This window comes from Diplotaxodon limnothrissa, linkage group LG7 (assembly GCF_057381915.1).
Source record: "Diplotaxodon limnothrissa isolate DT_005_m linkage group LG7, D_limnothrissa_male_GT1.1, whole genome shotgun sequence".
In the NCBI taxonomy this organism is placed as follows: domain Eukaryota; kingdom Metazoa; phylum Chordata; class Actinopteri; order Cichliformes; family Cichlidae; genus Diplotaxodon; species Diplotaxodon limnothrissa.
The window spans coordinates 52,995,437-53,139,615 of record NC_140602.1 but is presented as its reverse complement, the minus strand read 5'-3'; the positions used below and the strand labels follow the sequence as shown (position 1 = coordinate 53,139,615).

At 40.2% G+C, this 144,179-nt stretch overlaps 4 protein-coding genes across 4 annotated transcripts; all 4 read left to right on the top strand.

Annotated features, from left to right (window-relative positions):
* The first annotated feature begins 31,366 nt into the window (after nt 1-31,366).
* Nucleotides 31,367-49,103, top strand: map1b (microtubule-associated protein 1B). Its single transcript, XM_085358429.1, has 7 exons — nt 31,367-31,550; nt 33,265-33,366; nt 41,242-41,324; nt 42,048-42,188; nt 42,371-47,513; nt 47,659-47,897; nt 48,948-49,103. The coding sequence occupies exons 1-7, from the start codon at nt 31,367-31,369 to the stop codon at nt 49,101-49,103; spliced, it is 6,048 nt and encodes a 2,015-aa protein (XP_085214555.1).
* Nucleotides 49,104-56,971: 7,868 nt separating this feature from the next.
* Nucleotides 56,972-60,214, top strand: ptcd2 (pentatricopeptide repeat domain 2). The gene is made up of 10 exons (XM_085358428.1): nt 56,972-57,104; nt 57,407-57,499; nt 57,584-57,713; nt 57,799-57,916; nt 58,020-58,098; nt 58,197-58,288; nt 58,386-58,499; nt 58,651-58,725; nt 58,800-58,913; nt 59,203-60,214. The coding sequence occupies exons 1-10, from the start codon at nt 56,975-56,977 to the stop codon at nt 59,422-59,424; spliced, it is 1,167 nt and encodes a 388-aa protein (XP_085214554.1). The 5' UTR covers nt 56,972-56,974; the 3' UTR covers nt 59,425-60,214.
* Nucleotides 60,215-60,676: 462 nt separating this feature from the next.
* cacfd1 (calcium channel flower domain containing 1) lies at nt 60,677-70,601 on the top strand. Its single transcript, XM_085359919.1, has 5 exons — nt 60,677-61,262; nt 65,962-66,034; nt 66,588-66,713; nt 66,866-66,973; nt 67,371-70,601. The coding sequence occupies exons 1-5, from the start codon at nt 61,154-61,156 to the stop codon at nt 67,459-67,461; spliced, it is 507 nt and encodes a 168-aa protein (XP_085216045.1). The 5' UTR covers nt 60,677-61,153; the 3' UTR covers nt 67,462-70,601.
* Nucleotides 70,602-88,995: 18,394 nt separating this feature from the next.
* LOC146629214 (carboxyl-terminal PDZ ligand of neuronal nitric oxide synthase protein) lies at nt 88,996-143,617 on the top strand. The gene is made up of 11 exons (XM_085358427.1): nt 88,996-89,511; nt 91,205-91,276; nt 118,805-118,897; nt 119,004-119,062; nt 120,429-120,537; nt 121,205-121,346; nt 122,642-122,814; nt 127,599-127,760; nt 128,681-128,885; nt 129,654-129,984; nt 141,988-143,617. The coding sequence occupies exons 1-11, from the start codon at nt 89,407-89,409 to the stop codon at nt 142,547-142,549; spliced, it is 2,013 nt and encodes a 670-aa protein (XP_085214553.1). The 5' UTR covers nt 88,996-89,406; the 3' UTR covers nt 142,550-143,617.
* Nucleotides 143,618-144,179: the final 562 nt, after the last annotated feature.

Here is a 144,179-nt window from a genome sequence, read left to right as displayed (position 1 = left end):
AACAGTCAGTCTCTCTGCAGTTTCTTTATTTTCCTTTCAAATTAGCCATTTCAAGTCTTTCTTGATGAAAGAAAGGTATTTTAAAGCAAATGCTGAAGCCGATGAAAAAGATACAAGTGAGCAGCCACACACAGGGACCGGAAACAGAGTTCAGCAGTTCAAATCCTGGCTATATTTTCCTTCCATCTCTGCACTGCGTGCCAATCGAGATATGAAGCAGGTGTGATGGTGGAAATTAACTCAAGAAAAGTGTAGGAGCTTTGTGAACAACCATCAGAGTAACACAGTGATGTTATTGTGTCAGTTTGTTTGTTTGTCTGTCTATCAGCTGTCTAGTATCTACAGTTTTCAACATATCCAGATCAAATTATGTGTGGTGCCAGATACCAACAACAGCTGGAGCTGATTACATTTTTGGTGAAAATCGAGTCAAGGTCACACCAAATGTGAAAACAACTTTATTTACCCATATTTGTTATGGATCGTCATCAAACTTGAGCAGCTACATTGGCTAAGCATTTGATCTTGACATTCATTGTTAGTGTCCAAGTTTAAAATCGACCTTGGAAAAAATATTGTGAGTGATATGAAAGAGCAAGGTGGCAGCTGCACAACACACTTTTTAGTTTTTCACTACAACCCCCTATGATGTCACAATAATGTTTTTAGAGTTTCGCAAAATCACAAAGTGCATAAATATATCTTGAAATCTCACGTTTTTATAGCTTATAGGAGACAGACTTCTGTGTCAATCAGGTTGATAAAGATAATCAAATATGCCATTTTGGCAGTGGTGGGCAAGTTACTTTGAAAAAGTAATTAATTATAGTTACTAGTTACTTCTTCAAAAAAGTAACTGAGTTAGTAACTGAGTTACAAGATTCTTCAATTAATTACTTGAAAAGTAACTATTGCGTTGATTTAAAAAATGTTTAACCCTCTGGGGTCCAAGTTATAATTGGGCATTTTATTTACCCATATTTGTTATGGATTGTTCTGACACACAACACCAAACTATCCACAACACTACACACTAACTACACGAGACAACACATTAACTACACACTCCAAACACTCTAAACGTCACAAATCTCTCACATCTCAAAACTCGCTCTCTATTTTTCTCCTGTCTTTCTTTCTCTCTCTCGCCGTCACTCCTAAAACTTCCCCCTCTTCCTAAACAACCAAATGTCATGTTGCCATATCATTTTTGATTGGCCGACATGGTGCATTTTTCCACCAACACGAAAGGGCATTTTTTGTTTTGTTTTGTTTTTTTGCTCATAAGCAGAGAGTGCTTGCTACCGCTGTCCTTAGACTGTCACGGCGGGGCGCGCCGGCGTGAGGAATGAGGTAGACCCAAGAGCAGACACGGTGGAGACAGAACTAGGTTTCCAAAATAAGGCAAGCCTTTATTGTGGCTGCAGGCATAACAAAAACACTTGGGGACACTGAAACTGGGAAAACTAAGAAGACAGAGAACACTGTGTAAACTAAAAAGGCTAAGGCACTCTGTGAAGGAACTATGGAAAAAACTATAAACACAGAGTAACTAAGCAGGCTATGAAACACAGTGTCACAATAAGGGAAAATACGAGATGAGGATAACAGACGATCTGACACTGACACAAAGACACACTGGGCTTAAATACACTGAGGCAGTCATCAAGAAATTAGAGCCAGAAGGGGAACACAGCTGGGAGGAATAAGACCTGATAAGACAGGAGGAGCAAAGCTAGAAACACTGACATAAGACGGGAACATGAGCCTTCAGAGTAAACCGGGAAACAAGACACCACTAAACAAACACGCAGACACGACACAGAGAGATAGACTAGACACTGAACTAAACCTGCAATAAACATGAGAACACAAAAACCTACGAACTAATCCCTAAACAAGAATAACCGAAACATAGAGTCATAATCATCATTATCATCATAATAAGAAAAGAACCCAAAATGCAAAACACACCAAAAGCATAACTCAAAATACTGACCCAGAACCGTGACATAGACAGTAAACGTGACGAAACTATTGAGGAAAAAACGTCGCATATATATTGTTTATCATGACTCTGGTTTTGCGTGGCCTATCAACACAATTTAAAAACTGATAAATATCACCTTGTTGCTTGTCATCTTAAAGTGGTCATGTGATTGGCTTACCACGACAACTTTATTCTTCCTCAGTCAAACCGCAGCACTCATGCGATTGTTTTGCCCCCTTAGCTCCAGGTGTTGTGCCAAAAAGTGATAGTCAGCCAGAAAGTGATTGCCGCCCGCGGGAGTGTGCGCAGCTGTAGCGCCCAGATTAATTACAGCTACTTCCATGCAACTGATATAAGGTGCAGTAAGCTGAACACTATGGTGTTATTTTTGTGCCACTATTCTGAGTGCACATAAAAAAAAATTGCAGGTGCAAGTGTTGCATTTTGAGGAGAAATTTATTTTGAGCGAAGAAAAGCTAAATTTGAGTGAACAAAATTCATTGCTGCGTGCAAAAAATGTATTTCAGTGTTTGCTATTATCCATACACACAAACACAATAGCAGCCCCTCCCGCTCAGTTTTTGCATTTGCGCTTGCTTGCAATGTGTTGCCCGTGCGCGTTCAACTCTTTCTGTACACCGTTATATTTGTGCCGCAAAACCAGCCAATCACAGACTTGGATGCAAAAAAATTTCCTGAATGATATGTAACAAAAAAGATAATAATTTTAAATAGATTTTCAGTTTTCAGATTAGAATTCAGATAGAATGTGATGATGTCATAGTGCTACTGGGGGACAAGAGACCGATTTTCCTATTCATTACATTTGCCATGGCGTATCAAAACTTTAAATTTATAAATGCTGAAACAAGTCATTTTTATTAGTTGTTAGGCCCTATAACTCACTATATTGCCACTAGAATCTGCCTTTTAACAATAATAAGTTGCCCCCCCCATTCTTTATTAAATATTATTGCCCTAACGAATGTTGTGATGATTTCTGAAACCCCATCAGTAGCAAGCACTTACCCTCTGCGGTCTTTCTTGTTTTGGGTTTGGCTGAGAGCACAGCCATCTTCTCAACAGGGCCAGGCTTTATCCACTATTACAATATGGTAAAAATTAATTATAAAATATAAAGTTACATTAAAAATATTGCGATCATTGCACTCACCATAACTCTGGGCTTATGCCACTGTTGTTCACCTTCAGTGCAGCTTAACATCGGAATTGAAACAGAAGAGCAACACAATGGTTGCACAGAGCTTTTGTCATGATCCTGGGTCTTTTGACCCAGCGTTTTAAGTTTGAGTTTATTTTGTTCATTAGGTTATCTAAGTTCATTTGGTTATTAGACTCCTTGTGTTTTCTTCCCCTGTATTTAAGTTTCCCCTCAACCTTCGTGTTTCATGCTGCGTGTCATTTGTTATCAAGTTTGTATTATTATGTCTAAGTGTTTCTAGTTATTATTTTCCCCTCGTGTTTCCAACCATGTTAAATCTCCCCTGCTCTTCATGCGTTTCATGTCTGTGTCTTACGTTGTCAAGTTCGGGTTGTCATGTCTATGTCTCATTATGTTTCCTGTTTTATTGTGAAGAGGTCTGGTGTTCTGTGTTCATCATGTTCAGTTTTACTCTCCCACTGTGACGTCATTATGTTCATGTGTGCCAGCTGTTTCCTCATGTGTCTCCACTTCCCCTAATCACCTCCTGTGTATTTAAGTCCTCTGTTTTCAGTGTGTGATTGTCAGGTCGTTCTGTCACAGTCTGGTGAGAGCAGACTGTATGTATAGTGAAGAGTGGACCCAAAATGCAGACACCAAGGAACTTGGATCAAAACTTGAGTATCAACAAAAAGCGAGCCGTTTAATGAGGCTGGCAGAAAAGGTACAAATAAAGGGCAAGGCAAACAGAAATAAAACTAACATTAACCTAAACTGGGAGAACTAAACAAACAACATGGAAAAACCTGGACATGAAACCTAGAAACATGGCATGGAGAACATGGCGTGAACAACAGACGACCTGACAATCACACACTGAAAACAGAGGACTTAAATACACAGGAGGTGATTAGGGGAAGTGGAGACACATGAGGAAACAGCTGGCACACATGAACATAATGACGTCACAGTGGGAGAGTAAAACTGAACATGATGAACACAGAACACCAGACCTCTTCACAATAAAACAGGAAACATAATGAGACATAGACATGACAACCCGAACTTGACAACGTAAGACACAGACATGAAACGCATGAAGAGCAGGGGAGATTTAACATGGTTGGAAACACGAGGGGAAAATAATAACTAGAAACACTTAGACATAATAATACAAACTTGATAACAAATGACACGCAGCATGAAACACGAAGGTTGAGGGGAAACTTAAATACAGGGGAAGAAAACACAAGGAGTCTAATAACCAAATGAACTTAGATAACCTAATGAACAAAATAAACTCAAACTTAAAACGCTGGGTCAAAAGACCCAGGATCATGACAGCTTTTCCAGCCTTGCACGTGCAGGAGAAGTGCAGCAGTTGCACAGGCTGCGAATCTTTTAGGACCACCTACAAATAGGGATGGGTATCGTTTAGGTTTTATCCGATACCAGTACCAAACCGGTACTTTTGAAACGGTGCCGGTGCTTAAACTGTGCTGGAACCGGTGCTTAAAGAATGGAGAACACAAAATTGGTCCAAAAACCTCTCATGTTCAGCTGTTTTTAAAGATAACATTGTTATCTGTAAAAAGATAACAATGTTAGCTTTTTCTGCAGCTATGGGGCATATATGGCATCACTCTTGGCTGGAAGCAGTGCTTAATCAATGGAAAAAACACAAACTTTGTCCAAAAACCTCTCATGTTTAGCTGTTTTCCACTTTTTCTTTGGTCATTTTAGCCTTTTTGGCCAGGGTGAAGGGAGTATCTGCCATCAAACAAGAAGACAGCCGCATGTAACTACAAAGGTGTTTGCTAGTTCACCTTACATGTATTAATTTAATAACGTGGTTAGCCTACTCAACGTAAATTACACACGAACAACATTAAGCTGCTCACGCAGAGAAGAATGGCTGCTGCTGCCATCATCATCCTCATCATTTCTGCTACACTGGCAGGGCTAGGGGCCAGGACTCTAATCTTTGGGTTTTTGGGGGATGTTGCTAACTCCGGGTCTGATAACAGGCAACCCACCCACAGTAGATGTGAACGGTGTGAGGTCTCGCAGCAAGCTATCAAATACGGTGCATTTCTCGGCTTTTAACAAAATGCTATATGTCGCCAGGTGTTTCATCAGATTCGAGGTGTTACCTCCTTTGCATAGTATCACAGTATCACCTTAAAGCATTTGTTGCAGGCTGCTGAGTTTGCATCTTTTGCTGTGAAGTACAGCCAGACTTTTGACCGCTTCGCTTTGGGCATTTTTAATCTGTAGCTCTGCTCTAAAAGAACGTACATACCTGGTCCCGCCTACTATCCTCGGAAGGTAAAATGACTGGCTAGAATCCAAAGTGTATGACATCTCAGGAAAAAAAGCACAGAAAAAAGCACTGAAATGTGCGCTGCTTTTCGGTCTGGTTACTACCGTTTATGTCAGAACCCTACCTACAAAGTACAATATTTCAATGTATTTAATGTCATCAATGAATATCCTTAGAAAGTATTATAAGGCCAGTCCAGCTATGCAGTCAGCTGGTGGGTAACAGGCATCTCCGTAAACGTTAGAGCACTATTGCAAATATGTGATGCCTTGATAAATCGGTCAGATATTTTAAGTTTACACAGCACCATTCTCGCATGAAAATATCTTAAAAGTTTATTTTGTGACCCAGAAAGAGTAATATTTCAAACTCCGCCACTCTGTGTTCCTCCGCCACTGCCTCGTTTGAGTTTTGGACGAAATGGATTCTGGGATATTGCATTTCGAGCTTATTGGAGACCAAAACAGTCAATCAGATTTTTTTGCATCCAAGTCTGTGATTGGCTGGTTTTGTGGCACAAATATAATGGTGTACAGAAAGAGTTGAACGCGCACGGGCAGAAATGTTGAGAGCGCAAGCAACACATTGCGAGCGAGCGCAAATGCAAAAACTGAGCGAGAGGGGCTGCTATTGTGTGTGTATGGATAATAGCAAACACTGAAACACATTTTTTGCATGCAGCAATGAATTTTGTTCACTCAAATTTAGTTTTTCTTCACTCAAAATAAATTTCTCCTCAAAATGCAACACTTGCACCTGCAATTTTTTTTACGTGCGTTCAAATTTTTTTTTTATGTGCGCCCAGAATAGTGGCAAAAAATAACGCCATAAAACACAGCTTCAACCGTCTGTTTGTTGAAAAATAGTAACGTGACCGCACCGCATTTTCTTGTTAGTAACGGTGTTGTAACGTTAGAAATAGTAATTAGTTAGAGTACTTGTTACTGAAAAAAGTAGGGGCGTTAGTAACTCCGTTACTTTTTACGCTGTTATTCCCATCACGGCATTTGGTATGTAATGCTTCAAGGTCATAGGTCAAAGATCAGGGCCACACATTAGGAAACATCTTTTTGTTTCCATCTCCAAACTTTAAAGCAATATATTAGTCATTGGGAGACAAAAGTTCTTTCTTTGTTTAAGCTCTTTAAAGAACTATTCTTTCAATTTGACATTATATGACAGAACAACACAAAAAGATTAACTTACTACATTAGATTCCCATGTTAAAAATGCTGACATCAGCAAAAATGATCTATTAAAAACAGCTGATATCATCATGTTTCAATCAAAACATTATAAAACATTAAGGTTTTAGTATAGCCGTTGTCCTTTGGGGCAACAGAGTTGCATTCTGCTCCTGTTTTATGTGAGTTGGGAACCAAAAGGAAACACAGACACACAGACATTAATCTTACTCCCACTCCAGCAGATCAAGCCATTTCATTCCACTGACAAGCACTTGATCAAATCTGATTGCTGACTTTTTCTAGTGTAGTTGTTTTATAAAAGTGCTTATAGGAATATAGACGAGTATACTTTTTAAAAAATATTTGGCTTTTATAAACTACCACAGTGGATTTTAAATCAAACAATATTTAAAATTAATATAATTTTAATTACACGGAATCCTTGTTTAAAGTCTAAGACCTATGGACATCACCAAATGCTGTGTTTCCTCCTTTTCAGATGCCAAGCCTTTGCTGCAGCTAACCTTCAGTTGCTGCTTGTTTCATTCAGTTGTGTATTTAGTAACCATAAAGCATGCTCAGATGACTGACTTAGCCATTGAAGAATTTGCTGCCTTGATATACTCTGGGTTAATAACCATTTACTTTGTGACGTTCTCTCTGTTCAGTTTTACTGCATGTGGCTGAATTCTAAATCTGAACAGGCTATTCCATTTTCAGAGCATCAAAAGTAATTAGACAACTGTCTGGCTTTCATTGCTAGCTGAGACCAGCTGCCTTGTTGTTTGATGACAATTTAAGCAGATAAGAGACTCAAGGGAGTTGAATCAAAGAGCAGAAGTTGTGTGTAGCTTTACAGTGGAAGTCCAAATATGAGGTCCAAAGCATGAAGGAGATTTTCATCAATTCATTTCAGTCAATTTAGTTTTACTTGTATAACAGCAAATCACAACAGCAGTCACATATATGCAAACTGAGAGACCCTACAATAATACAGAGAAAGGCTCAAACCAAAATAAACCTGTCTCAGAGACAGAAAACTGGATTTATGTTTGATAGGGACAGGAAAGCTGAGGAAAGAGAGAAGAGAAGGCCCTGTAATGCTCTAAATTTTAGAGCATTACAGGGCCTTCTCTTCTCTCTTTCCTTTTGCCTCATATGACCCCCTGTTTTTGGCTGCACTGGCTACCAATCCGATTTAGGTTCCATTTTAGAATTCTAGTTTTAACTTTTAGAGTTGACATGCTTATATCTCTCGGCTGGCCTGGGAAGTCCTTGGTGTTCAAGCTGGAGGAGGTGGCTGGGGAGAGGGAGGTCTGGGCTCCTCTGCTCAAGTTCAAGTTCAAATTTATTCGCCACATGCAGTGGCAGGTTGCCCTGCAGTGGAATGAACCCGCCCCCCGACCTTACACACACAACACAGACATCACATGCATGGGGATACAAGTCAGAGAACGGTTGCATTACAGAAAAAACACTGAAATGTACACTACAATGGGACAAGTACAAGAGGAAAAAAAGAGACCTCTACTCATGCTGGGCTACAGGAGGACAGCATGAGAACAGGAAACAAGAAAACTCCTCTGCAGAGAAAAAAACATAAATGTCCACAGTGCAACATTATAGAGCACGCGACCAGCAACAGGGTTGGGTAGGGGATAAAGAGTAATCCCAGGCAACACAGCAGCCATCCTGCCACTGCGCCGACTCTCCAGCGCGGGCCCAGACCCGCCTCGTGTTCCCAGGAGGCAACAAGCATCGAAGGCATTGGAAGGGGAGGGGGGATGTGTGAGTGCTTATCAGTGTAAGTGTATGTGTGTGTCCATAGTTCAGCTGAGACAGTGTCTTTCACCCTATCAGGCTAAGTAAACAGTCTGCTAGCCAACCCAGGTGGCCTTGCATGGGATGGGAAGAATAGTCATCACACAGTCGTTATCAGGGAGTTTTTGTTCAGCTCCAGCCTTGGGCCCGTGCAGCTGGCGCCGTGGTGTCCGCATGTTGATGTTGTTGATTTTTCTTTTATACGAGCAGCTCAGGAGAATTTCAAAGCTGTTCTTTAACACTCCGACACTGGTCTCTCAATCTCCCGTTGGAGAACCGCGAGCCTCCCCATGATGGTATCAAACTTCTGTTCCGTGGTGTTGTCATTCTTGTGATTCTGAGACCCCACAACTGCAGTGAGCCGTTCTGCGATGTGATCCAACTTTCGCTCAAGGGTCTCATTTTGAGCAGGCCTCTCTTTGATGTATCCCAATATACGCTCAATGGTGTTATTTTGAGTCTTCACGGCAGCTGTAAGCGCCTTCAAGGTGTTAACCATGCTGCGTTCGTTGTGAGAGGTCGCGCCTCGTCCCATCGCTTCAATTCCAGCGAGCAGCCTTGGGGGGGTTTGAACAGCCGGTTCCGCTCTCTTAATTCTCCGATAAGCCAGGGCCAAGCCAGCTCCGATCAGCAAGAACCCTGTTATCATGGTTCCGAATAGGTAGATATCTTCAGCGTCCTCGATCAACAGTCCCACCAGGCACATGATCCTCCAGTTCTGCCACCCGTCCATCGTGTATCCGGCAGGTAAAGTCCCTCCAGGGCACTCGGGCTCTCCTGAACCCAGACTTCTCGTTGAGAAAAGGGTGTCAATAGCATTCAGAGACCAGTTGATCAAATCCATAATTCTCTTTTAGGTTTTAGAGAACGACAGTGAGAGATTGTTCGAGGGAAAGTAATACACACGAGACAAGACAAGGACACAAGAGGCTAAGCAGGGAAGATAAGGGGAAGGAGGAGAGGAGAAAAGTGCGACCGCCTTCGCCAAGAGCCAAGAGAGGGCTGCTGTCCCCGCGACCCGGCCCCGGATAAGCGGAAGAAAATGGATGGATGGATGGATGCTTCTGCGAGGAACCTAAATCACCCAGTCGCTGTTTAATATCAGGTATTCCACTGTCTGGTGCAATAATCAAAGTTTCTGTTTTGACTGGGTTTAGCTATAAGCAATTATTGTTCAACCATTGTTTAACCCTTTAAGACCTACCATAAAGCCAAGTTCGCCAGAGCTTATATTATATTTTTACATGCTGTGGAGCCATTTTTGGGAGCATTTCAAGTTGCTATACATCAATACAACCATTATAGCCCAGATTTTAATAATATGTATTCATTAAGTGCATAGTAATTACATAAATTGCAAAAAAGTGCAATAAACAAAAAAAAATTGAAAATCGTTTTTGCTTTTTTAACATATATTTCTACTTGGAGAAATTTAAGAGGCTTATCCCTCAAAACTGTAAATACAAAAAAGTTGCACAAAATAGTTTCCCACCACAGGAAATTTATTTTGAGTGTCTTCATAGTTTTATTTTTGAAATACACCAATTTTTATACACTGCAGGAAAAACGAAAATAAATATTATACTGCAAATTTGCAAAAAAGCAGCATATGCATCAAAATAAACTATTTCCAGCAGTGCAATATGAGTCCTAAGCATCCCAGAAACGACACAGAAAGTCATAAAGTCAAAGATAACTTTTAAAAAGACCAGTATAGGCCCTGAGGCCCTGATGGTAAAAAAGATTACATTTCCGCGAAAATGACGTCACTTCCGGTTTCGGGCAGGTAATGGCGGAAATGCAAAAGTTCGCGCTGACGTCTATTCCAACGTAGGAAGTGTTATGAACAGCTGATCGGATCGGCAAAGCGTGTTTCTGGAATATTATGTTTTTGTTGCTGCAAGCTCTTTTTTATGCAGTTTTTGCTAAGCTTTGTGTGGAAGGAAACCGTGACCTAGGACAAGCTGATGGCATAAGATGTAAGTACAACTCCTCCGGTTTCATATGCAAAACAAATTTTTGCGCTAGCTTACGTGGTTGCAGTGCTACCGGGATTTAAAAATAGTTACGCAAAACAGAGCGTGTCCGCTCCGATCGGCTCTAAAGGGTTAATGTTGGTTAAACAGTCAATCAAAGCAGAGAGAGCTTCAGAAGGCTTAAATGAATAGTATAGCTGAATATCAAAAAGATGATAAGATACTTCAGGAAACTGCTGTATTATCTGGCTTAAAGGAAGAATGTATATTAAAAACAGAATAGGTCCCAGCACGGAGCCCTGAGGAACTCCACACAGCAACTCTGTAGATTCTGACATGATCTAGTTTGCAGACACACTAAAACTCCTTTCAGATATGTAAGATGAAAACCAGTCTAGAACAGAGCCAGACATCCCTACTAGGTCTCTATCTGTTTACCGGGAATGCATTTTACGAAAACCAGATTGGAAACGGTCATAGATGTTGTGTTTTTCCAAGTATGCTGTAAGTTGGACAGCAACTGCCTTCTCAAAGAGTTTTAACATAAATGGGAGTTTGGAGATAGGTCTAAAATGTTAAAGTAGAGTTGGATCCAGGTTAGGTTTTTTTGAGCCTTGGTTCCACAATGGCATATTTAAAAAAGCTGGGGAACACCCCAGTCTGAAGAGAAACATTAAAAAGGTTCACAACCCAAGGACCAATGGTATCAAAAGCATTGATGAAAAGCTTAGTGGGGATAATATCTGAGGGGCTTGAAGATGGCTTCATTTTGTCCAACAGGGCTGCTATTTCATCATAAGTCACAGCTGTAAAAGTTGACCAGGAGTGCAAAGGGAGTGCCTCACTCAGAGAACAAGAAAGTTTTGGGGAGATTTTAGCATTGATTTCTTTGATCTTATCAACAAAAAATCTGAGTTTATTACTGTTTGTCTATCTAAAGGTACCACGTCTGGGGATACAATAGCACTGATTTAGTCAAAAAGAATCTTGGGATTTCTCTTGTTTTTTGATATGAGTCTAGAAAAATATTCTGATCTAACATTTTTCACCGCATCATTAAAGGAGAGCATGAGATCTCGAAGATGGAGCCTCTGTACTTCAAGTTTGGTTTTCTTCCATAGTCGTTCTGTTTTGCGGCATATTCTCCTTAAGTTTAAGATAGAGTCATTTATCCAAGGGCATGTCTTTTCTTGTAAGGCAGAGCTTGTTTTAATAGGTGCTACTTGTACGGTGTACATTTTAGGATATCGTCAGGTATCAGACAAAAAATTGTCAGGTGTCAGTTGTCAAAAAAAAAATTGTCAGGTATCAGAAAAAAAATTGTCAGGTGTCAGTTGTCAAAAAAAAATTGTCAGGTATCAGAAAAAAAATTGTCAGGTGTCAGTTGTCAAAAAAAAATTGTCAGGTATCAGAAAAAAAATTGTCAGGTGTCAGACAAAAAATTGTCAGGTGTCAGTTGTCAAAAAAAAAAATTGTCAGGTATCAGAAAAAAAATTGTCAGGTGTCAGAAAAAAAATTGTCAGGTGTCAGACAAAAAATTGTCAGGTATCAGAACACAAGGTACCAGAGAGAAAATCTTCCTGCAGGTGGCGCTGTTGTCATGTCCCACCCGAATTGATTTCCAAATACGTCATCAACGTGTGACCGTGGGAGAGCGTAAGGTCATTGACCTCACCAGAGTTTTACCGTGGTTCAGGCTCCTAACGACACAAGGTAAGTTTAACTTTTTCTCCCTTTTGTTCATATTTTTGCCACAGTTGTGTTATATTAAGTTGCAGTTATGTTGTGAAAGTTACATATCAGAGACGGAAAGCCAGTTTTGTACGAAACCAAATCAGTACTATTTTTGTCTCGCTAATTCATTCTAGCTAGCGACAGTGGTGAAACGTGATTCAAATTTAAACTGTTCAGTAATTGTTTTGTATACATTTCAGCAAATGGACAAGCTGAAAGCTTACCATTGCCCTGATTCCTTGTTCAGGAGACCACTGTTTCATCTCACTCTAAGAAACAAACAAACAGACAATTGAATGTTTTTTTTTTAAATCACTACAGAAAATAACATTTATTGTTTCTACAATAGCTCATGACACAGACTTCAGGAAAATATATATTTTTTGCACTGATGTTTTAACGCTTACCTCCACAGCTTTGTGGATTTCAGTAAAAGGTCGTTAGGGGCATCTTCGCTTCAACCCTAGAAGTTTTAAAACTCGTCTCAGATGCCTCTCACTGTTAAAAGACAACACAGACTTACATTATATTAAATGCAAACTGCATGTTTTGTCATTTTAGAGAGTTGTCACGGAAACTGTTGAAATGCAGACTTACCTTATTTTATGCCCATATGAATTCAGTGCACAGCTGATTTCCTTTTGTTTTAAGCCTTTGTTGAACAATGTTATTATCATCATATCTTGAAAGGTTAAGTGTAACAACAACAGTCTAATTGATCACCCACCTCTTACACTGAACATAAGTAATTAACCAGTAAAGTACTAAATCTTTTTATGTGGCTATTACACTAAAAGCATCGTCTATTCAGTGCCCACAAATAAAACATGTGTAGCAAAAAATACACTTCTTTGATATGAAAGAGGTGAACAGTAGTTAATAAATAAGTGTACTTTAGTCATTTATTTTTAATGCTCTTTTTTTAATAAAAAAATATATATATATATTTTTGGTACAGTCATGGGAACCAGCCAGAGTCGGATACTCCTTTCATCATCGTCAGATGACATATTGCAGCAAAGTCTAAAAACAACAACAGAAAAAAACATATCGGGATCAAAAAATATCCCGACAGTAGCATTATATAAAAGAGAAATAAAGAAAAAGAGCGACAGAAAGGATGCAGGCTGCTCGTGAGCTTTCAGCTTGTCCATTTGCTGAAATGTATACAAAACAATTACCGTACTGAACAGTTTAAATTTGAATCACGTTTCACCACTGTCGCTAGCTAGAATGAATTAGCCAGACAAAAATAGTACTGATTTGGTTTCGTACAAAACTGGCTTTCCGTCTCTGATATGTAACTTTCACAACATAACTGCAACTTAATATAACACAACTGTGGCAAAAATATGAACAAAAGGGAGAAAAAGTTAAACTTACCTTGTGTCGTTAGGAGCCTGAACCACGGTAAAACTCCGGTGAGGTCAATGACCTTACGCTCTCCCACGGTCACACGTTGATGACGTATTTGGAAATCAATTCGGGTGGGACATGACAACAGCGCCACCTGCAGGAAGATTTTCTCTCTGGTACCTTGTGTTCTGATACCTGACAATTTTTTTTTGACACCTGACAACTTTTTTTCTGACACCTGACAACTTTTTGTCTGACACCTGACAATTTTTTTTCTGACACCTGACAATTTTTTTTCTGATACCTGACTTTTTTTTTTTTTGACACCTGACAATTTTTTTTCTGACACCTGACAATTTTTTTTTTGACAACTGACACCTGACAATTTTTTGTCTGATACCTGACAATTTTTTTTGACAACTGACACCTGACAATTTTTTGTCTGATACCTGACGATGTCCTAAAATGTACACCGTATACTTGATCCAAAATGGATTTGCATTCTCTATTAAAGGACTGAATGAGATTATTTACATCATTTCCAGTAAAAAGTGGAGAACTGTCAAGCACAATCGAGAATCTCTCAGCAGTAGTCTGTTATTATCCGTCTATGAGTTTTTAACTTCATAGGTGTTTGTTTAGAGCTAAAATTGAATTTAAAAAGACACAATTATGATCACTCAAATGTACGTCCTAGACAAACACGTTGCCAATGTGGAGGCCCAAGGAAAAGACAAGGTCCAAGGTACGGCCTTTTAAATGGGTCGGATCAGAGACATGTTGGACAAAGTTAAAAGAATTAGATATAGATAAAAGTTCAGCTGCAGAGTTAGATGAGGCATCATCAATATGAATGTTAAAATCTCCAAGAATCAAAACTTTCTCCAGCTCCGTAAAACCCTTTAAGAACACAATAGCAGGGCCAGGAGGGCGATAGACTAAAACACAATAAAAGATGTTCATAGAGCCCACCTTAATTGTTTGCGACTCAAAAGAAGAATAGGACTGGGAGGCAGCAGATAAGAAGAGACCGCCAGGGACTGCCAATTCATTCATCCTCGGCCCAACCCAACCGGCAGACCGTTCACTGTGTCAAAATATTATGTTAATGTAAGAGCATGTAGGGGTGGACCGCCTTTTTGGTTGATCAGTTTTCTCCTGTTTTGTTAGGCAGGGAGGAAAGTGATTGTCGTTTGGTTTAGTTCTTTTGAGTAGGTAAGTTGTGTTTATTTCCTGAGATAGGTTACTTTTTGTTTGTTGTTTTGGCCTTGAAGTTATGGTATGCTCCCTTCCTTTGTTTAACTGCACTTATTGTAAATAAATCCCTGTCACAAAATATTAAGTGTGTGACGTGCTGCTTGGGGTTGGACGGGGATGGATCACCCTTTATGTTGTGGTCTGGCCGCGCCTAGACGGGCTGTAACACACCTTTGAGCGCAAATTCGATCACATCTTGGGGAAGTGCACTGCGATCGTGAGTTCTCAGAACCTGCTCTTTGAGCAAAAAGAATGACAACATCACGGAACGTAAGTTTGGATAACATCATAGAAAGCTCACAGCTCTCCAACGGGAGATTAAGAGACCAGTGTTGGACTGTTAGAACAGCTTTGAAATTCATATGAGTTGTTCGCACTAAAGTAAAAACCACCATCACTTCATGCGGAGACCCCTTCAGCGCCAGCTCCGGCCTCAAGGCTGGAGCTGAACAAAACACCCTGATAACGACTGTGTTTAGACTGTTCCCCCCATTCCATGCAAGGCCACCTGGGTTGGCTGGAAGACTGGCGGGGCGAAGGTCACTGTCTCAGCTGAACTCTGGACACACACACACACATACACTGATATGCACACACTGATCCCCCCTCCCTTTCCAAACGCCTTCGATGCTTGTGCCCTACCGGGGAAGATGGCAGTCGACTGGACCAGCGCAGACATGCTGCAGGACCGGAAGCACTGTCTACACCGGCTCTCTCTTACCCTTTACCCGCCCCTGTTGCTTGTCTTGTGTTTCTGTGGTGTATTGATAGTCATGTGCTTTTTGTGCTGAGGTGTTTTTTCTGTTATCAAACTGTTCTCCCACTAGGAGCTCAGTCTGAGTGGAGTTTTTTTTCTCCTCCTCTTACCTCATGTTATGTATTTTCGTTGTTTTTTTCCTATCAGCCTACCTTTCTGACATGTCTCCCCAATGTGATGTTTGTGTAAAGTTGGTCAGAAGGTTCCTTTGTAAGTGCGCATGCGCCATTAGCGTGCTGCCTGCTGTAACCCTAATTTCCTTCGGGATTAATAAAGTATTCTGATTCTGATTCTGATCTGGAAGGGTAACTGGCAGCAGAAACCGGGGACGCCTCCAGGCCAGTCGGGAAATCTCCGATCTGTAGGCTCATCTAATGTGCACCTGGAAGCCGGCCCACCAGCCTCTTTTCCTCGATTTCTTCTTGTAATTGCCTAAGGCATGTTTCGTAGGTAGCAAGAAGTAATCTGGTGGGGTAGAAGAGCACACAAATGGTGGGGGGAAATTTATCCTATAACTGTCCCAATCGTCATAAAGACGTTCCATAAACTCTTTGATGTGGAGCAAGGAAGAACGGTCATAAATCGCAGCAGCATAGCTCCATATATTAAACGTCAGGGCTGATATAATAGCATAAAATACAATACAACACAGACAGATAGAAGTCAAGCCGAGCAAAGGTGCCATCTTCCTGTCACAGTCAGCACAGTCACCTAGGCTGGCCTCTGTCAGACGTGCAGCATATTCCAGTGAGTTAAACCAGCACCCCAACAATTTGGTACATTCTTAACAAGAGGCTATACACTGGCCAGGTCAGCAACAGCCAAAGTGTCTTAAACACCACAGAAGACCTAATCACCAAATCAAGTCAAGAACAACCATTAGGGGTTAGGCATATCATTGTCAGAGTGTACTATCCATTCAAGAGATGCTTTCATGAATAGAAAATGCAAAGGGTTTAGAGCAATGTCACGTCTTAAGCAAGTGAGCAGGAATCAGAAACAGGAGTCACGTCTACAGATCCGAAAGTTTTATTCGCAGCCAAGGTTAATCACACAACTGGGAACAAGGTCAGATACCCGTGTGCTGAGCCGGGGTTTTACTAACGAGGGAGGCCAACAATCCAGCAAAGAATGACTGTCAGCCACCGCTGAAGAAGGAGATGGTGATTGATCATTAGGGCACAGGTGGGTGATGATCCACAGGTGAGCAGGGTGGGTACCCGTAACGTAAAAAATCCCTCAATATAACAAAGCACCATGAAAGTAGCCCATAAAGTAACCACAAAATTAAACCAACAACAGTTTAAAAACATTATTCAACAGCATTAACTAAGTTTACTTAATAAATACTCCATTTACAGCTTCCTCACAACACTACAGCACATCAGGCAGAGTGGGATAAGCGGAGAGTAAAAAAAAAAAGGTGTGTTTTGATGGCCTTTAGCATTTGATGACCTTCTAAAATCTCTGCAGTGTGGAAAGAAAACAACCAACAGGTCCATTAAGACGAGTGCTTTATTACAGGCAGTTGGAAAGGTTAAATGAATGGAGCGTGAGTGTGCGGTGTTAGTGCCAAAGCTTTGGATCAACATCAGTCAGTCCCCTGGTGGATAACATACAGCCAAGGAGTCAGATAAAATTTGGCTGGGCTTTCAAACTGATAAGAAGCAGAGAAAAGACCATCGGAGCACAGAACAGCACAGTATGGACACGCAGCAATTTCCTGCTGCTCCGATCAGCACAGAACGAGATGTTACAACATTAAAGAAGTGAGGCTCAGAATGCACAAAGCTGTTGAAATGAAGAACTGTACTGAGACAAGAAAAGCCTCTGAATTTCAAAGGAAGTGTAGGTTTTGTTGTGTAGGTTTTTATTCCTACATTTTGAAAAATGTCATTTATTGCTGTTCATTACGTGGCAAAGTTTATACTAAAATATTTATCAGTTCCCTCCATCTACACTTATCCATGGGAAAGTGGCTATTTTTCTGCATGTATGGGCTTCAAAGTTCTGCACATTTTCTATAATTTGATGTATTGTTACTTCAGAAAACTGTGACACTGATTGCAGTCATCGCTAAGCCGAGTTTCGGGAAGGGTGATCCCAAGTGCAATATTGTGGAGTGGGTGCCAAGTATTTCCACTAAATGGTGTTGGCGGATTTGATGTTACCCAGTGTTGCCTTAATGGGTTTTGTTGAAATGGAAACACTCAGAATTCAAAGCAAAACATACAATTGTATTTAATTGCCCAACATGGCTTAATCGGCCACAGAATTAGCTGAAAGTTAAAAGAGACACGTCACATTTTTCCTTATTTTCTGCTTACTTACGGCCTACAATGTTGAATGTTTATATTAAATGTAATGTAATAATATGTGGATGAATTTGAGAAGCTGTCATTTCCAATAGTGAACATCAGCCGTCAGTGACCTTTCCCAAAGCTTACAAATCAGAAATGCCCTAAAACCTAAAACTTTTTAAATTTACTTTAGATTATTCGAACATAATAGTGCAGTCTTGAAGTATAAACCTGAAAGCAGGCATGTTTCCTTTGGATAGACAGTGTGAACTTAGTTATATGCATCCATCCACTCCCACTTATCCTTGTCAGGGTCACGGGGGGCTGGAGTCTGTCCCAGCTGCCTTACGGCTAGAGGCAGGGTACACCGTGGACAGCTCACCAGTCTGCCACAGGGGTAACACATAGACAACCATTCATGCTCACATTCACACCTATGGGCAATTTAGAATCACCAATCACCCTAAACCCACTAAGTGCATGTCTTTGTACTGTGCGAGGAAGCTGTAGTGCTGTGGGGAGAACATGCAAACTTCACACAGAAAGAACCCGGCCTGCTGGTGGAATTCAACTCAGGACCTTCTTGCTGTGATGTAACAGTGCTAACTAGCATGCCACATTGCTACGCCAAATTATTCAATATAATTTTTTTTAAAACATTTAAAAAATATATTTTTATAAGTATATCCATTTATTTTTATTATATTTAATTATATTGCAATTATTCAATATGATTAAAAACTATATTCAGTAATAAACATCTGCTTTAGATAGTTTTTCAGCCTTTACTTCTTCTTTTGTTTCCCACTTGTTCAGTTTCCTCAGATATTTTTGGGGACACCCTGAGATATCCTGCAACTGAAAAAATATGCCTAATTTTTTAGCTGAGAGTTCTTTTGGGAATCACCTTGTTGGTGCAAAATTACTATTGTATGTTTGTCAAACATGGGGGAAAAAAATGCTATGTGTAACAAAGTGTTTAAAGATACGATTTAAAATTAGAAGTTGGCCGTTTTGTGTAGACACAATGCTGATTCATCCCATGAGTTAGGTGCCTTTTTATGCTCGAATGATTCACAGGTCAGTGTTAAGTGGCTAAACAAACAAAAAAAGAAGATTCCTCTGAAAATGACAAAGACTTGACTGAAAATGAGTGAAAAAGCATCAATGTCGAAACAAATACTTGATAGATTTCCAGGAATTATTGCTCAAGTCTGTCTCCTTGGAAGACAAATATAAAGAAACGAGGGTTGGCGTCAGACTTCGGCTTCCCGGGACAAAAGAGAGAATAAATAACAAAAGAAAATTGAACAAGCAACAAAAGGCCTGCGTGGAACCTGACCTGCAATTTGGTGCATCCAAATTCTGCAAAACACCGAAGGAATTTAAGTGATTTCTTGTAATAATCCCCAGGTGACTAATCGGTCACCCCTTGCATCAGCCCGCAACCTTTCGAAGTTTTCTTCCTGTCACGCTCAGACCTCATTGGAGAAACATATATGTCTCTAAGCTTGTGGAGATTGGATTTTCCAATGCAAAGGGGAACCCATTTTTGAACTTAAAACATTATTGGATGCTTGGAACTCTGCACTTAGCCAAGTTGATCTTTAAAACCTGCTGCATACCACTAATTTTTTGAGGCATAACAAAAGGATTCAATTGTTATCCACAAAAGTCATGACAGAATCTCCAGAGATGCTTATCATGCAGTCCTAAAATCCATTTTTCTCAGCTGATGAGATGAATATGGACAAAAGCACTTAATTGTGTTTGTTTGGTGAATGTTTCTGAACATGCTTTTGCACATTTAATTGTAAAACACTGCATAATCCTTAGAGTGTTTCCTCCATTAAATCACACAAAGTCCTTATTAATAAAACATGTCTGAGTCTTCCACACACTTGTAGTTGCGGTAAGCACTTCGGCACTGTAAGCATTTAACAGGAAAAACTGGATTTCTTACAGATACCGTAAGTGTGTGGTTTGGAAATGACACACACATGCACACACACATCCCCCATGCAGGACACAGTAGTTTCCTTCTGCAGGAGTTTATGTGTTGTGACTCCACAGCTCCACTCTCTGGTTGTACTTTAATGACACAGCGCAGAACGCCACATACGTTCAGACTCGTTTTGTACTTTAGCCTCCTCTGAGTTGTCCCTGCAGGAAAAAAGCTGACACACATTTGGCTCGTGATAAAAGTCTGAAAAGACCTCACAGACTGTGCTCCAGTGCATTCTGTAACTCACGGTCACTGCCAAAACCACCTCTTTGTTTGTTGATTTCAGGTAATGACAAGTTTACATGGTTTAAGGAGGAAGCGCGTTTCATAATGACTGAGGTTTTGTGAGGTCAACTCAGTAACGGAATGTTGACTCACAGAGATAAAGCTTCGAGATAGCAAGCTGTGCTTTCGTAAGCCACCGTGAAATGTTTTCCTGTGACAGGACAGCAGGAAGCTCTTTTACCTGTGAAGGTTTAGTCATACCGTGTTCACAGAAGTTTAATGACGGCTTGCACTTTGTGAGGTTGGAGGGGTAATAATATATCCTTAGTGTGCAGTTCATTCATGGGTCAGCTCAGGGTCCAGGTGTTTGTAGTGAGATGGTGTTTGTGTCAGCTGATGTCTTTTAGTAACTATGAAATTATGGTTAGTGGTGTCAAACAGGCTGGTCAGACAGGCTGGTTTGAGTATTTCAGGAAGCGTTGATTTTCTGGAATTTTCCCATGCAACCATCTCTGGGTTTTACAGAGATTTGTCTGAAAAAGAGAAAATATGGGGGAAAATGTTTTGTTGATGCCAGAGGTCAGAGGAGGTTGACCAGACTGCTTGAGGCTGATAGGAAAGCAACAGTAACTCAAACAACCACACGTTTCAACCAAAATATGCAGAAACATGACCAACAACCCACTCATAAATAGGCCCTCTCCCTTGGGTCTTGGCCTTGTCCAGTGATGTCTGAGGCGACTCAGAGTCCTACAACACCGGTAATAACTCCCACACGAGTATTCACTAGCTGGGCCCATGTCCTCATTTTAGGTTTGACAGCATTTTAGCAGGTAAAGGTGAATGGCTTGGACATGAGTTGAGCTGCAGTTTGGGGAAGGCCTCAAAGGGGACTGGCGGCGGCTCCCGGGCCTGGCAGATTGCCATGTACTAAATAGAAGTGAAGAGGTTAAGGAAGTGAAAAGGGGAGGGAGGTTGGGGCACGTAAACGAGAATGACGAGCTTGTATAACTGGGAGAACCTATATAGATGAGAACTGGAAGGAGCGTGTTTGGAGGCGTGATCCCACTCCTGAAATTCCGATACTTAATCTCCAAAAATAGACATTATGCTTGACCTGGGAGAGCTGCCCTCTAGGTAAAGTCGATGGCTCATATGGCTCTCCATCATATCAGTGCTGCTGACTTGGGGTATATTGGTTATTCCATATAAGTTTGGGGTTAATAATAAAAATAATTATTATTATTATCAGTATTATTATTAGTAGTAGTTTTTCCCTCCTGATTCTATTGATCCTGGACATATCTCTCTAAGTATCCTAATTTATGTGATGTCTTGCTCTATGTTGAATTTTTCATAATAAAATTTTCAAAAGGAGGAAAACAAAAAACAACCAAGGTATGCAGAAAAGCCTCTGTCAATGCACAACATGTCAGTTCATAAGGATTCAGCAAAACTGTGAAATTAGACAACTGGAAAAATGTTGATGGCTTGATGTGTCTCAATTTCTGCTGTGACATTCAAGTGGTAGAATTTCATGTGAAAAACACAAAAGCATGGCTCCATCCTACCTTAAATCAATGGTTCAGACTGCTGCTGCTGAAGGTGATGGTGTAATGGTGTGGGGATTGTTTTCTTAGCACAGTTTACGGGTATCAACTAAGCAAATATATACCATACATGGGTACTGTTGCTGCTGACCATATCCATCCATGTATGACCATAGTATACAGATCCCCTGATGGCTGTTTTCAGCAGGATCAAGCACCATGTGACAAAGCTTAAATCATCTAAAACTGGTTTCTTGAACATGACACTGTGTTCATGTACTTAATCTGCAACAATTGTGTGCTGCTTTCATGCATGTGTTCTGTAAACCTGTCTTTAAATGATCAGCTTTCTATAAGATAGGCTATGATTTAATTAAAAAACAATAAACAAAAAATTAGACGAGGCTACTATGACCACTGTTATGAACCAGAAATATAATGTAATTAAATAATACTCAAGTACCTAAATCTGGCTCTACCTCAACCTTTCATGACACTAATGTGCAACTTAAACATGAATTATGCTTCTATATTTTGAAAACTTGATAACTAAAAATTAAACACTAAAGTTTCTTGTCTTCTCCCACCACAAGAATGCACACAAATACCTGACGTATGATATTAATTTATTTTAATAATTTGTGTGCTAAAGAGAATATCCACTCTCCCTGAGCCTGGTTCTACCTTTTCTTCCTGTTAAAAGGGAGTTTTTCCTTCGCACTGTCCTCATAGCGGTTTGTCTGATTGGGATTGTCTCTATATTGCTGTAGGATCTTTGCTTTTGTAATATAAAGCACTTTGGGGTGACTGTTGTTTTGATTTGATGCTTTATAAATAAAACTGAACTGAATTGAATTAAGGTGACATCTATAGCCTGTGTTCCTGTAAAACAAGCACCAGTCAAATAACCAGTGTTGCTCAGTTACCTATTTACAGTAAAATAAGAAACTAAATATTAATGGCCATCTTTTCAAAATAGGAAAAGAAACAGGACAAAAGTTCTCCAGTGTAACAGCAACATGAACTGAATTCCCTGCTTTTGTTCAGGTGTATCGCCACAAGAGGGAGCCATCAATCAAGTTTTGACAAACTTCCTACACTTGTCTACACGATAATGAACAGCTACGATCTCCTTTCTTCCCTGACAGGAGTTCACTTTGTAAAGTGGTGAGAAGCTGTTAACCTAGCAGTGGCTGGATTTGCTGGTGGTCATAGAGCAGCGCTTCTGCCCTGTGCCCCGGATGTTAATGACCAAGTGGAAAATATTGAATTAAACTAACTTGAACGAATACAACTCAGGATCAATCTTTATATTTTTGATATAGATTAAATAAATCTGTCAGGTGTGGTGTGTGAACTTTCAGCTTCTGAAGTGGGGCATGTCTTCTAGAAAAATAGTTCATTAATCATCTCCAAAAGTTGACTCTGTTCATCTGGACGTAGCGTTTTGTCACTCATCCAAGTGACTTCTTCAGTCTCAGCTGACTGCAGGTTTCCCCAATCTTATGAACAGTACATTGCATAAACTTTAGTCTCTCTGTGAATGGTACTCATGGCCATTGATCAGTGGGCTTTGATCAGTGGGTTTTGGTCAGTGGTTGTTGATCACTGGACATGGGAATTTGCATAATTAAGATTAAGGAACTGACCTCCCAGCCCATTGTTCCTTCAGTGGGCTGGTTTCAGTAATTATGCAAATGTACTGTTTATAAGATTGGGGAAACCTGCAGTCAGCTGAGACTGAAGAAGTCACTTGGATGAGTGACAAAACGCTACGTCCAGATGAACAGAATCAACTTTTGGAGATTTACTTACCTGGATGATTGAGCATGCATCAAGAAGTTCATTAATCAGCAAAGTCATGTGACTGATCCTCTGCCAAATATGAATTGCTGTACATGTGATAATAAATAGGGTAGTGGCTGATGCTGTTATAAATCTGCATCCAGGACTACAGGATGAACTCTTCTAGATGTTAAGAATAAAGTCTAAATATTAATAATTTTTCCCAGATCTAATCAACTACCATTCCCATAAGTCGTTAAAGCCTTTGAAAATAACATCATGTCATGGGAAGTGCAACGTTAGCATTGCATTCAGCTGCTTGGGTCCTCTGGGTGTCATTCAAGCAGCAGAGCTGCCTGTAAGGACTTTGGTTACTTCACACTGCATGCCACACACACATTATGAACACTGATAGAGAAACGAAAAGATCCAGTATTAAACTTGCCACATCTGCGTGTGTGCAGGAGTCTTCTTGACTCACTTGCGGGACTTGGTGGTAACTAAATGGATATTGGAAGATCAATCATAAACAGAAAAGGATGACGACAATGAGGCATGAAGAAGCTACAAAAGGCAGAGGGAGTTCAGTCCTTGCTGTTTTACCAGCAAATGGGTCGGGACACGAGTACCAGATTAAGGTTACCAGTTAAGGGAAATTTGTGTGTTATAGAGATGCAGTCCAAGGTGCATCAGTGACAACTGCTAACGGGTATGAGACCAGTGATCTATCTAGCTTAATATAATTTTTTTCAAACATTAATTTAGAGTTAAATGCATTAAATACATATTTTTTTGTTCAAGTGTTGAGCACAACACATGTTGCTGCATTCAATACTGGCCTGCCACTGACATTCAATACTGTTGCTGTGTTATGTGACCGTAAGCAAATGCAAAATAATGAGTATCGATGGCTATAGGATGGAATGGTGCATGATGTCTGGTCTGATAAAACACTTGGTCAGCTCTATGTATGAAATAAAGGATAATTATCACTTTTAAGGTCTAATGACTAACAAAATCTGACATTTAGTTAGATTTTGTTTGGAATGCAAATAAGAAAATGTTGCAATTATCAGTACAGCAGTGTTATCCAGAGCAGACGCAACAGGGTTCGTTGGGTTCATGCAGACACACCCACACAGACACACACAAATCACAGTTGCTGGCTTGCCTTTGTGAGGCATGTCCATAAAAACAGGTCAGACTGACTATTTTATGATTGGCATTTTCTAAATTCCTGCATAGTGCTGAACATGATCGCATTTGACAATCAGGGAGATGGAAATCAGAGCTCTTGTATAGTGGATATTGCATGTATGCTTTAGAGAGTCATTGCACTCATGTAAACTTCATTGATTGAAACTCTCATTCATCACACAGCTGCCTTGTTCAATTGCATGTATACACACGCGCGCGCACACACACAAACACACACACACACACACACACAGAGGTCTCTGTGATACACTGGTGTTGTCAGCTCAGCAGGGTGTAGACTAGCCCAGAGAAATGCCACAGACACACCAGGCATGGTGTGAGGGACTCCTCAGTGATGGAGTGTGGTCTGTGCACCTGTTTGTTCCCGTTTACTGGAAGACCTATTTTCATTATTAATGCAGTGTGGGCATGTGCTTTTCCCCTTTATAAATATATACTAACTGCTTCCCTTAAACATAGTGGTATATAATTGAACACATACAGTAACTGAGGCTCTAGTTACTTTACAGCAAGTCCTGCATTCATTTATCAAACAAGATATAATTGATTTTTGCATGAATTTGCAATGGGATTTAACATTTGTAGTTCCAACACTTCTCCATAAACAAGCATTGCATTCTGACCTTTCTCAAGGTGAACAGTTTTGTTCTTGACAAACACACAACGCCTGCTGGCTATATCACAACAGGGGCCTTGGCAACATGACTTAGGGGGATGCACAAATGATGTGTGCCCATTTGCAACTGTTTACTATGCAAATGTTGTGCAGTGATTTCAGAGGACTTGTAAATAACTTAAACTAATAATGAGAATCAATATTAATATTAATGTTCTAATAAAACCTCCCATCCACATATGTGCCATTGTGGGCATTTGGTGCCAACTCTGCACAGGAGGAGCCAGCGAGTGCAGCCACTGAAAAGATGTTTTACCCACACACACTCTCTCTATTAATGTCTTAATTGTGGCCCCAGATGGCGGAGGACAGATGGCAGTCCCAATGCCAAGAAATCTTGAAAATGAAAAACCCTTGAAGAGATGTTATAACAATGTTTTAAAAGTATTTTATATATATATATATATATATATATATATATATATATATATATATATATATATATATATATATATATAATTTAATTTGTTTCTTACTTAAACTAAGTCTACATATTTAACTGGAGTTAACGCAAGCGCTACAAAAATATTAATAAAGCTTCTGTTTGATTCAGGTAAAGCATAATGAAGCCGAGGTTTCCTCTTTTTTTTTTTTAATCAAAAAGAGTGATGTAACATGAACTAGCTAAAACGACTGGATTATGGATTTTTCTATGCAGCTCTCAATAAAAAAAAAATCCCTCCCTAAATCTCACAATGTCATCCAAATTTTAAGACACGCTGCTCAGAAGGGTTAACAGCTTTCTAAGCTAACAAAGTAGAGAACATAGTAAACACTATAATGAAAACAAAACTAAATCATAATTATAATCGTACCGGCCAGGCTGTATTGTTGTCAAACTGTAATATTGATAAATGTAACCAGACTCTATATCACTTCAGAGACCGAGAAACTGACAAAGAAGGGGTGCCAAATAAAGGACACAACAATTTTAACTGAGTAATTAATTTTTAAAATCATTAATTACATTTAGCCATATTTTCTCTCTGTTTCAAGCTTTACATTTACATTAAGGTGCCATTGCTAGAGGGAAATTCTTCTGTTTCATCACCAAATATAGGGCTATTTCAGTGTTTTAACAGTGAAGAAAGCGTTGCAAGATTTAATGGTGACTTTTTTCAGTCTATTTGCTTTGCATTTGAATATGAACAATCTGAACTTTGAATTTAATTCAGCATGAACAGATTTTGCATCCTATTCATTTCTTTATGGAACAGAGCTAGAAATATTTGCTTCTGGCACACATTTTTTCAATGTGTATTTTTAAGTTGTTGCTTGTTTAAACATATACCCAGTTTAGTCTGTAGTGTGTCTAGACTACTGCTTTTGCCATTTACTAGGACCAAAAAGAAACAGGCAAATGGCATGACCTCAGCTGATAACCTTCCATTTACTGTGTTTCATTAAGGTCAGCTAAGTCATTCAGCACATCAGAATGAAATTAATACAGTACGTCTCTATTGCTGGTAGGAGAGTGAGATATAAGAACTTTTCTGGCAGGAACCACTGGCCATATAATATAAGTATAAATGCAGCTTGATTTTCTAAAATCCATTCAGAGTAGTTCTTGTCACGGCTGGCGGAGTGAGCCGTGTGGAGTGGAGGAAAAGGAGGACCCAAAATGCAGCAAACTGATGATACGAGTGAAGTTTATTTACACGGTGGCAGTGGCAAAAAACAGGCAATGAAGCATGAGTAATGACAAACCTAAACTGGGAGAAACTAAGTGACAAACCTGGGACCATACAAAAAGGGTGCGGGGCAGAGAGACGCAGAGACAGGACACCATGGAACGCGGAGGAATGCAGATTAACGCAGAGACACACGGATGAATGCAGACGAGCCGACGAGGAGCACAGGCAGACACCAACTATAAATACACACACCAGGTAATGAGGAAATGGCACACAGGAGGGGACACAGCTGGAACTAATGGGCATAACGAGACACAGACCTACAAAGTAAAACAGGAAATCTAGAACCCGAACCGGACACAAGGGGGGAGGACACAGAATAACTAGAACAGAGGGAAATAATCACAAAACACAAAACGCTGGGTCAACGACCCAGGACCATGACAGTTCTAGGCTTTCAGTGTTACCTGGATCCATAGTAAAGTGAAACTGTGCATCATCAGCATAGAAAATAGTTACTAAATATGTGGCCCAGTAATATATTTAAACTGAAAATAAAGAGGAAGAAAAATGGACTTTTGGTTGACACAAAAGCTGACAGGGTGAGATGGGAAAATGTTCATTAATAGAATTAAGGGATCAAACTGCATCAAATGCAAAGTAGAAGAAAAAATATATGAAGCACTCATAGAGCGCAAACCTCTGCCAAGACAGCTCATTCACTTGGTAGTATTTACTTTCAAGGGAAAAGTGCTGTATTTTGTATATATTCATGTTGTTTTCTGTGTTCTTTTTAAACAAATTTTAGACGAGTGTTCACCTCTTTGTTGTGATCACTATTGTGGTTGTTACTCAAAAACGAACTATTATACATATTACACAGAAGACTTTTCTTTAAAGTAATGTAGTGCGTTACTTTATTACTTGAAAGATAAGGTCATTCCTCCCTCATTACATTACTTTCATGTTACTCTATAAAATAGCTGAAACACACTGTCTCATAATTACCATTTAACAATGTAAACCTGGGGCTACAGTCCCACGGACCAACACAAATCCCTATCCAAATGAGAACACACATATGATCTTTTTCGTAGTATTTATGTACGACCAGAAAGCTGAAAGTGCAAAGCAAGAATGAAAATCAGCACAAAGAGAGTTTAAAGCGATCGCCACAGTGATTCTGCTTTAGAAACATGAAAAGGTAGAAACAGAGGCTCCAGCCTGGCTGTGCCTCAGTTTGTTACTCGTTGAAGTTCAGGGTCTGGCTGCTGGGCTGAGGTCAGCATTCTCTTAGCTTGCACTAGGTTCTTAGCTAGCTTAGCAATAGTATGCTGTCTGGCAACCTAAGCAGGTGCTCCATAAATACCTCGGAGTAAACAGAGATAATAAACTGGACTGGGTTAAAAACACAGTTTATAGGAAGGTCCAGAGTCGTCTGTATTTTCTGAGGTGACAGAGATCTTTTTACATCTATCGGACAGTGTTCAGGATTTTCTGAGTCTGTTGTGGCCAGTGGCATCCTCCATGCATCCATGCTGTTGCATGCTGGGGCAGCAGGCTGAGGGTCGCAGATGCCAACAGACTCAATAAACTGATCCACAAGGCCAGCAATGTTGTAGGGATGGAGCTGGACTCCCTCAAGGTGGTGTCAGAGAGGCGGATGTTGTCCAAGATAAGGACAATGCTGGACAACACCTCCCACCCACTCCGTGACATGCTGGCCACAGGAGCACGTTCAGTGAGACACTGAGATTACCCAAATGCACCACTGAACGACAGGCAATCTTTCCTGCCTGTGGCTCTCTTCCTGAACATCTCCTCCATCTAATGAACAGTACAGTGAAATAGTTACACCCTTTTGCACATGCTCTACAATGAAAATAACAAATTTTTACAGTTTAGAGTAAAATGTCAGTCATACATATTTAATCTTTGCAATATTCTGGATATTTATAATTAAGCTATTTTTATATATTAGAGTAAATTAAATTTAGTAACTTTGCAATGTACTTGATTAATCCCGAAGGAAATTATGTGGTTAGAGTGGCTCCAAGACAATAAAACAGTAACAGACTGAAATCAATTAAATCATACAATAGTTCAAATTTTATTCGTGCATGTGAAGAATAACATTGTATTATTTAATTGATTTCGGTCTGTTACTGTTCTTATTGTCTTGGAGCCACTGTAACCACATAATTTCCTTCGGGATTAATAAAATATTCTGATTCTGATTAAGCAGGTGACTCATTTTGAAAAGTTACAAAATTATGTAACATCTAATAGACCAAAGTTCAAAACCAGATAAGTAACAATATGAAAGAAACATGCAATGTATAAACTTACCCCACCCTCTGTTGTCTGATAGCCACTGTAGGCATCTTTTGTTCTTTTCCAGAACACATTTCTTTGGTTTCCAAAGAAATGAATTAAACAGCTTATTTCACTTCTTTGGTTTGTTTTTTAAGTAACATCCAACAAAATGGGGCTTGGTGTTTTGTAAGACTCACGTGAGTGTTTGGGTTTTGAATCATTCACATCTTTCAGTGTTCATTTTTAAATGGCTTGTCCATACACACACACACACACACACACACACACACACACACACACACACACACACACACACACCATACATTCCTGTCTATCAAATTGCCATTGGCTCTCTATTCATCACCATCCCCCTCAAGCCACACAAACAGATACACACTCACACACACACTCACATCCATTTCGTCCTTGTCTGTATCTGGGAGACTTCTGGGGGCACCGTGTTGTATTTTTAATGGCATCCTTCTTTCCCAGCTGTGTATGATGAATGTTTGATATGACCTCCAATGGTCTTTGGAGAATAGAATCAAACCCAACCCACCACGCCACAAAGCCTCTGAAATATTCACATCCAGGAGCTGCTGAGTGGATTCCTGCTCCTGGTAGCATTTTTAAGTCAATAAAACACCTGCAGTGGCCCCGTTAGGCTTGCCAGAGGGAAATCTAGAATGAAATTCTGGATTTGTGCGCACGTGTATATGTGTATCTGTCTGACTCGTTTTTTGGTCTACACCTCCCTTTCTGTCTCTGTCATATTTGTGCCATGTTTTTTCTAGCAATGCTCAAACGTAGTTTTAAAGTTGTTTGTGTTCACAGAGGCCAAAGTTTAGCAAGTACCGGTAGGATTATTCTCCTGGGAAAACGGAGCATCTTTTATGTTCATATCAAAAGACAGAACTGTTTATTATTCACTGCCAACTGCATTTAACATCTAGACACACCACACACACACAGACACACACAGCACACACAGCACACACACTTGCAAAGAAAATATGACAGACTGGAATCCTGTGATCTCAACTCTTCTCATTTTCTTTCTGTTTGTAGTTTTCTGACTTAACCCACCCTAATATCTGATACTGCTTTCACATGAAGACTTGTGTTTTGTGAGATCTAAGATTCCAAGAATCAAAGAATTTTCCTCGAGTGACTCCCTTGAAACTTTTTAGTAGACTCTATGGGAGATCAAAGAGGGACCGTGAACAGATGCATAAAGGATATTTGTAGGATTAGAAGCCAAACACTTTTTTGGTTTGAAGTGATTTGATGTGTCTGGACATATAATACTTAGCCCTGCAACAGACTGGTGACCTGTTGGTGTGTACTACACCTCTCACCCAGTGACAGTCCCCCCAGCAATCATAAAGTGAATAAGTGGTTATCAAAATGCATGGATGGATGGATGGATAGCTACCATGGCTTCAGTCAATCTCTCAGGGGTTTTCTGCCCTGATCTTTGAGTACGGTCCTTGCAATTTGCATTCATTGTCTTTGAATATTATAGTTTTTGCATGTAAAAAAAATAAAAAATAAAAACAATTAAATGACTAAAAAGATGAAATCTCGGTTTAAAGTAAATAAAAAGTCTGTTTAAAAACGGAATCTCAAAAAGCACGTCAGAAAGGTCTATAAAGATTTTCACTGCGCTAACAGAAGTACAACTCGTTTACTACAACCCAACATCAGAAACTGAACCCAGAGGGGTGAAACATCAGTGCTCTAAGTATTTTTTTTAATATGAGTAACAAGTAGTGAGGAGTCCAGCACCGATGAAAACAATGAAAAGCATAAAATCTCAGTGACTTCCGGATGCGTTTGATTCGTTGCGGATGACATCAGCTGTGGAGTGAGTATGCGGAAAAAAAGCTCCGGCGCCCTCGTCTCTCCCCGGTTACCGAATGTGACACTGTGTCTGCTGGTATAAAAAGCAAGGGCCACTCCTATCAAGGCTGCACTTGCATGTCTGGAGACCACTCCAAAGCTCTGCAGCGAATAAAGGGAGGCTGGGATCCGCAAACGAGAGACAGCGAGAGAGCGGGGGCGTAAAAAAGAGAAGATAGACAGCAGGAGAGGATGGCAACCCTGGTTGAATCTGCAGACATGGAGACTTTAGGCGGCCAAAGCAACACCGGGGCGTCGCTGACATCCTCGAGCCCCTCGCAGCACTTTAATGACAGCAAATTCTACCTGCTGGTTGTTATCGGAGAGATCGTAACGGAGGAGCATCTGAAGTGTGCCATTGCGGACATAGAGAAAGGTAAGATGGGGCTTTGTGAAAGGGGGTGTAGGCCAGAGAGCTCCTCTTGACGTGTTCAAAACAGCTGGAACAGAGACGGATAGACTGGAAGTTTGGCAGCATAAAGTCACATAATCTGTGCGGGGGTTTTATTCTTTTCTTTTTTTTCTTTTTTGGAGCTGTAGTTATTTGCAGCGCTTTGCTTTGTGAACGGTGGTGAGGAATTACGCGTGTCAACGAGTAATGAACACAGTCTGAGTGTTATTTGTTGGGCAGCTGTTTGAAGTAGACTGCGGTGGTGCTATCTGTCAGCCCCTCCCAGTAACATCACTGTGAGCTAGAGGAAAATAATCACTACATCTTCGCCCTCGGGTATTTTACCCACCAACAGGGGCAGTTCTGTATCATTTTTTTTCTATCACATAATATCAGTGGGTTCAGTTGTTGCCAGCCACAACACACGTGGGCCTGGTGCTGTTATGAAGCTGACGAGCAATGATTCAGCATCCAATTCGGATTGTGCGTCAGTGCAGTGAAGCGAATCGGGTTTCTGAGGGTCTCTCGCAGCACCTTGCTTTTGTGTCACAGTTCACGGCCTGAAGGAGGAAACGAGAGTTTTCTCTCGGTTTGTGTCGTGGAGTTGACAGTTTGCGTTTCGAGACTGCTACAGTACGCGCCCTTGAATTACAATCAACGAATTCCCCCTTCATCCCCGTGGGAATATTTCTCCATCACTACCCTCCTGCATCCAGCTTTCTCTCTCATCCCACACACCGGCTTGTGGGCGTGGCTCGGTCCGCACTGCGGTCCCTACGGAAAGCCAGGAGGACCCATCTTCAAAGTGAAGCGGGGCGTTTTTTAGAAAGGCTACAGCTGCTGTAGAGGCCTGCCTCACTGGCCATAGTGCACTGTTTGTAGGGGGGGGCAATGGCGCAGTATCTGCGTGGGCGTAAAACTAAGATGGGTTCATATTATCTTTACCCTGCACACTTCTAGATTTTCCAGGCACTATCAGAGTAAAAGCACAGAGTAGGTGTGGCTCTTTGTTAAAGGTTAAATCTGCTGATGATGTATACAGATGTACCAAACAAAAAATGAATAAATAATTTTTCTTTAATTAAAAAAAATAAGAGGTTACTTTGGAGATGAACCTGTTGGGGCCACAGTCATTTCTTTCTCTCTCTCTCTCTCTCTCTCTCTCTCTCTCTTTCTCTCTCTCTGTGTATTGTCAAATTTACACTTGACCTTGGGTGGGAAAAAAATTCAATAAATACATTTATGCTGTCCCCTTCATGCTGTCTTTAAAATAAAAATTATCTTATTTAATGGTGTTTCGATTTTTAACTTATGCTGTCATTTATTTTTTTAAGGTTTAGGCCCTGTTGCTAAAATAAGTGTTTTCAGCCCATCGTCTGCTGTTCACCTCAGAGTAACACTGATTCACTGCTGCTATCAAATAACTTCTCGGAAGCCTTCATTAGGCCTTGGCTTTGCAAAATTATAGAGAGGATGACACCGCAATGAGTCAGCACAACAGAGGTCGTCCCTGCTTCTGGCACCGTGGCCAAACAGAAATAGGGATATAGATATTTCCTATTATAGATTTCATTCCTCTTGCCAAATTAAAAGTCAATCCTTGCTCGTGCCAAGATTTTCCTGTAAATTTTAGGAAGATAATTCACAAGGGAAGGTGACTTTTCACAGTTTTGTTTGTGCTTGTGTGCTTGTTTTGTAGGGATCCGCTCGTGGGACGCCAACTTAATTGACTGCAACCTGGACCAGGAACTCAAGCTTTTTGTGTCCAGACACTCGGCTCGTTTCTCTGCAGATGTCAGAGGTAAACTGGAAATTTATGCCACAACGTTTCACACCGATTAATGTCTTGAGATTTTTCAAACAGCTTCCATTGTGTCGTAAACAGAAACCAAAGACATACACTTTTGCAGTCATGTGAGAAATAATACGCTTAATGTATTAAAAGTAAAAACAATCACTATATAAAAGACCCCCTTTTTTATTTTAATTTATTTCAATCACGATCTACCCCTGTCATAAAATATGTTGTGAAGCACAGTACTTGAGTATTTACAGTTTCATAGCTGCGTTATCAGCAGTGTCCACCATTACATCTAAGTCAGCTACAGGGAGTGCAGAATTATTAAGCAAGTTGTATTTTTGAGGAATAATGTTATTATTGAACAACAACCATGTTCTCAATGAACCCAAAAAACTCATTAATATCAAAGCTGAATGTTTTTGGAAGTAGTTTTTAGTTTGTTTTTAGTTTTAGCTATTTTAGGGGGATATCTGTGTGTGCAGGTGACTATTACTGTGCATAATTATTAGGCAACTTAACAAAAAACAAATATATACCCATTTCAATTATTTATTTTTACCAGTGAAACCAATATAACATCTCCACATTCACAAATATACATTTCTGACATTCAAAAACAAAACAAAAACAAATCAGCGACCAATATAGCCACCTTTCTTTGCAAGGACACTCAAAAGCCTGCCATCCATGGATTCTGTCAGTGTTTTGATCTGTTCACCATCAACATTGCGTGCAGCAGCAACCACAGCCTCCCAGACACTGTTCAGAGAGGTGTACTGTTTTCCCTCCTTGTAAATCTCACATTTGATGATGGACCACAGGTTCTCAATGGGGTTCAGATCAGGTGAACAAGGTGGCCATGTCATTAGTTTTTCTTCTTTTATACCCTTTCTTGCCAGCCACGCTGTGGAGTACTTGGACGCGTGTGATGGAGCATTGTCCTGCATGAAAATCATGTTTTTCTTGAAGGATGCAGACTTCTTCCTGTACCACTGCTTGAAGAAGGTGTCTTCCAGAAACTGGCAGTAGGACTGGGAGTTGAGCTTGACTCCATCCTCAACCCGAAAAGGCCCCACAAGCTCATCTTTGATGATACCAGCCCAAACCAGTACTCCACCTCCACCTTGCTGAGTCGGACTGGAGCTCTCTGCCCTTTACCAATCCAGCCACGGGCCCATCCATCTGGCCCATCAAGACTCACTCTCATTTCATCAGTCCATAAAACCTTAGAAAAACCAGTCTTGAGATATTTCTTGGCCCAGTCTTGACGTTTCAGCTTGTGTGTCTTGTTCAGTGGTGGTCGTCTTTCAGCCTTTCTTACCTTGGCCATGTCTCTGAGTATTGCACACCTTGTGCTTTTGGGCACTCCAGTGATGTTGCAGCTCTGAAATATGGCCAAACTGGTGGCAAGTGGCATCTTGGCAGCTGCACGCTTGACTTTTCTCAGTTCATGGGCAGTTATTTTGCGCCTTGGTTTTTCCACACGCTTCTTGCGACCCTGTTGACTATTTTGAATGAAACGCTTGATTGTTCGATGGTCACATTTCAGAAGCTTTGCAATTTTGACACTGCTGCATCCCTCTGCAAGATATCTCACTATTTTTGACTTTTCTGAGCCTGTCAAGTCCTTCTTTTGACCCATTTTGCCAAAGGAAAGGACGTTGCCTAATAATTATGCACACCTGATATAGGGTGTTGATGTCATTAGACCACACCCCTTCTCATTACAGAGATGCACATCACCTAATATGCTTAATTGGTAGTAGGCTTTCGAGCCTATACAGCTTGGAGTAAGACAACATGCATGAAGAGGATGATGTGGACAAAATACTCATTTGCCTAATAATTCTGCACTCTCTGAATAGCTTCCTTGTGGAATCCTAAACACGTAGGCTTTATTGCCTACCACAGGATACACCCTGTCAGCATTTTCTTGCAAGGCACTTTTACCTTTGTGTCATTTGCAAAGTGAAGGAGTCTGTATGAAGATGAAACACATTCAGTGTTGCAGGACATGTGGTGTATCAGTAGGCAACATGGCCTTGACAGTCCCCAGCAGTTAAAGCTTCTGCTCCACATTGAGAACGACCAGCTTCGTATGTGGTTAGATGTTTAATAGATTGATCGAGCCGATAAATGTGGCTGCAAACTAAATCAGTAGGTCGATTCTAATGCATTAATATCCCTGTATCAAATCTCAGAAATGAAATACAGTCATCTGAGAGGCAGGATTCATCCAGAATGACATTTAACAGCAGTCCAGCTTCACACTCCCTTTTATCCCGTCTTCCCATCCTCCACTCTTGCCCTTTCCTCCAGTGTACTGTTGCCTTGCAACTAGATGCACAGTTGATTTGGGAGTAATTAGCAATGTCGAATCCCTAGTGGCGGTGTCTGTCCATGAAAATAAAGAAGGGAGGGGAACGGGGAGGACTCAGGGAGCAAGAGGGTGAGGGGAAGGGCTTTTAAAATAAGACAATGACACAGGCGGGTGGGGTGGTGAGAGAAGAGGAAATAATGGAGTAAGAACAGGCTGAAGAGAGATTGGGGTGATAAATAAGCAAGGTCACACAGAGAGACACGCAGCAGAATGAAGAGAACACTTTGAGAGTCAATGTCTTGGCAGGCAAAAAATCAATAATGTTATTTTCTCATATTGTATTTCTTTCCTTTTGGCAACTCTTTTTTTTTTACCTTTTTAAATTTTTGATTTCAGCTTGATGTGAACTGTACAATTTGACGGGTTTGTAGGGTTTTATGTAAAATGTCATGATTCTTTTTAATTCACAGATATATATTTTAAACTTTTGAATCATAATATTGTTAATTTAAAAAAAAAGATTTAAAAATAATATTAACATCACTTCTGTCACCTGGTGCACTGTGCTTAGTACTGGTCCTTCAAGAGCAAGAGGGTTCCTGGTTCGAACCCGCTGGCTGATTGGGTTCCTTCTACTGTCTGTGAGGTTTGTGTGTTCTCCTGGAGCCTGCGTGAGTTCACTCCAGGTACTCTGGCTTCCTCTCAGAGTCCAAAGACATGCATGCTAGGTTAATCGGTGATTCTAAATTGTCCATAGGTGTCTGTCTCTGTGTTAGCCCATGCTAAGTGATCTAAGACTAGTGGTCTCTGGAGGGTGTTACCAGCAAACTCTTCTATAGGCTCCAGTCCCACCACACCCCAAAAGGGAAAACCTCTTAAGAGAATGGAGGTTGGATGGATTTTGTCCTACCTTTCTCCCCTCACCCCCAACAGGAAGAAAACCCCCTGGTTTTCTTCCTGTTGTATTGTCACCAAGTGCTTGCTCATAGGGGCTCATCTGACTGGTGGGGTTTTCTCTAAAATAATTGTAGTGCTTTGTATGGCCTTGAGGCAACTGTTGTTGTGATTTGTTGCTATATAAATTAAACTGAATTGAATTGGATGGATGCGGTACCTCCCCATACTTTTTCACAGAAAGGTGTATATTATCAGGAGCAGCAGCTAGAAGCTGAATTGGCAATGGGCTGCAAAGCAGCTTGCACTTGCACACTATGGGCATGCTATGGCAGCTTAAATCCACTTCTTACATGAGATTTGTCCTTTGGACCCATAGAAGTTGAGCCATCAGTAGAGGTGGGCTGGCACTGAGATGAATTGATCTGCTCCAATTGCAGCCATGACCGTGACCTTCAGGCACCCCTGTGCCTGAATTAAAACTATGCTTGATATGACTTTATTAATTATAAATTAGGATTTAACAGGAAAGAACATCGAAGCTGAGTGAAACATAAAAGGTTAAAAAAAAAAAAGTTAATCCTTGCTAACAGAAGTTGTATCAAGCATCTTGTCAGAAATGAATCAGCATTGGTTCTCGGAGGGCTGTGTAGTGAGTTGAGCTTATGAGTTGATTTTCAGTGGGACTTACCCTTAGCTGTAATAAAGAAAAATCAATGAAACATCTTTAAATGCTGCATTCTTGAGTTTTCTCTTTAGCTGGTAGGGTGGTTTCATTCATTGCTTAGAGATTATTCTTTAGAGGAAAACCAGCGGGTGAAATCCGGCTCAGGAGGGCAAATGCAATTACCTGTCTGCTTGATGAACGACGAACCGTCAATCACGTGGCGCACAGGATGCCTGGCCCTCACAGTAACAAGGAAAAGAGAGGAAGAAGAGCAGGCTAGATGGGAGACCACCTGCCTTTCCTTTATAGACATATGACACTTCTGTTTACTTATAGATTTCCCATCACTCTGCCATCAGTGCAGACAGCAGTGAAGCCTCAAAAGACATGTCTAAACCACAAATCCATGAAGAAGCCTTGCTAATGAGATTCTTGAAGACAAGACTGCAATTTATGATCGATGATATTTAAAAACTGTGTTGACTTTTATTCATTTGTCAGCGAAGAAAATATTCCTAATGGTCTGTTTTCTCTTCATTCCTGACTCCAACTGCAGATCAGCAGTTTTATTCACCTGCATCATAAAAAGTCCCACATCCCCTGATATTATAAGCACTGCAATAGAAAAAAATTGTAATAATAACTGCCTTTCATCTGTCAGCTTGTCATTCAATTGCATGGGCTAATTCCTACAGTAATGACTATGAAGATGTTAAAAGCTGAATGCTGGCAGTGAGAATCAATATGGTGCCACAGGTGATCGACTGCTTTTCAAGTTAATAGCTGGATCATTGCCATTAGCTCCATTACCAGACATGTTATATATGCTTGGTTGGAGACAAATCCAAAAGTCACAGTAAAAATTTTGCCAGTGTCTCTGCTGGACGTCACCGAGGGATTAATAAAGTTCTATCTTATCTTGTTTTGGTATGAAATACACTTGCTGACACACACAATACTGGGGATCTAGAGGAGCAGATCCAGTCCTTCCTTTTGCTTTAAAGCAAGTGCTGAATTTAGTTGTTCCACTGATCTATTTTTGGTGGGGTGCCATCCTCATTGATGTTCCCATCTGGCTCGGTCAGTTGCAGAGAGGGAAAAACCAACCGGTCGTCCTCTTCCTATTCAGCCAGAAGGAGAATGTTTAGCGATGCATGTCACATTACCTCACCTCCCGCTGAGACAGAGACGCACTGGGTTTTAAGGATTTTCATATCGATCAAAGTAATTGTCAGAGTCAAACAAGCTCCTGTGTGCAATCTGTCACTTTTTGATGAGTTAAATCAGACACATGGCGGTGGTGATGGATAGTTTGTTTTTTTTCCTGTGAGGAGTGCTGTGCTATACTTTCTATTTCATCACATAAAAGGCCAGTAAGCAGGGCGTAACCCACGAAGAGGGACAAAGACAAAAGAGATGCGTCTCTTTTGCATTAGCGGTTACAGATATGGCTTTGTTTCTTAGAGGAGCACCGGTCAGACCACTCCCTCCTCAGAATGGGTTTTGGTGAAGGTTTTTCCACCCCTGAGTAGCAGGGGTTTTATGATGGTTGTAGTAGACAGACACAAATCTTCAACATGCCGGTAAAATGCAGGTGCAAAGGAAAACTGTTTTTCACGAGGCCAATCGGTTTGACAGAAATCACCAACAGCTTGTTCGCATCTCGAAGGTGAATGTACCAACACTAGAAATAAAAGAAACAAATAAAGCTGATGCATTCATTGCCTGCTCACTGGAAAAAAATGACACACATTTAAGGTCTTCAATAGATTCTGCTGGAAAATATCCACTATGCACTCAAAAAAATGAAAGCAATGACCCTTTTGTCGTTTAAGGTTCTGTCATGATGTTGAATTTACACAAAATCTCTAGATTACAATCATTCTAGAAGAATTCATTATTATTATTTTTTTCCATCCACACCCCCAAAAACAGAACTGACAAATGCCTGGGAGGGAACAAAACCTCGAACCATTATTCCAGTTTTTACTGAACCCCCGAGATTATTAGACCCCAGCAGTCATTTACTGTGTAGGAAACACAGCAGTGAATGAGAGTGTTTTCTGTAAGGCATGATAACTCTCTGGGGTGAAGCAGTAGAGTTAATGGTTGTGCATTCCTTCATGAGAATCTGCTGCTATATGAAATATGTATGGAGGAATCAGCCGAGCAGGCAGATAGCTGCTGGAGTATTGCGTCTCCAGGGACAAGCCACACTCAGTCTTCAACACGGTGCTTCTGAATTTACAGTCTGGGTCCAAGCACTTCACACAAAGCAGATTCTCATCCTTTGTCTTTCCATTATAGCAGCAACATTTTTTTGTTTGTTTGTTTTGACTGAAATAAATGAATAAAAATAAGATCTGTGTCTTGTAGTTTGGTATCAGTTGATGCTTGATGTTGGTGACAGTGAGGAGAAACAAAGGGTCTGTGGGGTTGACTGAGTGAAGCCTGACATGTAGGGATGGATAATGAAGCTAAAGATACCATGTTCATGTCTCATCCGCTGGGCCAGAGGACAGCCAAACCCCCCTCACACACACACAGTGGGGTCACAGTCATAATCAATCAACCAAAACCTAGAAGATTGATCACGGGCCTAACCCCACAACACTGTTCGTGTTCTGTCTAATCACTCCGTCTCCTGAGAGAGGAAATATTACCTTTCTCAAATTGCTGCAGATTCATCTATTTTTAGTGGCCATTGTCAGAGTTCAAATCGTTACTGGGTGTTAGAGTGAGGCAGATAATAACCCAGCCATGTCGGTGCTGTCTGTCCTCTCACAGAGGCCGAGTCTGACTGGAGTTGTGTAGCACTGTAAAAGAAGTGGCTAGTCAGTAATTGTCAAATAATTGGGAATAATAATAACATGATAACATGTCCTTTAACCTTGCAGTATGTAAATATTTGTTTGTTGAATAAAGTAGCCAGTTTAAAGCATCATCTTTATATTTGGGAAAATTTGATAGACATTTTTTAAATAGATATTTGGTCAGTTATTACAGGCAGAAACTAATTGGCAGAATAATCAGTAATGTTAATAATAATTTTTATTTTGTGTCTTTAGTGTATAACTGTTACAAAGAACTCAGGGTTATTATAGGAACTGGGAGTTCAAACGCACTGCAAGTCGAATAAAGCACAACGTAAATTTAAAAAAAAGCTACAAGAGCTTGCAAAACATAAATAAATAGATAAATAAAATAATAAAACACAATGTAAGTATTTGTGGGGAGACAAAAAAATGTGACGGAACAGCTGCAGAACTGACAAGCTAAAAGTAAACAGCAAACGTGTATGTACATGTGTTAAAAGAATCATGTGATTAAAACAAACAACAAATTTATGTAAATGTCTGGCCACTTAAATTTCCTGCATGAACAGTGAAGAACAAGGCAATAGAACATGTGTAACAGAAATATGTATATTTCATGAAAAATCAGTCATTGCTGTTAATATATGAATATTATTAGGAGAGTTTTATAATGATGAATTCAAAAAGATCAAAGAGAAATTATTCTTGTGTCACTTACATAAGATTGCTATAATATAATATATATAATATATATAATATAATTTGCTATAAATTAATAAGCACAGGGGCAAAAAAAATACTTGATTTTTAATTCAATTAAATTTTATTTTATTGGCGCTTTATATTGTACAGCAGATCATACAATAATAATAATAATTTTTACAATTATTAAATGATAAATCCAATTATTTCCTTGAATAATCAGCCAATTGGTTTGGTTGGCAAATTAGTAAATACTTTCCTTCTTTTCCTGTCTTTTATACAATAAAGTAGGATATCATCATTACTGAGAGGCTGTATCTGATACACAGTTTTCTGTTGGTCAGCTACTCTGTAGATTGATTATGCCTCTTGGTTCTATCTAATTATATTCACAGCAGGGTTACTATATAACTCATAGCATGAGACATTTAGCATGACATTTATTTTACTATATCTATTTTCTGTTTTCTTTTCAGGCCAGAGAATTCTTCACCACAAAAGCAATATTCTGGAGACCGTTGTGCTCATCAACCCTTCAGATGAAGCCGTCAGTACCGAGGTAAAACATTTTTCCTACTAGAAATTATAGCTTCTTCCCATTATTCTCCCATCAGCATTTACAAAACATTTAAATCTTAAAACAGGTAATTATACAGCCCGGTGTGTTTGCTGATGTTGACTAAGAACCAAAAAAAAAAAAGGGGGGGGGGGGGGGGGGGTGTAATAAGAAATCTAAGAACCTGGACTGATGTGTTCTTTATTGCAGGGATAGCAAGCACAGATTTTGGATTTCGCTTAACTTCAAGGAGAATAAAAATATGAGAGGATCAGGAATTGCGCCTTCTCGTTGTTTCCTTCACTCCCTCCCTGTTTGCAGTCACACTCTGCACTTATAATATCACAGAGCACAGCAGGAGTGATTTGGCCAGCCGCCCAGAGAAACTGATGGTGCTGAAGTAGAAAAAAAGAACATCAGAAATAGTGAAGGACAGCGAGATAGAGTGATGACAGTACAATAGACAGTCAGAGAACAATTAAGCTAATTAGCTAATGGAAATAAGTGACTTGAAGCAGGTGGTATTTCTAGTACATTTATCATTAAGCTAAATGCGTAAGTATTGAGCTTCTTTATTTCCTTTTTAATATAATTATTTTGAGGAGAAGGACTGCAGCTGCAGTAAATAGTCACCACATAAGTACTTTTCTCCAAGTTTATATAAATTATTATCTACTGTTGAACAAATCAGTGCACAGACAACGTATATTTTTTTCTCCTTTCTAGGTGCGTTTGATGATCTCTGACACTGCCAGACACAAACTTTTGGTCTTGTCAGGACAATGCTCTGAAAACACCGGGGAGCTGATCCTTCAGTCTGGATTGTTCTCATTTTTCAGTTTCATAGACATATTCACTGACCAAGAGGTGAGCAAACATGGGGAGGGTTCTTCTTATGACACATTTACATAATGGTTATTGAAAGTAAAAAAAAGAATGAGAAAAAATGTGTGGTGGTCCCACACCCATATACTTACAGACACATACTGAACCTGAAATCATTGTAAGTACATTACTGATTCCATTAATCATTTTTTTCTCATGGCCAGATTGGTGAATTGCTCAGCACCATTCACCCAGCAAACAAAGCCAACCTCACTCTCTCCTGCCCCGAACAAGGCGAATGGAAAAATTCCAACTTGGACAAACACAATCTGCAGGACTTCATTAACATTAAACTAAACTCCACTCTCATCCTTCCTGAAATGGAGGGCCTCTCAGAGTTCACAGAGTACTTATCTGAATCTGTAGAGATCCCAACTCCTTTTGACATGTTAGAACCACCAACCTCAGGTGGATTCCTCAAGCTCTCCAAACCATGCTGCTACATTTTCCCCGGAGGTCGCGGTGACTCCGCTCTCTTTGCTGTCAACGGCTTCAACATGCTAATCAATGGAGGTTCAGACAGAAAGTCGTGTTTTTGGAAGCTGGTGAGACATCTAGACCGGGTGGACTCCATTCTCCTGACCCACATCGGTGACGACAATCTTCCGGGCATCAATAGCATGCTGCTGAGGAAGATTGCAGAGCTCGAGGAGGAACAGTCGCAGGGTTCAACAGCAAACAGCGACTGGGTGAAGAACATGATTTCTCCAGACATTGGAATTGTGTTTGTGAATCTTCCCGAAAACCTGGACAATCCTGAACCCAATTACAGAGTGCGCAGAAATGTTGAGGAGGCAGCTTTCACTCAGCAGTTTCTTAACAAACTAAATTTACGGACTGAGCCTTTGCAAAGACCTGTAGGAAACACTATAGAACCGATCATACTTTTTCAGAAAATGGGCGTGGGCAAGCTTGAGATGTATGTGCTTAATCCATCAAAGAACAGCAAGGACATGCAGCACTTCATAAAACAGTGGACAGGAAGTGAAAAGGACACCACTTCCATCCTGCTCCCGAATGGAAAAGAATCAGAGTTCCCTCTCTCTCACATGATTTCCATTGCTTCACTCATTGTGTGGCACCCTGCAAATCCCTCAGATAAGGTTGTTCGTGTTCTCTTTCCCGGAAATGCCACCCAGCATCATATTTTTGAAGGTTTAGAAAAGCTTAAGCACCTGGACTTCTTGAAGCAGCCCGTTTATATTCAAAAAACAGTGTCTGCTAACATGCCATCAACACCGACACTGAAGCAAGCCAAGATGAAACACCGAACAGACAGCAAAGAGAGCCTCAAGTCTACCCCAAAGCCTTCACCAGTCAAAAACATCAGGAAGGATTCCACAGAGGAAACACCAGAAAAGGCAAAGGCTGATGCAGAATCAGCTCGTGAAAAAACACAAAAGATGGAGAAAAAAGAAAAAGTCCCACTGAAAAAGGGAAAGGCACCTGAGAAAGAATCAAAAGCAAAGGCAGAGCAAGCTGCCCAAAACGAAACGCCAGAAAAAAAGAAACCAAAAGCTGAAAAAGAGAAGATTGTTAAAAAGGAGGCCAAAGCGTCTGTGGAAAAGAAAAAGGAGGTTAAAAAAGAAGTAGCAAAAAAAGATGAAACCCCTAAACAAGAAAGCAAAAAAGATGAAAAAATGAAGAAAGAGGATGCAAAGAAAGGTCTAAAAAAGGATATCAGAAGAGACTCACCTATGAAAGAGAAGAAAGAAGAAAAGAAAGAGCAAAAGAAAGATGCCAAAAGGCCATTAAAAGATATAAAAAAGGCATCTGCTGCAGGTGAAGAAAAGAATCTCAAACCAAAGCCTCTGAAAAAAGATGATGCTTCAAAGAAAGATTCAGGAGGTCCATCAAAGTTAAAAGACAAAGGAAAGATAAAGGTGGCAAAGAAGGAGACAAAAGAGGATGCCACCAAAGTGGAAGCTAGTGCTGCTCCAGTGACAGTGGATCCAGAAGAAGAAAGATCTCTGATGTCCTCACCAGAGGACCTCACTAAGGACTTTGAAGAGCTCAGAGCTGAAGAGTTTATGGAGGACGATGCAACAGTTGAACAAAATGTGGAAAAGGAGACTGTGATGATACACCATGAAGAAGTGATTCAAACCAAAGAGTCACCTGAGGCATTAGAGTCTGTTGATGAAGGTATAACCACAACTGAGGTGGAAGGAGAAAGTGGAGAGACTCCAGATGAACAAGTACTCAAGGGAAAAATCAATGGAAGCGTATCAGAGAAGTTTGATGATGAGGGCACTGTGATGGAGGAGACATCTGAGGGAGGGGATTATGAAGAGAAAGGAGAGACTGAAGAAATATATGAACCACAGAAAGCAGAACTGGTTAAAAATAATCTTCCTCCCAGTGTGGAAGAACACCACCAAGAGAAACATGCTGAAATGAAACAAGTTAGTGCTGAAAACAACAACGTAGAAAATGATTTCATTAGTCAAAAAGAAACAGAGAATCAAAATCTGTTTGTATCTGCTTCACCTAAAGTGTCCTCACCAGTGTCTCCAGCTGCGTCTATCCATGATGAAATGGTGCCAGTTGGCTTTGAGAGTTCAACAGCCTCCGATGAAGAGAACAGAGACGAACCTCCTGAAGATTACACTGTCACATCTGGCCACACCCAGTCCACCATTGAAATCTCTAGTGTGCCTACTCCGATGGATGAGATGATGACTCCCAGGGACATTATGAGCGATGAAGCCACCAATGACGAGAATGAGTCTCCGTCACGGGATGTTGGCAGGTTTGACACATCAGAGTGTGACAGAAAGAAGCTCTCTCAACTTCAGGATATTCCATGTTTAAATCGCTCTCAGAGTGATGCCACTGAAGGTCAGGACTACAACCATTCTGCTTCTACAATATCTCCGCCTTCATCTCTAGAAGAAGATAAATTCTCTAAGGATTTTCTCTCTGCAGGAAAAGCTAAATGCTTTGCCACGGCTCAGTATGATGCTGATTCATCTAAACTCAGTTCAGTATCCACAACAGTACCTTTTGTGCGATCTCCCTCAGTTGACAATAAGGATATTTCTGATTCACTATCAGTGTTTGCTCCTCCAATAGAATTATCCACCACACTGGCAGGATACACCAGAGCAACAGCAGATTCCTCCATTAGCCCAGATGATAAGACATTAGAAGGTGCTAATTCGCCTCAGTCATCTGGTCACACTCCCTACTATCAGTCACCCGTAGATGAAAAAGCGGGAGCTCTGGCAACTGCATCAGAAGAAAGAAAAGAACAGGGTCCAGTAATTGTGGAGGTTACAAGTGATAAAGAAGATTCCTCCAACAGAGTTACCCCAGAGCCTCATGAACAGGAACTAGAAAGTTCCTCCCCAGTAGAGAGGGTAGCATCCTCACCAAAGAGCTCGCCAACAGCTGAACCTGATTCTCCAACAAAGAAGGAAAAGTCCCCCTTTGATATAGATCCTAAGAAAACAGGAGAAAACAGTCATTCCGTCTTTTTTTCAGCACCACTGACCAAACATGAATCAGACATCAACCCTTTCACAGCGTTCAAAGAAGAGAGTAAAATGTCAATTTCAGAGGGCACTACATCAGATAAGTCTGGAACTCCTCTGGAGGAAGTAGTAGCAGAGGACACTTTCTCACATTTAGCTTCAGCATCCACAGCTTCCTTGGCCACCAGCTCCTTGCCAGAACCAACCACGGACTCTCCTTCCCTTCATGCCGAAGTGGGCTCTCCTCACTCAACTGAAGTAGACGACTCTTTGTCCGTCTCTGTGGTTCAGACCCCAACCACTTTCCATGAGGCAGAGGGATCTCCATCCAAGGATGATAGCCCAAGGCCAATGTCAATCTCCCCAGACATCTCCCCCAAAACAAAAAGCAGGACACAGATGCAGGATACAAAATCCCCAGAGCACTCTACCATGTCAATAGAGTTTGGTCAGGAATCCCCTGACCATTCCTTAGCCCTGGACTTCAGCAAGCAGTCCCCAGAGCACCCATCAGTGGGCAGCTCACGTGCTACAGAAAATGGCCCAACTGAGGTTGACTACAGTCCTTCAGATGCAACTGACATAAGAGCATCTGGAGACCCAACCTCTGCAGTGGAAAATCCATCACTTTTTGAAGAAAATGATTCAGTTTGTGCCACTTCTGCAACCCCATCAGATGCATCTCAGTCTACTCCCTCTGCAACAACCCCATGTCAAATGACAGAGATGACACGTGCTGTGGTTGAGCAAACAGAAAAGTCTCCAGTCACCCCCAAAGCAACCTCACTAATCCACTCTCCCCATTCCAGTGAGCCATCCCCTGTGCTTGGAGGTCCAGCAGGTAAAGAAAGCAGCAGCCCCATTTCACCATCTGTGGAGGATATAGCTGATAAATCTGACACATACCAAGAATATGACAGGTCACCCTCACCCCCAAAAGCTACTTCCCCATCCTCTTCTTTCACTCTTTCAAAAGAGGAGACACTTTTCCAGGCAAAGGAAACTAATCCCTTTAAATGTGATGATTATACATTTGAGAAAAAATCCCCTGTGAGCCCTAAACTTCCTTCCCCATCACATCTGCCACTCTCTTGTGATCAGTATAATTCTGCCTGTGGCTCCAAAGACCCAGACTCCACTAAGAGGAGCCCCTGTGCTCCATCTAAGACAGATGTGGACCTCTGCCTAGTTACTTCATGTGAATACCGTCACCCCAAAACAGAACTCTCCCCATCTTTCATCAACCCTAACCCTCTGGAGTATTTCATCAATGAAGAGAATGCCTTGGACGATGAGAAACCTCTGGCCAAGTCAGGAGGAGGACCTCCACCACCAGGAGGTAAGCTCTACACCAGGCAATGTGAGGAGACACCACCAACATCCATTAGTGAATCTGCTCCCTCCCAGACAGATTCAGATGTTCCACCAGGGACAGAAGAGTGCCCCTCAATTACAGCAGATGCAAACATTGACTCTGAAGATGACTCTGAGACTCTGCCTACTGACAGAACCCTCACCTACAGGCATGCTGATCCTCCTCCCGTTGCACTCAGGGACCCTGCTCCATCTTCAGGTCACCATGACGTCTGCATGGTCGATCCAGAGGCCCTCAAGGCTGAAGAAAACCTCCACAATGCTAACACAGAAGGAGGCGAAAAGCCCAACAAGAAAAAACTTTCCAAAAAATCTTCATCACCATCTAGAAAGGTTGGTCTATCAAAAGTGAAGGACTCAAAGATGGCCTCTCCAAAGAAGGGTGTAGGAGAAGGGAAAGATGCCAAAAATGCAACCAATACCTCTGCCTCCAGAGGGGTAAAAAGCACCACATCAGGTGAGTACTTATATGTGTATATATATATATATATATATATAGTGTATCACATATCAGTTTTTGACATCTATTTGCGGCACAGTATCTTTTGTTTTTAGTTATTATTTTCTAAATGTCATCTGAGGCAAATTTACATTTTTTTCAGGTACAGGAAGTGGAAAGGTATCAGGTGGGACATCTCTACCGAACTGCCCTCCGATGTACATGGATTTGGTTTACATCCCTAATCACTGCAGTGCCAAAAATGTGGATGCTGAGTTCTTTAAGCGTGTGCGGTCCTCTTACTATGTAGTAAGTGGCAATGACCAGGCAGCTCAGGAACCCAATCGGGCTGTCCTTGATGCTTTGCTTGAAGGAAAAGCCCAGTGGGGAAACAATATGCAAGTAAGTACCAAGTATTAATATAATGTAATAATGCAATACAGTGGTCCAAGAGGTCAAATGGACTGCAACTTAAGAAAACACCAGGAAAGAGAAAAATGCTGCAAAAGTGCACCGAACACAACAGATGCTGAATAAAATGCAATGGAAATGGAAAAAAAAAAACACAGCAGAAGTTGAGTACTCACAAAACACAACAGAGGCGTGTCTGGGGATACGCTAATGTCACAGACTAGCACATGTGACAGAAACCAAAACATGCAAAGGACTGCACTGAGACATGCTTAACAAAAGCACAGGGTTCATCAGTGTTGCAGAAGTCAGATGTATTTTCTGTGATTCATATAATACTGTTAATACATTGTTTGCTATTAGCAAACTGTTACTGTTACCTTGTCACTTCACTTCCACAGCCGTTCCATGCACTGTCTGATATCCCAGTTGTTTCTCTAAATTCACAATAATTTTAGTCCAGGAGCAATGTTGTAACTGACCAATGACGATGTCTGAGCATTCAGTTAGCATTATCCAAGAAATTAGTTCATGTTTTTAAAAGTATCACTAGCAAAGCAGCATGAGTAACCTAAATTTGGATAACAGCAAACTTAACTTGATAATATAATTAATAAAAAAGAAAACACTTAAAATGCTTACCATTTGTTCCAGAAGAGAGTTTTGTGTAAACAAATGCATTTTTTCCTGACATTGCAGAGCTATGACTTTGCAACAATGTGATTCATCATTTGCAGTGCAGATCCTGGACCAACATCAACACAGTGCTATCAGACACACCTCGTTGCAACACACAATATGGTTTCCCCTTCAACACTTCTGTTCTGTATCATGATTTTTAATTGTTTTCAGCTTTTGCATCATTTCTTTTCTATTTCCATTGTGTTTTGTGTGCTTTTGCAGCATTTTTCTATTTAAGGTACAGCAAAAATTAAAAAAAACAAACAAACAAACCTCTGCTTCAACTAAAGTTAATGTTTATATATGATTATTCAAATTCAAGATGCCATTTCAGTTGAGTCTCTTTGTCGCCCATGTTAGGTTACGCTCATTCCAACCCATGACACTGATGTGATGAGAGAGTGGTACCAGGAGACTCATGACAAGCAACAGGAGTTGAACGTCATGGTACTGGCCAGCAGCAGCACTGTCGTCATGCAGGACGAATCCTTCCCAGCTTGTAAGATAGAAATGTAGGCCTGTTCCTTGAGAGATCAGGAAGGGTCCCAATTTTAAGTAAGAAAACCAATTCATGTAGCATAAAACCTAAGCAGACACCTAAACACAGAATGAAATAAATATCGGCAACAAGGACTGATTACCAAACTTTCCTCCTATGTACTAACAGTAACACAGATCAGCTCTGAAGGAGTCCATACAAAGGGTGATGTTTCATGCAGGTAGAGTACTGGGGGAGAGAAGAAACCAAATAAGCAAGCCAAGCTATGATTGTCCAGTTATGCTGAGTCTAGTGAAGTTCAAGAAAATGATGTTGTTGTTGATGTATCGAGTTTTCCTCTGCATCCCCACATCATACGTGAGAAAGCTTTCAATCAGCCTAACCACTTTCAGCAAACACGACGACTTGAAAAAGAAAATGTCTGTTATCCACACCAAAGGATAAATATAGCATGTTTTCTGTTACTGCCTTAGGGGATCAAAGTGAATGTATAAGAAGTGGCACAGATCTTGCAGATTAGACAGGTGGCTTTAAGCACCGGGAGTCAATCCTAAGAATGATGTTAAAAGGTTATAGAGTTGAACGATAGCAAATATGATTCCACTTGAATGGACACTGAACACTGATTAACATTAATGATGTCTAACTTATCTTATTCATAACGGGCAAATCTGATTGCTCCACCGTTATGAAAATGTTCTCTGCGTTTTGTTTTTTTTTTTTGAGCTGGCTGGATTTTAATTGATTTAGCGTCTTTTTTTTGTCTGGTTTACGCCGCTGTCTGTGTATAAGTAAGTTATTACGTTTAAATTTCAGTTAACGTGCTTGATCGTCCAGGCAGCCTTTTACACTGTGCAACAGGAAGTTGCTTCATGGCGCTCTCCCCTGTCTTTGTCACATCTGCATAATCTACAAAGAGGAATTCCTTTTATTTCAGCTTGCTGATTTATTTACAGATTTTAAGTTCTTTCTAGAAAAGAATATCCAATCTTGTTTCTTATGAACGTTTTGTATGTAATCAATGCGCAATGGGGGGAGCTAGCCTTTTCCCACTGGAAAGCTGGTGAAGCAGGATATTTTCATAAACCTTAAAATGTCTTGTTTTTCTAAAGCATTGTACTATAATTATAAATAGCTTTGTGGCAGATGAAGTGTTTGGAAGACATGCATGAGTTATGATAAATTAGTATTTTTTTTTTTTTCTTGGGGGTTTTGCTCAAATTTGCTTTAAGACCAACAGGGCTACGTAGGCTAAATAAAGACATTTGAGGAGCATTTTAGGGTTTTCGCAAATCTTGCCATGACACATGTATTCTATGCTCCAAGGAATTGCCAGTGTCACAGTGTTGATATAAACATGATACTGAATGCAGCACATTGTAGATTTTCTAGGTGGAGGGTTCAGCATAAGGAGGCTGAAAAATTAGTCACGAATGAGAAGGGAATCAGCCTCTAGTAGAAGCTTTTTTCTCTCGTGGAGGGGCAGCACACAGAGGTGAAAGTGAGTGACTTGTGTGTTTTAGATGAAAGTATGTAAAACCAAGACTAGACACTTTAAACACAAACACGACACATAACAAACTAACAGTACAGAGACAACAGATCAACTTTGACAGGCCAGCTTCTGGAGAAACATTTACCAATTCAAACAGGCTTTTCATATTTGGGGCTATTCACTCGACACACAAACGGTACGAGATATGAGTCAAGTGATGCCAGGTGTTCATGATACCACAATAATGCAGTTTTCCTGCAGGTCAACCTGAAGCTAACACTACAACCTTACTGTCGAGCAAACAGCAACCTGCAAACTTTGAACTGACACTACTCTTTTCTCTCTCTTCTTTCTCTGCACTTTCTCTTTTTTCTCTCTCTGTCTCTTTATCTGCCTTGTCTCCTGATCTTTCTCCCAGGAGAACTTTAATAATGTTTGTCTGCAGCTGTGTGGTATAGGTGTCTTGTGATCTTTGCATCGATCGTCTCTGCCCTTTTCCCCCGGACTCATGTGTAACTTATAGGACTTAGTTTCAAGTAAAAAATACTCCTTAGTGCTTTCTGATGTTTGTGTGCAATATTTCCTCTACCCATATGGTGAATCTAATGTAAGAGGAACCACTACTAAGGAACAAACATTAAAAAAACAACCACAATAAAATCTGTTGAAAAAAATAAGACTTTTGGTATGTTTTTTTCTTTCTTACACCAGAAAAAACTCAGATCCTTTGACAACCACTCATGTTTGCACAAATTCATTAGGTAGATGAAGTCATCCAGGCGTAATGTCTGCTCTTACTAGACATTTACTACTTAATAATTGGACAGAGACATAGACTTTATTAATCCCACACTGGGGAAACTGTTGTTACATCAGCAGGAATGAGTCAGGATGAATTACAGCTGTATTAAAAAAAGAAAAATGAATAAATATGAAAAATAGTGTACAAATATAAAAACCAAAAAAAACTATACAAGAGTGGTTTGTGCTATTTAGAAATGGCTGCTATATACAGTCAAATAGCCTCAGAGATTTTTTCATATGTACATAAAGTGCAGTGGGGGTGATAATATACACACATATATTGTATATTATGGTATGTATGTGCTAAATGAGCTGCTCATGTCCTCCACAGTCTCATGCAGGCAATGAGAGTGTTGTCCATAATGGACATCCTCCTCAATAGACTCAACAAGGTTCTGGAAACATTCTTCCTGAGATTTTGGTCCATATTGTCATGATAGCGTCACATAGCTGCTGCAAACTTGTTGGCTACACATAAGTGATGTAAAAATTACACATCCCAAAAGTGCACTAGCGGATTGAGATATGGAGACTGTGCAGACAGACAAATTGAGTACAGTAAAGTTTCACTGTCATGTTCCAGCAAACAGTTTCAGATGATCTGATCTTCTTATCGTGTGTTATTGAGCTGGAAGCAGCCATCAGAAGATGGGTACACATTATCGTAACAAAGGTTCGGGCATGGTACGCAACAATAGTCAGGTAGGCAATTGTGTTATAAATAATTAAACAATACTCAACTGGCACTGAGGCCAAGAAAATATCCCTCAAACCATTATACCATGAGCAGCCTACCACCAGTAGCCTAAGCCAGGATGGATCCATGCTTTTATTTTTTTATGCTAAATTCTGAATTTACCATTTGTCTTCTGTTGTCCACTTTTGGTGAACTGATGTGAACTGTAGCCTTAGTTTCCTGTTCTTAGCTAACAGAAGTGGCAACCGGTGCAATCTTCTGCTTCTGTAGCTCATCTGCTTGAAGTTTCAAGGTGCTGTGTGTTCAGCAGTGCTCTTCTGCATGGCATCGGTTATGTTTTTAGTTTGCTGTTGTTTTTCTACATATACATATTTTCATGCACTGAGTTGCTGCCATGTGATTGTGTATTAGATATTTGCATTAACAATCGGCTGAACAGGTGTATCTAATACAGTGTCCAGTGAGTCTATTTTACAGGGTATAGAGTGCTAGTTTCAATTTAAAGTCATATAATTACCTTGTCACCAAGGTAATTATAAGATTTCTTGAGGACCACGGACCTCTGAAAATTCCTGCCACGGTAACAAAAACTACAGTCAGCCTCATAATGTTACTAAAGTAAAAGTTTCAGAAAAAGTAGGTACATTGAGGATTTTTTTTTTTTTTTTTACATTTACATTTTTTGCAAGTGAACAAAATTTACATACTAATATAATCTACTTTATACAGTGATCTCTATTTATTTTAAATTAAATGCCCAGCATGCCTTGGTTTAGCCACCCAAACTAAGAGCACCTGTATTTGCATCTGTTGGTACTATATCTATCATTAGAAATCTGTCACTGGCTACATAGAAACTCCTCTACACTATCTGTTCATTTTCAGTCATGTGGCAGGGATTGTTGGCTGTAAAGTGAAATTGTGGCCGAGTGGAAATTACTTCTTTTAGCCTCATTGCCAACAAATGTCCCTGAAAGTCAGAATTGAGGAGAGATTTATGTCCCCACAGAGATTTACAGAGTGGACTGGAAGCCTCATTTAGTTAGTCTAAGGGGATGTGATGAGGCTAAAATAGCTAAGAGTGAGAGTGCTTTAATACAATCTGTAGGGGTATTAATATAATCTTGTAAATGTGTTTTAAGCTTTGGTTTATATACTGCCAATAGATTATATACTTACATTCATATTTTCATGGTTTTTTTTGTATTACTGATTGATTTGACAACCAGATTAATCTACATAACATTTAATTATATTCAAAATGAATTAGTTTTTCTTACCGTCACAGGTCATTTTTGTCCAAAGCTGTTAGATGTTTGTTACCATTTAGTTAACATTATCATGCTAATGTTCCAAATAAAAATAATGAGCATTTGTGGATTAGCATTGGTATTATTCAGCTCAAAGCACAGCCATGACTAAAAGGCTTGAAGATACAAGTCATTAGCTACTTTTGATCGATCACTTTGTTGAAACAATTCATGCATAACTATTGAGAATCTGTCAAACTGTAAAAGAAATATATATTTAAAAACTAATTAACTAAGTGTGCACAGTAAAAGTTGTTGATGGATAAAAAAAAACGTTAGTGTAAAATTGTCTGCAGTGCTTTCTAGTTGTTCTGACATTGGCATCTCATTGCCAGCGAAGCTATACAAAAACATGAATTACATATGCTTTATTGTTTGTTGGAAGATGCTTAAACAGATGCTAACAAACCAATGCCACTCCAAAGTGTGCAGCTCACAGCAGATTTAAAGATAAAAACAAAAATATATGGATAGATTGATAGCTACACAGAGAACAAGAAACGTGTCACAAGAATATGAAGAATGAAAAAGAAAAGGCAGAAAGGAGACTGATTATTTCAGACTTTCTGCAGCATGAACTAAACACAAGAGCCTTTCAGATCTGATGCTCCAGAGGTACCGGCTGAGAAAGAACAGATCACCAAGAAGGAACACAGCAGATCAAGATGATAGGAAATGTCTTCACCATTCAGAGTCATTTTGTTGTGCAGTGGGAGACCACAGCTTCACATGTTTGATGTCTCAGAGCAAGTGAACACTGAGCTTTGCAAGCCAAGCTTTCAGGGCTTTTAGCTAATATACAGCACTCTAGTAAACGGACAGCCTTTTTTCTTTTATAATGTATGCATATTTCCTTCGGCCTACTACTTATTTATAAGTTATGCAAATAAGGGAGAATCCCTACTGTTTCTTCAAACCCTAAGCACAGCCATGGGCCTTTAAGATCAGCCTGCAATCAGTGTAATCATAAGGCATTCTACAGATGAAGAAAAGCTGTGGCTTTATATGTCTAACACAACCAGCCTCTCACAGTAATCATTGCCAGCTGTTTTTCTTTTTTTTTCTGCTCCAAAACTGTCTCAGTGGGGACATTTATTAATGATGATGGGGCACCCCAGGCAATTTCCAAAACTAAAGGGAAGTGCACGCAGGGATAAATCAAAGAAGATGTAAGTGCTGTGATCTGTCAGCTGAACCTGGCCATTTGTCAAGGGAAATCGAAGTCTGAGTGCTAAAATAGAACCCCTACAAACAGTGTCGTGCTCCCTGTCGATTATTGCATCATTCCAGCAACTTTGCACAAGCTGCCATCACACTGATCACTCAGCCTGTGGTTATAGATAAGCAACACAGGTTTTAAAGTATGTGAAAACAGCCATATGCTGTTATAAAAACAGAAAGAGAGAGAGAGATGGAGAGGGAGAGAAGGAGAAACCCATAGAGACACATACACCTTGCAGGAAACCATAAATTATACAAGGCCCTGTGTCTGATTGGCTGAGCCAGCAATCTCAGCCGGATGGGCTGAGTTCATGTTGCCAAGGCAACTGTTGGGGATCCTCCCAGTCACAGCCCTATTTTCTCTGTGAAAGACTATCCATCTTAGGAGTTCATTTAAGAAAATACCTCAATTATAGGAATTACGTTTTCAAAACTTAAAACTTACACTGCTTTGCAAAACAGCTTCAGACTGAAAAATTGCTTCATCTATAGCTGCCCACTGCCTTCAGGGAGAAACCACCTAAACATGCAAACCTGTAGGAAATGAGAAAAAAAGAGAGTGAAAAACTACTGCATACTGGGTTCCATTTATGAATTGATTTACTGCTAATAAACAACATGTATATTTTTCTTTTACTGTAGTAGTCTGTCTGAATTTTAACATTTTTGACATTTTTCTTACACCCCCACCATGAGAAAGATTTAAAAAAAAGCATGCAAAGGCATGATTATATAATACTGTCCGGGTCAATGGGTACACTAACTAGCAGCAGAGTTTGGCACTTACTGCAGCCTTTTATGTTAAAGTAATGTTCCTTTAAAGTAATTAGAGGAATTCAAAAAACATAATCGCTTTTACTACACTGCTTGCGCGCAGAAGGATATTATTGCATTGGAAGTCACAAAAGCCACCCAAATTGCCTCTGTGGTTCAGTGACCTGACACAATTTATACAGCTGGAAAAAATAAAGTATACTCTCAAGGGGTTGAAGGAGAGATTCTTTGCAGTTTGGGATACATTGTTAAAACATTTAGAGAAAATTAAACCATACCCATCTGATACTCGCTTGGCAGCTACCGTATACCCTTATTGTTATGATGACGATTAATTTTGTGCAAACTATTGCCTTTTAAGTGCACATCTTTAAATATGGTGAATTTTGATGTACCTCATTTAAATTTATTTATTTATTTATTTATTTTTCTTTCTTTCTGGATTGGTGTCCAATATGTTCTTGGGGTGGGGTACACATATAAAAAGAAGCATTGTAACTTCGTTACATGTATATCTTTGTATTACATTCTTGACGCTCAATAAAAAATATATTTAAAAAAATTTATGAATTCATTCATAGCCCTACTTGTAACCCATATTTTCTTTTTTTTTCTGCATGACATGAAATTGGCATACAAGTTTGGAATGGTTTTGGATTTTATAATGTAAATTATGGAACTCTTACACAAATTGTATTATCTTATCTTATCCTATCTTATCTTATCTTATTTTATTGTAAGTGCAAAATATGATTTGGCATGATATAGGTGTTTGCTCATTAGAGAACATGATGTGAGTTTTTGATTCACCTTTTAAAAATATAGACATAGAGGAGCCCAAAGCAACAAGGGGATCTGGAATGATAGCTTGAAACAGAAGAAACATTTTACAGAGGAGGTGAATTTATCTTAGCACTGTAAATGTCAAACAGGCCCAGAAATGACTTAAATATAAATAAAACATTTTTTTGTTTGTTCAGTAACAAATATTACAGTAAACAGCAATATAGTAACAAAGACTAATACCATATGAGTGTAAACTCATAGTTGACTTTCTGAGTCCCTGCATTTTACATTATTAAACTGTGTATATTATACCTCACTGTGTGGGTACAGTACAAACACTGTAGCTGCTCCAAGCAATGACGCCAAACCAGAAATGTTCTGCAGCACAACAGCACCGCCTGCTGGTTAACAGAAAAACACATTTTCCTGTTTGCTGCCGTTTTGTTCAGTAATAAAATTTCGCGTGGCCTTTCTGGAAACCACGATTCAAATAACATAGTTAAAGCTTCGTTTTAAATGACGATCACATCATTTCTGATGTATAATAAAAAATCTGTCTCCTTCGACCTGCTTAAAGAAACTGAGCCGGGTCATTAAGCGGTGCCATTTTGGATCATACCAACTGGAAATTGCACATGACGGAATTAAAAATAATAACTAATTATATTATTCAGGTTAAATAAAATATTGACATTTTTAAGTGTTTTATTTTGATATGGCTTAATTTCCAGGGCGGAAATTATTTTTTATTTAAAACCTTGCTTTATTATTACCAATAACATCCCCTTTGATTTCATTGCCATGGTACAGCCTGTGGGAGATATGGCGCTGGGCAGACTTGGTAAATGTTGTCGGTCGTTATTATATGAGCCCTCTAAAGGAGTTTTTTACGGTGTTTTACAGCTAGGCTGGATTGAAGGCTGCATAGGAGGTAAGACAAACAAAAGTCGCCAACAAATGTTGTCACTCTTAAAAGGTAGTACGAAAACTGCCTGGTTTGCATAGCGGGGGAGCTAGCACCCTGTAAAGCAAGCACACGTGAATTAAAGCAAGGTACAGTTGTTCTCTTTGGCTATGTGAGTATTGTGCAAGCTATTCTATGCACGGCTACCTTATCACAGGGACTCGTAAGAGCTTTCTTCTCGTATAGTTATTATTATTTTTGCCCATATATGATTGCCATGTATGGGTAACTGATTATGGATTCATTCACATATTTTAACCACCCTACAGCAAAAAGGCATTTGTTGTCGGAAGATGTTATCAAGCTACAAGACTTCCAGCAAAGAAAGCTGGCAGTGGCTCACCATGTCAATGGATCGGAAGGTAAAGTAGTTATTCTTGCCACTGGCCCAGCTCTGCAAATTTATGTCATATAAAACTTACTTTTGTGTAAACCTCACACTACAGGGAATTATATTAACCTATTCAGTCAGAAGCTGCAAAGGAATGAGCTGATATTGCGGGATGATTTGAAGCTTCTCCTTCACCTGTGCCAGTCAGCAGATGACATGCAAATAGCCAGAAATGCCATCTATAGGTAAGTGCAGCATTCATACAGGGATATTTGTTAAAAAACAACCCATCCAAATCTCACTTACCCATTGCTGGCTTGCTCTCATAAGGTATCACACAGAAAACCGTAACTTGTTGTATGGAGACTTCAAATTTGGTCCTCTCTTCATGAGACTGTGCTATGAGTTGGGTCTGGAGAGCATGGCTTTTGCTACAATAACAGACAAGGTAAACTGGGTAACATCCAAACTTGAGTTAAACAACAATAACTAGACTGGGCATATACTTTAGTGTTTGACTAATAACATTTTATTTTCTGCTGTCTGAACAGATCATGAAAGGATTTTTCCACGACACCACATCCTTTAATATAGCCATAGACATGTTGTTCATGAAAGGCTCCTTTGAAAGTAAGTAACAGATTAACTCCTGTGTTTTTTGTTTGTTTGTTTTTCTCCCACAGTGATTATGATATTTATATAATAATGCAAACTTTTAACTATTGCAGATGCTTTGGAGGTTCTAAGAACCATGAGGAGCCAAGGCATACCATTCAACAAAGACACACTCACGTTAGCAGCTGGTACCTGCTATAAGCTGGTAATGTTTCAGATATCTTACTCTTTTATGTCCATTCAACATTACAACCTCATTTATTCTTATATTTGGACCGATGCCCTGTTTTTGTGTTGGTCAGAATACGGCAGAGACCTACCGGATCTGCATCGCGCTCATTGAAGAGGAACAGACCAGAGGGCAGTTCATCCCGAGGCATACTTACTGTTTCGCTGTAGCACTAGCACTTCGAAGAGTGAGTTTTACATTATGTACCTCTTTTGCATGAAGTGAGATATAGCACATATTTAGAGCATCATTTGTTCTCTTTTCTTTGTGTGTGTGTGTGTGTGTGTGTGTGTGTGTGTGTGTGTGTGTGTGTGTGTGTGTGTGTGTTTTTTTTCCAGGGTGACCTTGAAAAGGCTCAGTCATTATTTTCACAAATTATGAGCACCGACAGCAGATTATGCCAAAACTTTAAGGTAAAGGTGCAGCATGTAAAATGTAATGTGCATTACTTCTTCCTGTCATTCTGTGTAATTTGTTTGTACTTTAGGTCCTAATACTAACAATGTCTGGAGCATTGGCAGAGGCTATTTCTATCCTTTCTGCAGCCATGTTGCCAAAAAGTCCATCTTTTGTAAAAAAGCCAGAGTTTTCTCAGGAGGTGGTAAGTGAAACTACAGCTACTTAAAATTACTGCAGCTGCCAGGCGATTGGTTAGGATTACATAATTGTTGTTAGTGTAAATGCTTACAAGATGAGTGGTGCATTTAAAGTTCTACACATTTTTTGTCCTGTTTTAAACATTGGAAAATCTAGTCCAAAGGAATTTTGATGTATCCTTGTGCTGTTATTATTAATCCATGCTACTCTGAGGAAATGTTACTCAGATTGTTCTCTCAAGCTTGAGAGAACAATCATCTGCCCAAGAGTTGACTTGGTGTCATCCGTTTCAGGTGGATTTGCTACGTTTGCGGAGTCAAGGCAGGCCGCATATAATAAAAGTGGAGCAGGTAGTGACTCAGCTTGAAAGAGACGGTCAGGTGACTCAGCAGACGCTCGATGACATGCTGTGCCGCACGCCCACAGGGAAGAGGAAACCAGCGCCAATAACACTGGAGAGGAGAACTAGCCGGAGAACTCTAAAGCCTCTACAGTCCACTTTACTGTCAGAGTGAGGCTAGAGTTGTCCATTTAAACACTCTGACATTTCCCAGATTTGACTTTGATGTTATAAACGCACTCATATGATATTTAAGGGCCCTGACCAGCAGCCTATTAAAACACGCTTGTCCTCGCCAGTGCAGATACAACAGCCCATAGCATTGCACCTAAAGAAGCAAAATTGCCAAGAGGAAAGTTTATTTTTCTACTGCATCAGCATCATTGACAGAGTCTATGCCATCTTCAATAAAGAACACTTTAATATTTTATGTTAAATGTGTTTAAAATAAATTCACAGTACCTGTGCATACTCTTAGACTAATGAATTATTATGTGAAGGCACAAAGCAACACTTTTGTGAAAAGGTAGCTTGCCATCTTTAATGCTGAGTCATTTGACAGTCTTGTGTCATATGCATTAACTATCGTTAGCTACCAAGCAATCAGAAACAGGGACAGGTTTATTTGTAAGGCTCGTTTGGAGGTCATAAGTGGGTTTTCTGTTTGTTGGGGGAGAAGTGTGTTATGTGTATGAATGAGTGCTCAAAGACAGATTTATTAAAAATCTAAAGTTTTGGGGGGTGTTGCTGGAATCAAATGATTTTGCTTTCTCATACTTTCTAAAGAGGACACTGGCGATTGTAAAGAGCAAACACTGGGTATGTTGTGAGTTTTCCCTGTAGTCGACACTAGATATTTCCCACATCTTTAGTGTGGTTTAAAGGTTTAGTGTGTCTTATCTATATGAATGGGGGGAAAGTGGGCCAGATCTGTGAGTCTAAAGACATTTAATTACACATTTAAAAATCCCTGAGATATCTTATGAGAAAAAGAAATTCAATTGTAACTGTACAACTCAGTGTTTCTACATGGCCTGTACTATGAAGAATAAAAGAAATGTGTTACAGAAACATTTGTTTTTTAAAGGAAAATTCTATTTAGTAGATACTGAAAAAGAAATTGAGATTTCTGTAATTTAAACATGTAATTTAGTTGGGAGAGGTCTTAAATGGTACTAACCAGCCACAATACTGTGGCTAGTCTTGAGTGTACACTCCCAGCACCTAATGCGACAACTTAAAAATAACATTACTTTAGTAGAAAATTATTACAATGCCAACAGATGGATGTGAAATGCTAGTATTTCTACTGTAACAGCATAAATTAAGTACAAATGCCAACCAAACCCGCCCGTAGGAATTTGCCCGGATGTAAACAAACCGTGACGTACATCGGAACCTTCCCACAATGCAATGCTTACGTCTATTTAACACGTAAAGAGGCGAAAGACTGAGCTGCTAAATTAACCTGAACACACCGGTTGGACAGTTTGGAAACAGCAGAAAGAGAGCGTGTTTGTTTTTTTGTTTATGTGACTGATTTTGAAGTTATATGAGGCGGTGCGGCGACATCCTCGCCTAGCGGCCGCTGGTGGCGGTGCTTTTTAGCGTTAGCTTGCCGGTTCGCTGGGACTGTCGTGTGTAGAAGCTCCTCGTAACATCGGGCAGCTGACCCCAACTGGAGCAGACAAAGGAAAGAAAATAATTTATTTTAAAAAAGACGTATAAACTGAAAAAGATATAAAACTATTCGAAGGGACTGCGAGGTCGGAGTAAGATGGTTAGAAATTAGTTTGCTGGGTACTGTTACATTAATTTAGAGATTCATATTTGGGTGTTTGGTGGTCTGACATTTGTAAATACTGGCTTTGGTTAGCTTTAGCAAGCGTAGCTAGAAAAACACAATGAGCACCGAAGAGACGGCAGCGCCTACAAAATCCGCTCCGGATGATGATGGAATGACATGGTGGTACAGATGGCTCTGCAAAATAGCTGGGGTTTTGGGAGGAATATGTAAGTAGTTGTCAAAGTCTTATGTCACTCCTCGAGTAAATAACGTTATGTCCACAGAAACCCAAATCCTGCCATGACAACACGCTTAGCTTTAGTTAATACCACAGACTGTGCACTATGACCACTGCTGCTGCTGTGTGCCAGGTCACGACATTTACTTATTTTGTGTGACAGCTATGTGATTAATCTTTACGCCGTAATTGATACTGTTATGTGACCTCCTCAGTATGCAGATGAGGGGCAGCTGCAGAGTGACATGGCATTTTTTTTATAACGTAACATCTGTTTTAGATTGTGAATATGCCGCAATTTAACTGCACAGCCACTAAACAAAAGCTTTGTCACTGCTTTGTCCCCCTCGCTGCAGCAGCAGCCACTCCTGGGCACCGTCTGTTTGTTTGTTTTTTCATGCCATAGCAGCTTGTTCTGCCAAAACGAACCGCGGTGCACATACTCAGGTATTCCCCTCAGGAGTTTCATGTGAGGCTTTTTATTTATTTATTTATTTATTTATTTATTTATTTATTTATTTATTTATTTATTTAAATATAACTGCTGGCTCTGCAGTTTTTGCAGTATCCCTGATCCACCCTTCCTCTCCCTGTATCCATCTCTCCTTCACAGTGACACCAGAGTCACCGTGGCCGTATCACATTAACAGCTGCATATTCAGTGGCTTCTGTATTATTAAGGAAGCTGGATTGTCTGAAGGTGCAGTGGATGAGTTTCAGCATGAAGCTGCTCTGTGGTGTTATTTGGTTTAGTTACCACAGTGGTGAAAACTGCAAGACTTGAATACTCTCTCAACTCCACCCTAAAAATACAACTCTGTGTAGACATAGATTGGGGTTCTGCACTCAAGGGTTTTCACGATTTAGTGCAAGGTGGGTTTTTTTTGTTTTTTTGTTTTTGTTTTTTTACATTTAAAAAATAAGAACTGTCTTTTTTTTCATTTTATTATTTTTATTTATTTATTTATTTTTGATTGTTTGATACCTTACAGCAAATTCTGTAAATTCTAATAAAATATACATTAACTTTCAGGATTTTTCTTCTTTTTTAAATTATTTAAATCAAAATTTTTACAGCTTTAGCATTTTTATTTATAACATTAACTACTGGCAAATAACCTTTTGCATTTCCTTTTTGTTGTTGTTGTTGTTGTTTTGCAGATTTTGCAGAGCTGAGAGTCCTGTCCTCAATATTACTTAATACAGTATTTAGCATAAGATTTAGAAGCAGTGAGATTTTTTTCAGATATATCTTCTTTTTAAAAAAAATAGCTGTGGACTTCACATATGAAGTAGAGCAGGGCGATATGGCCAAAAATATTTATCACGATATATATTTGAAAATTTGCAATAACGATATAACCGACGATATAATTGATGCGAGACAAAATACAACTCCACAACATTACTAGCGCAAAAAGACAACCTTCCATTTATTTTCACTTAAGAAGCTGGTTTTTATGTACATTAAAGCTTTATAAAAATGTAACAGTGCAAATGCAAATTCCTTGCTGAAAGTTTAACCAAAAGGCATTTCCAGTAGAAATGGGCTGACATATCCTGAGCATAACCATGTATAATATCCACTGAAGTTAAAAAGAGGTGCTTTGCAACATTAAACTGCAGTGTGCAGTACGTATTTTTCGGACCATAAGGTGCACAGGATTATAAGGCACATTAAGCGAAACAAAGCAGTCAGATAAATCAAACTTTATTAAACTCATTCTTCTTGCTTCCTCCACTTCTGTACCATTGATTCATTAATGTTGAATTCTCTGGCAGCTGCTCTATTCCCATGTTGTTGCAGTATATTAATGACTAACCTCGTATTGTGGATGGATTATCTCAGTTGTTCTCCTGACTGAAGTTTGGTCCGTTTACAGCATCCTGCCATGCGATTGCATTTGTCTCTAACCATGAAGAACCTTCACGTTAACTTTTATAAGTGGAAAAGTGTTAGTGTTCGTCCTCCAGCTTCACTGTTTATGTTATGCTAACATAGCTGTGTCGCTAGCGATCACGTAGCACATCATTATATACCAGCTAGCCCAACTTCAGTAACCCTACAAACGTCACTGCTGTTTAGTTTCCTGTCTTCATTTATGTTGGAAGTGATAGCAGAGCTGTACGTTTGAATTTTTTCAGAAATCTCTCAGTCAGAACATGCTATATCATGCTTAGGTAACTAGCGAAACTAGCGAGCTAACTTCCGCTAGCTTCCTGCTAACTTCTAACTCCGTTAAATGTAATAACTTTTGTTTTCATGGATGCCTGGAAGTTAAACTTTATAGTTACACCTGGTAAAGCAGCAATGCTGATCGTTTTATTAAAGATGAAAGAATTTAGACAGTTTTTAACTCTAAGTGATGCTGCAGTGTTGTTTGACCTGAAGCATACGGAGTTTAGGACCCAGATTACTCCCAGATTTAAGAGCATCTTAGTCCGACAAATACGACAATAACAACGGCCGCTTGCATGTTCTGCAAAAAATGTGCTTTGTTGTGTATCTGACGGACAAACACCAAACCAGTTCCACATCACGGAAGTTGCACCATTTTTACAAACCAATTCTGGTTCATCTGTTTCACTCAACAATCGGCCATGTGCGTATGAAAACAAAGGCACTGCGCACGCGCGTTTTACTCCCATTCTATCGCGATATTTCATTTTCCTATCGTTGCCTAACATTATACCGGTATTACCGTGAACGGTATAATATGGCCCAGCCCTAATATGAAGTATTGTAATTTCAATGTAGTGGATATACGCACACACACAGCAGACTGAAGATATAATAAGAGCCAACCCCAAAACTTTACCTGTTCTATTCTACATGGATATCGTGTATATAGCTCTGTGGTCGGCATGAAGCTGGACACTCTGGTGACAGTGGCAGAGAAAAGGACATTAAAGAAACTGATGGACATTATGGACAATGCCAGGCATCCTCTGCACACGGCCATAAACAACCAGAAGAGTCTGTTCAGTGACAGGTTGCTTCTCCCCAAGACAAGAACTAACAGACTTAAAAACTCCTTTGTCCCACACGCCATCAGACTGTTTAACTCCTCTCTGGAGGGGAGAGGGAGGGGAAACAGGAGGACAAAGGAGGGGGGAACAACTAAGCTGTAGTGCCTCTGCACCTCACTGTACAATACCTTGTGCAATACTTTTTGTAAATAGTCAACAGTGCAATAGACTCAATACTTGAAATGTGCAATTCACTTGTATTTTTATTTTTTTTATTCCTATTTATTCTATTTATCCCCTTTGTATATTTTATTTATATTTGTCTCTGTATTTATATGTGTGTGTGTGTGTGTGTATGTATGTATGTATGTATGTATGTATGTATGTGTGTATATATATATATATATATATATATATATATATATATATATATATATATATATATATATATATATATATATATATATATATATATATATCAGTTCTGTAACTGTAACTTCGGTCGTTGCTGTGCTTTTTTTGGAAGTCGAATTTCCCAGAGGAACCCACCCGAGGGATTAATAAAGTTCTATCTTATCTTATCTTATCTTAGATAGCACTTCTTGTGTTTACAGTTGACTGCATTACATTAGTGTGACTCAAACTGGCAGTAATTTACACCATTAGTTCATTTTCTGTGTTAATTGCTTTATTTCACACACATCCGTGATATGTGAGATGCCAAGTTGGATACATTAGAGCCTGCCAGAAATCCTTACATGTAGGAAGTAGACATGGCTTTTTTACACAGCTTTTGAACTCACCATTTTCTACTGAGCTTTTGGTCTGTCTCATTTTCTGCTGTACACATATTTATTTTTTTACATACAATAGTGGACCTTCTGCGTCTTAGCAGTGGAAAATCTTCCTCACACTGAGTAGATGTTGTCTATCATAATCACTGTGGAGAAATGCTGCGAGTGAAAGGATTAAAAGGTTTAGTATTTAGTATTTATTTATTTATTTATTGTCATTGTCAAGAACAATGAAATTGCGTTTGGGGCTTCCATACAACCCAAAAAAAAGAAGAAAATAATAAATACCCCTTAAAACCCAAGTGTACATATTTAACCCAGTGTGACTCCAATGCAATAAGACAATCCTTAGCAATAATGTTCGTAGAAATTCAGACAAAGACCTGAGAAACACCATTTGTTTCAAACAAATGCTAGCCAAAAAGAGGGACACGGCCTCAGTTATGATGCAGTTATTATTAAAACACTCTGAAACAAATTCTCTTGTACATGAAAAAGGCAGCCTGCTTTGATTTTTGACCTGATTTCTCTCAAATTTATTCTGTGTAGTTAATCTTTGGGCCAGGCCTTGTTTCATAATCGCCCTTTCATCGAGATAGGCGTGCTGTATTTGACCAGTTTATTTGATTTTCGTTTATTTGTTTCAGAACAAACACAGAGCACAGTTGTAGCGCTCACGAGACCTCTTTCATTCTGTGTTTGTCGTCCTTTTGCATTCGTAAGTTTCATATTTTCCACGTCACTAAGCAGCTTACACATGACAACTTTCCCACACAACTTTCGACACTGAAGTGGCTGAACTGTATTAACAGCTTCAGCCGGATGTATGGGACGGATTATTTTCTCTATCACGCAATGATCTGCTTCTGTGGTGTCATAATAACAGCCCTTTGCTTTGTGTTTTGTCCTGTCCAAATCATGCAGCCTGTGCCATCTCAGGAGTGTGGAACTGTGTCACTGTGAACCCTCTAAACATTGCTGCTGGAGTGTGGATGGTGTAAGTCCCATTAGTGTCGCACTTTTGTAATATTCACATGCCACACAGCTAGATAGTTTAAAGGACAGTTTAGAGGTGGAAATGCAGTAAACATAATACCAAATGACCTCTTTTTAGGCAACACTGTGTGTTGGTGATGTAGCGCATTCAAGGACAATCAGAAAGTTGCCTTTTCTGGTCCAGTTTGTGTAAAGTAATGATTAAAAACACCAAATGAAGAGCCTTTCAGCGAACTATACATTGATATTGAGCAGAAGTCTCATATAGCACCTAACCACACCTACTCTAACAAAGGAGGTATGAAGAGTAAATTGGAGCATCTTGCGCCAAAGTGCCTTAACAATTCTTTATTTTAGGTAGGATTTTTAAGTTATAAGCAGGTTAAGTGGTAACTGTATCTCCAATTTGGCTAGCTGGCTCACTGTGAGAACTTTGTTGTTGTTTCCATGACAGCACAATACGTCTTTTCCAACTAGCTGCTGCTTTTAGTAAAAGGAAAGGGCAAAGAATGATTTCCTTGCCGTGCTTACGTATCCTCTCCTTCCTTCTCAAGGTTGAACGCTTTTGTGTTGTTCCTCTGTGAAGTCCCGTTTTGTTGTCAGTTCATCGAGTTTGCTAATGCGGTCGCAGCTCGTGCAGACAAACTCAAACCCTGGCAGAAGGCCTTCTTCTATTGTGGGTGAGGATGATTTATGCCACTGGAGACAGAAATGAACTATATGGGGGGAAAAATAAAAAACATTTGGAACTTGGGTTTTCTGATAGTTGTGCACATCGCATATAATCTTGGAAATGTACTTAATCAGATTCAATGACTTTGCCTGTTCTCAGGATGGCTCTGTTTCCTGTATTCTTGAGTTTCTCCTTTACAACCTTGTTTGGGAACGCCATCGCCTTTGCTACAGGAGTGCTGTACGGCCTCGCTTCTTTAGGCAAAAAGTAAGAAAGAAAATATAATGCATCTGAAATATCTACACAGTACAGACTGTGCAATAACGTGTTTTTTGATATCTCACCCACATTATATCCCATTGAAACAGGCTCTCACATTAAACATTAAACGTTTCATTATAACAAGTTATCATGTTTTTAATCTCAAGTTTAAATGCTCTAACAGTTCTAATGTGATTTATGTGGTTTCTTTTGTTGTTGTTTATTCACGTAAAGTAACTTTTCACTTTTCAAGATGAGCTGTCCATTAACCTTGCAGTTAACAGTGTCATCTATTCCTGTCATTCTTTCTTTCTTTTTTCCTCCCCACACTTCCCTGAACTTAACATTTTATTATTACCATCACTCTCCTGCACCCCTGTCTTTCCTTTCCCTCCTCTTCCAGGGGAGATGCAGTGACTTACGCTAGACTGCAGCATCAGAAACAGGGGGATGAAGAGAGGATGACAGGAACGACAAACGGGGCTCCAGAGTGAGGCCTTTTCACCAGCTGTTGTTTCTTTCCCTCCTCCTCTGTTCTACACTTGGGATTTTTCTCCTGTCCTCTATCCATCCTACCTCTTTCTCCGCACCCCTTTCTTTACTAAAATGTTACATTCTTGTTGCGCTCACCTGCAAAACAGATTCAGCCTGTTATTTGGTACTTGCCCTATAAACGGGATTCATGATTGTGACCTGATCACTTATATTTAAAACTTAGTTTTTATGTTTTGTTGTGTTTTGCTGGTTTCAGTCATACAGCCTTTATTTTTCTCTCTTTCTTTTTTTTAAACTGACGTTGTTGTCGCCCATAAAGCCTTTCAGGAAATCTGATCAGAAATTAATGTGATTGTAAATTGTACATATTTGACTTCAGGTTATTCACTTTGACTTTAAGGCTGCAGTTCAGAGTTGTGTGTCAGAGGAATTCGCCCCTTTGCATTCTTTGCGTGTGAGTGTGCCTCCCTGCTGTGGCACCGTGTCTCAATGCAATTTAACAACCGTGTGGCCAGAGTGGGTATACTTTTGTTTTGGGCACAGCGTGGTACACAGTGTCAGCAGTGCAACACATCAGCGGGTTAAAAAAAACAACAACAAAAAAGTTATTACACTTTAATAATGCACAATGTCCCAAGGTAAAGAACCGCGTGTATCAGGAGCAGGAATTGTAGCAAACAGAGCTGCCCTCGCAGAGCTGGGAGAGTGGAATTATTGCCTGGAAGAACGTGACTCTTTTCTCAGCTGTCCTCAGATCAGATTCGTCACATTTTGGGATTCTCTTCAGCCTCAGGAGGCTACGTTTGCAGCTGCGAGGCATGATGTGCATCACACATGTGTCAGATCACACTTCAGTAATACTCAGAATCAGTTGGGGAGGGAAGCCTTCTCAAGTTGCGGATGAGCCACAGCTCATCTAGAGAGACACAGGTTTATTTTCTGTATCCTCTGAAGGCTGAGACCGGATCTGCTAGAGAACTTTGAGCTATGTTTACTTGCGCGTTGCACCGGCACAAACTGGGTTTGGCGTTCAAAACAAAAAAATAACATTGTCAGCATTCACAATGACACTGCAGCGACAAGATTGCATTTAAGTGGTGCAAACTTTTGCGACTGGCCCTGTTGCGTATGTATTTCTAGAAGTTTACTTTCTCAACGCACAAAATACAAGGAGGAGAATATTTAAATCACATGATACACAGTTTACTGCTACCTGCGGCAATATTTAACGCAGAAAAAACACTAACCACACTTATAAATACTATCTGAGGATTTCACTCATGTGCGAATTTGCTTCACTTAGTAAGTCTGGACGATAAAAAGCGATTGCGGGGATAAGCGCTGTCACTCCAGAATGTATTATTGTATTTGAGAATGTTAAGGACTATCGTCTTCTGACGATAATTAACATTCCTCTTTGGTTTTACTGAGTTAACAACATATGATTTGCGTGTAATATTTTTGTATGTGGCTATGTTTTGATTTCATGACCTTTTATCAACAATCTAGAAATTTCTAGACCAGGAATGTCAAAGTCATTTTATGTCATGGGCCACATGTGACTTGTTTTTATCTTAAGTGGGCTGGACCTGAAACTCCTTGTTCTGTCAGTGTAAAGACATTTTACTACACATTTAAAAATCCCTCAGATGCAGAAAAGTGCAGATTTTTCTACATGATCAAAAAATGTTGCTGTAGTACATGAACGAAATGCATGAGCACAAATAAATGTGTAAAATTACAGAAAAAAATGTTCTGGTAACTACAAAACTGAAGGATTGTGCTGATTCTAATGTGGACTCATTGTAGAAAAAAAATTCTGCATTTAATAGTGAAAAAACGCAATCTTTTCTGTGATTTAATTGTTTATCTATTACTTAATTACTTTAGGGTAGTATGGATGGCAATCGGGGAGGTCCTTATGTGTATAAAAAGCTCTAAAGCTCATGAAAACACAGTTAAAAGTCCAATATCAAAGCCATTCTGTGGGCCAGATTGGAGTCTTTGCCGGACTGATTCTGGCCCCCAAGCCTTATGTGTGACATCCTCAGTCTAGGCACTTAATGTCTGTCAACCAAAACCTTTTATAAATCTCTGGCCAGTGATTTCAGTAGCATAGCTTCTGAGCACACACAGGTCTAAACTGCAGCTTGACGTCATATCTGAGGGATATTTTTAACATTGGAGAATGTATCTGGTGCATCCAAAGATAGAGACCTTTTATCTTTATTTTTGTTTTGTGCTTTTTATACATTAACTTTTCAGTTGGCTTAAGTTCAGTTGAGGTATTTGTGTAGCTTTCAGTTGAATGGCAAAACCTGCTTGTGCTGCTAACGGACAAGAGACCAGTCGCCAACTTGTGGCATGTAGATTTTGTGAAACGTCATGAAACGAGGAGCAAAACTGTGCACTCATTTGGGAATCTTTGTGTAGCTGGGGTTTCTTTTCCCGCTTTAGAATCCGTTAATAAGTATCTGCTGATTTCTTTGTGTCTGACATACTGCTCTCTTATGCTCTACCAAAACCCATCCACAGTTTAATGAAGGGAAGTGTCTTGATTCAGGGAGTAATTGGTCTGTATCCCACACAGTCACCACCGCAATGGTTTCACTCAAATGAGGTATGCAGTGCTCACCAGTGTACCGTGTGTGTGGTTTGTTTTTGGGCCTTGCCATTGTTATTTTAGCAGTAATAAGGATGGAATAAGTGTTTACACATACCTCTTACAGCTGTTTCTACCTTAAGTCTTGATTGAGTGAATTATTCATACCATCACCATCAGCTCTCAGGTATCATAGTTAACAGTGCACAGCACACACAACCAGCCTGTGCGTAGGTCCTAGTCGAAGCCTGACTCTACGATTTTACTGTATCACCCGAGTCAACGTGAAAAGCATTTTGTCATGCAATTAAAACACACACAAAACAGCCTTCACACACATCCAATCCAGTGATATGCTAAAGTCTAACACTATAAAAGCGCTCCACTGCTGTTTAACACTGCTTTCTCTGTCCATGGCCATCCACAACAAAACAAATTGCTGCAGGTGTTGAGTGTATCTTGTGCTGTAAGGGATATGTGAATAATGTGTGTTGTGATGTGAATCCTGATCATGTTACAAATTAGTGAATAAACAAAATTGCTACTACTGCGTGGTGTTGGCTTCTTCTGTACCTTTTTGTATCACTCTCAGGTTTGTATTTCTTCTATCACGATGATCAGGTCAAAGTTTACATGTTTATATTAATGTCAGAGCCCATCTAACTTAGTAACTGCAGTTCTGTCCTCTGTCATTTCAAATATTTCGTGTATAAGACATAATAAAAAACTGCTTTTTACCAAATCCTCTTATTAGGTAAATACTGTACATGACATGCATTACTTATTTAGCAAAAATGACGGCCTAACATCTCCACTTTGTTCTCATCTGTCCAGAGGACTTCCAGAAATCTTGTAGTTTGTTCAAATGCAGCTTTACAAACTTACGTTGTGTTGCCATGTTCTTTTTAAGAGAAGAGGCTTTCTTCTTCTTGTTTAGTTGCTTTCTACTTCTGCTGTCAAAAGTTTTCTCATATAACATCCTAACTAAAGAGTTGGAGATGTAGCTCTTTTGCAGAGTAATGCACACTTTGACCTTGGGGTCATCCACTCGTGGGAAGATTGGCAACTGTGTTGAATGCTTTTCCACTTGAATAATCTTTCTGACTGTAGAATGACACGCTATTTCTAAGTGGCTGTATAACCACACCCAGATTGACTGGCATTGACAAGATCTTTGCTGATGTCAACAAGCTGCCAAAACTTCTGTTTTTTAATGGAGATGCACACACCTGAGCTTCTCTATAAAAAGTGGGAGAAAGTATTAAGGATGTGTTTAGTATTCACATGCTGCTTCTTAGTTTTGGTTTGGTTTCTGTTTAATAAATAGTGGTGTGGTGTAATATATCATGTTTTGTCATTCATCCAATTTTAAGACCTGCTAGGGGTCCTGGTTAGATTTATCATGTTTCCTCCCCTCATCCCAAACCAGGCTGCCTCTCCCTGAACTAGGTTCTGCTTGAGGTTTCTTCCTGTTAAAAAGGAGTTTTCCTTCCCACTGTCAACAAAGTACTTGCTCATAGGGGATCATATGATTGTTGGGGTTTTCTCTGTAGAGACTTTACCTGACAATGTAAAGCGCCTTGAGGCAACTGTTGTTGTGAATTAGTGCTATATGTATAAAACTGAATTAAATTGAATTGAACTGCTGTTCTCATATGCAAAACCTTAGAACTGGAAGTGTTTATTTTAATTTATTTTGTTTTTTGCCATTAATGATTACTCTTGTTAAAAAGTTGTACACCTGGGAAAAGTAAGTATGATATGTCACAGTCACGCGTGGTTCTTTTCAGTTCTTTTTCAAATGTTATTTCCATTTACTGCAGCTAGGTAGAACCTTTTTCCTCTTTAAATTATTCAGCTGTGGTTGAATCTGGGCAGAACATCCTGCTCCTTCTGAAAGCTTCAAAAGACAAAGCATCTCTCTGTCTGAAGTGTGGAGTTAGGCAAGAAGATGAATACTGATGAAAGACTAAATTTTATAAAAAGATTTCTGTACGCTGGGGGTTTGGGGGTAATTTTGTTAAGTGTTAGAATGTTTTGGGGCACCTTTGATTGTGTTTTCTTAATAAAACAATTTCCCACTGACATTTTAAGATCCTTTCAGACAAATAAGCCTTACTTTGAATGATAATCTTGGAAAAAATGGCCCCTTTATGTTTTGAAAAACCAAATGAAAGCAAGTAAAATTTGTTTATTTTTCATGAAGTCCTCTCTGCCATTTTTTTAAACTGCACAAACTGTGTTTGTGACAACTGTTTATTGAATTTCATTCAGTTACAGTTTTATTTATACATCACCACATCACAAGATTCACCTCAAGGTGGTTGTAAGGTAATGATTCTGCAATAATACAGAGAAAACCCCAAAAACCAGACAACCCCCTTTGAGTTCCCACTTGGTGACAGTGGGAAGGAAAAACTCCCTTTTAACAGGAAGAAACCTCTGGCAGAATCAGGCTCAGGGAGCGGCGGGACAAAAGACACACTGTGTGCAGATGATTCATAGAAAGGTTTCAGTGTCACATAGATGATATTGATAGATATTACTGTTATCATTAAAAAGAGATTTCAGTGTTATCTCTTATGCTTCCGCTTTTTGTATTGTTACAAGCAAAAATATTTGGGCTTTTTAAAAAACATTTTTTATAATGCTATGTGTCATCCAACCCAATCAAACCACTGTGTTTGTAACTGTGGTTGATCTTGAGTGGTGGCCCTTTACAGTGGCAAGCTTTTGATATTTCTTATGCCCTGTCAACATGGATCAGTGTCTGCAGGTGAATGGAAATTGAAACCAGACTGTTGATCAACCACACTGAACTGAGTTAGAAGGAAATAACCTTGAGGATTTTATTAAAACATACAAGCTTAATTCTTTTCCCAGACGAAACTAGCACTCCTATTTGATTTCATCAAGTATAGTTTCTCTTTCTTTTGCTTAGCCTACTGACTTTAATATTTCTATCACGAGCTTGCAGTAAAATCAAACTGCAATTTGTTTCCCCTTTTTTTGCTGTCATGTCGGACAAATCTAAATCACATATAATTTAAAAGCAGTGATCAAAGAAAAATTAAATGCTTCACATCTCAGTGTCACACCACAGAAATTAAGGATACTCCAGAGTTCCCTGTTTTTTTTACATTTTGCCATACACTATTGCTTTTTTATTAGTTTTCTTTGAATTATTTGTATCTAAAAACTCATGAAAAATAAACCCAGTCTGACTTGATTTACCAGCACTTCCCCTAAAGTATGCTGTATAATAAATTACCTATTTATTAACTACTATTTAAATTTCCTTTGTAGTGAGTCATTTCACAATACATCAGTATTACATTTTGCATTGCTTCCTGGAATGTGCAACACATAAATAATGCTATCTGTAAAACTGCTCTGAGAATTCTGAATAAAGTTCTCATGTTTGAACATGTGATTCTATTTTCTATTTTCTTCTGGCCACTAAAGAATTCATGTCTTTGCCTTGAGAAACTCTTGGGTAGTGTTTACAGCATGTTTTGACTCATTGTCCATTTGTATGATCAAGTATATCTCTGTACACATTAGAGTTCATCCTGCTACTCCCAGCAGCAGCTACATCATCAATGAAAAGCCATAACATAGCCTTCACCATGTCTAACAGACGATGTAGTATGCTTTGGATCATGAGCTCTTCTTTCCTTCTCCATATTTTTTTCTTTTCCAATCATTCTGATACAACTTCATCTTGGTTTCATCTATTCTAAATAATTTTTTCCAGAACAGTGCAGGCTGTTTTAGATGTTTTCTGGTATTATCTAGTCTGACACTCTTGGACTCAAGTGTAACTAGTGGTTTGCACCTTGTTCTATGCTTTCTGTATTTAAATTCATGATGGTGTCTTTGACAATGATACACCTACTCCCTCAAAAGTGTTTTTGATGTTGTGAAACCGCAATCATCTACTTTAATACTTTTGTTAAATCCCTTTAATTAAAGCTGAACTTCAACCAGATCTTGACTGTTAGATGAGAAAAAACAGGCGCAAAATTTCAAAAAAGTATGGCCCTAAGCATATACATACATACAATGATGCTTCACTGCAAACCTGCTCCCATCACAAGCCTGTTTATGTCTTGTGTAATTATGTCTCTGCATGTTTTCATTATCTGAACTCTGTGATTTGTCACAGTCTGAGTCTTCTGTGTGGTTTATGTTTAATAACAGCTGTTAAAGTCAGATGACTAGACAAGGAGTTACCTGATGTGTTCTGCAGATTAGATAAGTGTGAAATAACACTAACACAGCCAGATGCAGATCAGCTGCACCGCATGTGGATAAGATCAAACAGGAATGTTTCCATTAGTCTATTACATCATTAATTGTGAGACCTTTTCATATTCACAATGACCAGATACTAAGATTACAGAAGAGCAGACAGTGGACAGAGATATTTACAAAGCAAATAAAAATGGCCTAAAGCACAGCTTGTAGCTCAGGTGGTAAACATGGATGCTCATTTAACTGCAGGTTAAATCCCAGAAACGATGTGGGCTTCATAGATAATTGGCAAACCTTCTGGAGGAAACCTGGTCTTATAAGGAGAGACGGCATCCATCCCACTTTGGATGGAGCAGCTCTCATTTCTAGAAATATGGACAAATTTATTAAACCCCCCAAAATATGACTATCCAGAGTTGGGACCAGGAAGCAGAGTTGCAGTCTTACACGCCTCTCTGCAGCTTCTCTCCTCCTGCTACCCCCCCAAAAACCCATCTCCATAGAGACTGTGTCAGCTCCCAAATAGACAAAAAACAAACTAAAAACCAGCAACAAACAACTTAAACATAAACAATTACAAAGAAAGAACAATAAAGTATCCACATCTGAACCAAAGAGTAAAACAGTGAAATGTGGATTATTAAATATTAGGTCTCTCTCCTCCAAGTCTCTGTTAGTACATGACTTAATAATTGATCAACAAATTGATTTACTCTGCCTTACAGAAACCTGGTTGCAGCAGGATGATTATGTTAGTTTAAATGAATCAACACCCCCGAGTCATTCTAACTACCAGAAATCTCGAAGCACAGGCCGGGGGGGCGGTGTGGCAGCAATTTTTCACACCAGCCTATTAATTAATGAAAGACCAAGACAGACTTTTAATTCATTTGAAAGCCTGATGCTTAGCCTCGTCTACCCCAGCTGTAAAACTCAGAAACCAGTCTTACTTGTTATCATCTATCGTCCACCTGGGCCTTACACAGAGTTTCTGTCTGATTTCTCAGACTTTATATCTAATTTAGTTCTGAGCTCAGATAAAATAATTATTGTGGGTGATTTTAACATCCATGTAGATGCTAAAAATGACAGCCTCAACATGGCATTTAATCTTTTATTAGACTCAATTGGTTTCTCTCAAAATGTAAAAGAACCCACCCACCACTTTAATCACACTCTAGATCTTGTTTTAACATATGGCATAGAAACTGAACATTTAACAGTGTTTCCTGAAAACCCTCTCCTGTCTGATCATTTCCTGATAACATTTACATTTACAATAATTGATTACACAGCGGTGGAGAGTAGACTTTATCAAAGTAGATGTCTTTCTGAAAGCGCTGTAACTAAGTTTAAGAATATAATCCACCCACTGTTATCATCTTCAATGCCCTGTACCAACATAGAGCAGAGCAGCTATCTGAACGCTACTCCAACAGAGGTCGATCATCTTGTTAATAATTTCACCTCCTCACTACGTACGACTCTGGATACTGTAGCTCCTGTGAAAACTAAGGTCTCTAATCAGAAGTACCTGACTCCGTGGTATAATTCTCAAACACGTAGCCTAAAGCAGATGACTCGTAATCTGGAGAGGAAATGGCGTGTCACAAATTTAGAGGATCATCATTTAGCCTGGAGAAATAGTTTGCTGCTTTATAAGAAAGCCCTCCGCAAAGCCAGAACATCTTACTATTCATCACTGATTGAAGAAAATAAGAACAACTCCAGGTTTCTCTTCAGCACTGTAGCCAGGCTGACAAAAAGTCAGAGCTCTTTTGAGCCAACCATCCCTTTAACATTAACTAGTAATGACTTCATGAACTTCTTCACAAATAAAATTTTTATCATTAGAGAAAAAATTACCAGTAATCATCCCACAGATGTAATATTATCTACAGCTACTCTTAGTACCATTGATGTTAAGTTAGACTCTTTTTCTCTAATTGATCTTTCTGAGTTAACTTCAATAATTACTTCCTCCAAACCATCAACGTGTCTTTTAGACCCCATTCCTACAAAACTGCTCAAAGAAGTCCTGCCATTAATTAATTCTTCGATCTTAAATATGATCAACCTATCTCTAATGATCGGCTATGTACCACAGGCCTTCAAGCTAGCTGCAGTTAAACCTTTACTCAAAAAGCCATCTCTAGACCCAGCAGTCTTAGCTAATTATAGGCCAATCTCCAACCTTCCTTTCATATCAAAAATCCTTGAAAGAGTAGTTGTCAAACAGCTAACAGATCATCTGCAGAGGAATGGTTTATTTGAAGAGTTTCAGTCAGGTTTCAGAGCTCATCACAGCACAGAAACAGCTTTAGTGAAGGTTACAAATGATCTTCTTATGGCCTCTGACAGTGGACTCATCTCTGTGCTTGTCCTGCTAGACCTTAGTGCAGCATTCGATGCTGTTGACCATAATATCCTATTAGAGCGATTAGAACATGCTGTAGGTATTACAGGTACTGCACTGCAGTGGTTTGTATCATATCTATCTAATAGACTCCAATTTGTTCATGTAAATGGAGAGTCCTCTTCACACACTGAGGTTAATTATGGAGTTCCACAGGGTTCAGTGCTAGGACCAATTCTGTTTACATTATACATGCTTCCCTTAGGCAGCATCATTAGAAGACATAGCATACATTTTCACTGCTATGCAGATGACACCCAGCTCTATCTGTCCATGAAGCCAGATAACACACACCAATTAGTTAAACTGCAGGAATGTCTTAAAGACATAAAGACCTGGATGGCCGCTAACTTTCTGCTTCTTAATTCAGATAAAACTGAGGTTATTGTACTCGGCCCTGAAAAGCCTAGAAATATGGTATCTAACCAGATTCTTACTCTGGATGGCATTACCTTGGCCTCCAGTAACGCTGTGAGGAACCTTGGAGTCATTTTTGACCAGGACATGTCCTTCAATGCACATATTAAACAAATATGTAAGACTGCGTTCTTCCATTTGCGCAACATCTCTAAAATTAGAAATATCCTGTCTCAGAGTGACGCTGAAAAACTAGTTCATGCATTTATTACTTCCAGGCTGGACTACTGCAATTCATTATTATCAGGATGTCCAAAAATCTCACTGAAAAGCCTTCAGCTAATCCAAAATGCTGCAGCAAGAGTCCTGACAGGGACTAGAAAGAGAGAGCATATTTCTCCTGTTTTGGCTTCCCTTCATTGGCTTCCTGTTAAATCCAGAATTTAATTCAAAATCCTGCTCCTCACATACAAGGTCTTAAATAATCAGGCCCCATCTTATCTTAATGACCTTGTAGTACCATATCACCCTATTAGAGCACTTCGCTCTCGCTCTGCAGGCCTACTTGTTGTTCCTAGAGTATTTAAAAGTAGAATGGGAGGGAGAGCCTTCAGTTTTCAGGCCCCTCTTCTGTGGAACCAGCTTCCAGTTTGGATTCGGGAGACAGACACTATCTCTACTTTCAAGATTAGGCTTAAAACTTTCCTTTTTGCTAAAGTATATAGTTAGGGCTGGACCAGGTGACCCTGAATCCTCCCTTAGTTATGCTGCAATAGACATAGGCTGCCGGGGGATTCCCATGATGCATTGAGTTTTTCCTTTCCAGTCACCTTTCTCGCTCACTATATATTAACAGACCTCTCTGCATTGAATCATATCTGTTATTAACCTCTGTCTCTCTTTCACAGCATGTCTTTTATCCTGTCTTCCTTCTCTCACCCCAACCGGTCGCAGCAGATGGCCGCCCCTCCCTGAGCCTGGTTCTGCCGGAGGTTTCTTCCTGTTAAAAGGGAGTTTTGAATGGCAGTTCACCCATGTCCCTTATGTCAGTCAGCCTATTCTCCAATCTCATCATTTAGCCTGATATATTCAAATAAGTTCAACAATATTTTTAAAAAAGAGGAAAAAGAAATAAGAGGCTTATGGGATCAATAACGTCATGGGATTTCTGCTGGATGCTTGGCAACCAATTAGCAATGATACAGACGTACACCATTTAAAGTCTACTAAAAATTTATGTGTTAATGCATTTCAGGGTCATTGGGGAGGTTGGACGAGACTGGATACACCCTGGACAGGTCACCAGTTTGCCACAGGGCTAACGCAGAGAGATAAAAAGCCATTCCCACACATCAATGGGCAATTTAGAAATAACCAATTAATCGAACCCCACTAACGGTATGTGTTTGGAAGCAAGCTGGAGTACTCAGAGACCAGACATGGGAGAAGTCTGTGAAGGTTCTCAGTCATCCAGGTCATTGTAGTCAAAGGAGCTTGCAAAGAAAAGCGTCTGGACTTCTTTAAGTTGCTTGAAGACGTTTCACCTCTCATCTGAGAAGCTTCTTCAGTTCTAAGGTCAAATGGTGGGGAGTCCCAGATTTAAAGAAGTCCAGACGCTTTTCTTTGCAAGCTCCTTTGACATGGGAGAAGCATGCAAGCACCACCAGATGGTGGATTCAAACCCAAGGACTTCTTGCTGTGAAGCAACAGTGCTAACCACCACACCACCCAGTAAATTTAGTAAACTTTTTTCTTTTAATATAATTTGGCTTTTTAATTTAATTTGGTTGATGATCCTATAATTCATGTTTTAAAATTAACTGTGTTTTAAGAATATTCATGGAATTGTATGATAAAAACTGTCCAACAATAAAATACAACAGAAAGCACAAATATTCACATAGACCATGGATCACTAAGGGTTTACAAAATGCATGTAAAAAGAAAAATACACTCTATAGGGAATTCCTAAAACAAAGAACAAAAGATGCTGAAAATAAATATAAAAAATACAAAAATAAGTTGACCAATATTATACGTGTATGTAGAAAGGAGAATTATAGTAAAATATTGAACAACAATAAACATAATATGAAGGGAATATGGGATGTTTTAAACGGTATCATTAAAAATAATTCTGGACAACAAAGTTATCCTCAATACTTTATCGACAATGGCAATATTATGGAAAACACTGCTGATAAGGTCAACAGCTTTAATCATTATTTTGTAAATATTGGACCAAAACTGGCAGAACAAATTCCTGAGTCACTGCCATCAGTAGACTGTAGTGAAAACCTGATTGATAGGAACCCTAACTCAATGTTCCTCACATCAGTGGAGGAAAAAGAAATAATTGACATTGTACACATGTGTAAATATAAAACATCTACTGATTGTAATGATATTGACATGAAAATCGTCAAGAAGGTCATTGAAGGAATTGTAGGACCTCTAACATATATATGCAACTTATCATTTCAGACGGGAAAAGTGCCAAACAAAATGAAAATAGCTAAAGTTGTGCCGCTGTATAAAACCGGAGATAGACGCCACTTCACAAATTACAGGCCTGTTTCTTTACTACCACAATTCTCCAAAATCCTAGAAAACCTGTTTAATAAACGATTAGACAAATTCTTAGATAAATATAAATTACTCTCTGACAGTCAATATGGATTCAGATCAAAAAGATCAACATCTCTGGCATTAATCGAATCAATTAAGGAGATTACAAATGCTATAGATCAGAAACAGTATGCAGCTGGAGTATTTCTGGATCTCAAGAAAGCATTCGACACAATCAATCATGACATATTAATTAATAAACTGGAACGGTACGGGATCAGGGGGGTTGTACTGCACTGGGTGAAAAATTATTTAAGTGACAGGAAACAATTTGTGAAGCTGGGTGTCCATTCCTCATCATGCTTGGACATTGCTTGTGGTGTTCCACAAGGCTCTGTACTGGGTCCAAAATTATTTATTATTTATATAAATGATATTTGTAAGGCATCTGATATATTAAAATTAGTATTATTTGCAGATGACACAAATATTTTTTGTTCTGGGGGGAATCTAAAGGAGCTGCTGGATACAATTACTTCAGAAATGTGCAAAATTAAAAAATGGTTTAACAGGAACAAACTATCGCTAAATCTAAGTAAAACTAAAATAATCTTATTTGGGAATTCCCTTAGAAATGCACAAGTGCAGATTCATTTAGGTGGTGTGGAAATTGAAAGAGTACTTGAACATAAGTTTCTTGGTGTGATTATAGATGATAAATTAAACCGGAAGTCTCATATAAATCATATACATAACAAAATTTCAAGAAGTGTTTCAATCTTGAGTAAAGTAAAACACATTCTGGACCACAAATCACTCCACATTCTCTATTGTTCCCTGATTGCACCGTATTTGAATTACTGTGCAGAGGTTTGGGGCAATACTTACAAATGTTCCCTATCATCAATCTTTCTATTACAAAAAAGGGCCATAAGGATAATCCATAAAACTGGTTACAGAGATCATACAAATCCACTATTCTTAAAATCAAAAATTCTAAAATTCACAGATCTGATTCATTTTCTCACTGCACAAATTATATATAAAGCAATAAATAACCTGCTTCCTGACAATATTCTAAAAATGTTTTCTAAAAGGGAACGGGGATACAATTTGAGGGGGGAATTAAATTTAAAACATCCTCGTATCCGTACAACATTAAAAAGTTTTTGCATCTCTGTGTGTGGAGTGAAGCTGTGGAACAGACTAAGTAAAGATATGAAGCAATATCCGAGCATGGCGCAGTTTAAAAAGCGATTTAAAGATATGGTTTTTACAGGGTACAGGGAAGAGGTAGAGATTTGATAGGGTGTTCTTGTCTAATATTTTCATGTGTGTGCGGGTGCACGGGTATGTTGGTATGGGTATATATATATTTGTAGGTTGTGTATCCTTTGAGGTGTTAATGGGGTTATTGAAAATGTGTATATGTGCGTATGTGTATATACGTATGTATGGATAGATAGAAACATATATGTATATATATATATAAAAATGAATAATAAAAAAAATACACATGACATATAATGTAATTGCAAGGAGGTATTTCTGTAGTCTATTGATTACTAGATAGTGGAAAAGGGGTGGGATTAAATACCGGTAAGCTTATGCTTCTTCCTGCTCCTTTTTGAACATGAAAGTTATTTGTAGTTGTGGTTGCTCGTTTTCCTTTTGTTTTGCTTTGTTCATTTGTCTCTTTTAATTCTATGTTGTTGTACTTTTTCAACATGTTCAAAATAAAGATTCAATCAATCAATCAATCAAAATAAAAACCCAGGCGTATGACAAGATGACTGCCAAGTGGCGAGACTTGAAGGGTTTTATCAGCTGTGGCTTCACATTTGTCACACAGACCTGAGAGAAGCAATGCTCATCTCAGCTAATGCTCAGTGAGAAAGAAAAGACGCATGTTTGACGTTATCAGTCAGAGCACACTGACCATCCAGCTCATTTTAATCTGACGTTTTGAGAATGCATCTTGTCTCACACGGACAGACTGATAGGCTGCGTAATAACCTGCAAAAGTATTAAAAAAACCACCACTCCGATAGCTGCTGCTACTGATGGAACTTTTCTGTCTAACTGGATGTCATTACCATAATAGCAAAAATACAATACTTTTAATTACACACTGTGTAGAGAGAGGAACACGATAGATAGAATGCAATAAAATGGAAGACACATGTTCACACGTGGTGAGCTGTAATGGAGAAAGGGGTAGTTTTAGTTGTGTTTAGTTTCAAGGTGTTCTGTGAATGACTGTAAATGATAACTAGGGCTACCTAAACTAACAATTCACACACCACGGTCACGCAAACACATGCGCTCAACGGCAGAACATTTACAACAGCCTCACAGCGCACACAGACTTATAGGACACACACGCAAGCCACGCTTATTCATATTAGTGAATATACACACACATAGTCAGACTTATGGAGCCTCTCACCACACATTTTTTTTCTCTTTCTATTTACAAACAAGTGATGTTTCCACATTCTCTTTACCCGTCTAAAAGAAGCTCCCAGCGTACATCATTAGACATACACACACAATTATGGGCACACTAAGGTTTGTCACATGGAATGTAAATGGAGCTGGCACCAGGGAAAAAAGGTTAAAGATATTTAACCAGCTTAAAAAACTACAGGCAGATGTTGTTTTATTACAAGAGACTCACAGGCCTGTCACAGGTTTAAACGAACTTAAAACACCTGAGTTTCCTAATATGTTTGCAGCCTGTTATAATTCTAGACAAAGGGGAGTAGCAATTTTAATACATAAAAACTGTAATTTTACAGTACTCGATACAGTTATAGATCCAGAGGGTAGATTCCTTATTATTAAATTATCAATATTTAACAAAAAGCTATGTAAGTATATATGGTCCAAATGTTGATGAACCCTCATTCTTCCACGGATTTTTAGTGCACTCTCTGAACACCTTGATTGCACACTTATTCTTCGAGGCGACCTCAACCTTGGACTAAATGAAGAAATTTAGTCCAAGGTTATTATAGTCTTCATATTTAGACTATAATGACACTCCCGGAACATCAGCATCTGTTCTATGGGAAGCAGGGAAAGCTGTGATGAGAGGTAAAATAATTTCTTTCTCATCACACAAAACGAAAGAAGAAAACAAAAATATTCAGGAACTAGAAAAAACCATCAAATCCTTAGAAGAAGCCTACGTGTGCGACCAAGATAAAGAAATAATGAACAAAATATGCAAAACAAAACTAGAATTAAATGAAAGTATTAATAAAAAAAACACAATTCCAAAGACTTCGCTTGCAGAATTTTGAACACAGTAACAAATCAGGTCGATTTCTAGCTAACCAGTTAAAAATAAATAAAGAAAAAACAACTATATGTGCTGTTAAAGATTTATCTGAAAACACAATATATGACCCTGGAAGAATAAACAGCATTTTTAGGGATTTCTATGAAACTCTATATTCATCACAAATACACCCATTTAAAAATGAAATTGATCAGTTTCTTGACAACACAACTCTTCCAAAATTACTAGACAGTCAAGCAATGGAACTGGATTCACCACTGACGCCAAGTGAACTCCAGGAAGCCCTGATAAGCATGCCCAATAATAAGGCTCCAGGTCCAGATGGCTACCCTTCAGAATTCTACAAAGAATTCTGGACAATTCTGGCACCAGTATTCCACGGAATGTTGCAGGAAATCGAGGAAAATGGCAGACTACCACCAAATATGAATTCTGCAAACATTAGTCTCCTGCTAAAACCAGGCAAAGACCCTTTATTTCCCTCAAGCTATCGTCCAATATCCCTTATTAATGCAGACCTCAAAATAATCTGCAAAGCTCTCTCAAAAAGATTAGAGAAGATAACCCCCCTTTTAATTCATCCTGACCAAACTGGTTTCATAAAAGGTCGGCACTCATTAACAAATGCACGTAGATTACTTAATTTAATAGACTACTCATACAGTAAAAAAATTGAAACCACAATATTATCTCTAGATGCAGAAAAAGCGTTTGACAGAGTTAACTGGAAATTTTTATTTGCAACTTTACACAAATTTGGTTTTGGAAACTCTTTCATAAACCGGCTAAGAATATTATATAATTCCCCAACAGCTTGTGTCAGAACAAATGACCAGACATCCTCCAGCTTCTGTCTCCTGAGGGGCACCAGGCAGGGATGCCCACTCTCCCCCTCACTTTTTGCAATTTTTATCGAACCACTAGCAGCAGCATTTAGACAGGCTGCAACAATTAAGGGCATAAAATGTAAGAACATAGAACATAAAATCAGTCTCTATGCGGATGATGTGTTGCTTTTTCTCCAAAACTCACAAACCAACCTTTCTGAGGTAATCACTCTAATAAACTGGTTTTCAAGAGTTTCAGATTATTTCAATTAACTGGTCAAAATCTACAGTTCTTCCAATTATCTGCTCCTTCCATAATTCTTCTTCTGCCCCACTACAATCTGGAAATATTAAATATTTAGGTATTAATGTCTCTCCTAAGCTTTCAGACTTAACTAAATTAAACCACATCCCATTTCTAAAGAAAGTAGAAGGCGATCTGACTAGATGGAAATCTCTACCCATATCACTCATGGGAAGGGTCGCCACTATAAAAATGATGATCTTGCCAAAAATAAATTACTTATTTTTGATGATCCCTAACAAACCATCACAAGATTGGTTCAGATCTCTTGATTTGTATATTTCTAAATTCCTTTGGAAAGATAAACCCCCGCGTATCAGCTTAAAACCGCTACAAAGAACCAAGGCTAGAGGAGGATTAGATCTGCCTAATTTTCAACAATATTTCTTAGCCAACAGGCTTCAGTACATCTCAGGATGGTTAAAACGTACCTTCTTAAATGAGCCCTGGCTAGATGTTGAACAGGCACTATGCAATAATCTAGAGATTTCTGACCTACCATTTATCAGCTCAAACATCAAAAGACATGAATGCTTTAAAAGCATCAACATCAGCTCTTCTCTGACAGCATGGTGGGAGTTTCTAAAAATAACGGAGTCTTCATTAATCCCATGCAAACGTACACCTATCTGGAACAACCCTGACATATTACAAAACAATAATATGATTAATTTTCCAGAATGGAGTTGTAAAGGAATTAAATACTTAGAACATATAGTAGAAGGAACAGACTTTATTCCATTTGACAGACTAGTTATACAATATGGGATCAACAAGAAAAGATTTTTAGAATATCAACAAATTAAATCCATAGTAAAAAAGAAATTTAATCCCAGTGAAGCCGAATTACAAACACCACCAAGTGTGGTACACTTTCTTACACTTAAATCCCCTAAATTATTGTCTAAAATATACAGAACACTTTCTAAAATAGATGAATCAATATCCATTCCTATTGCAAAGTGGGAAGCAGATTTGTCAGTTGGCTTAGACCAAAACTTCTGGTCTCAGATTTGCTTAAAAACCTTTAAATTGATTAGAAATCCCAGTCTGCAATTAATACAATACAAAATACTACATAGAGTGCACTATACAGGTCATCGGATGTTCCAGATGGGCTTTACATCTTCCAACAACTGCTCACACTGTCAAGGCAATACACCAGACAATTACATCCACGCTCTTTGGTTCTGTCCACCAGTGCAGAAGTTTTGGCGCGAGATATGTGAAGACTTATCAAATTGTCTCAAATGTAAAATTCCAACCTCCCTTTAGTGTGCTTGTTGGGCAAATTGGATGATGTCACTACAGAAACTAATACAGTCCACATGGTTTTTACTGCCCTATGCATCACCAAGAAAACGGTCCTCATGAGCAGGAAAAATAAAAATAATCTTAATTCTAGCCAATATAGAAACCATCTAATAGATCACATTAGTCTCGAGACAGCCTCTACCACCACATTAGATCAATCCCTCTGGGCTCCTTTGATCGACTCCATCACCTAGCGGGGGTGGGGGGTCGTAGTTTGGTCCCGCCTTCGCCATTGTGGTTGATGTGGAGGTTGGGACGGCTTAGGGCGTCTGAAGAACCCCTAGGGACGTTATCCCTGGAGGGCTTAACCCAGGGGTTGTGGTCATAACCTGGTTAGTGGCTCTGGTTGCTCTTAGAGGGTGTTCTCCTTGTGGCTGCGTGCAGCAGGCCTGGGGGAGGGTCTGTGCTGGAGGACGTAGGGGGCCTCTGGATGTCTGGAGCCTGGATCTCCTCCATGCCTGCTTCATGCCCTGGGGGACGGGGCTATGGCTCTCTACATCCTCTAGCAGACCATTACATGGGGAAACCTTTTGAATACAAGCGCGCTGATCCACACAGGTGTGCACACGGGTGTTCACTGTTCATAGACATAAACTACACCTTTATTGGCTGCTATTTCCAAGCACATTGTGCGCTGTCAGTCCTGCTTGCTACACAACAACATTCAATATTTAGTATTTACTGCTGTTTACACTTAGCTACATTAACGTGATGGTGTTGTGTTTAGTATGTTGCTTTGTTTTGTTTTGTTTTTTTCTCTTCTTTTTCTCTCAACAGGTGATCCAGGAGATTTTTTTTCTCTTCTGTCTCTTTTTAAGTGCCCTTTCTCACTGTCCCTCTTCCCTTCTGTTTTTCTTTTCCTTCATCTTTCTTTCTCCCTTTCCTATCCCTCAGTCATGTCTGTCCCATCTGTAACAACTGAAAATAAAATAAATAATAACAACAAAGGTCGATCAAATGGACCAATACGGCAAGGCCATGATGATCCGTTTGGCAAAGTAAATCCATTAGGTATCCTTGTTGGTCTTCAGACAACAATTCTGACGGCTAAAGAACCAAAACACATACAGCACGGTGACTGCCAATTTAACTTATAAGAACCAGAGAAAAGTGTGAATACAATCAAAAGGATTTAGCTGCTAGCAGGTTATGCAGTTCATTGTGTCTGTATCAGGTGTGATCCAAACTCACCTTCTAAATGGCCAATAGGAATGCAGTATTTTTATCATTAATGGAAAAATTGCATTTTACTGTCTTTGATATTTCTTCAAAGTAGTTTTTTCCCCAAAAAATTTCCAGCTTAACCACAACCTCTATGGATTCTTTGCTTGGATCCCCCCCCCCATCAGCACTGACCTTACATGGAGGTTTAATAGATGCTTAATGCCTGTTTGATGAATCAAGGTTAATTCTACCCATCTGTCACCAATTAATTAAAATGGCATTATGTGAGAAAAAAAGTGTTGTGTGTCACAAGACTTTCTTCTCTCACTTTTAAGCTCTTGCCCTTTAAGTGCCGATTTAGTGGGATTTAGTTGTGTCACCTGGCTTCCACTTTCTCACATTCATGCATATTCATTCATTCAGTCATTTGATTTACAAGGATTAGTCTCTATAGGTCTCTAGCTCTGCTGTCTCTGGAGAACAAGGCGACAAGTTCAAGAAAAAGAAGTTTACTTTTTCTTGAAAAACAGCTGGAAAAAAGGCAAAGTTACCTTTAAAATTCAGTAACTTATAGTAAACGGCCAGCAGAGGGCGATAGGACATAATTTAATTTGACGTCTGGAGGATTTAACTTCGTTTTTAACGCAGTAATTAATTATGTAATAGATTAGCGGCTACTACTAGTACTACAAAAGGATGGCTCTCTTTATTATTGATGCTTTAAATACTGAACATGATGTTCCTCTTACAGACTGCTCACTGGGCTTAACGTTAATTTCTCAGGACGCTCTTATCAGCTGTCGGTAGCTGATAAGAGCACCCTGACAATTAACCCTCTATTCACTGTTTCTCACATCACGAAACCAAAAACTGATTTCCGGTATTTGTCATAAACAAAACAAAACAAAAAACGACAGAGTATATTTAAACTGGTGTAAATGACTTGATGGCTCACAATGTGTGAAACGTGTTAAATCTATTTATTAGGAATGATATGAGGCAGGGGCGATTCTAGGTTCAAACTTTTAGGGGGCCTCAGCTCCCACTCATAATGTCACGTTATTAATATTAATGTAATATGCTGTTTCCAAATGTAATCAGTCCTTTTCACATTTGCAAACCTCAATTCAATTCATTGACATTAAAAATGTTTTTTTAAAGAGTCGTCTGGCCAAGAGGGCATCAGAGTTTGCAACAAATATAACACTGCTGTTCTATAATGTGACCAAAAAGGATTGGGCTGATTATAATGTAGGTGCAATAAGCCATACATTGTGTAAAATGACATGCCACTGTGCAACCATCAAAAACTATCATGCAGGCATGCAAAGGGGGCTCACTGAGCTCGTCTTATAACAGACTCACAGAGGCTCTGGTTAGAAAACTCAAAGGGCTGATGAAAACGAAGGGCTGATGTGTGTGAATCCCAGCCATTTAATCAGCAGCATGAGCTGATCAGACCTGAAAAGTGTCTTTAATGTGGAGAAAAACAGCCCAGGGCTCATGGTCCAACAGAGCCACTGGATGATGAAATAAGAAATAAGCGGATATATGGCATGAGGGTTTTGAGTGGTCTGATGGTTTTCCAAACTGTATCAGTCATACTTTTAAGTGGGGTTTCATTCAATGCATGATATTTAACAGAACTTTTGTGCAAGTGGATCTATTCTATAGCCTACATCAAGTGTGTCAAACATAAGGCCCAGGGACCAAAATCTGCTCAGCAAAGACTGAAATCTGCCCCACTGGATGATTTTGGAAAGTGTGAAGGAGGGCACACGTTTTGGACTTTTAGGTAAGTTTTACAAGCCAAGCCATCCATACTACACCAGAGTAAATAAGCAATAAATAGACATGGGTTTTTAAAATGTTTACAATAGAAATTTCGTTTATTTTAACAAAGAGTCCACAGTAAGTTCCTTGAAATTTAGTTGCGAAGACTCGCGAAGACTGCGAAGATTTTTTTCATTTATTACATTAGCATTTCTTTATCATGTAGAAGACACCTGCTGCGAATATTATCAGTCAAATTCAATGACCGCTGAGAAGTGGGTGTAGAAGAACTGAGAAATACAGATGAAATCTCACCTTTTTCCCCCTTAAGATATCTCTGGCATTAAACGCATAATTGAACTTCTTCACACTGACAGAACGTGCAGTCTCGCTGGTTCGACCCACTTAAGATCAAAATGTAAATGTGAGTAAATGTGATCCAGATGTGATTAGCAGCTAATTACAGTTTTATTTCCACAGCAGACCCACCTTCGGTTTCCAAAGGTTTCTAAGGTTCATGTCCCCAGGGGAGGACCAACTTAGTCGTCGGCCTTCCTCCCAGCTCCTGGGTTGCGTCATGCTTGGGGACTTCACTCCAGTGAGGGACCTGCTTTGTGCTTTGTGGAGAGAGAGAGAGAGAGAGTGAGAGAGCGGCGTTCCCACCAACAGGACGGGATTCAAAAAAAGGGGGAAAAAAGCACAGCCAGCAGGCAACATCACCTGCAGAGCGAAACAGCGTTGGATTTCCCCGGTGGGAAACAGACATCCGTGTTGTTTTCCTGTATGTCAGAGGCTTACTGCGTGTAGAAGAATTCGCTCAAGTGTCTTTTCGGTGTTTTGTATCAGGAAAAAAAAGAGGCGCGCAGTTTTGTCCTTCTTGAGGACCCGGGACCTTGTTGACGCTCGGAGCGGGTACGATGGACCGCGTTTCCGCCGGGAATTCGCTCTTGGAGCCGGGCCGTGCGCACACATGGGGACTGTAGCGCTTCCAGCCCGGTTTGTTTAGCGGTTGAACCGTGTTTACTGTGCCGGGAGCGGAGGTCAGGAAAGCCGCGATGCCCACCAGGAACAGGTACAACCTGGTGGATGATGTGGCGGACTCGAGGGTGCCGCTCCACAACGAGGAAGCTTACCAGCACGGGATATATTTCCAAGCAAAGGTGAAGTCCGGAGAGAGCCCGAACCTCCTTAATATGCAGTGTTTTCAGAGTTACATGAGCCTGCTGTGTGCTGCTGGAGCGGCAGGTGCACTGGGCTGAAGTTTGAACACATGGTAGCTTTGCCTGCAGGTCCTCAACCTCACACATTTATTAGTGCACGCATACATCTAAAGTCTAAAATGTTAAAGACGGGACTCAGAGCAGATGTGGGATGACTCAATCGTCTAAAAGCCGATAAAGATAGATGATCGTTTTTGATGCTTTGAGTGCATTTGGGAGCTTTTCCCAACTTGCTGAATTATTAAGGTGATCGCGAAGAAACCAGACAGTATTCAGCTTTAATGATTGCTTTTATAGTGGAGATGCAGCTCGTGATTGCTTTCATCATTGGTTGCTTTTTTTTTTTTTTTTAAGATTATTTCCAATAATAGCAGTAATGGTTTGCAATAGATGCGAACAGATAATTAAAACAAAATCTGTTTTCTTAGATGTGGAAGTGATGTTAGATCCCGCTGTTTTTGTCAGATTAACAGTGCAGGACTTCAAAAGTTTCGGTTTCCGTTTATGTGAAACAGGAAAAGAAGCTGAAAATAGCAAATATCTGGCACTTTGCACAAAGTCATATTGATGGACCAATCGCTGTGTGAGTCATAGGCACATGCGTCTTTAACTGTATTCTGAGTCTGTTTGTTGTTCCGTTTGATCAGCAAACCGAAAGGGTTAAAAAAAAAAGGGAGTGTTTCTGGTCCAAAGTTCATTCACATGGGTGCTTGTATCTTGTATCTCACTGGGCCTGCTCAGCAGCAGGGTGATGTCACTGTTCCTTTCTTTCGCTGAGTGTCCCATAACTCCTCAGCACAAACCTGATATTTACTGTGAATATACAACACTTTTCAGTCAGATAAAAACAGTAAAATATAAAAGATGAATCCCCCCCCCAAACAAAAACCAAACAAACAAACAAAAAGAAAAATATGCATGATGCATTTCTAAATTCAAACACCATGAGCTGCAGAATGTACACAAGACAATGAGTTATTAAATTTAAAAAAAGGAAAATCCTATTTACCAAGTAAGCAATAAATTAAGGCCAGTGTTGCTGAAGATCTCAGACAGTTTACTGTAAAATGATAGAGACATCAAAGGCGTCATTGTCCCCAGAGCCCCTTAATTACACAGGCGCGTATTCAAATATATGCAAGCCACAAAGAGCTCATTAAAAAGGCATAGCTTTGCTTTGTTTGGGTTTTTTTTGTCATACATTAAACACATTTTGTCTTAGAGACACCCTGTTTGACACTTTGCAAAGAAAATCTGTGATTGGCTGTGTTAGCTGATCTGGGGCGAGCAGTACCACATGTTGGAGGCTCGGTGAAGACGGCTTTTTTCTTTTATTGAAGTGAACAGTCTAAGTGATCCCTAATTTTGGTGCCGTTTGATAACACCCCCCCCCCCCCCCCCCCCCCCCCCCTACTTGTCTTCGGGAGGCTGTTTATCTTCCAAGGATGAAAATGGAAAAAGAAATTGCACATTTAATCTTGTGAAGGCAGAATGGCTTTGGGAGTAGAAGCACGAGGGATTGGATACACTGATCTCAGTTTGTGGCTAAGGAATATTAATTGTGCAGCTGTTTTCCATGGGACAATACCTGACGCTGATGCTTTGTGTATGTGTGTTTGCGTGTTTATTGCAGTACGTGGGTAGTCTTGACGTGCCCAGGCCCAACAGTCGGATGGAGATCGTGGCAGCCATGAGGAGAATCAGGGTAAGAGCCAAAGACAGTGTCATCCTATGTTTAAGCCTGGAAGCAAAGACACACACACACAGACTCACACACTCATCAGTGTGTGAGTCCAGCGGTGAGTGGGCCTTGATGGAGGACAGAAACTACCTTTACAATAATAGGAGAATCGCACACACAGTAGAAAAAAAAAGAGCATGCTGTTGTCAGAAGGTATTTGTTCCGAGGAGGCAGTGACGCATGTGGTGCCTGGACAGCGTGTCACGGCTTCTGACGTGGGAAAACAATGCAAGGATGAAAAAGTAAAAGGGCTGAGGTGGATTGTGTGGCTCTCTTTGCTGTGTCTCTTTGCCTCTTTGAAAAATGGGGAGGAAGCGTATACATACATGTTGTGACTGCCTTTGAACAAACTCAGCCTGTGGCTTTTGATTTTTGCATTCTGTTGAGCGGATAGTTTTTGTTTTTTTTTCCTCAAATCAGCTTTATAGTATAAGATGATGACCCCCCCCCCCCCCCTCTCCACCCCCCTCCTAGCTATAAAATCATATCATTGTTACTATCATCTTTGCCCCAGAAGGCCGGCGGTTTCATCAGGAAGCTAACACAAAGCGAAATCAGACAGCCAGGCTGGTCCTGTAATCTAAGTGTGACTCACTAGATGTGCTTGGTTCAAACATGACAAAGCTCTTAGCTTTAGCCGAGTGTGTGTGAGCTACTAAAAAGTCATAATGTGTATTTACCCCCCTGAAAAATGCACAAGATTTAAGGACACTCATGCAAGCATCTCTTGGGGGTTCTATGTTTTACCCTTTTCGGGTAAATTTAAAACACTGCAATAGTGTGAACTTCAAATTTGTATAAACATTTGTACAACCGCATTTGTATAAACATAATGCAACCCTACATCTGGAAAAAAGCAGGGTTGCTCTATAAACCTGTGAAAGCTGTTGGGGGGTGACGATAACACACCTCTAAATTTACCACAATTCCAGCAAACCTGTAAATCAATAAAGGTGTAGAGTAAACATGATCATAAGGGTGATACAGCACAGGCTGCAGGTACAGACAAGGAAGGAAGATGCTGCTGGTTGCTACAAGAAAAAGATCATCTTGTACATTTCAAAAATGTACAACACTTGCAACACAGTGAGATCTGTTTACTATGTATTTATGAAGCTCCCATATAAAAATACACAATTTGTCATTAGTGATTATTCATGTTCATGTCTAAGAGTGCGCTCTCATTCGGATGCATACATGTTGGGGTTGTGCATATCTGTATATTCACTTCCTTTCAGAGCCAAAGAAAGCTGCTAAAGCTGCAACTATTAGTGTATTTAAAAAAAATATGACGTAATAGGAAATTATTAAAGCTCTGATTTGTGTCAAATAGTCTCCTGATGACTGTAAATATGATAGTGTGGCTGTCAAACAATTTGGTATCATTTTTATAGATTTTTTCATGTGTTCACAACTACATGCATCAACATGCATGGAAGTGTACCCAGGCACAGGGAAAGCATGTAAACTCCCCATAGAGAGTGCCCAGCTGAACATGGGACCCTCATAGTGTGAGGCAACAGTGCTCACCACGTTACCACTGTACCACCCTATTTACCTGATTATTATTCTTTTGCACTTATTTCAATTCATTGCATAGAAAAAAAAGTAATCAAAGATCAAAAATCCATTTTATAGAACAGTCCCACTTCAGCTCTTTTAGAACTTCGCTCTTCTCTGCAGATGGTTGACAGAACAACCATAGAACAAGCCGGAATCACCCACAGACCAATCGTCAAACATAGTTTTGATGCCGCCTCCATCTGACAACAAACACTCTCTGCAGGTAGACAGGCTGTCCACGAGGTTGCCTTTGCACTAGCCCCATTCAGGCGTAAAACACACTTAAGACTGATACACATATTTGTTCCAAAATATGGGCCAATATTTTTTCTTTTAGACTCGTGAAGCATAAACATTTCTCTAGAATTTGTTATGTGTAGTTATTTTTGAGGCCTTGTTAATTCAATTCAATTCAGTTTTATTTATACAGCGCCAAATCACAACAACAGTTGCCTCAACATGCTTTATATTGTAAGGTAGTAATCATACATATGGAAAAACCCAACAATCATATGACCCTCTATGAGCAAGCACCTTGGCGACAGTGGGAAGGAAAAACTCCCTTTTAACAGGAAGAAGCCTCAAGCAGAACCAGGCTCAGGGAGGGGCGGGGCCATTTGCCGCGACCCGTTGGGCTGAGAGAAGGAAACCAGGATAAAAGGTATGCTGTGGAAGAGAGCCAGAGATTAATAACAAATATGATTCAGTGCAGAAAGGTCTATTAACACACAGTGAGTGAGAAAGGTGACTGAAGAAGAAATACTTAGGACAATATAAGAATGCAGTTTAAAAATAATCTTGCTTTATTGTCACAAGACATGGATTATCTGTTTAAACTGCCCAGCTGCTATGTTGCCAGCAGTGGAGAAACTATGCAACATCACCACTTCTTAACTTTAGAAATTTGCATGCAACGGCTGTTATAGATGCCAATACTGATATATTGCCAAATAGCTAATATCGGCCAATATATCAGCCCTAAAGATATATCAGTCGGGCTCTAAGCTATTCCAGCATCCACAACAGTTGTAGAGGAACCGAGTTGTGTGACGTACACATGGTTGCCTACTCACCAGACCTTCTAGAGAAAGCTACCATTTTTAATCAAACTTGTTTCCTTTATGTAGATTTTGTCAGCAAAAACTAAACAGCAACCTAAAAGAATAAAGTCAACACAGATGTGCCAAATACTCCTGGAGTTTATGTTTTAGGTCTGTTTTCCAAGTGAAATGTAATTAGCGTTGTATAGATGTATTTTGAGTAGCCTTCCTTATTTTCACTTCATCCTTTTTTACAAAAGCAAAGAGGCTCGTCTTTGATTTAATGCGCGACCGTTTGGCTGAGGCACTGAGCAGAGACTCTGCGGTGCGAAGCATGATTAAAGAGAGTGAGGAATAAACTGATGGCAGCGGGAGAAAGACTTGGGAGAAGGAAGTCCTGGAATCTAGCAGGGTTGTGCGGTAGCTGGCAGAGCCGTAGTCGTTTCATATCCCTCGGCTAATCTCTTTGGTCTCAGTGGATGTGAGAAAGCAGGCGCAAACATGAGAAGGGAGAGAGGAAGGGCAGACAGCACAGACCATCATCTTTGTATAAACAGTGGATCTGGGTTTGACAGAACGCAGGAGTCGTGCTAGTTTTTGGGTGTTTTTTTTTTCTTGTTTTTTCACACACCTGCCATTCCCACGGAGAGAAAGTGAATAGACACAATTTTGTATCCTGTGGATCTTTTCAGAGTCGCTTTTTTTGTTAGACGTCCTCCCATTATGGCTGACTGGTCATACTGTGTTGGTTTTGTCTGAATTTGCTTCATTCAGTGTGACCAGTGACATAGAAAGTTTGCGAGTCTGTGTGTGTGTGAGGTTGAGTGCTCTATAATAGTGAGACCTCTTGTATTCTAACAACCTCCACAATCGATTAACGAGGCAGAATAACAAAGGCTGGTGTTGCTGCATCCACACGGAAAGATTTGCGGTCTTCCACGGCTCACTGCCTCAGAAAAAGGGCGTGTGTATGTAATGGAATTTCTTTGGGAGACAAACATGTGCTATTTACAGGAGGCCACAGACTCTCTACAAAGAAAAACAAGTTTGAGGCTATTCTCTCTCATTTTCCCCCGACCCGCCTCACCCCCCTCTCCACTGCTGTTTTCTTTCCATACCCTCACTCTTCCCCTACCAAAATAGACTGCCTCGATTTAGCCCATCTCTGGCTATCTACTCAGTGCTGACAGGAATAGATTTTAGGCTGAGGGCAGGCTACGCATGCTTCTCTTTGAATTTTGATCGGCCCTAATGGGATTTTAAGCCTCCCGCACGTGTCTTTCAGGATGCATCTTCCTTTCCCAGACCGCCAACAGTCAGGTTTTTACATCCTTTCTTTCTTTCTGCATTTGTCTCTGCGTCTGTCTGGATCATCTCATGAGAAGAGCCCCTGTCTGCCATGCGAGAAGGAAGGATACTTTTTTTTTTCCACGTTCCTGCTGTTTTAGTTTGGCTTCGCTGATTCTGTTAGTCTTCTGAGAGCTTGCAGAACTGTCATGATTGTGTCAGATGCAGATATTGGGCTGTCGAGGGGGATGAACCTGTCACGGGGTACAGCAGAACTTTTTACATGAGTTAGTTTTACTTTGTTGAGTTTTGTTTATCATGCCTATTTTATAGTCAGACATAACTCCGACTGTAGGTAGAACAACTGTTTTGTTTTGGTTTTTGACATGACAGTAGCTGATTGTTGAATAAGTAAATATTGGTGTGTAGTACTGTCATTACTTCTTCCAGTTTCTCCCAGCAGCCCAGGATTTTGTCAACAATTATCAAGCTGCAACTTCAGGGTTTAACAAAAGGACACCCCAAAAACCGCAGTACCTCTAAACACCACGTGAGGCTGGTTTCAAATATGACTCAAATCCTACAGACTTCCATTCAGCTCATTTACACCTTCATAACAAAAGCATGTGCTTAACATAGATACTGCAGGTCCATGGGCACTAACTGAGATCTGTCTATGCTACACCTGCACAAGTCTGAGCCATTTAACTGGAAGTCTACAAGTTTTTTTTGTGTGTGTATTGTACCTTTTTGAAACATTTCCAAGACAATATTATAACAAGCAATATAAACTGATCTGCAGTTGAATGCACAAAAGGACGGTGGCGAAAGTTATCTAGGATGAATTAGCATTTGTTCTAGAATTTGTGATATTTTGTATGATAGCAAGAAAAAGCTAGCTAGTATTTGTCAACTATCAGCTTCGCTCAAATGATTTCTTTGGAGCCCTTTGAAGACACTGATACTTCAACACACCAGAACCAGGAGATCTGGCTATCTTTTATATACAGTCTATGTCAAAAACCATCAAGTCACCAGACAAATTGAAGGAATCTGCAGTCGAAAGCATGTGCGTTTGTTTTTAACCATCTTCTTTAATTCTTCTTGTTCATTCACTCAGTTGTCATACAACATACTGCATCACTGTGATACTGGTCAACTTATTTGGCAGTGGCACAAATCATTTAGAGAATGACTGAAATATTAGTATTCATTTCCTTCCAGTCTGTTTCCATCGTCCATTAATTCTTAAAGGTCAAATTTTGGCAACTAGCCCTAACAACTGTTTTCCCGTGCCTGAAGGCTCCTAAACATACCACTTAGTCATAGCACTTGTGAATGAGTGTGACGTTCATAAATGAGGCATTTCGCTCAAAGCCTCTTGTAGACTCAAAGTTAGATTAAAACACTTCAGATAATCACATAACATGGCCAGGTATGACTGAACTGCAGTCAGGACTCAACATGAACAGTTCCTGAGTTACAGTTTTGCAAAACAGTTACACACCCTGCATGTCCCAGAAAGCCGGGGGAGAAATGAAAGCACAGCTTAATTCCAGGCAGTTGTAGATCTACAGCAAAGTGGGGGTGGTTGGTCACCACGTGTGAATGGGGGGGATACTCTGTTTCCAGAGAGGCATGGACAATAATGAGAGGTTATTGTCTTTTTTTTACTTTGTATTCATGCTAGCTTAATGGCAGATGTACAAGAGCATAGTCGGTGACCTATATGTGTAGTGGATTAGACGTGATCTCAGCTTTGAAAGGGTGCACTCATCTTTTGTTTACCCGGGGTGAACAGTGGTACCGTCTTCTTGATTAACAGTAAAAAAGTTACAATTTGTGACCTGCTGCGTTTGAGCCTGGTAACACTAAAAAGTGGCACAGAAGAATTTTAGCTATAGAAAATCTATATTTTGTAAAGTTGATGTTGCCAAGCTTGAGTCACTGTGCAATTAGTCTAGTACCGATACCTTTGTAATGCCACAGTTCTTAGTATTACACGTGCTACTAAATATATTTTAAATCAATCAAATGAACACATTCCAACAAAATTTTTAAATATACTCAAACTGACAGGATGAATGCTATTCTTTTCTGCAGCATCTGGTTATTTTGATGTGACAAGTTGTCTTTATCCTTTGTAAAAGTTGTATTCAGTACTGCAGTTTGCAAAAACTAATAGCAGAATTTTAGGATGCTGAGAAACAAGGCAGAATGTGGAGCAGAGGAGAGAGACTAATTTGTTTCTAAATTGTCACAATCAAACCTTTTTATTCTGAAGGTTATTTGTACCTTTGATCCTCGTCATATGTAACCATCATTCAGAATGAACCAAAGCTGACCCTGATGTGAAGCATTCATCCAGATTTGCTTTGTCTCCTCACAAAATCCACCGATTGTATAATTCAGTGGAATTCGGTTGATTTTGTAGTAAAAATTCAACAGTTTGAAGTGCTCATGAGAGCAGCTTCACTGTAACGTTCACTGGAAATTAATTCACGGAAACTTTATTCCACATTCAAAATATGCAACACAAGTGAGCACTAGCTATTATGTAATATTTGATTTTGTCTGATAGTGTGGTGTATATTCCTGGTGTGTGGGGTAGATAAATATCCTAAAGGGACAGCAAGTCTTTCTTCACATGGTTGGACAGACGGCTAGTAAGTGGTCCCTGTCTCCAGTACCAGCTTCACATGCACAGACACACAAGCTTCTCCTTTCATCATCATCCCTAAGGCTATGCTTTCTTTCAGCGCCACAATTAGTCAAGTCTTATATACTCTGATGTCCCTACACTCACCCGAAGCAACGGAAAAGACATTTCTAAAACCATGAACTCAATCCTGCTGCACAGCCTGAAAGCACAGTTTTCCATAGGCATTCAATGTCCATTAGACTCTGTACCTCAGCACACAGTTCAGGTTTTATTATATTAACCAGTTAAACTCATTTGGAGTGTGTTTTTAGATATAAAATGATTTACATTACGGTGGTATGGTCTCTGAAAGTGTATAGCCAGAACCTGAGCGGTCCTGTAGCCTGCCTATTTCCACTGTTAATGCTGCCACAAAGCCTGCCGTAGCTAATCTCGAGTACAAACACAACTAAAGTCAACGAACCAGCAAGTGGATATGCTTCTGTGTATTGTTGGAACACATATGCCAGGTTCCTGCCAGAAAAGACACCAGTTCTAGGTGGATAGGACAGTACAAATGACCAAATTACCCCCCCTGCTAAAACACTCATTGTGCTAAGATAGACAGAACAGCCAGTCTGCGTATGTGCAACTCTCCAAGGAGAAACGGGGATGAACACCATCTGACAGGTACAGGTTCGTAACATTTGTCTTGTTCTTCACTGACTTTTTAAAATTGTATTTTTTTCATAATGAAAAAATGGTTACCTGCAGTAGCATGGTTCAGTGACATGTGGTGACTGCTGTTGCTGTTTAAGGTTGAGCTCAGTTTAAATACTTTGTACAGTGCTGTGCCCCTGTGTCACACTTACATTTAGATCATCAAACGTATTTTAATATTAGATTTATTAAGGCAAAAAGGCTATTCAAACCTACCTGGCCCTGTATGGTAAAGTAATTGTCCCCAAAACCTAACAATTGGTTGTCTCACCCTTGGCAGCAAGGACTGCAATCAAGTCTTTGGGATGACTGGCAATGAGTCTTTCACAACTCTGTAGAGAAAGTTTGGCCCACTCTTTTTCACAGAATTGCTTTAATTCAGCCACATTTGAGTATTTTTAAGGATGAATGGCCTGCTTAAGGTCATGCCAAAGTATCTCAATTGGATTTCCATCCCAGTCTTCACTAGGCAAACAACAGTTTTTAGCAGGAACAATATGCTAATTCAGTGCTGTAGGAATTCAATTTTATGGCGTATTTTCCAATTATGTCCACAAAAGTTTAAATAAGGCAAAACTCAACTACAGTTAAGTTGTCAAATGATTTAAAGGAGCATTGAGAGAAGCAGGATGTGCCAGTCTAACTTGTGGCATTGCCAAGAGTTTAAATATTCATGTAAATGTGTTATTTCAGTCTTATTTAACAAACTAATAAGCATCCCACAAACCTGTTTTTCATCTTCGATGTGGAGGAGAGTACAGTTAAGACTGAGAAGTGTGTAATGAATGTTTTTAAAGATGAGTCAGAAACATTGTAGAACAAACTGTGAATGTGCTGTTTTCTATACAGGGAGTGCAGAATTATTAGGCAAGTTGTATTTTTGAGGAATAATTTTATTATTGAACAACAACCATGTTCTCAATGAACCCAAAAAACTCATTAATATCAAAGCTGAATGTTTGTGGAAGTAGTTTTTAGTTTGTTTTTAGTTTTAGCTATTTTAGGGGGATATCTGTGTGTGCAGGTGACTATTACTGTGCATAATTATTAGGCAACTTAACAAAAAACAAATATATACCCATTTCAATTATTTATTTTTACCAGTGAAACCAATATAACATCTCCACATTCACAAATATTTTTTTCCCCTCCTTGTAAATCTCACATTTGATGATGGACCACAGGTTCTCAATGGGGTTCAGATCAGGTGAACAAGGTGGCCATGTCATTAGTTTTTCTTCTTTTATACCCTTTCTTGCCAGCCACGCTGTGGAGTACTTGGACGTGTGTGATGGAGCATTGTCCTGCATGAAAATCATGTTTTTCTTGAAGGATGCAGACTTCTTCCTGTACCACTGCTTGAAAAAGGTGTCTTCCAGAAACTGGCAGTAGGACTGGGAGTTGAGCTTGACTCCATCCTCAACCCGAAAAGGCCCCACAAGCTCATCTTTGATGATACCAGCCCAAACCAGTACTCCACCTCCACCTTGCTGGCGTCTGAGTCGGACTGGAGCTCTCTGCCCTTTACCAATCCAGCCACGGGCCCATCCGTCTGGCCCATCAAGACTCACTCTCATTTCATCAGTCCATAAAACCTTAGAAAAACCAGTCTTGAGATATTTCTTGGCCCAGTCTTGACGTTTCAGCTTGTGTGTCTTGTTCAGTGGTGGTCGTCTTTCAGCCTTTCTTACCTTGGCCATGTCTCTGAGTATTGCACACCTTGTGCTTTTGGGCACTCCAGTGATGTTGCAGCTCTGAAATATGGCCAAACTGGTGGCAAGTGGCATCTTGGCAGCTGCACGCTTGACTTTTCTCAGTTCATGGGCAGTTATTTTGCGCCTTGGTTTTTCCACACGCTTCTTGCGACCCTGTTGACTATTTTGAATGAAACGCTTGATTGTTCGATGATCACGCTTCAGAAGCTTTGCAATTTTGAGACTGCTGCATCCCTCTGCAAGATATCTCACTGTTTTTGACTTTTCTGAGCCTGTCAAGTCCTTCTTTTGACCCATTTTGCCAAAGGAAAGGACGTTGCCTAATAATTATGCACCTGATATAGGGTGTTGATGTCATTAGACCACACTACCTTCTCATTACAGAGATGCACATCACCTAATATGCTTAATTGGTAGTAGGCTTTCGAGCCTATATAGCTTGGAGTAAGACAACATGCATGAAGAGGATGATGTGGACAAAATACTCATTTGCCTAATAATTCTGCACTCCCTGTATTCAGATTAGCACTCTGTTTTCTATAATGTGCCGGCAGTTTTTAAAGACACACAAGGTTAAAAGTCTTTTTTTCATAATCGCAACAAAAAAGTCTATTTGACCACGTGTCCGTTTGTCATATTACTTAAAATATACGTGCCATCTTTGGAAGTTGTGCTTCTCTGCCTGGGGGCATTCTTCCTTAGCATGAGTAGGCAGATAAAACTGGGCCTATCGTACTTTAGTATCGTTTGTTGGATAATGATTGAGGAAAGTGCTGCAGGCTTTCGAGCTGGCAGGATAGGCTGCCCTACTTCTAAATGTGATTTGGAGTCGCGTGTGCGTTTGTGTGGGTGTGCGCGCCTGCACATTCATTTCACTTCTCTCATCTTCTTCCAAAGTGCTACATATAAAACCTGAAGGTCTCAATCTTCCATTCCCCCAATTCAGCTCCCCAAGACCCTGATCTTCTTTTTGTTTTACTACCGTATTACTCTCCCTCTCATCATTCCTCTCCTGTCTCAGATGTGCCGTGGTTCAAATATGCACAAAGCAGTTAAGGATTAAGCTCAGGTTGATGCAAACGTACCTCCATCAGTTAGTTACACATTACTCTTGCTCCTTTAACAGCTTCCTACTGCTTACTTGGGATGTCTTGATACCTTTAATGTAGCAAATTTATGATTTCCATATTTGGAGACACAGCTAAAGCATGGCTAATTTCCAGTTTGAATTGAACTCATCAACTCAGGTGAACCAACACTCCTCCTGACATGAATGTGGTTCAGTGTTCTCATCAGTCAGTCAAGCAATAAATTATTTCCTTCCTTCCTTATCTCATCTCACCTCATCTTAGTCACCATCTCTTTCCTTCCCAAAGCTGAGCTCTTTTAACCTTTGTCTGTGACAGTGATATTTAACTTGTATTTATATGGATTTATAGGACTTGCTTGCAATTAGGGCTGGGCCATATCATACCGTTCGATATAATGTTGGGCAATGATAAGAAAATGAAATATTGCGATAGAATATGGGTAAAATGCGCATGCGTAGTGCCTTTGTTTTCATATGCACATGGTGGAAAAAGCACGGCGGCGACGGAGAATGAGAAGGGCGAAAGCGGATCGTTGAATGAAGAGGATGAACCAGAATTGGTTTGTAAAAATGGTGCAACTTCAGTGGTGTGGAACTGGTTTGGCTTTCGTCCGTCAGATACACAACAAAGCACAATTTTTGGTAGACCATGCAAGCAGGAAATACGGCACACTTAAAATCAATCCTTTGATTTTCTGAAAAATTGACAGTGCCCCTTATAATCCGGTGTGCCTTATGTAGGAATTCTGGCTGTGCTTACTGACCTCGAATCGATTTTATGTGGTACACGACGCTCAAAAATCTGTCAAAAAATTTTTTAGTACGATACTACGAAGCCGCACCGCTTGATGGATTTTCGGAGCATTACAGTTATCGTAGTCAGGAGCCTCGCAGAGTGATACGTACTGTGCTTCAACATAATACTGCCTTATTGTGTGCGTATAACCTCTTAAGTTTTGTGGATATTATACATGGTTATGCTGAGGATATGTCGACCAATTTCCACTGGAAATGCCTTTTGGTTAAACTGTCAGCAAGGAATTTGCATTTGCACTGTTAAATTTTTAGCTTTGATGCACATAAAAAACAGCTGCTTTAAGTGAAAATACATTGATGGGTTTTTTTGCACTAATAAAGTTGTGGAGTTGTAAAGTATTTTGTCTTGCATCAGTTATATCGTCAGTGATATCGTTGTTGCAAATTTTCATATGTATATCGTGATAAATATTTTTGGCCATATTGCCCTGCCCTACTTGCAATTAATATATACCTTGTTTTAAGTTGCATGTAAACCTGTTATGCAAATCTAATTGAATTAAAAGCTGTGCATTTTCAAAAGGCAGTCCCACATTTATGTGTATTATGGACTGATACATAGAAAGCACATTCGAGTGTTTAATTGAAGTAAAAGGCACCTTGTTTTTAGCCTCATTCACCCAATCACAAAGCACTTTATTCTGTGTTTGTCTAACATTCACTCACACACTCACATGGGTGGAAACTTAGGGTTCAACATCTTTCCCAAGGATAATTCACATGTAAACATGTAGACCGGAGCTAGGGATTAAAATAGCAACCTTCCAATGACTAGATGACCCACCACGGCTGCTCCACGGTATAATGAGCTCTAGTAGATGTTTCTTCTTTGTGGACAGGCTGTGATCACCTGACCAGTGATACTGGGACTCTGAGGCTTACTGCTCTTTGTGGATATATGAGCAGATCTTACATGAGCTATCACGACTGCTTTCCAGACCCTAGCCAGTATAAAGTTAGTATAAAGGTGGAATTTGCACATTACACTACAAAGTGTTATCAGCTTAAATTGAAATCTATAAATTCTGAGCTAACCTGACACTGATGATGGACACCGCAACCAGTAGTTGTAAGATATTCCACGCCTTAAACTTAACCACCTTATTGCAAATGCACTCCTTTGTCCATTGTAGCCTTGGAATAACACACAAATATTATGTTTGTTATTATTTAAACAACAATTCATTAATATTAGATAAAACTTTAAATTTCCAGTATCATGTCACTTGCTAAGCAATACTATTTACCTTTGAAAATGTAATAATCATGTGAATGTAATATTATGTGTATGGCGATATTTGTTCAGCTGTTTGAAATAACCTGCCCATTGAAAAAGTGTAACAAGCTAGGTTCTGAACGTAGCTTTATTGACATCTGGATCCACGTACTCAGGATTGATGTAAAGAGGATAAAGCATGTGAGTGTGTGCAGGCAAGACGTTGTGGTGCCACTGCTTTCTGATTTGAATGTATGCTTGGCATCAGCTGGTAGAATCAGCCTGCAGCACAAGAGAAGTTGTAAAATGATGTATAAAACTGCCAATCAGATTTAATAACTTAATAACTGAAGGTGCCAGATTGACATTACTTATTGTTCCCACTCATTTGTACCTCTGACGGCACCCACAAGCCAGTGAATGCGATCAAACTAAAAGCAATCTAGCATAATTCTCCAGTTACTGTATCGCACATTGGCAGAGCCAATGATGTTCAGTGGGAGATTTTGTATTAACATAGATATCTTTGAGGCCACAACCTAACATATAATATATATGTTAAGTTGTTGCAAACATATATCAAATTGTTCAAATACTTTGTAGCACCAAACCTCTCAATCACAGCTTTTTTCATGTTCACTTCAAGTAAGACGTTTGTTTGGCATAAGGTGAGCACAACGTTCCTTTTTAACATTATTAATTATTGTTAATATCTTGCTCTCTTCGACAGTGCATCTTTTATCCTCTCTCTTTCCCCTCGCCTCCAATCGGTCGCAGCAGATGGCTGCCCCTTCCTGAGCCTCCAGCTGGTTTTGCTACAGGTTTCGTCCTGTTAAAAGGGAGTTTTTCATTCCTACTGTCACCAAGTGCTTGCTCATAGGGAGGTCATGTGATTGTTGGGGTTTCCTCTTTGTTATTGTAGGACATTTACCTTACAATAGAAAGCGGCTTGACATGACTGCTGTTGTGATTTGGCGCTATGTAAATAAAATTGAGTTCAGTTTAGTTTGTCCTTTACTCGCAAATTTGTGAACTCACCTAAATTTGATGTCTGTGGCACCAACGGATGTTTAGTAGGGAAGCTAGAGCTCTTCTTTCTTTTAAACAGAAACGTCGTTGTCACTGGATCATTGAACAGTTCACAAACTAGACAAAGCTTGATTATAAACATAATCTGCCCAGCTTTGATGCATACTCTATTACATACAGTGCTGAGAGTGTTTTAAACAATAGTCTAAGTCAGTCTACTGGATGATCTCACCATTTGTGAACTGTGAGTTTATCCAGTTTATCATGTCAACATGTATTATCCACAGTAGCTGCTAATACCACTCTGTGATTGGCCAATACAGGCTCATACTTGTCTATTAACAATATCTTTGTCTTACAAAGAACCGTGTTCCTGCAGCATAAGCAGTATAGGTTAAAATACAGATAAAATAAAAACTGTTGTATTTTTAGTGGACTGACTGAAGACAAAAACATCAAGGCTTTCATGTTTTGTGATTTCCTTTACAGATTTTATGTAACAAACTGCTGCAGTGAAAGTTGGAGAAACTGTTTGCTGCATTCATTGTTATCTTCACAAGCATCAAGCCATCAGGGCAGAAGAACTGAATAAATAATGAGGGAAGAGACAGCCCACAAGCTGTATAATGATATGCACTGGAGGCTTTAGCTTATTTTGGGAGCAGAATCTCAATTTCCTAAACTCTGAACTCTTTCATGTTTTCTTGTGCTTCCTTTGAATAATTTGATCCCAGCTGAATTTCTGTGTAATCTTTGACTGGTCTGGTTTCTCACTTTCTCTGCCTGTCTTTGGTGGCTTTTGATAAAGCCTAAGCTCCTTAGATCTTGTTCTTTTTTCATGTCTGTTTGTCTCTATTTCCTGTCACCATCACCTAGATTAGGTACATCAGACAAGTGCAGGAACATGTTGTAGCTTTCCAGAATGATCCTGACTCCATTATACCAGCAAGCAATTTCATTCTGCTGACCATCTGTAAAAGAACTTTGGACACAGTCATATCAAATGTCAGTCATATCACCAACCTGTGTCTCTGTTGAAGAGCCAGCTATTTGTGAAAATCTAATGAGATGCCCACAGCAGCCATTGGGGAGCACTTGTGCCCAAACTGAAAAATCCCATGAGTAGATTGCCATGAAACTTGTCTCCAGAGAATAAATCCTTTACTTCTAGTGCCTCGTTAAGTCCAATAAACTTTATATGGAATGCGTCTGCAGTTACTGATTGTCTTTAAAAAACTAGCACAAACATGAATTCACCCAGAAGGCCATCAGTCAGTAATTTACTTCATTTAGCACCATGATCAGATACAAGTGCAATTTTTCCTTTATGGTGGTTGCTCCATCACGTCCCCCAAAGAGCCAATTAGAGCCAATCATTTTTATGCATTCATGCACAAGAACGGTAGAGGGTCTGTTCTGTTTTGGGGGATTTCACTGGCAAATGTCTAGATGTGGTATTTATGAATACTTTATGAATGTTGGCTCTCTTTTCCTATTTTTTGCATAGGGGACTTGCTTCTTTAAGGAGCTAAACTAAACTAATATTGCCCCAGATTAGAGCTTGGCAATTGGATATATGAGCTATTTGCAATCAACTGAGTTCATCAGTGTAAGAGTAATGTAGTTCTTCTGAATCTGGTAATGTATGGTTAAGTAATGTAGAATGGAGCGCCAGTGTGGAAATCTCAATTCTTGTCTCTGAACAAGTTATCTCAGCGCTTATGCTAAGCAAGCTAGTTACTTGTAGCTCCTGACTGAGCCTGACTGATATATTGGCAAATATTGGTTATATGCCAATATACTGATATTCGCATATATAATGCTGATTAAAAAAAAATAAAGAAGAGAAGTGAAGACGTGGGAGAAACACCCTTCAGCGATTTTATGACAGTTGCATAGTTTGTCCACCAGAGGGGGTTGGAGTCGAGCCAAGGCTGCTGCATTTAGCTTTGCAGCAAAACACCCAAGATTATTTTTTAACTGCACTGTCTAGGGCTACTCGATTATGGCAAAAATGATAATCACGATTATTTTCACTGAAATTGAGATCACGATTATTTGACGATATTTATTTAACCCTTTAAGACCTACTATAGAACCAAGTCCACCAGAGCTTATATTATTTTTTTTACATGCTGTAGTGCCATTTGTGGGAGCATTTCAAGTTGCTATACATCAATACAACTGTTATAGCCCATATTTTAATAATATGTATGCATTAAGTCCATAGTAATTACATAAATTGCAAAAAAGTGCAATAAACTACAAAAAAAATTGAAAATCGCTTTTGTTTTGTTTACATATATTTCTACTTGGAGAAATTTAAGAGGTTTATCCCTCAAAACTTTAAATACAATAAAGTTGCAAAAAATAGTTTCCCACCACAGGAAATTTATTTTGAGTGTCTTCATAGTTTTATTTTGGAGATACAGCAATTTTTATATACTGCAGGAAAAACAAAAAACAATCCTATGATGCAAATTTGCAAAGAAAACAGCATGTGCATCATTTCACTGTGGGAAGTGTTACGAACAGCTGATAGGAACGGCAAAGCGTGTTTCTGGAATATTATGTTTTTGTTCCTGCAAGCGCTTTTTATGCAATTTTTGCAAAGCTATATGTGGAACGAAACCGTGACCGAGGACAAGCTGATGGCATCAGATGTAAGTACAACTCCTCCGGTTTCATATGCAAAACAAATTATTGCGCTAGCTTACACAGTTCAGGTTCTACAGGGATTTAACAATAGTTACGCAAAACGGAGCTTACTGCTCTGACCGGCTTTAAAGGGTTAACAATGACTTTAAAAAAATAATATAAAATAGTGTGCAACACCACTGAAGTTTTTTTTTTTTTAAACTCTCTTTTCAACCAACGGCAGTCACTCTCCAAATAACTTCTGCTTAGCTTTCCGAGCTTCCCTCGGGTCCTCTTAATCAGCGGTCTCCAACCTTTTTTGCGCCACGGACCGGTTTATGCCCGACAATATTTTCACGGACCGGCCTTTAAGGTGTCGCGGATAAATGAGGGAGGGGCTAATAATCGGCTCAGTCATTTTTAATGATCGTTGAAAGCCCAGATCGTAATCGTGATTAAAATTCGATTAATTGAGCAGCCCTAGCACTGTCACATTATCTTAGTAATATGCAATTTTTTCAGATTTTTGTGTGTCTAAGAAGAAAAAAAACCTTTTGCTAATATATAAATACAGCTGGGCTCTAAACACCATCATACATCACAGATTGTGAGGTTTTAATGACTGCTGGCTTTTTCATGTTTAAACCCCACCGGTTAAATCCCCCAAATTGGTAATATATTCTTTTACACGACAAACAAGTGTGTATGTGTGTGAGCAGCGTGGGTCCGCTGTAGACTTTCTGGGTAATAAGTGAAAAGGACAGTACAGGAATAGTCCTGGTTATCAGACTGCACACTGCTCATCTCCACTAAGTCCTTTGATTCTGCACAAAAGGCATTCGGTGTATTTGATCTCTTTGATTGCGTCCAATCTTCTGCAGTGTATTACTACTGAAGGACCTCAAAGACTCAGGGCCGCGAAATGAAAACACCAAATAAGATACCTGATTAATTTAAAGAAATGAATGCAGGCCAGATTCAGTCTCCTCTTTCTCTGTGACTCCACTCGACCCCTGCCATTTGAGTTTGTAGTTACATTCCAGGTATTGTGGGAATCGTACAATGATTTAAACAGTTCACTTAAATATTATTACATACAGTGTTAACCCTGTCTTGTGGAAGGATGCAGTCAGGTTGGAATGAAATTTGCAGACAGCACTAAGCTGACTGTCATCAATCAATGCCATGTGGTGGCACACTTTGCACTGCCTTCTGTTGTCAGACATGTTGTTGCTGGTGTAGTGGGCTGCATGAGAAGCTGTCTCAGTCATAGATTTAAGCTACTCACGTCTGAGCTTCATGAAAGCTCTCGAACTCTCTTAAAGCCTCCTCAAGGGGACTTTTTGGGGGATGTTTGCATGTAAGGCACAGATGGTGGGCAACCCTGATTCACAGCCCATGTTTGCCTCCCTAAAACAGGGTTAGCATGTGATTAAGCACTGACCTCAAACCTTGCATTGTTCGAGTAAATGGTTCATCACATAGTGTTTCCCCAACACCCAAGATGATTTGTTTTTAGCCCAACAAAGAGACAGCACACAGAGAACAACTACTGAAATGATTAGTATCCATTCATCCATCCATTCTCTTCTATCCAATTAAGGTTCACAGGGGGTCTGGAGTCTATCCCAGCTGCCATAGGGCGAGAGGTGGGGTCCACCCTGAACAGGTCGCCAGTCTGTTGAAGGGTTTGAAATGAAATGCTTAACAGATTAACAAAAAACTGTTTTACCAGCTATTTTGACAATCAGTTATCAGTTATTCTTAAGATGCTTTATATTGTGAGGTACAGACAATAACAGAGAACACGCCATATGAGCAAGCACTTTCAACTGTGGGAAGGAAAAACTCCCTTTTAACAGGAAGAAGGACTCAGGGACGGGCAGCCAGCAGCCATGAAGGGTTGAGGGGAGACAGGAAAAACTACACACAGTGGAAGAGAGCCAGAGACTAATAATGACTAATTATTAAATACAAAGTAGTGTGTAAACACACAGATTTCTAGAAGGGGAAATCAGAGCCTTATTCAAAAAAATCTAAAAATATCAAAACATTTTTTCTTCTGGGTCTCAGCTTATTTATTTATTTTTTTCAAAGCAGATGTCAGATATTACATACACAAGTGTTTATTAGTCAGCCTATAGTACCGTACAAGCTCTGTTACAGTATGGATGTAGATCGCTGATGGTTGCCCCCCTGCACTGGGTGCTAAGGGGATTTTATGGCTTGTGATCTGACAGCGTTCATCCCAGTAATCCTATTACTCTGACTGCTGCTTTGCCAGACTACTGCTTTGGACAGAGTCACACTCAGCATCCCTGTATCAGCCAGATGCCTTCGTTTACCCCCTTTCTGTATGATGCCCTGTTGCCCCAGTGGCTCCACCTGCCATTTCAGACACACAGTTTGGTTTCAGTTTTCATTGGTGCTTTTTTAAACAGAAACACTCTGGCCTAGATGGCGTCTTTATTGTAATATAAACCCCTGGCTAAATCGATCCTGAGTGGTATCCAGACAGCCGTGCGCTTTATAAATGACACAGAGGGCTATTATTTGCATCACTGTTGTCAACCATACCGAGCAGGTAAAATTATCCAACAGATTCAGCTGTTCAGATTCATCATCAGGGCCAGATTTCCTTTCCTTGAGAACTGTGTTTAACTATAAAGAATGAATAATTTTTACCCACACTCTTTGGAATAAGTCTGATTATGACCTTCAAAACACCAACAAGTGTTCATAGTATCACATTTAATGTAGATTATTTCCATAATTTTAACAAAACTGCACAAGTTTCAGACACTGTCACTGTCTCTTAACCTCCTAGGACCTGCGTCCACATATGTGGACATCACATTTTGGGTTATTTAGACCAAAATACTCAATTTTGCTCTACAAGGGCCTGATATCCACTTACGAGGACATTATGCTGCTACTGTTCTATCAAAATTTTAAACGAATATCCTCATATGTGGCTCTTATTTTTCTTAAAAACAAAAATAAGGTAAAAAAAAAATAATCTGGTAATTCTTTGGTTTTACATTCATCGGGCTCCAATATGCACAAATATCAAAGAGAAATTAAAAATGCATGCTGTGGAAGAGTTCGGGTCCTAGGAGGTTAATGCAGCACTGGGTACTGAGATGCGTGTTGGTACAGTTCGCCCTCGCTTCCATTTTTTCAGATGTCAAGACATGCCTGATTAATTCCTCTGTTTTACACAACGTGTTAAAGCGCACCTGAAACACAAAGAAGTGTGTAACTCACTCTTTTAAGATAAGGGTTTTTCTAAGTTGTGAAATAACATGAATAACAGCCTCAGCTCCTCGTTCACCTTCAGCCTGTTTCTCATTGAGTGCAAGTGCTTGGCATGCTCAGGTTGTTCCTTTGTATTTCCTCCCTTCCCATGTGACTAACCCCGAGTAGCTGCCGTCAGCGCCCTGGGACTGGCTGTCCTTTCACCGTGCCTGTCAGTGACTCACTCAAGCGTGCGCCCATTCTCACTCCAAGGGCGCCAGCGCTCGAGGAGTGCCTGCCTTGGCCCGCACTGGGGCTTAGCTGCTTCTTCTGACAAGTCTGCCTCAAGTGTAGTTGAATCCTCTCCAAAGGTACTCACATCTCACGTCACGCTCGCTGCTTACCATCCGCGGAAGGTTTTCATCTTGACCTTGCCGCTTTCGTTTCAAACGTAACGACACGATGGCGATCAATCCATGCGCTCCGTTGTATTCGCTTCCCAGACTTTCATTCTTTTCCTCTCCCCCCTGCACAGATGCACGAGCACGAGCTGTGATGGTCAATTCTGTCTGTCAGTCACTGTAAACAGACTTGCGGTGTAAGTAATGAAAGCCATTTATCTAGAAAAGTAACAGCTGGAGGTCCCAGATGGAGCTGGTGGAGAGTCGGGACCAGCTGGTGAAGCCTGTATTCCTGGTAGAAGATTGTCACTAAAGTCCCAAAATAAACATGCTGAGGTCAGGTTAAAGAAGAGTAAATGACGGTGAAGCAGCGTAAACAAAGCCCTTCGATCAACACTGTGCCATGTTCTACTGAAGAAAAAAAGCTGCAGTTATTTAACAGCCTCCCGTCTTGCGCGTAAGCCCGCTGTCATGGAGGAGCCCCTATTTAGCAGGCCGTTAAGTATTCTGTTTTCTGCTAACACCCGCTCTCTCTTGAGAAAAGACTGCTGCTGCTCACTGGGGGCTGCAAACAGGAGTAATATCATTACACAGTAGAGAGCAGTCAGCACACGCGTTATTTCTCTTCATTTTGTCCCCTCAAACACACATATATATCTATATATAGAGAGAGAGATATGTAACGTCGCCGGGGTAAAGAAAAATAAAACTCCCCTCCATTTCTGATCTAGGCCAAGGTCATTTTCCGGGGTAATTGCACCGACACACACATTCCTGCTGACTAACGATGAGACGTGCCAGGAGGTCTGGGCATCTCTGCTATCGTGAGAGTCACTCTGTCCTCCCTGTCTGGCCTCAGGAGTGACCGGCAGCAGCAATTTAAGCTCCACTTTCTGTTCAACTCATGCAGCAAAGTACATTTTTTTCATTTTTAATTGAATTTCGTTTTTTTCCCCCAGTAATTTGATTTCCCACCCCTCTTCCAAAAAAATCTTTATTTTCATGTTAAATGTTCAGCTGTTGGAGTAGCTAGTCTGTCTTCCTGCCTCAGTTCTGCTCCCAACAGTCATCTCATTGTACCCTGAATCCAGGAAAAAAAGCAGTGAAATTCCTTGGAACTCCCCAAATCTGGGGAATTATAATGAAGCCGTTGCTAGGTTGCGATCTATAGGGCCTATTGTGGATTCCTGTATGGATTCAATGGTACAACGGGGAGCATGAGTGACCCACAATGCACCTCGCATTCCACTGCTTTTCAGGATTGCTGAAAGCGGGGAAGGGTTGTGAGTGGGAGTCGGGGGTGCGCCCTTCTCATTCCATGATTTTTATTTGCCCAACCTAAAACCCTCCTCATTTATTCATTCTTAAAATGTCCATTAACATCAAGCAGGAGGGGGAAAAATGTCCTTTTCCAACCTCTCATTTTAATTTTCTCAGAAGCCAGAATTTGAAACATGAATCGAGTAATGTTAACTGTAGGACTCGGTGGCCTTTCATTTAGAGGTTGCTGGCAGGTACCATTTGGGACCCGGAGGTTTATTTACAGTATCTGCAGTGTAATTACTTCCACATAATGACTGGGAGCTCTGTTCTTTGCTCTGCAGCCTCTCAAGAAAAAAGGGATATCAGTCACATCTTTGTCTCTTTTTCGTCTTTATATATGTACAGTAAGAATACTAAGAATAGAAAGATTACTGATCACATTCAGGGTGAAAATGGGCGTTACTTGTATACAAACACTATCTGAATTCTCCCATGATCACCATACAGGGTTAATTTAGGTAGCAGGGTCTATAGTATTATAATGTTTCTGATATCTGTATTTAAGGTAATCTAATGGTTTAATGGAGATTTTTAGCATGTAGCATGGTAACATTTGCTCATTAACACTGAACTAAAGGTGCACCTGACTGTCCAGGCCAGTCAAAGTCCTGGCTAGTCAAAGTCTAGCAGACATTTCAGTGATAAAATGTAGCATCACAGTGACGCTCGAGGGAAAATTAGGAAAGGTAACAGGATTTGTCTTTTGGACATGAATGTCAAAGCTGCTGTAATCCATCCACTAGCTACTGAGATATTTCAGTCTGGGACAAAGTCGTGTACTAACATTGCAGGCCTTAAAACCACATGAATAGATAGTCTTACATATTAAAGCTATTTTCCAAAATTTTAGTATCATTCTGAGGGCATTGCAGTTTGTCAGATAAACAATCTCAAGTATCTGATCTGGCTGCGGCTCTCATTGCCTTGAAGCTATTAAATATTTAATTACTCACAAATTGAAAATGCTCTGTAACCTTTTTTTGTCTTGCCTTCTTATACTTTCCTAATAAAAAGTGATTGATCTCTCTCCTTTGGTTTAATCTTCCTCTGTGTTTCTCTGTTGTAAAATAGCTAGCTCAAAACAAAATATAACAGTGATCTGAAATGTTCTACTGAGAGTGAGTTTTCCCTTCCTCGTTTTGTGCACATAGCAACTTCCATCACTATTCTTTCTGACACTTTCATAATAGATTGCAGAGAGGAAACGCTGACTGGAATTTGTTACGCTGTCTGGGAAGACTGATGAGTCTGAAGGCTTAAATGCTCACATCCAGGCTGAGAACGGTCTGAAGTAAATGCTCTCAGTATGTTCGCCTTGAGCTTTTACATTGCTGTAGTACTGCAACACTCACTGTCAGCATTGCAACTAAAGTTTTATGGTTAAAACCTAAGTCTTTGAAGGGAGATTTTTAGCTCATGTGCCTTTGCATGTCTGTTCAGTCTTCATTAGTCATGCACCTTTCATTACATTTCAGATCTTATTCCTCTCACGTGAGCCTGTAAATCTGGTTACCTAAATTTCTCTAACCTAATTCAGAAAGTTTCAGCATCCGTAGCAGCGCGCTAAAGTGAACTAAGCTCTTCTCTGGAATATCCTGAGGGTTTTCAGAGCTGACATATGCAACGGCTTAGTGCATCTTGTGTCATGAGCTTTTAATTGTTTGTTCTGATGTCAATACCGGGAAAACCATAACAATGCAAGTGCATTAAAAAGCCTTAATATTTCAAAACACTTTGCACGTAAGCAAAGAAAATATAAAAATTTCATACTTTGGATGAAGTTGCAAAATCCCACTTTGCTTCACCATAATTCTGGCATAAACTGTGAATTATAAATGAGCTGTGTGAGTGTTCTCACATCCTTGTGCAAGTACAGTATAAAGGTAGTTTCGTGTCTCCTGTTTTGGTATTTATTAGACCTCACAGTGTAGATCAATGTATGGAGGATATTTTTGTTCTATTTTGTATTCCTCTGTCTTAGATTAGATTGGTGTTGCAGATTTTTGTTAGGCTTTGGAACTGTTAGTTAGTGTTAGTACTTAGGTAATTCAATTTTCAGTTCAATTCAATTTTATTTATATAGTATTTATATAGGCTGCTATCATGACCGGTTGGGGGTGAAGGGAGGAAGGCAGGACAAAAAATACTTGGAAGAGTGTCAGAGATTAATAATAACTAATAGCTCGCAAGCTAAAGTATTTTAGTCATTGTCATAGCAGTTGTGTTGTTTAGGTTTTAATTTCTGGTTTATGACCAGACACTAGCCTCATGATGCTAAAGTATGACTCTGATGCTAGTTTGCTGCATGTTAGTATTTAGCTCAGAGCACCTCTATGACTGTGACAGTCCTCTTTTTTTTAGCTCTCGGTTTTTTTTATTCCTCAGTCTTACATTAGAAATCTGTTGCAGATAATCCGTTTGGTCTTGGAGCCCCAAAAATCTTTCAGAAGTTAATTCTGTTACTTTCAGGACTTACGTTTAGCTTGTAAGCTAAATTGCTTTAATCATTGTCATAGTAGTTGTATAGTGTAGTCTGTACTATCTTGCTGATAGTGATTTTTTACACAGCGTGGCTCTCAAAAAATAAAGAAATGATTTAAATTCTGGTTTATGACCAAACACTAGCCTTGTGATGCCAAAATATGACAGTAAACACCAAGAATGCATGCTAGTTTTTTTTTCTCATGTGGTGAATTTGCCCTGTAGAGTCTATTATTTCTTGCATGCTCCATTTGCCTGTCACTTTGTTGCTGGAACGTGAAAGTGAATTTCCCCAATGAGGGACAATAAAGAATATTTCTATTCTATTCTAGTATTTAGCTGAAAGCACTGCTATGGCTGTGACGGTACTCTTTTTTTGAATCCTGACTAGAATTTCTTTCTGTTTCTGCAGTGCATTTCTCTGTCCTCTTCCACTTTAAAGACCTATTCTCTGTTTAATCAGCTCTCTCAGGACTCCTTTCTGTATAATTAGAGACTGAAACTTTAATCACCATGGATCCAGGGCTGAGAGAGCAGGGCAAATAGACACAAGGAGAAAATCATCACAAAACACGGAAACGGGTGACAAAAATGACTTCATCGAGTCACAACAGTTATTTACTCTGTCTTTGGAGACATTCAGAGTGTGAATATATATAAGGTTAAAATACAACACAGATGTGACTCAGAATCATATCTGTTAGGTCTTGAATTCATAAGGCTCAGCTAATTGCTATTTACTACCATTGTGTAGCTGAATTAAAAGGTCACAATTTCCGGGGGGTCCTTACGTAACAACGGTTGTCTCTTAACCTCCTTTCCGGTTGTCTCTTTGTATCTGCTCGCCTCTCCTCCTATGTTCTCTCTTCCATTTTATAGGCTTCTTACCCTTCTTTGTCTCTATACTTTTATTCACATTTATTTTGCATGCCAACATCTTATATTCTCTTCTCTTCCATTCTTTTTACTCATTCAACGAACTGAAGTATAATCACATTTGCAATATAATATAGAAAATTTACTTTTGTCAGACAAGTTTTTTGCTGAGATTTAGAAGAAAATATATGAATCTGACTGCATTTGGATACATGAGTGTACTTTGGTTTTGGTACAACTAGATAAGCAACTTCAATGATGCTGAAGGCTTTTTTTATATTAAGATGGAGGAAGGGGAGCTGTGGAAGTTGTTTAAGTTGAGCTGAGTTGAGTTTTCTAAGCTAATCACAATCATGTTCAACTCCAATCAACTCCAGGCCTTGAGGGCCGGTGTTCCTGCAGGTTTTAGATGTGTCCTTGAACCAACACAGCTGATTTAAATGGCTAAATTAGCTCCTCAACATGTCCTGAAGTTCTCCAGAGGCCTGGTAATGAACTAATCATGTGATTCAGGTGTGTTGACCCAAGGTGAGATCTAAAACCTGCAGGACACCGGCCCTCGAGGCCTGGAATTACCCACCCCTGTTCTAGATAGTAAGGTCTCAACATTTCCCCTCTGCAGCTGAATTTCATCTCATATTGCAGGCATATGTTACCAAATATAGTCCACAAAATATAGGCATTTTGGGACATGAAAGATGGATGTTTCCTGCGGCCTCACTGTAAGCCATTATAGCTGGTAGCTCACAAGAGTTGCTTCTTATTTATAACTGATCTGAGTCGACAGGCCAGACTTGCTAACTTCCTCGGCAGAGTGCCTGGCCAGCTGATGAGGTGGAAATGTGTTAGTCACTCTGTGCAGACACAGCTGTTGTGTACTTCTCAGCTAACAGAATGGAGACAAACCCATACCCAAGGCCTTGTACTTAAATGTTGTTTAATTTAGTAGGATAGTTTGTGTTCCAAGAAGAGATGTGGTTCAGCTCTGCAAGGCCACAGTCTTTATAACACGATACTCGATGTACTCGACTTGCATTGCAGCTGAGGGGCTGTTTTGTCTGTCTCTGAGAGCTTTGGCGAAGTGTTTTTTTTCTTGGCTGCAAATGTTTATCGGACTTGATCAGAATTCTTATTGCAAACTGCCAAGCCATTAAAAATGCTGATAAATTAAAGTGCACTGCTGTTTTTGTTTTAATGCTGATAGATTGTTCTCTTAATGCTGCCACCCTGCCAAAGCAAGACATCTCTCACTGCAGTGAAGAACTGGAGTTGTTGGTATATGTGTGCGATGCGACTGTATAACAAGTATGAAACACAATGTCAGAGTGAATTTTAAGTGAAATACAACAACCAAAATCCCTCTAATCACGTTCAGTGTTGGGTTTGAGCACGTGATTGACTGATTCGGTAGATGCATTAATGAGCAGCTGAACAGGTGTATGTAAAAAGTGACTGGTGAATGTAGTTTCTAAGCATTTTTCCAAAGGTATCTGATTTCATCCTGCATGTGTCTTCAGATAATCATCTGCAAGCAAACAGATGGAATTAGGAAATTGCTATAAAAGACTTATTTTCTATGATCATTCACTATTGTGCAGTCTAATTCTTTTTTTTTTTTGCCTGTCCCGTTTGGCTCTTTTGCCATCAGAATTGTTGTCTAAAGGCAAAGAAAGATGCCCAACGGATTTACTTTACCAAATTAACCATCCCAGCCTTGCCGTAATGGTCCATTTGATTCACCTTTTATTGTTTATTTTATTTTCACTTACTGAATACGGTACAGACTTGACTGGGGGAAAGAAGGGGAGAAAGAAAGAGGGAAAGAGAAACAGCTGAGAAGAGGGACGGGGGAGAAGGGCAAAAGACAAAAACCAACAGAATGAGCAGAAAAAAAAAAAAAGAAATAAAAAATGCATATATCGATCACCTGGATCACCTGCTAAGAAAGAAAAAAGAAAACAAGCAGAAGAGAACAAGAGTAATAGAATAAACAACATCACAATGATATATGGGAATATGACAGTAAATACTAAATATTAAACATTATTGTGCAGCACATAAGATCAACAGCACACAGTGTGCTTTGAGGTAGGAGCCAAAAAGGGTGTAGTTTGTGGGTGTGAACACCCGTGTGTACACCTGTGAGCATGGACGCGCTTGTTTTTTTAAAAGGTTCCTTCATGTAATGATCTGCTAGGGAGTGTGGGGGGGCCACAGCCCCGTCCTCCAGGGCATGAAGCAGGTATGGAGGAGATCAAAACTCCAGACATCCAGAGGCCCCCAGAACACAAGAGACCAAGGAAGACCAACAGAGGGGCAGCTGCGCCACTGTCCCGGAAAGAGCTGAGGAGAGTCCCAGATGAGGGCTCACTCAGCAGCCGCGGAGCAGAAGCCAGGGGGAGTTGCAGTGACGCGCCCGTGAGCTCCGCCGGCAGCCAGCTGTGCCTGAGTGACCGAGCCCCAGGCCGAGAGGCCGGGGGCACCCCACCTCCGAAGTGGCCCGAGCGAGCCCCAGGCTCCAGGCCCCGATAAGCGGCCGCCAAGGAGTGAGCCGGTGTGTACCTGGACGCCCATCCCCGGACACAAAGAACCACCAACGCACCGATGTCTGAGGGAGTCCGCCACTGGCAGGGGAAGTGGTGGTAGGGGGAGATAGGCCTCCAAACCTTGGAGGGCCTGAGATGTCCCCAGAGAGGTGGCGCCTGACACCCAACCTGACATATAGACACAGACATACAGGCACACACATATACAAACATCCATTCCCACCCTCATGCTCTCATATGCTCTTACTCCACACTCAACCAACGTGGAGACAGACATAAAGAGACGCTGTACACACGATCACACTCCCCAAGCGTACTCTACAAACCGGGTCTAGGTACCCTTTCACCTGGAGGGGGAACTGCACCCAGACCCAGGTGGTGTTACCCTTTTCCCTGCAGTGGGGGGAGGCAGACCGCCCCGACTCCGCAGCAGCAGGGAGGCCCCACACTCCAGACCGCAGTCGGACGGCCAACTCCTCCTCCTAGCCCCCCCGCTCCAGCAGGCCGCAGAGAACGGGGGTGAGAGAAGACTCCAAACCTCCCTCCACCCGCTCATTGTAGTGTTGATGCATGTGTGTTCTAAGGTGCATTTAAAACCCAGGAGGGCTTGGAGCTACCTGCCAGAGAGCAGCAGGTAAGCGCATGGTCCCTCCTGCTGGCCCTCAATGTCTACGTGTATTTAACCTTGAGAGGTGGGCAACGACGCCAGGGGTGGGGTGTACACCCTGATGGTACTTTTGGTGCAGTCTAATTCTTACTTAGTTAAAGCTCCACTACTGCAGCAGTCACATTTCTATCCTGCAGAAAAGATAAGATGCTCTTTATGTATGCATGATTAATATTCCGATCTACTTTTTTTCATTTACTTTCCCAGTACGAATTCAAGGCCAAGAACATCAAGAAGAAAAAGGTCAGCATCGTGGTGTCTGTGGACGGGGTCAAGGTGATGCTAAGGAAGAAACAGAAGGCAAGCTACCAGAATCCAAAATGACCGTTTTCTCCTGGATTCAGAAATGAAGCACCACCACGAGAATATTAGAACTGAGATATAAGCTCTTTCTTTTCATTCACAGAGAAAGGAATGGACATGGGATGAGAGCAAAATGCTGATCATGCACGATCCAATATACAGGTCAGTGCACCCCTCGAAACAAGTTCATATCTTCATATATAAACAAGCAATAACATCTCATCTTCCCTTTTTCGGTTATAGACTCAGAGGATAAAGCTGCCTGATATTCAGCACAGTCTGTTCTTTGCTCTCTGCATCTTGATGTATGCTTTACCCAAAGTAATTGCTTTGAGTAGACTACAGGTTATACAGTGTACCCCTCTAAGTGGATATTTTGTCCTTTACTGCGGGCCCAGTGGATGCTTTACATGTCCTCACGTGTACGTTGCTATACATAATGGGTGGCTATATATGGAAAACGAGGCCTACATTCATAATACATAGGGGACAGCTTATGCATGCACTGTAGTTAGTGAAGCATGTTTCTGTCATTGTTTAATTTTTTTTTAGTCAAACAGTCACCAGTTGACAAGGTGAAGATGTCACCTGCTCCCAAGCGATTTAACTGTAACGTGTCAAAATTGTACTGCATATCAGATGCTAGTAGGAGCAAGGTTTGTGTGCAGTCAGAGATTTGAGTGCAAGTTCATGTAAATTATGGATAAATCTGTGGGAGGATCTCATTTGGCAGAACCACACCTCACCAAGGGTCTTAGTGATGTTCAATGTAATTATCCTTTCTGTGTGTGTAAGTGTGCTTTTTGAGCAGTAGGTCGCTATAATTTGTTTGCCTGCTTCCCAGTGGAGACATTTGACAGTAGAGGAGCTAGAAACAGATGAAACATTGACCTGTGCCAGTTTACTGCACTGGCAGTAGTGTAGTATCAACCACGACATAATGTCTGTACAGTATAAGCCACAGTAGTGTAGTACAGTAGCAGGTGTCTTTGAAAAAGCACTTTGAGCACAGTATTGCTCTTTTACTTGATTCTGAAGAAGGTGAATTATTTGTGCTTGATTAATGGCTCCACACCCTCATGATATAGGATTTTAAGACCGATAACAAAGCCAAGGTTCTGCGATCACGTTAAAGCCACTAATATTTTTTTCTTTTAGAAAAAAAAAGTCCCTTTCAGTTGTTATGTGTAGTTATTTATTAATTAATTTATTAACTTATTTATGCTCTGCCTGGCTCTGCTGATTGTTTGTGACACTCCAAACACACGTTGCCAGTGGGGAAGTTGCAAAGTGCCCTCCGGTGGACAAACTATGCAACATCAACACAGACAAAGTAGTTGAACGGTGTTTCTCCTGTTTTTTTCAGCCATAATAAACGCCAATACTGAATTATTTGCAGATAAGCAAAAGGCAAATATCCTGGCGCTGCTAAATCAGTGGGGCTCCACTCATTTATTTGCTATTAGATACAAATGCCTAATATTAAAAGGCAAGAGAGTTTTTTTTAAATCAGCTGTTGTGTTTTCAGGATTTTCTACGTATCACATGACTCCCAGGACTTAAAGATCTTCAGCTACATTGCAAGAGATGGCTCCAGTAATTCCTTCAGATGCAACGTCTTCAAGTCAAAGAAGAAGGTACAGTTTGACTGGCTCACACGTCTTCTAACCAGACTCATGAAAAGCTTATTATGGGTCCCCGCTATGTCCACTATGATAGTTACAGCCATTTGAAGTTAGGGCCAGCAGAGCTTGGTTACAGGGGCATAGCCGCCTTTAGAGGCAGAAGAAAGAAAACACTGTGCAGAAGACATCAGGTCTGGTAGTTTAGTATTCTGTGATTTTCACTTTGCTGTTTCATTCAAGAATATTTCATTCTGATGATATCAGCTCTGTTATTCGATATTTGGTTTTAAATTTGATTTAAGATTCAATTTGTAGTGGCTTATTTAATATTCGGTGGCTTACCAGATCCACAGCATGCTGTGAATACAGAACAGATGCACTCAAGGACAAAGATTACAGCTGCATATTTGAGACAAGGATTTCTTTACTTTTCCCCATTTTAGGTTCTTTTTATATGTCCGCAGTTTTTTTGCAAGTTACTGCTGCTCTGGTTTTTACATCAGTCATGAAAATTGTGCCACAAAGGGGATTTTGTTTTTGTCCAATTCATAAAATGTCAAAATTACTAATAGTTCATATTTAAAACTTGTATTAGGCTGATCAGTGTAACTGACTTATTATGCTGTACTTCTGCTATAAGCATTGATTTCTATCACAATGTTCCTCTTTTCTGTGGCAGACACAGGCCATGCGTATGGTGCGAACAGTAGGTCAGGCGTTTGAGGTGTGCCACAAGCTCAGCCTGCAGCACGCCGAGCAGGACGCTGACGGGCAGGCTGACGGAGAAAGTGACAAGTCAACAGAGGAGCCCAGCAGCCACGGTGAGGACAACATGATGAGATTTACTAATTTTTCTGTCAGTTCTAATTCAGCTTACTATCTACACGTTTATTTATTTATTATAATAAATATGACATTAAAATGGAGCAGCACTGTTACCTCACAGCAAGATGTTCCTGGGCTCAAATGGCCATGGACACTCCGTGTTTGGGTTATCTCAGAGCACTCCGGCTTCCTCCCAAGACATGCAGTTAGTGAAGTTAGGTTAACTGATGATTCTAAATTGCCCATAGGGCTACAGGTGAGTACTAATAGTTGTCTCTCTCTGTGTTAGCCCTGCACCAGATTGGCGACCTGTCCAGGGTGTACCCCGCGCTTGCCCTATTGCACCTGATCTGAATGCTATAATATACAGTTGGTGCAAAATTTCCATAAAAACATCAAGAGAAAACTGAAAATATTATTACGGTTTTACTTAAGCTTACACTTGATTGAGATGGAGATGTTGATATATACATAAAAGTAGAGGAAGGTCGGGAAAGTCATCAGTTTGGCAAGTTTCTGGTCATAAACCAAAGCTGGGTGACATGAAAAATCAGGAGATTGCCAGCATAATCAGTATTAGTGCTTAGGATTTTCTGGAAACATGACTGTTTGTGTATATTGTGGACTACAGTGTATGTTTTTAAGGACTTTAAAGAACATAGATTTTTTTTTAAAGGCAAGCTTAAAAATAAGAAAAGAAACCATTCCACGTTAAATTTGGTGAACACTGGAAAAGTGAGTATTTATGAGCGACATTGGTCACTTAGGTTTGACTTTGCCTTTCTTCAGTCTGATTACATGCTTTTTCATGGCATAAATTGAACTGTCAAATCTCACCATCCGATTCATTTAGAACGGTGATTGAATGGTAACAGGCACATGACTGGTTACACCGGGATGTAAATGAATCTAAGGAACAACTTTAAGATAATATGTAATGTTTGAGTGTTTTCCAAGGCCTCGTGCTGAGTACAGTTTGTGTAGGTAGGATGGGGGAAGCAGTGGGAAAGATTCCCATGATTACAGCTTTCAGGTTACTGGAGAAAAAAAAACTGGGTGATTGCCAGTGTTGCATGTAATGAGGGTAATTTTCAAAGTGACTGAAATGTTATCTGACATAAGAGAGCTATTCATGATGTGTGTGCTTGAAATAGCATTATTATAGAGTTATATAAATTTGGGCCGTGTTTGTTTGATAGGCGCTTGTTCAGTAAATGACTCTTTAAGTTGGACATGTGAGAGAACATCTAGCATGTACCAGATGTGGACATTTTTGTGTATTCCTCTACAGGTCGCACACTGACGGGGGCAGAGCGAGGGGAAGATGAGCAGGACAGCAAACATGAGGGACGGCGAGGAGGAGAAGATCCTGCAGCTGGCAGCTCTCTGTGTGAGAAGGCAGTGAGCGAAATTCTCCAGAGCTTGGCTGAACTCAACGTCGTCAAGCCTGGACAGACCATCATGGTAAGATACTGTAAGACAAAGCTGGAACAGGTTTGACATATCAGGTACATGAACATACAGAAACATGTTGTTTTATTATTCATGAAGCTCAGGATATTTCACCTAATACACAGGTTTTTATTTTATGATATATTTCCCTTTCTGAAAAGCCATCAGTCTTACTCTGTATTGCACACAGAAGTTATGGTAACATTTTGTATGTCAGCATCTTATTTATTTTTCAAACTCACACGATTACATTTGGACAACACGTTAGAGCTGGAAGGGTTTATTTCCCATTTCCAGCATTAAGAGAATGAAATAAATTCCAGCCGAACAGCCTCGTTCACATACAGTCTACTGCAATAAGTGGACGCATACATTCATTTGATTACTGTAGAGAGGCAGTTTTTGTTGTTTTATTGGAGGTAAGGTAAGATGAGCATGGGAGCCAGTCGATGGTATCGGTTCCTTCATCCTCCAGAAACGTGCATATTTTTGCCACATGAAGCCCAGCATTGTCAGGTGGAGCCCAGAACTCATTGCACCAACACAGGGTCTCATGATGGATCCAAGGATTTTATCCCAATACCTAATGACAGTCAGGGTGCCGTTACTTAGTTTGTAGCAGTGTATGCATCCCTCCATGGATATGCCTCCTCAGAGCATCACTGACGCACCACCAAACCAGTCAGACAGATAACATAACGTTCTCCATGGCTTATCCAGACCCTTTCATGTTTGTCACATGTACTCTGGGTGAACCTGCTGCCATCTATGAAAAGCACAGGGCACTAGTTTTAGCTCCACTTCTGATATTTCATGACAACTGCCAGTCGGGCTCCATGGTGTCAGGCAGTGAACACAGGGCCCACTAGAGGATGACAGGCCCTTAGGTCACCCTCGTGAATACTACTTCTGATTGTTTGGTCAGAGACGTTCATGCTGGTTGTCATTTTGTAGCTCTGGCAGTTCTCATCCTTTTACTCCTTACACAAAGGAGCAGATACCTGTCCTGCTGATGGGTTAAGGACCTTCTACAGCGCTGTCCAGCTCTACTACAGCAATTGTCTGTCTCCAGGAATCTCCTCCATGCTATTGAGACCGTGCTGGGGGACAGCAAACCTTTTGGCAATGGCACGTGTTGATGTTGAATCCTGGAGGAGTTAGACTCATGCTACCATTTCAATGGCCTCCACCTACAAAACAGTCAATAATATAAAGCGCCTTGAGGCGACTGCTGTTGTGATTTGGCGCTATATAAATAAAATTGAATTGAATTGAATTGAATACAAAACCATTTCTGTTTTGTGTCCCATTGTTCCCCCTCTGTCGATAATTTCATTAACACCAAAGCAGCTGAAACTGATCAACACCCCCCTAACTCACCTGATCCATATCCCACAAATTAACCGACTTGATGCTGTACTCTGATTAAAAATTCCCCTTTCAATTTAATGCAACAATGAGAAACAAGCTAAAAAAAAAAACTGCCTTAATTGGCATCATTCATAAGCACAATCTCAGTTATAACAAAAAGTCTGTTTGTTTTGAAAACTCACACAAAGAAGCAGCACAAGCCAGGTCTTACTTACGGAGAGTACAGGGACTATTTCCCAAGTACTTCTATGAAAGAGTACTAACTCTTTAACTATGCCAATATTTTTATTAAACTTGACATGCAAAATTCCCTTACACTGCAGTTTCACATTCACAAACTTGTACTATAAATGCCCGTGTTTTATACGGGAGTATATATTTCCACCACATTTTCCATGTGGAAGCTCCTGTTTTATTTCTGACACTGGCTGTAGGGGTGAGGCAGGAGCTTTCACACTGTAATGATGACTTTCATTTTTGCATCAAACGGCTTCTACCTTTGTAGCTGCAGGGCATCAACTCTGATTCATTGCTTTGGCTCTAGTGGTGTTTTGATACTATAATCTAGGCATATCACTGCCAAATGGCTCATTGAACTAAGTAAGTACAGTATAGTGCTTTCTCATCTACTGCAGTACCTGACCACATCACTGACTGCAGATCTTCATGACTAATAAAAGATGCTATTTGGCAGCCTATTGTAGACATAAAATAACCTGATAACTCTTGCATGAGGTGGGAAATAATAGATTTTGGTTAGATTGTGTTTAACATGTGGCAGAGCTTGAATCCCTGTGAAATTAAAAGCTGACAATGATCTTTCTTTATGGTTTTGAGAGCAATAGGAGGAAAAGATGCAAAGGCTTTGGTGTGTTATGATGTCTTGCTTTTGGATTTGTCACCAGGACCAAGTGTGGCAGGCACAGTTGTTATCATGCTACTAAAAGAGAGAGAGTGCAATAGGAGCAAGGAACCTGAATATTTTTGCTGGCTGGGTACGGGCGACACTTAATCCCAAAAACCCAGCGTGTTCCCTTTGATTTTCTGAGAAACGCCACCGTAATCCCATTGAGGGGTTCACCAACATCTGCACCATGAAGATAAGCAAGGAGGGAATAAGAGAGAGTGAGCAGCTAGTAAAAAAATAGATGAGGGAAGGAATAATGAGAGATATTGGATATCAGGAAAGACGTAAAGTAAAGCTGACAAAGGGACTGGCTGTATTTGAATGCCAGGATGATAACACTCACCACAAGGGTGGGAAAGAAATGAACAGAAATGCCCCTGACACCATCTGAAGTGTTAAATCAGCTTGCTTTTTTGAGTGTATTTTTTGTTAGACAACTACTAACACTGATTTTCATCAGTTTGAAGCTTTTTCATAACTTTTTTTAAGCTAATAATGTACATTTAAAATGTTATTACCTTAAAAAAGTCTTCCTTAACTAGAATTCTTAAGTAAGTGAACATTTGTTGCCCAATAGGCTGTATATAAAAGATGGACATGGCCACTGTGATCACCTACTGATTTGTAGACTACCATTTTACTTATAGTTTGTCATCTTATGCCTCAGTCACACAGGCCTAGAGACGAGTCGGGGACCCTCTGACAACCTCTGGTCACTGGTGAAAAATGTGTATTCCCCAACTGGTTTGAGAGTGGTTCCTGGCTATTGCTTTGAAATTGCTTATAAAGGGGGCACTGGATTAAAAAGCTCTTTGTGGTTGCTAACACTTTGTTGCCTGTAGTTCGTATGAAAGAAAGCTTGTCTGCAGGCAGTAGTAAAACCCACGCTGTTTGACACAAACCTCTTCAGAGTAAAAGTTGTGCCCAACTTTTACTTTCAAGGCCAACGTTTTCCATTTCTAGTTTGTGTTGCACTTTTACCAGTATCCGCTCGTAGAGCAGTTAGCAAGTGTTTGTAGACATGGAAACTTACATCCAAACCATGGGTAACTGCGGCAAACAGCTACCAAACAACCAAAGATATCACAGAGAATTTTTCAGCACAGCACTTTGTACCTCTTTGAAACCAATTTCATCTACCAAGTACCAACAGCTTCCAGCAACTGTTTGCCTACTGGCAGGGGATGGGTCACTGACTGGTTGTAGGCCTATGCAAATAAAGTTTTAGCAATCAGTTTCACAGTGTCTGCCATCAGCCTCTTACCATTTGATATGTTTTTCCTCTGAGTCTGTGAAACCAGGGCCTTATGTCGCCATCTTGTTTTTTGGTTTGCTTGTTTGCCTCTATTTGAACAAAAGAGTAGCAAAGGTGATGCGCTCTAGCTCTAGCTAGCTAACTTCCCGTGTCCCGTGTTAACTATGATGATTCCAATTTTAATTAGCCAAAAAACAGACTGTAAACAAAATGTATTTTTTGTTGTGCATTTTGTTGGTTACTGGTTACTAAGGTGCCGGCCATAGCCTATCCCAGTGGTGGCTTGAAGCATGTGACATTGTTTTTATTAATTCCCATCAACTTCAAAAATAGCAAGGATGTTAGAGACTAAAATGGAAAGCTCTTGTGTAAAATGGACAAAATGGTGTGTTCATAAAGTTATGATCACTATAGTTTGTTGCTCATAGTTGATTAAAAATGTGGTAAAGCAGACTTGCTATGTGTCAGTGTCAGAACCTGTGAGAGCAACATTAGATACATTGATACATTAGAGCTAAAACCTCATCTTTAATGTAATGCCAGTGAGCTGCCTCTCATAAAAATCTGCCTGAACTTGAAAGTACATTACAGTGTTCTGCCTGCCCTCTAGTGGTGAGATGTGGCATTTTCTTTTCTTTTCATTTCATTTTAGTAATAATAAGTGGTGTAATTATACACATATAAATCTTGTGTTTTATATGTTTTACATGTATGTTCTGTCATGAAACCATCACCACACATACAGACACACACACAACCTCCATTTTTTGATGACTGCAAATACCCCAGATGCAGAAACCCACAACCTATCTGCCCTTCTTACTGTGCAAGGCAGGAGGGGAAGTGAAAAGCTACTTAAGGAATGCCCTATATCTCCAGGAAATTTTTATGCTACCAGAGATCATCTGGAAAATCGTTAAAAATGTGTTACAGGACAGATGGAGGCAGGATGGAAGGAAACGAGAAAATCATATGGTAATGAGCATATAGCTTATAGAAGTGGCATTACAGCAGGGGCCCCTCGGGAGCTCAGTGGATGACTATCTTGATCTTGGGGACAGAACAGGAAAGTCTATATCCCGCTAGTATGGTAATTGCATTAATCTGTCCAAGGTCTATAAATAGGTCATGTTATGCAGCTAGGACATGCAGCTAGCAGCTCCGTGGGTTCTGAAGGCTCGAACCTCATACCTTCGTCCCAAGCCAGCCTGTTTTCATCAATAAGTGTGTTTTTTTCTCTCCGTGTTGTTTGTCTGGGGTTAGGACTTCGATCGAAGGTCCCTCTTCACTGTGACATCCCAAGGCATTACTCCCAGCAGCCCTTGCTCTCCTTCTATTACTCCGCTGGCATCACAGCACTACCTGCAGCTTCTTCAGCAGCAGCTGCAGCAGCAGCAGCAGCACACACACGTGGCTGTTGCTCAGGTAAGAATCATATACACACAGTCTTACAGGGTGTACAGCATTAGACACACACAAAAATCCCAAAGTACAGAATACTTTTTAATCCTCTGCTGTACATGTAATAAAAATACAGATTCAGAGCTTTATGATGAGATTCACTGTAACTGGACTTAGCTGCACGTCAGATATTAAGTGGTAAATGTCTCTATTCACACTTCATAAATAACTAACATTTAAAAAATATTCTTTTATGTTTTTTATTATCGTCTTCTACCAGCAGGATTTCAGATTATTAGAGGCACTTTGAAGATGGCATTTCATTACTCAGAATTAAAATAAATGATTTTTGCTATTGCCAGTAACTTTTTAGGTTGATCCTGGCTCATGCTGTGAATTTGCCTAATGGCAAAAATGACTAAACTTCCTTTGGCCTATTTAGAAACGTACATGGATAATGCACAAAAATAAGGTAGACTTTTCTCTGCTTCACCCCAGAGCACATTCCGAATTTGCATAATGAGAAAACAGCAACAAACAGTTTATTACCTGCTTCTCTGTGTTTCTCATATTAATGTTGTCCCACTAGAGGGCAGAACTGACACAGTAATGGAAGGACAGTTATTGCAGCTTAATATCTCACTGCCTGGGCTGAAACATAGACACACAAATGATGATAACAAAACATTTGAATGCAGTAAGTCTTCTGCACCAACCACTTAGTCAGTCTTAGACCCAAACAGCCAGAATGTCAGCACTTCCCATTGCAGTCTAGTTATTATAAATATAGAAAGTAACGTAAATCTAAATTTGTCTCCGCAAAATTCTGGAGCTTATGCCGGGTGCGATGTATAAGAACACTGTTTATGTTTCCATTTTGCACGCTCAGGTCAGAAATGTTCCCACTCAAACAAAACACACCTCGGCCTTTGTTCTCTCTCCAGGTACAGCTGCTGAAAGATCAGATGGCAGCAGAGACCGCCGCTCGTATCGAGGCTCAGGCCCGCGTCCACCAGCTGCTGCTGCAGAACAGGGATTTGCTGCAACACCTGACCCTGCTCGTGCAGCAGCTGAAAGAGCTGGAGGCCCGCGCCCTGAAAGCAACACACCCAGGGCAGCCGCAACAGGAGCTGCAAGCTAATGGACACGGTAGGCGACTGGAGGGGTGACTGCTGAGAACAGCATGTTGCCTTTTGAGTAATTTGTTGTCAGGTCAGGTTGTCTATGTGCTGCGGTCTTGATTGCTCACTCCTTTTTTTTTTGGCCTGTGGATGAAAGTCACGACACAAGCCACGCTCACTCACCGATTTCCCGCGCCTGCCAGCATTGTCATCTGTGCTTGTGGTGATGGAAGATGAAATTTCAGCATAAACTGTCGAGCAATTCAGCCTGGAGAAATTTAACCAAACTGAAAAGGAGTGTGTGGCTGCCAGCCCGACAGATGACATTTTACGTTGAAAGGACTACTGCGCTTTTATACAGGCTTGAAAATTAAAATCGAGAACCATGCATCAACCCCATACTGTGTTATCCCCCCCCCCACGCATTCCCGTGTAACGCACAGTGGCATAAATCATACTGTGCGCAGTGGATTAAAAACACTTCCCCTCAGCAATATCTTACTTCTCAGTGAGAAGGTGATGATAACAGCCTTTATTCTTTGTTCTTTTTCAGCTAAAAGAATGAAACTAACTAGAGGCAGAGCTGTCAGTCTCTACATTAGTTGTGTTGGCTTAGAGAAAATCTTGCTGACCTCAGGTGCGGCTGGCCTGAGATCAGTGCACAACCAGATCTTTTTCTATAATGAAAGTTAGAAATCTTAACAAACTATTCTAAAAAGTCTGCATGCTGGTTACAGGTGACTCGTGTCATTAAACCTCTTGTTGATTTGTCTCCCATTTTTTCTGTTTTTCTCAGATGGCCAGCAGTCATCAGGTGGCTTAGTTTCAGCATCAGCAAAGTCCCTGTCCTTAAATCTGAAGAATCACTACAGTCAGACCCTGGACCACCTCATCACCTCCACGCCCTCACGGCTGTTCGAAACCTCGCCCCTGTCGCCCACCCAGGTGGGCTGTGCTGAGTCCTACCTCAATCTGCTTAACATGGAGAGCGGCGTCAAACCACCAGCCTCAGCCAACAATGACCTGGACCCCTTCATCAGAGCAAATGGCGCTGTGGAAGACAAGGAGATGTCCGGCAATGAGATTGTCCCGTTCACATCCCGAAACTCTGCCAGCATGGATGAAAAGTAAGACTGCTGTCTTCATGTTTATTGTAAAGAAAAAGACAATATTGGGTGGCTGGAGTGAAGCAATTACATATACATACATACAGAAATTTCTGTTTTGCTGTAACGCTATTACAAACAACAAATTGGCTTATCCCAGCATTGGGAAATTGTTCATATCACTTCCTCAAATACACAAGAGTGAGAATTCTTTTATACAAGAATTCAGAGAGTGGAGGACATCACATGCAGTTGCCTGAGGGGGGAATTTGGTATATGAAAATTCCTTGGCTAGCTAGCCTAGGCAAAGCCCTGCCACTAACAGTTCAGAGTCTGTGCCTTCACAGCAGTGTGATCAACATAGCACTGTTTGTTGGTAATAGCAGCAGCGATGTATCCACCAGATAGTGGTGGGGCGTGGAGATTTTGCTCATCCATCTCCCATGTCCATGATGACAGAAGAGAAATACGGCTTGTATAGTCAATCAGTCGTTTTACATATCAGGAGATAAGAACAAAAATTATGTGGCTTTTAAAATAAAGTAAAATTCAGATGAACAACTACAGATGCCATATTGCACTGTGTAGTTATTTAATTAGTAAAAGTTCAAATGCACATGCTGTGCATAAAAATTTATCTACACCTTCATTGCTTCTAAAGGAGTTAAGAGGGTAATTAGCAGCCGGGTGCTGCTAATCAAATGCATTTGATTTATTCATCATCAGCAAGTGTGAGCACCTCTCTAAAAGGAAACGTTTTGGCAGTTTTGCTGGTCTCGAGCATGCAAGTGTGTGTGTTAACGAAATGGCGAGGAGGAAGGACATTAGCTCTGATCTCAAAGAGGCAATTGTTGCTGTCATCAATCTGGGAAGGGTTATAAAGCCATTTCCACACAAGTTGTCCATCATCCTACAGTGAGAACGATTATTTAAGAGTGGAAAATATTCCACACACTTGCCAGCCTTCCCAGGAGCAAATTCACCCCAAGGTCAGACTGTGCAATTCTCAGAGAAACTACAAAAAAACCCAAGAGCTACATCTCAGACTCTACAGGCCTCAGTTGGCATGTTAAATGTTAAAGTTCATGATTGTACGATTAGAAAAACGCTGGAAAAGTATGACTTGTTTGGAAGGGTTGGTAAGAGAAAGCCTCTTCTCTCTAAAAAGAATGCGTAAGCATGGCTTAAGTTTGCAAAGTTGCACCTAAACAAATCTTGAGAATTCTGCAAAAATCTCCTTTGGACAGGTGGAGGGGTGTTTGGTTTAATGCACAGTGGCACATTTGGTAAAAAACAAACCAAATTGGAACTCATTCCAACTGTCAAGCACGGTGGAAGAGTGGTGAGGATTTAGGCTTAGTGTGCAGCCACAGGACCTAGTCACCTTGCAGTCAGCATTAACTCTGTATACTAGTATTCTAGAGTTAAATGTGAATGATGTGGAGTATTATAAAAAACTGAAAAGTAATAACAAGCAGAACTTTGTTTCAAAGAAGTTGATTGGATTGGTAACCTTTAACGACGCTAGCAGGCGGGTTTTGCTAACTTTGGACTGAACAGCATTAGCTGTTTCTCCTGTTAAGTTAAACTAAGGAGTATAGATTGACATTTAGCACACATATCCTCGTCCAACTTGCTGAACATTTCCCCCGAACGTTAAGCTCCTTTAATGGCTTCTCAACATGAGTTTGTTTCATGAAACAGAAACACGAGGCCAGAGTTTAGAGCTGATGGAGTTTCGTGTGTTTCTCTTAAATCTCATTCCCTCTCATGAGCAACTCCAATCCCCTCTTTGTTTGTCTAACCCGAAACCTTCTCTCCCCCGTGTTCTGTAATCCCCTGACTGCAGTCACACTTTGATTAGCTGGAGGCGTTTTCTGCTGAGTCGAGCTGTTCCCCGCTAATAACACTGAAAGCTAGCGGATGTGTATGTCGCTGCGTAGCCTGGTTACCCCAAACACAAACTGACATAAGCAGCATGCATGGCCATTAAACCACACATCGAGAGAATAAGGACAGTAAATGTGATCGTTTTCTTGCAATAATTCATTATTAATGTGTTTTGCTTTTCAGGCTTACTCAAGGCTCCATTTCTCGCTTGCACATTTTATCTTGTGAATTGCTTTTACTACCTTACCTTTGACTCAGCATCTAAATTGTCTGGCATGCCGCCCAGTGATACCTGTGCACGCGCACACACACACACACACACACACACACACACACACACACACACACACGCCTTGCAAACATATATAGAACTACTGTGTATAATCACTTTTTAATTAGGTTTAAATGCTCTTAAAACCCCTCCTGCTCTAAACTTTTACTACAAAAGATCCAGGAGAGTTCTCAGTCAGGATAAACTCTTTTAGTAATTTCCTTTTTATCCAGTTTCCTTTTCCTTTCATTCACACACTTAAATTGGCTCTACAGAGCATCTTTAAGATGATTTCAAAACAGTGAAGGAGGAAAATGGGAAGTTGACCTGGCAGATTGCTTGTGCTTATCCAGACTCATAGCCTGTGGTTTCGTCCCAGCCAGTCCCCACTCACATCCATTCACAACCTGAAACTCTACCCTGCTACTATCTTTTTTTTTTTGCATAAGCAAAAGAAAAAACAAAGGTTAACCTCAGACGTCTTCCAAAGAGAAGCGTCCTGTTACTGTACATTTCCATCTGAATATTGAATTCTTCTGGGAGTGTGCGGCTCGCATGCAAGGCCCTCTCGCTCCCGCTGTTTCACTGCCCCACCACATTTTCTATTTTAAAAGACGAAGTAGCTCAGGAACTTACCACCAAAGTGACTTTTCTCTGGCTGCCACCCTCCTCCTCATCCTCCTCCTCCTGTATTGGCTTGTGTTAGCGTCCTCTCCTGAGTGACATCATCTTTATGTAAAAAGCAATCTTGAAATTTGATGCCCGGCTCTTACACAAACGACATACAAAAGGGATGAAAGTCAGGGTTACTGCTGAGCAGAAGAAATACACAACAAACAGTTTTGACCTTTTTTGCTGTTTAGATTAGGTGATGTGATGAAGCTTATGTAGCCCAGCCAGATCTTGTAAATTTGCTACAGCATAGGAAAAATAGAGGGGAGGTGGGGGCGGCAGTGGAAAAATGGAAACTTCATCTCCTTTGTGTTATTGTGCCCCCCCACCCCACCCGTTTGCCAAACTCCTTTGCATTACCTTTGACGCAGTGAGACGCCTCCTGTGTCTGCCCTCCCCCACCCGCTGCATAGCAAATTTTATTGCTTCCATTTGCTTTTGTTTTCTGGATTTCCCCAGCGGATCAATGTTTACAGCCTGAGTGGCCCAATTTTATGTTCTGCGAATGACTAGACAGGTCCTCCAGTGCCATCTTCTCCCTCCCATCTCTTCTTTACCCCCCTCCCCGCCCTCCCTTGCTCCCATATCTAGCACTGGTCAAGCAGAGTGACAGAATCTATTGGCACTGTTAATGCAAAATCACCACGCATTATCCTACAAATTCATATGTGTGTTCTTCAGCTCGCCAGCTGTCCCCGGTGCTTTATGTTGCCGCTTATAGCGTTCGGTGTATAGCCAGCCGTGTAGTGAGTCAACCTTTACACAACACGAGTGGGATCAAAACAGGATGTTATAGTAGGCTTAAAATACACTTTGTTGCCACAACTTTGAGCTGAGTAAGAGGATGACTAAAGTGAGCGGAGACTCCTGAGTGCACGGACGTTTGTACAAAATGTTGAGTCAATCCATACGTTAGTGAGATATCTCTACCTGGACCAAAGTGGTAGACAGACCAAAGATTGACATCCCTTGAGCCACAATGCTGCTAAAAGCTGCAGCCTGCCCACACAGAGCTCAGACAGAAACATATAGTAGCCAGCTTATATTCACAAGTGAGTCATACTTTCCCGTGGCATACACTGCACTGTATACACTGCATTCTCTTCCACTCTCTCCGACAGGACTGCATGTTGCATAATCACATTTCCTGACCTATCTCATGATATTCCTTTCTCCTCCATCTTTTCTTCATTTTGCTGCTTCATCACATCATGGTCTCTGTTTCCGAGCTGCACTATCAGACCTCGCCGGCTGATAATTTGATTGCACAAATGTGATGGGAGCGTACTGGATAATGGTTTTAGGCATTTGGGCAGAACCCATACTGTCCGCTGAATTTGCATGCTGTTTTTCACAAACAGTTACTGTAATGTTTTTTGACAGTTTTTCAGCAAGATTCATTCGTGCCTTCGGACTCAGATTGGGCTGAATGTGATGTCTGCAAAGCTGGAAAGTTTGTAAGAATGAGCTTTGACAGGCACTCAAATTGGCAGGTTTCTGCTTTTCAGAAAAATTAGTGGAATTTTGAAGTTTTGCAGACTTTCACGTTCGTCCATCTACAAACTTAAACGTCCCACACGGACATCTAACCAACACCCTCGACTGGGGTTAAGTGTTAGTTTCTGTAGAAAAACAAGATGCTTTTACAAAGGCCCAGCGTCCCCTTTGAGTTTACACGTCCTACTTCTTTTCTTCTTTCTCTTCGTGATTGACTGCTTTGTTCCTTTTTATTTAATGGTTAAAAAATTAGTCATGTGTACTTAGGTTGTAAATAAATGTTTTAAAAAGCCTTTGCTCCTCTCTCCGCTCTGTTCGTTTATTTTCATGTGAGATTTATTAGTTCAAGAACAGACAGTGAAAAGGCTGTCACATATCTTTGGTAGTAAAATAATTCAGGGAAAAGGCACTGGTACTCCATCTACTAACCATTTCTTAAGTAATAGACTTGTCTGTGGAAAGTTTTTTATTAAGAAGATATTTTGTTTTTGTGATATTTTTGAGTTATGGAAGGAAAATTAATCACTACTTTGCAGATTTATCATGTGCCACCAAGTAGCAATGCACCAATCCAATCTAATGGAGTCCAGTCGTGAGCTCAGTTCAGTCCTGACTCGAAAAACTGGATTGGATTGGATGTCAGAGCTGGCACATTTCAGTTCAAACCATGCATCATTAGCTGCTAGCAGGATCGCTAACGTAGCATGTAGAAAGCTAGCAGCAAAGCGACAGCAGCTTGGAGATATTTTACTGTAGCTACACCAGCAGCTTTTGTTTTCTCTGCAAGTTTTTAATTTAACCACAAATTATTTTCAAGCGAGGTAATTATTGACATTATTTATGCATGCCTAAAGTAGTTGACTTGCATTGCTGTTCTAAGGCAATTGACAGGCCTCAAGGTTTTGTGTTCTGTCCAGTTTTTACAGATTACAATACATGAAAAAAATGCAGTAACTTATAGTGCCAGAATAACCAGCACAGTGAATGACAGTAATCCTTTCAGTTTTAAGTAAATTCCAAATTCCAAAAATGTTAGAATTGCTGTGAAAATGTAAATAAACGAACAAAATTCTGTAAAATGGTATTAGCGCTTTTTGAATTTGACAAAAGCCAAAAAGGCTAGAAAAGTAAGTAGCACTACAAAGAAACAGCTGTTGGGGGGAATAACTAGGTTAACAGGTCAGTAACATGGTTTTTACAGGCAGTGGTTTCACTGGTCTGCAAAAACCTGGTGCTACAAATTGTGGAAAAGTTCAGAATAATGTAAAATTGTGAAGAATTTGAGAAAAGCATCATCAGTAGTACATAGCATTGTCAAAACATTAAGAAAATCTGGAGAAATCTCTGTGCGTAAGAAAGAAGGATAAAAATCAATACTAGATTTCCATATCTTCTGGCCTTCAGGAAGCAAGGCATTAAAAACAGGCGTGATTCTGTCTGTAAAGTCACTGCGTGGGCTCAAGAACACTTCCAAAAGTATTTGTCTGTAAACACAGTTCATTTTGCCATCCACAAATAGAGGTTAAAGCTCTAACATTCAACAAAGTGCCCATATGTGAACACTGCTCAGAAATTCTGCTGTCTTCTCTGAACCAACGCTCATTTCAAATAGACTAAATTAAACTGTAAAATTGTTCTGCGGTTGGATAAACTGAAATTATTTTTGGAAAACGTGGACACTGCATTCTCTGGAGTAAAGAATAGAAATTGCATCTCTGATTGTATTGGGGGTGCATTATTGTCTGCATAATTTGCAGTTTGCACATCTCAAAAGCATCATGAGTGCTGAAAGGTGCAAACAGGTTTTGCAAGGAAGGCATTTCATATTTTAGATAGACAATCCTAAACCGCTTACTGCAGCTATTAAACAGCACAGCTTTGTAGTTGAAAAGTCCAGGTGCTGCCCTGCCTGCTGTCCAGACTTTTTACTAATTTAAAACATTTGGTCCATTATGAAATAAAAATGATGACAAAGAAGACCCAGGACTGTTAAGCAGTTAGATTCATATATCACAAATAAAATGGGACAACATCCCTCTCCCAAAAGTCCAGCACCTGGTCTTTTCAGTTCCCAGATGTTTATCGAGTATTGTTAAACCATGGTGAACATGGCCCCTTCCCTACTTCACAGCTTTTTTTAAAAGATGTGTTGCTACTATCAACGTCAGAATGACCCTATTTTTTGTTTAAATTGGTACATTTTCTCATTTTAAACATTGGTTATGTTTTCCACATTATATTGCAAGTAAAATATGGGTTTGTGAGATTTGCAGAGCTTTGCTTTGTGTATTTATTTACATTTTACACAGCACTCCAGGTTTTTTGGAATTGAGGTCATGCAGTACTTTGCAATGCTACCTTTGGATTTCAGGTCAGCTAAAGGTGACTTTTGTAAAATGCATATTTTCCACAAAGCATTTTGAATGCGCTATCTCTCTGATTTTCACCTCTTGCTGGCATTTGCAGCTGTATTCAGCGCCACGCACCAAGTCAGACTGATGGAAAAACCTTTGGTCTAGTCAGGGAAGTGCATGTTTCCACCTTATGTAACACCGAAGTTATTATTGACTTGTTGAAGCTGAGTTTAGAATGGGGGAAAATACTTCCACACCCAGCTGCTCGACCGAATATCTCCATTCCTGTCTGCTACTGTGTGGTATTAGATATTACCACGGAGGGTACCAATGATGGAAATGTTCAAATCCAAAACCTTTTAGCTGTTATTCCTTCCACATGCATAGCTCCCCGACTCTCTGTCGTCTAATTGTGGCCTCTCTTTGGTACAGGTGTGAGGACCCGCTCCTGCTCATCCTCTTCTTCCTCTAACCATCCCTCATTTCCTAACGAGATATCATCAGCCACTGCCTTAAACCCCCCCAGCTCATGCCTTTCATCGCCCTGTCCCCATCCCCATCCCTCTCATCGTTTACCGCACCAACCTGCTTCTCCCTGGGAGCCCGGGGAGCTCTCTGCCACTGCCTAAGCCCCCTTCCTCTCTTCCTCTTCCTCCTCTTCTCTGCCCCTTCTCCTCCCTCTATGTGAGTATTACTCATGGTAACCAGCATGTGGAGCATGTGTCTGTGGCACAAGCATGAGGCTGTGCATGCAGTGGATGAACAGTGTGGGTGTTCGCTGGCTCGTGCGTAGGTCTCGCCAGTGATTTCTCTGCTAATGACTGCGTAACCTCTATTTACATTCAAATGTGCTTCTGCAAATTTAGAAGCCGCATTAGCATTGAGGTAATCAATGAGTCACAAATGTTTTATGCACAGCACTTTTGTCTCTGTTTTCCACCTTTTGTTGGATTGTTTTGTCTCTCCCGGTTTTGCCAGAAGAGAGGAAACGTTCTTGTCAAGACGTGGTATTATTTTATCTGTGGAGGTTTGGCCTGAGCTGTAAAACTGTCAGAGCAGGGCTGGAGGAGCGGCACATCTTTATGTACCTGTCTTAGACTCGATCTGTTAGAGTCGGCTCTGTGAGATATTTTAGAGTGTGAGTGTGTGTTTTTGTCACATGCATGTTTTGATTTACCGAGAGAATCTGAGAAGACCATCCACCGCCATAAAGCACCAGAGGTCTCACGTACTGTTCTGCTGCATGTGTGACAAGCAGCTATTAAAGAAACCATCAGAAATCTTGTAATTAATCAAGTTCAGTCAGGACCACTACAGTCAAAACAGAACTGTATTTACATCAGAGTTAATTTATATTAATCAGCATTTATGAAACGTGGAAAGGCCAACCGGGAGCATTCCTCCCATAGCAGCAGCAAGACCTGCAGCACAGATCCGAGTGGCATTCACTGACCAATATGACAATTAAGTCACACACAGCACTAAGGGAGGAGCTGGGGTGGAATCCAAAGCAGCTGGCAGGTGCACAACAACTAAACTAGTTTTAATATCACACCCTATATGAGATTCCAGTTGGATGCGTAGAAGATTGCTGAGGAGTCATTTGCTGCTGGTTAGCTTGGGATCAGCCGGGAATTGTGACTGCGCTTGTCTTTGTGCCCTGCCTCAATTTAGAAGTAGTGGAAGTAGTAGTTTTCCAGCTGCATTGTGAAAAAAAGATAAATCCACAGTGAAATCAACTGAATCTAATTGCTGATCAAATGATACACCAGAAGTAAGCACTCATGTTCTCTTTTGAACTGTGTTTGTACTGTCATTGCAGGTACTCTCATAATAATCACTTGACTTTATAGGATAATGAGCACTGGACGACTTGATCACTGTGGGCTACTGTGGGCCATTTCACAGTCAAAAGTCTGACCCCAGTCCTTAGCTCATCTTGTATTCTGTACACCTAACGGGACTAACTGAGCATTGGATTTTTAAAGTTCAGTGACCTATTTTCAGTATTTTCTTGCTAAAGTATCTACTGTTTAATCACTAACACTCTGTAGCTCTACATAATATAGAATGAAAGCTGTTATGTTACATAATAATAAAATTTAAATTAGCTCTTCAGACTCAAGATGTGAAGGATAATACATGTTTTATCCAGCAACAACAGCTGGTTATAAGCTAACGTCATGCCAGCTAATGTTAGGCTCATGTATGTTACAAATCACGCTTTCGCTCTGATAAACAACTTGATTACATTCTCATAATGTATGAGAGTTTATTTGCTAAATGTCAAAGTTTCGCTCACAGCAGAAAGGGTTAGCAGACTGACACTCAATACAAATAAACGGTGGCCACCATAGCTAGGATTGTGCTCTTGAATTGGGAAGGGTAAAGAAATCTACTGACGTCTAGTGGTGAGATTTTACACACTGTAACTTTAAAATACAGACATGGTGTTGGCAGAGTATTTATTTAAAATGTTAATATTAGAAGTTGTAATGTTATATACATTAACATTAGTTTAAGCATTTATTGAAGCAATAATTTACTTTAATTTAGCCAATCAGCTAGGGCTGCCACGATTAGTCGACTAGTCACGATTACGTCGACTATCAAAATCGTCGACGACTGATTTAATAGTCGACGCGTCATTTGGATCCCAAAAGCAGGAATAAGTAGCAGGATTTAAGAGTGTAATAACGGACTGAAACAGAAGATGGCAGCACTGCATGTACAAGGATGCCAGCTGCCGTTAAACCCCGAAGAAGAAGAAACTGTGTCCCAGAATTCATAGCGCGGCCCAGCGCAGTTGTCAACAATGGCGGCAGCTAGTTAGTTTTAATATTACTCTTATTATTCTTTCTGGGTCACAAAATAAACGTTTAACATATTTTCAGGCGAGAATGTAGCTGTGTAAACCTCAAATATCTGCTCAGTTTATCAAGACACCACATATTTTCAAAAGCGCTCCGACGTTTTCGGAGGCGTCTGTTACCCACTAGCTCGATAGCTAGCCGGGGGCCATGAGAGCACCGGACTCCCGGCAGATCGTTTTCAAACCCACCGCCCTACTCAGGTTAAACATATACAAGTCACTTAGATAACTTAAAAATGTTATTGTTTGGCTTTTTTCAGTATTTTATTTGTTCCTGAGTAAATCGGCTGAGTTTATTAAACTCCACCGAAACAATCTGCACATTTAATTAGAATTCAATTAACTATCATCTTGTCTTTATTTTTAGTTAGCACAGACCTTAAACACTTAAAGCTGTAAGCTAATGATAGTTATATAAGAGCAGATGCTGCTGGTGCAATAAGCTGTACTTTTACGTTCAATGGATGATGATCTGATTAGTCGACTAATCGCAAAAATAATCGGTGACTAGTCGACTATCAAAATAATCGTTTGTGGCAGCCCTACAATCAGCACTATAGCTGACTTAACTTTGGATGCTGTTGAATGTCAGTTGTTTTAAGTGGTTCGCTAAAGTATTGGAACTATTTCCTCGTCCCTTGCAATGACATGACAGCATTTTTACATTTTGCCTTTGGCGAATTGGTTGACGAATTCGTTGGTCATCTACCTCGAATACTAAGTACTTCCATACCAGCCTTCTTATTAATGAGCGTGGCAAAGCAATTACAGCAGCTGTACTAGTCACAATCTTCCAAGTGTAGTTTATCCTGTGCTTGTGTGTGTTCCTGTTTTATTTCTTTAGCAAGTGAGGATAAACTAAAACACTTCCTGGCATATTTCATCTCGTTCAGTTCCAGAAGATTCACAGCTTCAGTACAAAGGCCTGCTAGAGTACTTAAGGCAAAAACACAAAAGTACTGTCACATTTTCAGCATTTTGGTATTGAAAGATATCAGCAGTATCTGTTCTGTTGACAACCCCAATCCCAGTTGTATGTCCTGGTCTTCCAGAGTAGTGCTAAATCAAAATAGTGACAGAAAGTAGAGGAAAAGAAAATAGCCTGATGCTCAATCCAGCTGGAATCCAAGCCACAACTTGGCAGCACTTTAAAAATAACACCATTTAAACCTGCTGCGGAGTCAAACCGTTAAATGAGCAGATTGTGCGTGAACAGTGAACCTACCAGCCCAAAAAGAAGCTAAATATGAGTAAGAATCAAGTGGATTCATTTGCCTTTAGGGCTCACTATGTGTGCTACTTTGAGTATAAACATGAGTATAAACCAAAAATTTCTTAACATCGTTTCATGGAAAACCACAAATGTTAACCTGCTAACCTCATTAAAACTCAGCCTGTGGCCACCGTTGATGCAGGTGCCACATTTTGTGTCAGTCCACAAAAACAGTTTCCAATACATTTAACTGAAAATAAAAAAGTTACCACATGCTGTCCTTTGAGGAAAAGTCGAGGGATCCTAAAGCAGTCGGCTCTATTCTCAGGGAACCACAACCTTTGAATGCCGGCCCTTTCATTGCTACATTTTTCTTCATCTGCATTGCAATCCCCACAGCTACACTGGCTTACTAATGATACCCCCCTGTGCCTTTGGAGTCAGTGGAGTTCAGGTTGACTTTTACCTTCCTGTGCTACGTTGTGCTGCTCCATTTGTTAGTGTAGGAAATGGCGGATAATTATCTCAGGAGATGTTTTCCCCATCATTACTGTAGCTGTCATCATCATCCTCGTGTGGAGACGGCAAATACATCATTAGGTCACATAAGTTCATTACTCAGCCCAGGATTCACCCACGGACCAGATTTCTCGGGGGAACGAAGTTAGCAGCCACAGTTATAATGTAAATGGGAGGAGTCGGGGAGGAAGTGAGGCTTGTTATCGGATGTTTGTCAGGAATCATTTTCCAAGAGAATGCCTATAATTGAGTGTGGTTGTGAGCACTGGTGCTTGTCATGATGTTATGGTGGTAAAATCAGAGTGAGCAATGTAGCTATTTCTGGTTGGGGGAAAGCCTGCAGCTTTTTCCTTGCTTCTTTACGCTTCCCCTCCCGCAGTCTTTGGCTCTTTTTCTTCGCCCGTCCCTCCGTTTCCCCCGCAGAGAAGCTGTGGGACGTAGATAAGTTCCTAGACAGCCGGAACAACAGGGAGCCAGAGACAGAGTCACTGTGTCGTGTAGTAGCAGCTTACACCACAGTGCACTCAGGTTAATGGAGTATAATGTGACTGATGGAGCAAAACTGGCTCAAGGTGCATTCTTCTACTAATAATGTAGAAAATTATGCTGAATATAAATAAGCAAAAAAAAACCCAAAAAAAACCAAACAGAAAATGTGCTCATGAATCTACTGTTTCTCAACATGTTAGCCGGTTGAAGGCTTCACTAACCGGTGCCTCTGTTTTCTCACCGACAGGTGCAGGCAGATAATCCCCAAACTCGACCCTCCTCCACCTTCTGTAAACCGCAAGAGAGCTAGCAGGACATTGTCTCCAGGGTCAGAGGTCGCAGCTGCGCCTACGCCCGCAGAGGTCACCTCTAACGACGCAGCCCCCAGCCGCAGCAGCAGCGTCTCGTTCCCTGACATCACCCCCAGCTCGCTGTCATCCGGTGACTTCCACTCCCTGAGCAACGGCGAGAGCAGCTCCTGCTCCACCAGCGAGGACTCGGGCGTGCGCTCCGAAACCAAGTCCCTGCTGTCGCCCCTGCGTGACGACGACGACCTGTTCGGGGACCGTGGGACATTTTTAACAGCCTCCAGTGGCTGTAACAGTCCCGTGGAGGAGAGGGGGGAAACCGTTCTCTCAGCCGCTGAGTCGTATCCCACTGAAGCCCCCACCCTCACTTCACAGTCGGACACTTGTGGCCACCCGCTGCCCTTCTCCCCGATGAATGATACCTGCCTTCACATCAGCTTTTCTGAGGATGAGCTGCTGGAGAGCAGCCAGGAGGACCCTAACGTCCCTCAGCGGAGCTAGGAGCTATTGATCTCCTGGAAAACTTCCATCATCTTCTGCAATCAGCTTTTAATCTAATATTTACTATCAGACCCTCCTATGTTTGCACTGGGCTCTATTTCAGGGCCTTTAATCGTTCCACCCACTTGTGACACAGTACAGGCACACAGTAGCTGATACCAGTTCCTGGAAAGTACTCTATTGTACAGTTGATTAGCCTGTGGACAGATTTAGTATTTTTGTAATAAAATAATGAGCTAATTTACTTTTTAGTGACTAGAATGTTTAGCAGAATACATGTAGCACCTCTTGCACCGTTAAAGTCAATTTAGCGTAGAATTCAAAGCCAACGAGGGAACACGTTTTATTTTTGCTAGTAGTCGACGTTAAAAGATTATTTTGTATGATGGTTCACTGTGGTACAAACTAAAGATACACGATGACCATGCAAGTGCTTGTGATTTTGATGTTGGGAGAAGCCTCGATTTCTGCAGGAGCACCCGACGGGTAATGGTGGGCGGAAAGAAAAGAACAAGAAAGTCAGTAAAAATGGAAAATGATGTGTTGCGGTCTGCGCACAGCTGTGTAGCGCTGTGCATTATGTTTTTGTACTCTCAGAGGTTAGTGGGTTTTAGAATGGTTTTTTTCTTACTTGCATTTCGTGGGCCTTAAAGCACTGCTGGGAAAATGAGTGGAATGTCTGCAGGTATTCCGTGTATTCAATTGATTTGTTTTGGATGCAATCCTTTAAAACCAAAGGGGATTTTTGAATTAAAAGCATTTTCTTTTTGAGAAACTCGACATGAAGCTAATGACCGTGAAAGTAATGGATTGCGCCCGTCTGAGTGGGGAGTCTGTTACAAGATACTGAATGGGAAGATAATTGGGGAATCAGAGAGGACCTTGGAGAAAGACAGCTTGGCAGATGGATTTTCTCTTCTTTGCTTCTATCTTTGTCAAATCTTGAATACCCAACAAATCTGCTTTCGTTTTCAGGGTGAATTAACCTAAACGGTGGGAACATTGTTGGCATTCAATCGAGAGAAAAGGACCTCGAGTAGTTTAAAGTGAATCAAACTTCACTCTCATCCCAACAGTTTAGTTATAAAAGAAATAATTGTATGAAGTTGAAATGAAAATGCCAAAATGTTCCACCATAGATCAAACCAGATTGAAAAATTCAATAAACTGAGTTACTTTAAATGTCTGACATTTTATAAATGAAATCATAAAATGTTGAAGAAAATGCTAGAGATAATAATCGGAACGACGGACGATGAAAAGCAGTAGCTGTTTAACTTCACGTTTATAAGGTTTCTGTTGCCTTGTTAATGGTGTCGAATAAAGTGCCACCTTCTGCGAGTCGAAGTGAATATAAATGGAGATGAGGGGTAAAGCACACAAGGTCACAGGGGGGGAGTGTAAAGTTGCAGGTGTACAGGCAAAACACAGAAATCAGGCTTTTCCCAACATTACACGTGGCAGGGAGCTTAACAGCAATAACATGTGGATGAAAAAATAATAAAGAGAAACAGCTGAAGAAAAATTTGTTTCTGGTTATTTGTGGATCACTTGAAATGAACTAAAGTCTTAGACCCTTACTTCCTGTTACCTTCTGCACACAGGACACCTAGGGAGAAGAGTGCTATGG

What these genes read in the sequence shown, in the direction of transcription:
- map1b (XM_085358429.1), top strand. Translation starts at nt 31,367, where the DNA reads ATGGCAACCCTGGTTGAATCTGCAGACATGGAGACTTTAGGCGGCCAA. An exon ending in CATTGCGGACATAGAGAAAG is followed by an intron (nt 31,551 to 33,264) that starts GTAAGATGGGGC and finishes CTTGTTTTGTAG; the next exon opens with GGATCCGCTCGTGGGACGCC. An exon ending in AGTGGGGAAACAATATGCAA is followed by an intron (nt 47,898 to 48,947) that starts GTAAGTACCAAG and finishes CGCCCATGTTAG; the next exon opens with GTTACGCTCATTCCAACCCA.
- ptcd2 (XM_085358428.1), top strand. Translation starts at nt 56,975, where the DNA reads ATGGTACAGCCTGTGGGAGATATGGCGCTGGGCAGACTTGGTAAATGT. An exon ending in GCCAGAAATGCCATCTATAG is followed by an intron (nt 57,714 to 57,798) that starts GTAAGTGCAGCA and finishes TGCTCTCATAAG; the next exon opens with GTATCACACAGAAAACCGTA. An exon ending in CATGAAAGGCTCCTTTGAAA is followed by an intron (nt 58,099 to 58,196) that starts GTAAGTAACAGA and finishes TAACTATTGCAG; the next exon opens with ATGCTTTGGAGGTTCTAAGA.
- cacfd1 (XM_085359919.1), top strand. Translation starts at nt 61,154, where the DNA reads ATGAGCACCGAAGAGACGGCAGCGCCTACAAAATCCGCTCCGGATGAT. An exon ending in GCTGCTGGAGTGTGGATGGT is followed by an intron (nt 66,035 to 66,587) that starts GTAAGTCCCATT and finishes TTCCTTCTCAAG; the next exon opens with GTTGAACGCTTTTGTGTTGT. An exon ending in CTCGCTTCTTTAGGCAAAAA is followed by an intron (nt 66,974 to 67,370) that starts GTAAGAAAGAAA and finishes CTCCTCTTCCAG; the next exon opens with GGGAGATGCAGTGACTTACG.
- LOC146629214 (XM_085358427.1), top strand. Translation starts at nt 89,407, where the DNA reads ATGCCCACCAGGAACAGGTACAACCTGGTGGATGATGTGGCGGACTCG. An exon ending in CACACGTGGCTGTTGCTCAG is followed by an intron (nt 127,761 to 128,680) that starts GTAAGAATCATA and finishes TTCTCTCTCCAG; the next exon opens with GTACAGCTGCTGAAAGATCA. An exon ending in GCTGCAAGCTAATGGACACG is followed by an intron (nt 128,886 to 129,653) that starts GTAGGCGACTGG and finishes TGTTTTTCTCAG; the next exon opens with ATGGCCAGCAGTCATCAGGT.